The 144,179-nt window shown below is 38.2% G+C and overlaps 1 protein-coding gene across 4 annotated transcripts; it reads right to left on the reverse strand.

The window, feature by feature from the left end:
• Nucleotides 1-2,272: 2,272 nt before the first annotated feature.
• Ptbp2 (polypyrimidine tract binding protein 2) lies at nt 2,273-65,565 on the reverse strand. 4 transcript variants are annotated; one of them, XM_052732305.1, is made up of 14 exons: nt 65,445-65,565; nt 63,715-63,745; nt 46,751-46,826; nt 41,428-41,600; nt 40,319-40,462; nt 33,155-33,319; nt 32,957-33,067; nt 24,279-24,474; nt 9,428-9,567; nt 7,964-7,997; nt 7,452-7,544; nt 4,320-4,536; nt 4,136-4,213; nt 2,273-4,002 (listed from the first exon to the last, which is right to left on the reverse strand). In XM_052732305.1, the coding sequence occupies exons 1-14, from the start codon at nt 65,450-65,452 to the stop codon at nt 3,873-3,875; spliced, it is 1,596 nt and encodes a 531-aa protein (XP_052588265.1). In that variant the 5' UTR covers nt 65,453-65,565; the 3' UTR covers nt 2,273-3,872. The 4 variants fall into 4 exon arrangements, with proteins under 4 accessions (XP_052588265.1, XP_052588264.1, XP_052588263.1 ...); XM_052732304.1 differs by having other exon boundaries at nt 2,273-4,005; XM_052732303.1 differs by having other exon boundaries at nt 9,428-9,582.
• Nucleotides 65,566-144,179: the final 78,614 nt, after the last annotated feature.

Below are 144,179 nucleotides of genomic sequence, written 5' to 3' on the forward strand. Positions count from 1 at the left end.
GTGGACAGGTTTGTATCCATTATGTTTTTTCTCTTCATTTTTAGACTTGTTTTCACTTTGAGTAACTGATGATCTAGAACTATAATATACATTATTTATAAAACCAAACTGAAGATAATTTAAGGGAAATAAAATCAGATTAAAGTTAACTATGCAAGATTCTGAAATGACTGTAATGAAGACTGACAATTAACCAATATTCTAATACTAGTTTGATAATTTTTTTCATTTCTTTTCAGGCTTTCTAGAAACCAGTGTTTAGCTAAAATAGAATCCCATGTGTGCTCAATTTCATCAAACAATTCTATATTTGCATCCCCTGAATGGAGACTGATATTCCTTTTAAATCTGCTGGGTTACTCACAAAAATATGCTGTTTCTTCCATAGTATACTGACAAATCTTTATTAAGGTTAGACTCACCTTCAAGTTTCATGGCAAATTTTAAAGGTTTATATATAAAATCTCCTTTTCCTGGGTAGTCTGTAACTAAAAATATTTATAGTTTATTACTCAACTATCAGATAGTTCAAATGGAAATGTGAAGCTACACCCAAAGATTCCTTTTCTTGGGCTGTGGAATGTATTCTGTAAGTGCACTCTACACCTTTTCCTTAAATAACATGTAAGTGATCTTAAAACATTAAGAAACATTTCTTTACAAAAGTAGAAAGATAATGGGATGTTGTGGATTGTTGGTAACTGGGTTTACTTCAGGCAAACCTGGAAGGCTAGGAATGCTGGCATTTTAATATTGTTTGCTTATTTTAGAGACAGAGTCTCACTTATCACAAGCTAGCAATCCTCCTGCCTAAGCCTCCTGAGTGCTAGGATGTAACTTTATAAAGTAAACATAACAGGCTTCCAACATTAAATATAAACAATATGAACCCCATTCTTTTTTTTTTTTTGGTTTTTCGAGACAGGGTTTCTCTGTGTAGCTTTGCGCCTTTCCTGGGACTCACTTGGTAGCCCAGGCTGGCCTCGAACTCACAGAGATCCGCCTGGCTCTGCCTCCCGAGTGCTGGGATTAAAGGCGTGCGCCATCACTGCCCAGCGAACCCCATTCTTAAGGAGGTACTTTGAAACACATTTTCAAAAGAAATCTTATTTAACATATAAAGAATCAGTTTTTCTCTCAATTATATATTTAAAAAAATCAAGTTGTTTCTAAATTCCCAAGGTAAATCTTCTAACAAAGCAGTTCACACTAACAATATTTTAACGTTAGCTACCAGGAGAGGGAAGGTCAAGGCAGTGAAAATATAAAATGGATAGTACTTTTACCAAACATTTTCTTGCCAAAATTGAACTACTTAATTGAACACATTGAACTTTAAGAATTCGAGAGTATCAAAATTCCCACTTCTGTGTCTTGATACTTTTAAAATAAGACTGTGCTGGTGGAAACTATTAAAAAAAATGGTAAAACCAGCCACCACATCCTTGGATGGGAGAACTTGGTCTCTGGTTATTCTCATTAAAGGGAGATCAGGAACTCCTTCAGTCATCAAGTGGAATGACCCCAGCTCAGAACCTTTTCTTTCCAGCAAATATCACCTTACAAAGAACTACCTGGAATGGAGTAAAAAATCTACTTTCAAGTACTGGAACTACTATGTAATACTGAGGGAAACCCCATTAAAGTAGTTCTGTCCCAATGCTGGTTGTAAACTAACAGAATTAAGGCATAGCTGATGCTCCTATATCGTGTCACTGTACTGCCACATCACTTTAAGGAAAAACATGAATGATCACCCATGGCTTCCAAGAAACACTTCAATTCTTAACTCTAAAACATAATCAATTTTACTTACTGCATTTCTTGAAGCTGAGTGAATTCTTGCATTTGAGCTAAACTTTTAAACATGATCCTTCATTTTAAAAACTCCTCTTAATGTCTCCATTGTGTGACTTTGAGATATACATGTGTAGCTACAAAGTTAATCGATACCAATTATTTGTATATAAACCAGTCACACCAGAGCCCTTTGCTGTAGCTCAGAAGGAAGTCTAAAATTAGTAGGAAATCTTGAGCAGACACAAAGATGAAAGATGAAACTGCAGCAAGAGAGCATGGCAAATCCAAAAGATCTATTAGTGCATAAATCTACGGGAAAACAACAACAACAACAAAAGAGAGAGAGAGAATTAACAAGCTACAGTAGAAGTTATGTCTTTAAAGCAGATTATAAACAGGGTGGGAAATGTTTAATATGTGTCCTCCTGAAAAAGCAGTTACCGTCTTTTGCATTAAAAAAAGGAACAGCTGGTGCATTTTCACAGCATCTAGATTTATTTATGGTATAAAGCCATAGGATTGTAATATTATTATTCCTTTCCCACCCTGGCAGAGAGTAAACATGAATTCAGAAGCACAGTGGAGTGAAAACAAAGGAGAGAGAGAAAAGGCAGCAGAGAAAGACAGAAAGGTGAATACAGAGCTACAGAAGTGTTTATTGAGCATGCTACAGAGGTAAGCAGAGTACACACAAAATGAAATTAAACAACCATCAAACCTCCCAACTTTGTTAGAAAATTAATTTTTAATTGTGCCGCTTTCAAACTATACTGAATTTTACATTTCTAAAGATGTAAAAACTCAACTAATAGAAAATATACATGACCATTCTGTCTACATAGATAACAGAATCTATGAATCTTGAAACTAAGTACATCAATTTCAAAAAGGATTGGTCATTTAACAGAATCAACAATTCAGATTGACAAGAACTGTTCAAATAAATTTGACCTGTAGATTCTGAGCCATGTTTTTATTAAAGTCAGATCTATTCCTAAATACAAAATATTTTGAAGATTTATTAAAACTGAATATTACAATGCAAGGTAAATTAAGACTAAAGGCACATAAACTTTGGTCCCACCTGGTTGTCAGTTTTAGGAAACTGCCACAAAATTAATCTTCCTGCAAGTTTTCGCAGTACACTTTCTTTGTCTTTGAAAAATACATGCACCAGTTCCTGAACTAGCTAGACCAGTCTGCACATGCTCAGAAATCCACAACCATTTTCCAAATCTTAATTACAAACTAAGGATGGCAATATATATTTAAATGCACATAAGTCATGTCAACTTCAAAAACATCTACGAAAAATATTCAGCCACAAACAAGACATTACTTAGTGCTGACATTTATATGATACGTCCCACAAGAGTGTGTACAAAAAGGTTAAGGTTCCACAACGCTTTCCACATAGGGCTCAAACTTACAGAAATCACTTGTTGTCTTAAGAAATTAATACTCTGCATCTTGTTAATTTTAACTAATGCCTACATTCATAACTGAATCTAGACCAGATTTGTGAGATACAAAAGGCCAATGTTTTCAAAAGCAATAAAGCCTAAGATAGTAGAAACTAAAAATGCTGCTTTATTTTTTCAGTATCAAGTATCTTATTAGATTAAATAGAAAGAAATGTGATAAGCCAATAATTCAAAATAAGTTCCAAGCAGGAGAAACAAAAACTTAACCTTTTGACACACCCCTGCCTAAACATATTTTAATTCCCACATAACGATGTGCCCTAAACAACCAATTCTTTTTTCCTAGTAAATGCAGAACAGCAACACTAGTTTTCCTTTGTAAGGCACGTATGTCAACTAAGTTGAAAAAAAAAAAAGAAATAAAGCAAAATTAAACTAAAAATTTAAACAGACAATAAAATGGCTTCCCTATAGAACAGATGAAACATAGCAGTTAGTAACTCTGCCTTTACATATGCCATTTCATTTTATAACCAAGGAATGATAACAGCATGAAAAAAATCAAACTCTGGTCCCCACTTTTCTGAACAGTCAATAGGTGATGACACCAAACAATGTGATTTGCCCACAATCTTCATCTTCCCTTCCTTAAATTGTTGACTTGGAGAAAGACACTCTCAGATGATGGTTTTCACCAAGGTTATAATTATGAAGATCGATCAAAGCCTGAATAGCTTCCTCCACTGTCGCCATCTGAAGAAGAGCCATTTTGTGATCTCTTCTGAAACAAAATTATGAAATTAGATACTTCAAAAGAAGAGTTTAAATATTTCGTTTTTACCGATTTGAGGTTAAACAAAAACTATAGTTTCTATCAAGTCACAAATGTAAAGACAAAGAAGCTTGCTTACTGAAAAAACTTAAATGCTTTCACAGTGCCCCCGGTGTTAGCAAATAGAGTTCGCAGATCCTCTTCTGCTACGGAAGGACTAAAAAAATTAGGCAGAAAGAATACAAATTAATACAAACCAGTAATGAATCTCATGCTTTGCCAAACAAGATCAATATCCTTGGTAAATCAGCTGAAATACTCACGGGATATTAGACAGGTGAAGGGTGGCAGAAGGAGGAAAAATGTTTTGAAAATTTTTGGATCCAGGTTTTTTAAAACGGTGCAATGGGGAATTACCAAAATCTTTTGTTAGCCCTTGATCATCAAGCCCCTCTCGAGGTAGTTGCACAGTCTGATGTTTAGAGAGAGTAACACGAATAATTTTTCCATACATTTTCTGCCCATTAAGATGGTTCATAGCTAGAAAAATAAAGAATGTCTATTAAGATATGAAAGTAGTATTTCTAATTTGAAAAGTCTGAATTTTCTTACAATTTAAAAATAAGTAATGAATTTAGCACAAGAGTTGGTGGTAGTTAAAACTTAACTTTCATTTTCCATTTCTACTAGACAAGGTAGTTCTTCCACAGAACATGAAAAACCTCTACAAACCTGTCTCCCATGACACCCCTGATGATAAACTGGGTTGTGTCACTGCTAATATTTCCATCCCGCTGCTGCTCACTTCCTACTGTGTTCTATCTCCTAGTCAGCAGGGTTTGCGATGATGTGTCTAGTTCCCTAGCAAATTTATGTTCCCTCTACTTCTTATTGCTCACTGTCATTTTTTAAAGATCTGGGTAACGTAATTCTTCATGTGCCTTTCTGTTTAATCTTCTATTTTCCCCCACCCACTATATCCACAGAGCAGTAAAAGACTTTCACATATTATGAACTGATTGGGTCATTACTTAGTACAAGTAACTAGGACCAAAATCTAAGCTTATGTTTTAACATAGCTACGTTTCCCAGTCTGCCCCTTATATACCTTCTGGCTTCTTTGCAGATATTTATTGATGGTAACACCAACTACTGTGAGTGCTGGGAAGCAAGTAGTAAGATGCTATCCAAGCTATTATGGAATCCCACCTTAGTACTGTATTCCTTAATATTATATGCTCTCTGCTTAGAAAGCATACCGATACTTTCTCTTAGTTTTGTCATATCATTTTTTGAAGTCCCTTCTACAAAAAGGCCTTTTTATCGTATGTTGTAAAAGTTCAGTTCTCACTAAATATTCTTTATGGGTACCCTATATCTTTAAATTCACCAAAATTCATTCAAATCATTTATTATTTTCTCCCTTCAAATTGTAATACACATAAAGACAAAACAACTGTCTCTACACAGCACATAGTACTGAGAAAATAGGACATCAACAAGGGCTTCTTGAGGTACTTGTCAGGATGTCATTCAAAGAAGAGATCTTGCCTAGTATTAGAAGGGGGGCTGTTTTTAGTAGGTTCTTCACTTTGTATTGAAAGTTCAACAACACAATGGTTAATACTGAACTTTAACACAACAGAATCTAGAACACCTAGGAGAGAAGCTTCTGAAGGGGTATGTAGATCAGTGGTTCTCAACCTGTGGGTTGTGACTCTTTTAGGGGTCAAATGACCTTTTCATTGGGGTTACATATTAGATATTTACAATTCATAACAGCAGCAAAACTACAGTTATAAAGTAGCAACGAAAATAATGTTATGGTTGGGGGTCACCACAGCATGAGGAACTGTATTAAAGGGTAGAGGCACTAATCAAGATGAACTCAGCTGGGAAGACTGACAATAACTATGGACAGTAACATGCCATGGGCTTGCATCCCAGACCAGTCAAGGCTATATAAAGCAAGTTGAAGTCAACGAGCATTCACTGTTCTCTGCTTCCTGGCCAAGAATTCAATGTGGTCAGTCGCCTCAAGTTCTTACTGATGTGAGTACCTCATTGTGATAGACTGCACCTTCAAATTGCAAGCCAAAATAAACCCTTTCTCCCTTAAGTTTCTCCGGTCAGATATTGTGTTGAAGCAAAAAAGAAGCGAATATATTCAATATGCTCATATTGGGCAAAAGCATAACTAGCACAGGTAAGTGTGGCTGTCTCCAAGCTCAACAAGACAGTCTTCCATTTATGTTAGCACCCGGATCTGGAACTCTATCATTCATAACTTGAGCATTTTGTTGTGGCACCCAAGCACAATAAAGATTAAAATACTACTTGTTTAAAGTCTTCATGTAAATTGAAAACAAAAATTGTTCAGAATAAATTTGTTGATCACTATACCACAGATAATTCTCAATATGATAATTTGGCACAATTTACAGGAAGATAAAAAGCCATGTTAAGTTCAAATACTGATAAGAAAAGGAAGTACTTAAGAATGTTTTTGTTCACTAGGAACACTATCAAATGCTGTATACAAAAATAGTTACTGTAGCTGGGCAGTGGTGGCACAAGCCTTTAATCCCAGCACTTAGTAGGCAGAGGCAGGAGGATCTCTGTGAGTTCAAGGCCAGTCTGGTCTACAGAGTGAGTTCCAGGACAGCCAGGACTGCCAAGGCTATGCAGAAAAACCCTGTCTTGAAACACCCTCACCCCCCAAAAAGTTACTGTACAAAATAGGCAGTGAGGCGGGTCTACAGCTCAGAGAACCTGCCTAGTATATGCAAGATCTCTGGATTTGATCCGAAGAACTACCAAAAAACACCACAAAAACTACTCAGTGATAACAAAATAATGGCAATGAGTTACCTCAAAAAAGAGACATGCACACAAACCAAGAAAATGATAGACCAAAACACCTGTAGATACTGTCACTTTAAAATCAGAAAGTCAGATAATTTTCTATCATCTGAGCTAAGTTCACAGAGTTTCAGATGGTATAACATCAAAAAACATTAATCCCATCAAAAATGGTAAATTTCAAAGATTAAAAAATGTGAATGCAATCAGAATAAGGTAGTCTCATTCTTGAATGTTAATGAATTAAATTGTAAGCTAAGAGCCTTGTGATAGAGATGCAGATTATAGATTATTACATGCTGAGTATACTAGATGGAAGCATGTATGAAAAAGGATACAGATGTAACGTGACTGAACTACATTCTATGCCTTTTAACTAAACATTGGTGAAGATTTTTTGTTTTGTAAAACTTAGTATCTCTAAGGAATTTTCCTTTCCATTGCTAAATTGAATCAATACCTATAAATGATTTTAGAAGAATACAAGGACATTAATCAGGGTTTTATGACCTTTATGAACAATTCTTTTCTAATTCAGGAAATAATCAGGAATAGAAATCTTAAAACGAATTTGGAATATATATTCCTCTTACCGAGCTGTGACTGGTTCCCATCAGCCATCTGTATCAGAGCACTGTCTTTTTTATTGTACAAAATCTTCACGCGCTGCACATCTCCATAAACACCTTTTTGTGGAGTCACAAAGAGGTAATCCAGAAATGGAATTAATTTTATATGCAAGTCATCTAAAGATTATATTTCTGACACATCAATGAAACACTCAGACATCAACATGATCACTCACTCAATCTCACCATTTGCACAAATGAATAAAGAAGAACAAGATTTTGAACAGTGAATTTTGAAAAGAATAATTTTTGATAAACCCTCAAAGCTATGTGAATGATATTAAATTAAAAACCATGCAAAATAAATCAGCATGCATTAAAACAAACTTTGTGTCTATGGAGAGTTTTAAATAGCAAAGAAAAATAGCAAAAGATTTACTATTCAACTTTAAGCCAAAGTGCTAGCTACAAATAAGAATTAAGGTGAAACAAAAAATCAAATCAATAATAAAAGTATAGTGCTAACAATAACATACCGAAGAGGGTAAACAGACTTTGGGGCGTAACCATCTTTAGAAGGAGAGAAGAGCAAGCAGCGTAAGACAAGAAGAGAGAAGAGTCGAGGAAGAGCGGAGATGAACAGATCATCCATAACGAAGGGTGGTTCCCGCAGAATGGTGAGGTGGTCATGGATCATGGTTCAAGGCGGTTAATTGGGGCAAGTTGGTCCGAGGAACATTTGTTCAAGCACAGAAGCATGAACATAGGGAATGGAGACAGGGAATGAAGACAAGGACAAGGAAAATAAAGGATAAGACAGGGAAGGGAATGGGCATTTGGGGAAAGACAAGGAAAGGGGAGGTGAACACACAGGGAAAAGGATGAAATGGGGAAGGGAAACAGCAATGCAGAAGAAAAAAAATAAGGAATTGGGGAACAAAAAAAAATAAAATATAGGTCAGTACATAGGAAATGCAGGAATTTGGTCAGAAAATGGTTGGTTTATGTACTGTACAAGAAAAACTGAGCAAAATGTAGTCATCCAAGACAAATATGGGTAAAGTACATCTATATCAAAGAGTAAATTACAGCATTTCATCTCAACATAGGGAAGGAATGCATGCATAGGAATTTTAAACTTTGAACTTTAACTGCATAAGCATGGCTGGTTATGAAATGCAGGCAAGTCTTAAAACAAAGGCACTCTGATCCAAACACTTTAGCATGCAGAACTGTGAATGATAACAGTATTAAATGATAAAATTAGATCATATCCATTATTAACAGAGGCCAATCAAAAATGAGACAAGTATTCAAATTAGACACCATAAACTGATACATCTGAGGGTCCCACATTTCATACCAGCTTTCATAGCAATCAAAATAAAATATACCAGACATAAAATGTACAACTGAAGAAAATAACAGCAACTTTATTTAACAAGAAGGGAGCAGGGTAAAGTTGAAATATATTTGTAGAAGACAATGACTAAAAACTGCAAAGAAAAAATTACTAAGAAAGACTGGAAGAGTGCCTCGTCAAGATCTTTGGAAGAACCTTCAAAGAAAAATGTATTAGAGTAGTTCACACAAAATAAGATTAAAAAAATGCAATGACACATAAGCATGAAATGAACAAGCAAATCATTAGAAAAGGCAAAGAGCAAAACTGTTTTCTTGATACATTTGCAAAATTAGACCACATTTGCCTTTGAGAACAACAAAAAAATAAAAAGCCAGACTACGGTACTTCACCATATTTTTCTTAGGAAAAATAGGTAGCTATATTAAAATATATATACATATATAAAGATATATGACTGTCTAAAAAAACAGTACTACCTAAACAAGTGCGTAAATTTTATTCAGAAGCAGAAATACAAAAGATATTTTGGCTAATGAATATACATAAAAGGAAAGGCAAGTGCAAAATGAAATAAATATGAAAACTTCCACAAATGAAATGGAGATGAAAAAGCATTAAAAATTATTTCACTAACCTCTTCATTTAAATTGCTAACCAACAGGACTGTATTGCCACCAGCTGAGACTCCAGGCATACCCACTCGGCCAGCAGCAGCTGCAGCAGCTGCTGCAGCAGCATTTGGAATAGCCAAAGGACTGAGAGCTCCTGGAACAGCTGCAACAGGAAGCCCTAATTTTAAAATAAAGCATATTTTACGAAACACACACAAGTCGTTTACAAAACCAATTTAAGCACGATGGCTGCATGGCTTATGGCTGACCGTTCCAAATGGTTCCTGTAAGTTAATTTTTATGATGTTTAGAAAAATGTTTTGTTGGTGTGGAGCAATTATAAAAAAATAACTGATTTCAACAGTCATTAATCATTTGAACTAAGGTACATACCTGTATTATGTTAGCATATTACATACATGAGTCCTGTATCTTCCCTATGGAAAAGCTAACAAAGCATGAAGAGTAAAATTTTCAATTCCAGGATTTACAGTGAGAGGTAAATATAAGAAAACCTTCAAGACAATGGTACTCGTCATCCCATTTCTACAAGTGTTGTCTCCTTCATAACCTAATTTTGAATCCATTCAGCACTTAACAAATATAGTTCAGTTCCTATAAACAAGATTGTTTTTCTATAAAATTCAGCTCCTACAAACAAATCCTCCTAAACAATTCACACCAATGTTTGCCTTCTCAATTTCAGACTCAAATGAAAACACAACAAACCCCAAATACTTTCAACCCTTCAATTCTTATTTCCTATTATTTATTACTCATTAAGTACAATGCTTAACAGTACAGCAGCATACTTGCTCAGAAACGGCTCTTGGCTGTGGCTGTGTAAATTATCTCTTTGTAGTGCTCTTATGTGCTGCTACCTTCAGGGGCAGAGACCTTATTCTTTCTTAGCAGGTTTCTTAGCTTTACAGAGACTGCTCTGACCTTTCACTGCAAGTTTCTAGCATTAAAGACAAAATTCCTAAGCTTCTGACATGAATCATCCCCTTCCAATTTCCTCATTCAGCTTTCCTTCCTTTTCTGTGAGTACTCAATCACTAGAATGAAGATTCTCATTTATAAGATTGTTCTGGGTGGGTCTATTTTACAGCTTTTTGCCCACTTTCCTTGGTTGTTAGTTTTTGTTTCAGAATGTTCTAGCTTAAAGAAAAATAAGAAGACTAGAATAACATATGACCAAGTACTATCACACATGTTTAGTAATCCTGACACAATCTTTTATCAGCTACTAATCCATTTTACTCATTCTTGTATGTGGTATGTTTACTTGATAATGTAAGTGCGCATGAGTGTAGGCCCAATGTTTTGCATTGCTCTTAGTCTTTATGTTTTTAGTGAGTGTCTCTCTGAACCTGAAACTCATAGACTCAGCTAGGCTAGGTGGCAGGAAAGCTTCCACAACCCTTGACCCCTAGCTCTAGGTTTACAGGAGTGCTGCCACTCCAGGCTTTTCCACATGCATTCTGGGGATCATTCCTTGGGCTTGACTGACAGGCACTTTACCCACTAAGCCGTCTCCTTGGCCCTGACTTATTAAATACAATACTTCTCATCACATCTCACAGGTTATTTCCATTTAATATTCAAAGTGTAATTTTATTTTTTGTCAAGGGACGTATATACACTTATAAACTACAGACATTCATACTCGGTAATTTTTTTCTTACATTCTCTTGGTAAGTGACCTCTGAATGATTAGAAACAAAGTAACAACAACACAAGGAAACCACCCAGCATTTTCAGGCAGTTTGGCTGAATGTACAATGCATTCAACTTAGGTTGACAATACAATTATTTAATAATAGTGGAAATACCAGATGTAGTAATTATATTGTCAAACCATTTCTTTGTTTTAGTGGCTTTAATTGGCTACCTCTTGGAAGGAAAACTAATTTAAAATGCTGTTAAATTCCATGGTCTTTATGAGACTCAGAATTAATCCTGGCAAAATTAAACAAACAAAAACAAAGCCACCAACTGCAATAAACTGGGTGCAATAGGAAAAAAATGTTCCACGTTAAGCCTCACATTTTTATATAAAGACTTCAAAATTCAAACAGTTATTTGATAAGTTCTTTCCCACAATAACAAATGAAGTCGACTTCATTTATGGGCTACTTTCAATTCTAACAGGCAAGAAAAGGCTCTCAAAGCCATTAACCCAGAAAACTTTTCCTGAAAAACCAACCATAACTTAACACAAAAGAAAACAACCTCAAGAATCCCCAAACACTATTTTTTCTGAACATCCAGTCTCTTGATCAGCATCTTCTGTTAAATACTGGAGTTCTCTTGAGCTTTGTACCTAAGCTAAAGGAATTTTGCAACCTTTTGGTTTCATGTCCCCCCTTACACTTAAAAATTACTGAGGAAAACAAGCTTTTGTTTATGTAAGTATTTACCTGAATTATATCTACTGACATTTGCTATAATAAAATTAAGAACATACAATTATGCCTCTATTAACCTTAAGGGTGATGTAGAAAACAAAAACCCTAAACATACCAGTAAGAAAAATCAAAAAGGCAAAGCCTATTTTAGTATTAATGTCAGAAATTTGGATTTTGTGGACACCAACAGGCATTAGAAGATGGCCTACAATCTTCGGGAACATTTTGTAAACAGTACACTTTACGTAAGAAAATACTAAGGAATTTGAAAGACAAAGAGAAGACTGCTGTAGTGACACCTGAAAAGGATACCAGGGTCTGTGTTAAAATTACTACTCAGTCAGTCGAAATCACTTCCTACTCATTTTCCTGCTGACATCTCAAAACAAATTATCCTTAAAATATAAACAAGATCTATTTAAATTTTCTATCTAAATATACTTACCACTTGGCTTTGGGGGGAAGAAAGCTTCTTTTAAGATACATTTCTACTGTGACAATTATTCAATAATCTAACAAAATTATCAAAAATTTAAAACTAATTAAAATTTATTCAAAACTCTAAATATTTAAGCATAATAGTTTAAAAAAAATCTCCAGGTTTTTAAATCTGGGTTTTATCAGGGAACAAACTTGGTGGTAAAATATTTAGATAAAGCTTTAGATTATGAAATATCATTAAACTAAAAGAATTATTTAAATGAACCTAAAATAATTGAGAATTAAAAGGCAAACATTAATTGTTATAGATTCAAGAGGCAGGTTAAATAGTCTAATCTACATTTTAATAAATATTATCCTTTAATTAAGAGACAGCCCTAACTTTCATAAAAGAAAAGTTGGAGTTCAAAACAGAAGCAATTTACTTCCTCTTAGTAAGGAAGGAGGTAATGAAAATATCACCAAAACAGTAAAATGTAAGTTTTGAGGACCCCAGTAGTATTTCTACCTACTTAAATGATAATTCACAATCTATTTATTATCACTACTCCTCAGCTACCAAGCTATAAAGCAGGTGAGTCAAATTATGTCAAAGGACCTAGATGATTATGTCATGAGCAATCTGCTATATGGAACCAGTGCTTTAAGAGCTGTGGCAACTACTACTTCCCCTTAATAACACGCTATGCTTTTCTCCTCTGTAACTTCTTCCCCCAGGTTGGTTACCGGAAAACTACCTTCACTTCTAAACCAGAGGCATAGCTTAAGCTCTTTAAAGCCTCTGTGGACGGACTTCAGCTTTTTTTCCCCAAATACTCTTCTCTGAGAATTTAACTTTGATCAACATAGAATTTTTTTAGATTTCACCTAAGTACTTGTGGCTATAAGAAAACCTAAAAAATGTTTCACGATGAATTATCTTTATCAATAAAACTGCAATGTCTACATAAATATCAACTCAATTATTTTACAAGATAATTGCTCCCTTGTAAAAAATAAAACATCACATCCATAAGTTTTAACATTTAGAAAGATAAACTGTAACTTTAATGATTTACAAACTCTACCTAAGAGCATTAATACATCTTCCATTACTGTAACAAAGTACTTGAAACTACATACTGACTTTGAAAGTTGATTTAGCTTTTAGGCAGTCCCACATGGTAAGAGCTCCTTTAGGTACTGGTGTTAAGGAAGAAGTACATGTGTAAAGAAACCACATGGGGAGGTAAGTAAGAGGGACCAGTCCCATTTTTCAGAAACCTTTTCTCAAGAACCACTAAAACAATTCTTTCACAGGACATCACCCAAGAACCTCCTACTAGACTCCACTTAAAAGGTTTCAACACCTCTTAATACTGCCACAAAGGGGTTGATTAAGTCTCCAACACACAAACTTTGGTTGAAACAACATACAACCTATCACTAGCTACTGTCAGTTTTGGCCCTAACTTTCTGTATGAACATGATAAATTCGTTCTAGGTCTCATAATAGTCTTATTAAAAAGGTGTATTTTCTAAACCTCAATATTTTCATTATTTCTTGGTCCAATCTACAACTAATTCTGTAATTTTAGCCTGAAAAACAAACACCTGCCAATATGTAACAGACATTTGTTACATGCTATGCACTGGGTAAAATCCTTCATATGCATCATTATATTTAATTCTCCAAACAACCTTAGATGACAGGGATTATTACTGTTATGTTCATTGCAAAAAAACAAGCCAGACAGTAAAGCTACGTCACATTTTTAATGTAGGAATGCTAGACTTCAAATCCATATGAATTCTGTCACACTGCAAACATTCCCCTCGGGTAATGCTTTACTGATCATGCCATTTCTCGTCTTCTGAGTATTAACTGATTGTTCTTGCTTTTGTGAATAATCTTATGGCTCCTATGCATTGAGGAGCCATTTCATTTCGACTTTTAATCCTAACTGTTACAGCCATCAAGTTTCATTTTGAGTACTGGGTATTGAAACCAGGGCCTTGTACTTAGTAAGCAAGCAACTCTACCAATGAACTATTTCCCCAGCCTCAATCTCATTTTGATACACAATATGAATGTATACTTCCAAATTTTAATTCAACAATTTAATTTTGTTCTCTTATATTTTGAAAATTGTAAGTGAAGTTTTAAGTTTTAATCTCTGGCTTCTAAAACTCAACTCCCTAAAACTTGCCAAAATTTAGACTAAAACTCAAAATATCAGATTAGACTAGGCATGGTGGTACATGCTTTTAATCCCAGCACTTGGAAGACAGAGGCAGATGGATCTTTGTGCATTGGAAGCCAGCCTACTTTATAAAGTAAATTCTAAGCCTGTCTGGGTTACACAGTGAGACCTTGTCTCAAAACAAACAAAATTCTACACTAAATTTCCTATTGTCTGATAGAGATCTTCACATTTCATTCTTTGTTAAGTAATTATCATTAAAATAGAATGCTTTAATTTACTTTCCCCACATTTCTTCATCTCATGCTATTTTAGACTCTTTTAAGACTAGAAGTCTTTGAGTACTCTTGTTTTTAGCTCCCAAACATCCCCTGGAACCAGTTTAAAACTAAACTGATCATCTTTATTCAACTGTTCCGACAACTGATAGATCCTTCACAACAAAGGTTCTTAACCAATTATTTTGGTTAATTATATCTTATTATCTTTATGAGATAGTTACAGAATACTTAGAAACTTATCTCTTTTGATGCTAAGAGGCTAGTAATTCCTGTATAAAATTCACATTTCACAGGTAACATAATTCCTAAGATCTTGCTCTGTAAACTTTTGTGGCACCATTTCATTCATATTTTCCCAATTATTCTATATGCCATTCAAAATATTTGCCCCTTACAAGTTCTGCACAGGATTTATAGTGTATTTTTTTTATACTATGTCCTTGGCTCACAAAACCCTCACAATTCTTCTTTGGAAGAATCACTCATTTCAATGTATTCAAAACCACACTATGTATGTTTGTTTTCCTCTAATTATAACTATTCTTGTTAAACCTCCTCCCACTTGAATACAAAATCTGTAAGATCAGAAACCTTATTCTTCTGTTCACAGTAATACGAAGGAAAAAAAATGCTCAAAATCAAGAATCTAATTGGACTGTTCTGTGCATCTTGTGTTTTCTAGTTGGTGAAACTCTCCTGCATAATCTTCACCTCAAGCTGCTGGAAGACTTTATACCATGGGCAGTGACCTGTCATCTTCAACTGCATATTTTGAAACTTTTTCTATATATTACGCATTATCATCTGTAGCTGTCAACTTTTAAAAATACAAAATTTCTATTTTGCTTTTGTGGTGAGACAAGTTCTCATTTGCTGTCCAGACAGTTCCTGAAACTCATGACACTCCTGCCTCAGAATCCCAAGTAGGATTTAGGTGTTCATGACCACGGTGAATTTAAAATTATGTCTGTAGCCTGGCTTCATTTTAACAGATCTTTTCTAGCCATCACGTGCACTGTCATGGAATTGAGGCTAGTCTTGATTCCTGGGATTATCTACTCAAGTCACCACAGTTGTCCCCCAATTTCATTTCTAAAAGAGTTAAGACTTAAACATTAAGAATTTTAAAATTCAACTACAGTAAAACAGAAGACAGGTTAATAAACCAAGACTCCGCATCATTTTCTAAGATCATCTTTTCACAAACATACTCACAAACAGGAGGTGCATTAAGACTGCTGCTGGAATAACATGACATATTATCTTATAGTAAGTTTTGTAAGTAACTGGCGTCTTTTCTAAAATAATGTTTAAAAGCTATGACAACTATATAAGCCAGGAAGCCATTCACCATCATTATCAAGTATTGTATACTTCACATTAACTATACCCACTGTACTTTATACAGTGGGCAGCACAACTGTTTGATAATGCACTGTATAACATATAATATTACTAGACAGTAGAATTTCTTAGCTACATTATAATCTTATAGGAACATCCTCATGAGATGAGTCCACTGCTGACTGAAACACTCACTAAGTAGTTCTATTTCATATGTTTCTGCCACAAAAAAATGACATGAAGAACTTTAAATAGAGGTGGACTCTTAAGCCATTATTTTTTAAACTGATATTTTTCTAGTTATTCTGCAGGTAGAAACTATCACCAAAAGGATATTTAGGTATGTAATAGTGGGGTCAAATTTAAAACAGTATTTAAATAATGAGAGACAAGACAGAGAGTGCTAATCCTTATACCTATACCTAAGATCCATGTGTCTACAACTCTTTTCACTGGCACTTCTTTTTAGGAAGGTACTTAATTCCAGCACTGTCATAATTAATTGAAAAAAGCCTTACTTACTCACAAAACTAACAAGCAGCATTTCTGTCTTTCTAAGCACTAGTTCTAGCAAAGGTTCAGGAAGACACTTCGGAAGCAGGACTCCAAAGCCCCGAACAAACTAACACACACACACACACACACACACACACACACACACACACACACACACACACACACACACACACAAATGAAAGCACAGGTACTAGCACATGTACTTTGGAAATGACGAGAACAGCCGAGTACTCACTGCTACCACGCTCACTTGCTACTGTCTGCATTTGCAGTTTTCCTTCCCGGGGCTGTTACAAAATAGGTAATACAACACATATAACATAATGTCTCACAACAGTCGTCTACATTTCCCTGCATGTGTTACAGAATCACAAAAAGCAAACCATTTGGCAAATGTAATTTCAGGAAATGCTTTTGGAAAACAGAAGACTGACAGAAAGGTACTAAAACAGCCAAGATAATCTTGAAAAAGAAAATGACAAAATGATGGAAAGCTTTTTATATTAATACCTAATACAGAACTAGAAGGACCAAAGCAGTCTGGTATCGACAAAAATATGGAAGTATGAATGAACCATACACACATACACACAGAGAAAATAAATCCAAACAGTATTTCTAATTATTATCTGAAAAAGAACAAATGTGATTCAATAGACATTCAGTCTTGGTTGGACTTGGGAGAATCTGCTAGTTGAAAAACAACAACGAACTGTCCTGAGCCTCATTCTTCATACAAAAGTAACTCAAAATGGATAATGAAATGAAACTCAACTGAACTGGCTAGGAGGACAACTTTACAATCTAGCACCACAAGGGAAATAAAAGGTCGAAACATTACCAACTTTTACCACTTTACTAGCTCACAGTCACATCTGGGTCTTGTTCTCAAAATTCACAATAAGAGAGATGCTATTTTTTAAAAACCAATTCATAAACTTGGCAAGAATTAGTGCTTATACCCATTCTTTTTTTTTTTTTTTTTTTGAGACAGGGTTTCTCTGTGTAGTTTTGGTGCCTATCTTTGGATCTTGCCCGGTAGTCCAGGCTGGCCTCGAACTCACAGAGATCCGCCTGGCCCTGCCTCCCGAGTGCTGGAATTAAAGGCGTGCACCACCACCGCCCGGCACTTATACCCATTCTTAAATTGATGTAAGAACATAACTATTTACAGCAAATGTTGTGTCTAGCAACTGTTATCTTTAGCAAAGAAAAGGGATACAGCTGAGTGATATAGCATATGCCTAATAAGGAGTGAGGTTCTGAGTTTAATCTCTAGTACTGCCTTCAGCCCCAAAAGTAAGTGAAAGGAAAACCAGAACTGTTCTGCACACACTCTATTATACAAGGTAAAAGTCTAGCTTATTAAGGAAAAAAAAAATCTAGTTTTTACTAACTAATGAAAAGCGTATGCGAAAGGAGGGCAATCTTTATAACCTCTCACTCTAATGAAAGACATTACTAGATCACTAGCAGAAAAATAGAATCAAGGCTTCATGTGACCATGTGAGTCACAATCAATCTCCAGGATAACTAAGTCAGTAAACATGAACCCATGGTACATGTCTTCTTTAGAGATATGTAAGCCCAAATACAGAGAAGAGAGGAACAAATATGATACTACAAGGAAATAAACAGAGCAACGTAAAACTAGAAACTTCTTAAACCTTAATTTAAGGCTTCTTTATCAAGTCAATGAAAGAGAAGTCGGTGCAAAGGAGACAAAGGACTGCCACGGTAGGAAAAGGAGTTATGGAGACAGAAACAACAACCAACACTAGTATCATCTTTTTCAGGATCCTGTTCTGCACAAAGCTACCCTTAAAAAAACTTTTTTTTAAAATGAAGGGACTGGCAGAGCAATTCAGCCTGAGCTACATAATAAGACTCTGCCTAAAAATACCAAACGTAAGTAAATACCCTTTAAAAAAAAAAAAAAAAAAAATTAAGGTAGGTTAGATATTTGGTCATATTAAGAAACTGTTGCCTGACATATGTGAACAAATACAGAGACCTACAAGCCAGACAATACGCAGAGTGAGAGACCTCAGAACATTCAGCCATAAAAGGGATGTCTCAATCAAATCCCTTACCGCTCAAGGCTCAGGAAACTCAGAAGGCTGGTGGAAAGTGTTAAGAGCCAGAGGGGAAGAAGGATAACAAGGAAGCAAGGCCTTCTAAACCGGAAGGATCAGCACACATAGAACAAGGTAGCATGCACAGCGTCGGCACGTGTCTAAACCAGATGGGGTTCTAAGAACTAAAAGTAAATGTGAACACATGCCCTGTACATGCTCCTATCCCTAACCCAGAAGCAATCTCCAATAGGCAACTTCTTGCAAATGAAAATTAGTTTTCTCCAAGGGAGTCTTACTGGGGAAACTACTCATAAGGGTAGCCTTGTGCTCAGCAGTAGACAGCCAAAACGAACAACAGTATCTCCAGATTCTTGTTTTATAATGTCACTTCAAGGCATTTTTTCTCTTGTTTTTTCTTTTAATTTTCACTTTTATTTTTTACTTTATTTTATTTATTTCTTTTATTATACTACATGTCCTTTGTTATGGTTTTCAGTTTTGTGTTTTTATGGGATTCCTGAGTGTGTGAATGAGTGAATTCCTGTGTCTATCTCTCTCTGTTTTATGGGGTTTTTTTTTTTGCATGCCTTTTTTTTTAGCTCTTTCTGTTTGTTTTGTCCTATGCTGATTTGTAGGTTTTTGTTTTATTTTATATTTTACTTTATTATTATCCCTTAAAAAGCCTGTTTGCTTTCTACTGAGAGACAGAAAGGGAGTAGATCCGGATTGGGGTAGAGGGAACTGGGATAAAGTAGAGGGAGAAGAAAAAATAATCAGGATGTATTATGTGAGAAAAACAAATCTATTCTCAATAAAAAAAAAAATTAAAAAAGAAGAACAAAAATCCACTGCCTGTTTGGGTGACAGAGGCATAAAGGAGGCTGAAGAACAAAACATTTTGAGTTTGAGGGCAGTCTGTGCTACACAGATTCGCAAGGCCAGACTGTAGACTGGACCATATAGTGAGACCCTTGTTTCTATTAAGTTAACCAGATAATTCTTGATGTGGTACAGATATATCGTTTCATTAAGAACATTTTGGGATATTGTGGTGTTAGCTGAGATTGACTTGTGATATCAATACTTTGATTTAAAACACAACAGAAAAAAAAAACAAGTAAACCCATGGTGATCACTACTGATATGATTATAGAAATGCAGGATTCATTTCAAGACAATGATTGAAATATAAATGCAAATTATAAAATATTACCATGTGAATGACCCATTCAAAAGCAACAATAGAAAAAGCTTTACTTCAAAGCATATATTAATATATACTAATTTACTATGGGACTGTCTCAATCATTGTAAACTAGTTTGCCATTTTTAAATACTTGGTGTTTATAATTTTTCAGTCATCAGGAGATTTTTAGATGGTAAAGACATGAAGCCAGGTGTAATGAAGCAAACCAGTAATTTTGAATTTTGAAATAAGTTTACTTGGTAATTTTAGGATTCGCATAAAGAGAAACAGTAAACCAAGCTTTAACAATAAAGTAATATTTACCATCAGAATTATGCCAAGGTAAATTATGACATGAATAAAAAAATATTAAAATACTGTGCAATGGTTGTGAAGGATGTCTTTTAATGAGGACATCATAACTACTAAGACCCTAAAATTTAGTATATAAACCAATTCCAATAGTAATTAATTTTCAACTCTTGCTTCATTAAAAATTTTTGGGATATTAAAAATATTTTGGGATATTTAAAATTCTATGAATGCATTGGACCCACTCTCATTGACTTTTTTAGTGAAGATTTCAAAAGCCAACAAGTTTGGAAAGCACAAGAGTCACAAATTAACCTTTACGAAAAATGATACATCTCATAATCATTAACTGTTTAGCCTCTGCTAATTCTGTTATTCTAAAAATGGGTGTTATTTTATTCAACTTGAACTATATCAAAAATCTCTATCCTTTTGATAAATTAATCACTTTAATATTGTTAAGTGACAACATGATCATGAAAAATTATTTTTAGCAATTTTCTAAACCTATCCATCTCTTAATACACTAAACTTCACCTTGTCAAAATGATCATTATAATGTCTTACTTTATAACCAATAATTTTTGACTACCTCATTCTCTGAAATAGAGTATATGAGTAAATAAATGAACTGCTGAGCTTCAGATTATATATTCAAATATTACATACTACCAAGTACTGTGTCCCTCTTCTCTAAATAAACTACATTTTCCAAAACGATGTGATTCCTAGTAAAATGGGTAGGGAAACCAGGTATAAGTGATTGTTTAGAAATAATTACTGTTTAAAATGAAATCTGTAATACTGATTTTAAAAAGTAATGACATTCTTTGAAACAGATAAACAGAAAAATGAAAGTGAACTCCCAAATATTTGACAGAATATTGAACAAGTAAAGGAGCACTGTGGTGATTATTTCAGAAGATGTGTCTGAGGAAGACTAAGATGGAATCTTGTCACTATGACTTTGGTTATATTCTGAAGTCACGTGCATGAACATCTTAAGAGGCAAAGATTAGAGAAAAGACATTTAACATTTCAAAAGACATTGCCATCACTAATGCAACCCAGGATGTCACTGCAGTGTGAGAAGAACAACACAGCACTGAGCTGGACACAGCATACACCCAGGACCTCTGCACCTCGAAGACTGCAATAGGAGTTAAAGCAAGAACAAGACCTATCTCAAAAAATAAAAAGGCACCAAATTTACTTAAAAAAAAAAACAGAATAATTATTATTCAGTGGTATTTCTGAAAGGTAACAGTTCTAAAACAAGTTGAAGACGACTCAGCTCATACCATAAAGAAACGTAAGTCTCTAGTAAGTACTTTGAAGAACTATCTAACACACCACCTAAAAATCTCCAGATGACTGAAAAATTATAAACACCAAGCATTTAAAAATGGCAAACTATTTTACAATGATTGAGACAGTCCCATAGTAAATTAATATATACTTTGAAGTAAAAACATGAAGCCAGGTATAATGAAGCAAACCAGTAATTTCAACACTAGTGGAGCAAAAGCAGAAATATCCAGAGTGCAAGGCCAACCAGTGAATGGAGCACACTTCCAGCAACTCTGGGCCACACCATAACATTGTCTCAACCAAGAAAGCTGTACTGACAGAGCAAAAGTAATACCTTCTTCACCATATATGTTATTTCAAATTAATACATATCTTCCAGGAAGAAACCTTAAAACTATCAATAGTCTTAAATGTTTTAGCAATAGTTTTAGGAAGATAGTCTTAGGGAATAATTTAAGGTAACATTTTTAATATACTTTAATGTCCACTTTCAAAGGTTCAATGTACTGCATTTAAAAAAAAAGATTATATAGCCATTGTAATAAATTATTAAAATTATTATTTCTACTTAAAAGTTCAAAGTTAAATGGCAATTACACTAAAACACAAAAGGTAAAATGGTTTTAATTTTGTACCAGAAATGTACATAACAGCAGACAGAACAAAATACATGAATGTTATCTTTTATGAGTATCACAGCTTACAGTCTATTACTGGAGTTTTGAAAGTTACATTCACCTACTTTTAAAACCATTTGAGGACAGTTAAAGTCAAAAGCCCACTTACAAATGCAGAACAATTAAAACAAGTAAAGATGACAGAACATGTAAAGCAAGCTTAATTCCTCACATCTAACCAGGAACTCACCTGGCTAATGAGCTCCAGGGATCCTCTCATCTCTTCCCGCCCCTCTCTACTCTAGCCCTGCAGTAACAAATGGCCATCATTGTGAAGGCTTCTTACCAAGGTACTTGGGATTCATGCTTAGTACCTCATGCCAACAGAGAAAGCACTTTACCAATTGAGTCAGATCCTCAGTTCATTGTATGAAAGATTTGTGTGTGAAAAAAAACTTTTTCACCAAAGCCTTAAGATCACCACAAAAAGTTGTAAGAGTTGTATATTCCACAGAAAACTCCAGATGACTTCAAAATATGCCTCTACTCAGAAGATACACACACACACACACACACACACACACACACACACACACACACACACACACACACAGCTTCTTAGAATCCTATCATGTTATAGATAAACAATGTTTTAATGGAAATCTTTTGGTATTTTACCTTCAATTTTTTTCTTTAAGAAATAGTAAATGATTTTTTAACTTTCTTAGAGACTATAAAATCTTTACACCCTACCTACTTTATTTCGCTATTTATGGTTTCACTAATATACCTGTCAAGTACTTAGAAGAATGCCTAAGACCCACAAGCTTCTCAATTACAGGTCCTTTTTCTTCTTTTGTACAAGTTCTGTCAAAAGCAGAGTTAAAAGAGTTAAAAGCAAAAGCTATCATTTATTATGGTCTCAATCTTGACTTTGTCACTAAACTATGAATAAGGCTTTAACCAGACCCATACAGCAAATAAGATTCTGTAAGAAACATTGCCAGCAACCTAAAGCTATCTACTATTCAATCACAATAAGCAGCAATGGTTCTGCTAGAGACACCAAATAAGGGGTCATTAGAACTGACTTCAAATAACAATAAATATTAGACTCATTTCACACACATACCAATATTTTACATATTTGCAAGTGGACGTGGTAGTTACATATCTATACTAAGTATTTTAACATCTGTTTTTTAAAATGATGGACATAAACTAAAATTTTAAGATCTACTTTCTCAATCTTAGATTCTCTCTAGATAGTAATCCTGAATTAAAGATAGTATTAGTGGGGGAAGAGATGGCTCCGTGGTTAGGAGCACTTGTTGCTCTTGCAGAGGACCTGGGTTCAGCTCTTAGAATTCACATGGGAGCTAACAACTGTCTGTAAACTCCAGTTCCAGAGTATCTGATGCCCTTTACAGACATTGCACACATATGGTATATAAACATACATACAGAAAAAATATTCACACATAAATAAAAAAGGTAATACTACAAATACCAAAATAAAAATCCTCAAAACACACCAAATTCAAGAAAACTATTAAATTCTGATACACAAATCAGTTTGCTTATTCTAACTTACAAATTTTTCTCCAATCTTCAGTCCATCAACTACTAGCTGCTTATCTTTACACTGTATTTTTACATAAGTAACACAAATCCATAATAAAGTCTAAAGAAAGAACAATACACATTTTAAGGAAAAATCCTCAATTATAATTTTTCAAGATTTATAATACAATATGCTTTTAAAAACTCCATGTGCCCACACTCTTACTTTACCCATGTTAATACTTTATTGTTTCTGCACACTGCTAAAACAATCAGATCAACCCTAAGAAGTAGGCATAAAGGCCTTAGGCTTAGACAGCAAATCTGAAACATATATATTTTAATAAACTTAACATTCTTTTTCATGCCAGTCTTTCTTAGTTGCATGAGGACAAAGTGAGGTGATAAAAAGGGGATAGAATGAATACACTTTTAATTATACTTAGCAAGTTCAAGGCTTCCTTGTAACAGAACTTATATAACCTTCTGAACAGACAAAAACAAAACTCATAAAATATGAACATAATTTGTTAAGGTTTAATATATAAAATTAATTATACTTACAGCAGTTTAACAGGTACTTTCCCACCGAACAATGGAAGAAAGGTGGTATAGACAGTAAAAATCATACCTAAAAGGGATGTCTCCTTGGCAAATGCTGCAGCAATAGCTGGGTCTAATGCAGGCTGGCCATCTCCAGATGGAAGATCAGGTCGAGTATAATCCCTACTTTTATCATTGTTGTATTTTACATTCAAATTCACAAGTTTGGAAAAATCAATCCTTAGGGTACAGCAAGCATTATAAATATTTTGACCATCTAGGGCCTGTGAAAGTGAATAAAATGTATCAGCCATTTGCAATTTGATAATTAGCAAAAACAGGAAAAGGATTAAAATTTCATACATCAAGCCATGCTACTTCTAAGTGTGTTAATTTCTATCATTCACTGCCTTCATTAAGTAGGAAACTCTAAAATATAACATTTTATCATCAATTATTTTTTATTATCATTTATTATTAGCCATCTCTAATAATAAAATAAAAAACTGCTTTAAAAAAAAAAACTGGTAATAGTCACACAAACAGTCAGTCCTAATAGTATTTACTCATTTGGACAATATATTATACACACATTTCATTCAGGATGACATTAATATGAACTGATACAATTACAACCAAATGCCACACTGTATGAAGTTGCCTCATACCAAATAAATGCAGTCCCAAGATTTGCAACAATTCCCATGAAATAAAGTAAAAATAAGAACTTCCATAAGATGAACTGTTTGACCTGAATTAGAATATCTTGATGAAACTAGAAAAGCCAATGTCATTACAGGAAATTCTGGAATAAAAAGAGCGTCATGTCTAGAGTTAAAAGCCTAGACTTAAGTTATATCACCGCTAAGACCACTATTTAACCCTGAGTATCAGTATAGTAATACAGAAAACAGAAATGATAAGGGTCACCAAGCTTTCTTACAGGTTTATTGCTGGGATTAAATAAAGGATGACACATGAAAGTTTATCATGAATTATTACTATTATTATTATGATTTATTGCTGTTGTATATCAATCTAACAAGTCTAATAAGATGTAATATAGAAACAAACTGTAAATGGGAACAGTGAGTTAATTTCATTAAAAGAATGAAAATGTCTTATTAATGGAAAAAGTAAACTTCTATAGTTGGTGAGGTGTATAAAGTATATAAAGTTTGGAATTCATTCGAAACATTAAAATATTCTCACTCTCTGGAAAAATAATCCTTTCTCCTCAATCTACAAAAATTTTACGACTACTGATCTGAAAAGCAGCAAAAAATTCATCATCAGAAGTTCACAGGGCTGGTGAAAACTAACTTAAAGGCATTTCATACACATTATGACAAATTACATTTGGATCAAGCAAATCAATCACATAAAATAGTCTATACCACATAAAAGTAGACACCAAATATATCAACTTTATCAACAATTTAATGTAAAATAATCCAACATCCTCCTGTGGAGGCAAATAACACATTAAAAATAGGTATTCGTTTACAGTAAAGGCATTACTGTAGGGAGAATGTGAGCCAGGTGACAGAATTTGTGATTTCTATGCAGTCTGAATGGCATTGTTAATATCAGTGTTGCAAATGTCTACTAGTAGATGAGTAGCCAAATTTTACTCTTAGGTAAACATTTAAATATTATCAGAGAGCACTGTAACTATTTGATTATTATTAAAGAGAAAATGTCAAGAGAAGAGATAGCTTGAATCATCATCCCTAGGTTAATGCTAACAGTACTGACAGAAATTACCAAATCTACAAATCTAATGATTTTTGAAGCATTGTTTTAAATTAAAGCAATATTAAGGTAGAGTTCCAAATTATCCACAATCAATGTAGCAATTGTTTCAATACCCTGTAGAAACTTTTGATATTCTCAATTTTAATTTTTAGAAAATATCTGTAAACAGGTGAAAGATACACAGTTACACATAGACTGGTAAGAGCTGGAGAAACACCCAGGCAAAATTTAAATTATAATTGTGGACAACAAAGGAGAGCAAAAAAGGAATCAAAAAGTTCCCAAAGTAAAGTGACTATAAGTAAGAGAGGAAGAAAATTCATATTAAAAAAATTATGCAAGCTTCATTTCAAGCTGAATTTACAACCCAAGAAAGAAGTGATACACAAACCCATCCTGTGGTGCAGCCTTCAGGAATGCAATGATCTGGCTTGAGCAAAGATTACTGGCAGTTAAAGTTCAAGATAATGTGTAGCAAGCAAAGACTTCTCAAATGTTCCTACTTTCAGTAAAAGTTTAGATACTAAGCAAAAATAATCAGGAAAAATTTGCCACAGAAAATTAAAATTTATAGATCAAACACAAGCATCAAAATGAAATTAAAATGTTAAAACAGAATGTACAATAACAACAGTACAATGAAATATGCAGACACTTACACGTGCACTATTTGTACGTTAAGTTTTAATGAGAGACTGTTGGGCGTAAGAGTTAGCAGGTGCTAACTCTTAGAGCAGGAAGGCTCTAAGTTTACTCCAAGTTCTCTGACTATCTTACTGTCCAGTTGTTACCAAGTGAGGAAAAAAAAGTTACTCATCAAGAATATAAAATAGGGCTTTTAACAGTAATTAAGAAGTTCAAATCAACTATCTGTGACAAAACTCTGCACTAGTAGATTATGTATAATTCTTAAAAACTGATCCATTATGAATGTTTAAGAAAGGTGGAATGCATAATGTTATAAACTGAAAGGAAGTATTAAGCAAGTTTAAGCAAACTGCCCACAAAGTATGATCACATTAGGTCTATCAAAACATCTACATAAAACAGTAAGTTCTTTGTAAGAAGGACTGAGGGACATGATCTTAGTAGTACAACCATCTCAGTTTTACTGTTGCTGTCTTAATAAAAGCTGAAATGTAACCCACAGTATGAAAAGATTCTAGAAGACACAGCACCATTATCTAGTATCTATAAGGAAGACATGTTCATGAGAAGCTATTTCTAAGAAAAACGAAAGGACAGTTGTTACTCATGCACTGGTGTTATAACTTAGATGCAAAAAAACACCTTTAAAGGCCCAAGTAAAAAGGAGATTCTATCATATATCTTGCTATTTAAATGGGTATTTACATGCATCAATTAGTTTTATTCACTCCAGTTTTAAAACTGTTCTCAGGAAGCCAATGGAAAGAGTTATCGTTGCTTTCCCAGTACACTACATGAGTTTCCTTACAAAATTATGAAGACCATTTACTTTATGATAACTAGGATTGTTGTTATGGCTTCAGTTTATCACCTTAAATGTTAATGCTCAATAAATACAGCAAAGAACAAAGTGGACACAGTATCCACTCATACTAACAGAAAAACAGTCCTCTAAGAAATAATTATGAAGCCGGGCAGTGGTGGGCACACCTTTAATCCCTGCACTCGGGAGGCAGAGCCAGGCGGATCTCTGTGAGTTCGAGGCCAGGCTGGGCTACCAAGTGAGCTCTAGAACAGGCGCCAAAACTACACAGAGAAACCCTGTCTCGATTAAAAAAAAGAAAAAAGAAAGAAAAATAATTATGAAGAGCTAATCTAATTAAAAGTACAATATGGGAAGAGTTCTCCACGAAGAAATTTCTAAGCTGCAATTTGGTTAAAAGAAAACCAGTTGAAGTTGTGTAAAAGATGAAAAGAAGTATTAGCAAACGGAATAGCAACTGTAAGCCTCCAAGATCAGAGAATGCACACCTGCACAGTATTTAAAAAGTCTAACATAGATGAAAAAGGAGGAAATGAGACTTTAAGAGGCCATTTAATCTCCTAAACCATGCTAATGACTACAGGCTTTATCCTAAGGACAAAAGGTAGTCACTGAAGGACATTAGGAGTGTAAGTAATCTGACTAAGTTGATATCATCATATAGTCTGTGAAAAAATACTGGGAACGGCATACGATCTTGAACTGGTGGGTTTCAGCAGAAAACCACTGACACTGAAGCAGAGATTTGCAAGAGGATGATGTCTTGATGGCTTAGACCAGACCAATGCTACTCTCACTTTTGGTCAGGTCATTCTGCGTAAAATGAATTTGTGTCAAAAATTCTGTCAGTATCAAATGGACATGCTATTCTCTATCTTCTAAGTATTTTTTTATGTCACCTAAGTATTTTACTGTCACTTATGGCTTAAAGAAGCTTCTTTTGGCAGTAAGGAGTAGTTACTGCACACACAAGTGCTGTGGGATGTTCTGTATGTCAAGTGTGTTGCTGATTGGTCAATAAATAAATCACTGATTGGCCAGTGGCCAGGCAGGAAGTATAGGCGGGACAAGGAGGAGAATAAAGCTGGAAAGTGGAAGGCTGAGAGAGAGACACTGCCAGCCGCCACGATGACAAGCAGCATGTGAAGATGCTGGTAAGCCACGAGCCATGTGGCAAGGTATAGATTTATAGAGATGGATTAATTTGAGCTGTAGGAACAGTTAGCAAGAAGCCTGCCATGGCCATACAGTTTGTAACCAATATAAGTCTCTGTGTTTACTTGGTCGGGTCTGAGCTGCTGTGGGACTGGCGGGTGACAGAGATTTGCCCTGACCGTGGGCCAGGCAGGAAAACTCTAGCTACACACAAGTGCTCAGCATTAAATAACAAAACTGTATCATTCTCTCCAAGGCTCAGGGACCATCACAAGATATAAGAGCCAGTTGAAGGGGTGGAGTGTTATGAAAACTGTCTTCAGGGCATGACATGGCCTTGCATTATTGAGCACTCAGCATCTGCAATTATTTGCACAAGATCTGTATGAGACTGAACCTGCCAATATTCTATCAAAGAGAAAGGAGAATCTACAGGCACTTATGATTACTAAGAAAAGACATTTTCTTCAGTAGTGTAGGTACTGAAGTTGCCCCGGGTGGTGGTTTGAGTGAGAAGGGCCCTCATAGGTTCATGTTTTGTTTCAAAAACACATGCCATTCCCAGTTAACTCTCTCTGCTTTGTGCCCCAGCACCATGCTTGCCTTCCTTGCTGCATGCTCCCTGCCAGGATGGTCACGGACTACTCTAATCCTCTGGAACTGGAAGTTTCAGTAAAGTCTTCTACAAGTTGCCCTGGTCATGGTGTCTGTTCACAAACTAGAAAAGAAATTAAGGCCCTTGTTCCTGTAAATAACCCTTCACACACACTCCTATAAGTGACCATAATGATACTCACACATGGGACATACATGCTCGCGAATGCACGCACGCACGCACACAAGAAGATTGACATGAAGTAGAAAGGGGACTAGTATGGAAGAGGGAAGGGATAAACAGGAATGGTAGAGGAACAAGAAAGAGTAGGTAATAAGAATGGGTGAGTATGATTAAAATACATTATATACAGGTATGAAAATGCTGTAATGAAGGCTGTATGTATAATTAAAACCAGAGAGAAAATATACACCTTTGTTTTTAAACACACAAAACATTCTATTAACATCAGCACTAAATAAACTATAGCTACAAATATGTGATTTTGCACATTAGTGTAAGTTAAAAAAACAGAAAAAAGGATTTTGAGCTACACCTGTTTAAACTAGAATGGAAACAGTTGAAGGACACACTGAACAAGAATTCAGGAATCAGACTGAGTATCTGGAAATAGGATGGCAGAAAAGAATAATAACTCCAAGTTTTCTGGCTTGTTAATGAGAACAATGCTGGCATCTTGTGCGATGAGACACAGGGAATACAAGGAACCAGAAGTTGCACTGAACATTCTAAGTTTGAAAGTGTACAATGAATGGCTAGATTCCTAGTCTGGGTCTTAAAGTTCTGAGCTACAGAGTTAATGTAAGCATTAATATAACTAAGCTGTGTGAGCAGAAGTCTGCCAAACATAAGTGGGCTGTGGGAAGGGGAAAAGAGAGCTGGGAAGGTAGGAGAAATCTAGGTAAAAAGTGTCAGAGACCAGAGGGAAAAAACAAAAAACTAAGGAAAGTGGGGTTCACAGTGTATAGTATTACCTAAAGATTAAGCAAGACAAAGACTGAAAACTACTACTGAAAATGAACCACCCTAATGACCACTGCTAACAGTTGAAGGGTAGTTTGGGTAAACAGGGATGAAACCAAATTACAGTAGACAGAGAAATCAAGAGGATAGAAAAGATACAAGCAGCAAACAGCTTTCTTAAGAAGTCTGATTACAAAGGAAAACAGGAAGAAAGGATGGTGGATGGAGAGACGTATAGAGCAGTAGAATCATCAAGATCTGAAGTAAATTAAGATACAAGCAGCAAACAGCTTTCTTAAGAAGTCTGATTACAAAGGAAAACAGGAAGAAAGGATGGTGGATGGAGAGACATATAGAGCAGTAGAATCATCAAGATCTGAAGTAAATTCACTAGAACCAAATACACTTGAAATCCTGGTGATTAAGCAGTTCAAATGAAAAAATAAAAGTAAAGTAGGTAAGACAATTATGGCATTATTACTAATATAGCCTGAGGTAGCAAAGAATGAGATCTATGGATCTGTTCTTTACTGATTTTAGGTAAGTGCTGAAATATGCCTTTTATTAGAAAGACAGGTGTAAGTATCAGATTTTGCTAGAAACTACTAGAATAGTCATCTGACATTTTAAAAACCCGTGACACACGAGAGTGAGGAGAGGCACAGTAAAGTGTAAACTGATACTGTGTAAAACAGAGTACTACTGACTAAAAGGATGTGAAAAGATTTCCCCATGAATGACTACTTTCTGATCACACCAACAAAATGTAAAGCATTTTCAACTGTCAGATGACGTGATAGCATGTAATATTGTCTAGGTACACCATTGAAGGCATGAAGAATGCAGATTGCTAGAATCATCAAAAGGTTTCCCATGTTGTTTATACGGCAAAAAAATAGGGCAAGTTAGTGTGGAAAGTGAATACCCTTTTCCTTCTCTAATAGGTTCAGCTACCAGAATGCATACTTAGTAAAGTATATTACTCAGCTGGGCAGTTGTGGCTCACACCTTTAATCCTAGCACATGAGAGGCAGTGGAAGGTGGATCTCTGTGAGTTTGAGGTGAGCCTGGTCTACAGACTAAGTTCTAGGACAGCCAGGGCTATACAGAGAAACCTTGTCTCAAAAAAAAAAGTGTATTACTCTTAAAATTTTCACTTTAGACTTCTATCTTCTTTAGTGAAAACTTTAGTGAGCATATGTAAATAATCACAAATGTATATGGCTGGATGCTTAACTGCACAAAAGTATATATATAACAATTGTGGTTCTTTACCATGATATTAAATGTTAACTATAGATTACTTCAGACAAGATACACAGAACACCTATTTTCTCTGTAACAAATGTAGCATAAATTCTAATCAAACTCCAGTTCATTGATCCTTTGTCAATATTTTCCTCTGGATTAGGCAGATTAAGAGACACACACAGACACAAACAAACAAATATATAATACACATCAAGAAAATGTATACCATTTACAAATACATTTGACATTGTAGAAAAATGCCATCAAAAGCACAGTTTCTAGTCACTCCAATAGTATAATTTCATACCACATCAATTTTTGGTAACTTAATAAATATAAAAATTTTCCAGCCGGTGGTGGCAGCACACGCCTTTAATCCCAGCACTTGGGAGGCAGAGATAGGCCAGCCTGGGCTACAAGAGTGAGTTCCAGGAAAGGCTACACAGAGAAATCGCGTCTCGAAAAATGGAAAAAACAAAAAACAAAAAACAAAAAAACAAAACTTTCCAAAGTTGGGAAGCAAGGCATGTGAAGAATAATTTAGACAAGAAATAATTTGGACAAGAAAATTTTAATAGTTAACTGGTATCTGAAAAGCATAGTGAAATAAGATTATATAACCTGAGAACAAGTAGGTTAAGACTAAAAACCTGAAAAGCTGAAAAGTAATATACCTCTTTAAATCTTAACACTGTTTTATACTAAAGTGAGAAGATGCTATATTACAACTATGCCATTATTACTAAGATAGCCTTTTTGCTGCTATCTGAAGTATTTTTTACTGGCCAAATCTGATATAGTAGGTGAAAGGAAATGAAAACAAAAAACTAGCCCAACTTTTACATGGGTAATCTTGATCTGAAGGAATCAGTGTAGTAGAGAACATGATCAATATGAAAATAAAAGAATAAAAAGTAAAAAAAAAATTAGGTTGAGACTAGATAAAGAGCTGACTTAACAGTTTTGTAACACTAAAGTCAATATTGATTTTTAATCGTTTAAAAATTAAATGAGATAATAAGCCAAAAGAAGTTAAACAGTAAAAACAATTGAATAAATTACACAGAAAGATTTAGGCATTTGGAACAAAAGATTTGTATGCGTTTCCAATGGCATCACGACAAGTGGTCATTTTACTTCTCTACAGTCTCTTACCTTCCATATCTAAAAATGAAAAAAAAGTGAATGATATGAATAAAACACAGACTAAGAATCTAAAAAAAGTCCTAAGAATTCTTTTAAAACTGTGTAAGATACAATGTTAACTAGAGCTGATCAGAATGTCTGCACTACATCTATATTCAAGTATACGAACCAAACTACCTTGAAAAGCTACTATCAGATCCCTACCAAAAGGTATATAACATTATGTGCACGCACAACACAACCCCACCGTCTTACCAACATCGTACCAAATTACACAAGTATATAACACAAGCCTATGTTACAGATGACTATAACAGCTACAGTTATTCTTAAAAATCAATTCTAAGTTAAATTAATACTAAAAGTCAAAGAAAAACACATCACTATCCAAGAGGCTCAAACTTACTAGTTTTGCTTGTTGAGCATTTACTGGATCACCGTACTGGAGCAAAGCCTGAAACTGGTTATTTTTTGTAAATGTGATTATCTTCAATACAGCACCAAACTTAGAAAATATCTGTGAAAACATTTAAATCAAAGCATTATTACCAACCACAGTATTTCTTCAAGCTATAAGCAAGTATGCGAATTACACTACACTTACTTGGTGAAGGACATCAAGTGTTACAGGGTAGTACATATTGTCAATAATTATTCTAAGTACTGGACTCTGGGCTGGAGTCACTGCACTCTCACTGACTGTGGTGCCACTAAGAGGTGTATTTGCTGTCTGGACAGCTGTCACAGCTTGAAGAACTGCTTGAGCACGCTGAAATCGACAGACAAGGAGTTTAGTAGCTTAGCCATTATTTCCACTTATATTTGTTACATATTATACTACTATCTCTTTATACTTCAAGTATTATACTATATGTGTTTCAACACAGTCACCTAAGCACTTTGGCACCAATGCTGACAGAGATAGGCAATGCCATTTATTTTGGGAAAAAAATACACCTGGATAGATATTTACAACCAGAGACCATTTAAAGACAAACTCAGAATTACAAAACTTTAATTCTATATTATTCACACTCTATGAAACAGTACACTGCACAAAGGGACTATTAGTGATCGTTCACAAAAATTATCATTAACCTTATTATATCTAATATGAACTTAGCAAATGGACACTGGGGATTAAAAACAAGTATTTTTTTCATATTAATACTATAAAATTTTCTGATCAGAAATTAATGTAGTCTCCCAGAGGCCAGACTAGATCTAGGGACCCCAGTCTGTACCCCCTCCCCTGGCTTCCACACAACAGATCTGACCAAGTAGGCTTCATCTCAGAAATGCAGGGATGGTTCAACATACAAAAATCTGCCAATGTAATCCACCATATAAACAAACTGAAAGGAAAACAAACAAAAATACACACATAATCATTTTCTTAATCCTGAAAAAGCTTTTGACAAAACCCAAACACCCTTTCATGATAAAAAGTCTTAGAGCAATCAAGGATACCAGGGGCATACCTAAACAATAAAGGCAATTTACACCAAACCTATAGCCAACATCAAATTAAATGGAGAGAAACTTAAAGTAATTCCACAAAAATCAGGAACAAGACAAGGTTGTCCACTCTCTCCATATCTACTCAATATAGTGCTTGAAATTCTAACTGGAGCAACAAGGTAACTAAAGGAGACCAAGGGGTTACAAATTGGAAAGAAAGAAGTCAAAGTATCATTATTCCCAGATGATATGATAGCACACATAAGCAACCCCAAAAACTCTACCTCTAGCTGATAAAAAAGTGACTGGATATAAGATTAACGCAACAAAATCAGAAGCCCTCAATATGCAAATGATAAATGGGCTTAGAAAGAAATCAGAGAATCAACACCCTTTAAAATGGCCTCAAATAATATAAAATATCTTGGAAAAATGGCCATCTTACCAAAAGCAACCTACCGAATCAAGGCAATCCCCATCAAAATCCCAACACAATTCTTTACAGACCTTGAAAGAACAATACTCAGCTTCATATGGAAAAATAAAAATCCTGGATAGCTCAAATAATTACGTAAAATAAAAGAATTTCAGGAAGTATCACCATCCATGATTTCAAGTTCTACTACAGAGCTATAGTAACAAAAACCACATGGTATTGGTGGTTTCTCAGAAAACTGGGGATCAACCTACCACAAGACCCAGCTATACCACTCTTGGTCACATACTCAGAGGATGTTCAGTCATACCACAAGGACAGTTGCTCAACTATGTTCATAGCAGCTTTAATTGTAATAGCCAGAACCTGAAAACAACCTAGATGTCCCTCAATTGAGAAATGGATAATGAAAATGTGGTACATTTACACAATGGAGTATTACACAGCTGTTAAAAACAAGGACACCAGGAAATTTGAAGGCAAATGGAGGGAACTAGAAAAAAAACATCCTGAGTGAGGTAACCCAGACCAATTAAGATAAACATGGTATGTACTCACTCATGAGTGGATACTAGCTGTAAAATAAAGGCTAACTATGCTACAACCCACAGACCCAGAGAGACTAGGTAACAAGGAGGGTTCTCATGGGGGACACCCAGATCTCCCTGAGAAGGGGAAATAGAAGTGATTCTGTGAGTGGACTGAGGGCAGGTGGGGATGAGAACATGAGCAGTCATTTTGTGAATGTGGGGGGGGGGGGGATGAAAGGGGAGAGTACTGAAGGGGACTGCTGGGAGGGGGCACTTTGGGGTCAGATGGAAGCCTGGCACAAGGGAATCTCCTACGAGACTAAATGGAGGACCCTCAGCCTAGATTTCTAGCAATAGCGGATAAATAGCCTGAACTGGCCATCTCCTGTGACCAGATTGGTGCCTGTCCCAACTGTCATCAGAGAGGAGTCATCCAGCAACTGATGGAGGCAAATGCAGACTCACAGGGAAACATTAGGCAGAGTACAGGAATCCTGTAGAGGAGGAGAAAGGCATATAGGAGCCAGAGGGTTCAAGGATACCATGGGAAGGCTCATGCAATCAACTAACCTGTGCTCATAGGGGCTTACAGAGGCTGAACAGACAACTAGGGAGCCTCCATGGTCTGACTGAGGCCTCTGCATATATGTTACAATTGTGTAGCTTGGTCTTCTTGTGGGACTCCTAATAGCCATAACAGGGGCTGTCCCCGACTCTTTCGCTGGCTTTTGGGACCCTACTCCTCATACTGGGTTGCCTTGTCCAGCCTTAATACACAAGGAGGTGCTTAGTCTTACTGCAACTTGATATGCCATGTTTTATAGATACTCATGGGAGACCTGCCCTTTTCTGAATGAAGACTGAAGAAGAGGGGGTGGGGAAGGAGGGGAAAAATGGCAGGAAGGGACTAGGAGGGAAGAATGGGGGGAGGCTGTGGCTCTGATATAAAATAGATGAATTAAAAAATTTAAAATAAAAATAAATTAATATAGTCTCTATTACAATTGTCGAGAAAATTTCCAGATATACTGTAAAGGATATTTTCAGTGTTTATGGTAGGTAATTCACCATCCATACTGCAAAATACACCATTACTCAACTTTCATATTATCGTAATAATCTGACAAATCTTTATTTGCACATAAATAATATAAATACAACTAAGTGATAAAAGAAAAATACAAAAGAATTAATATGCCTATGAGAGTAAAGTAGAAAATCCAGGGTTCACACAGCTCAATACTCAAAAAGTCAAAAACGCACATCTAAATAAACATTGTTTAAATGCTAATTAATAATTTGAACTGTAAATGCATGTATCAATACAAGGAGCTCAAATGAAACTCAGTATTTTAAGGCCATAACTACTTGATACTTTAATACTATGGAAAATAAAGAGACCTTAAGAGCTTCATTTCCCTATACACATGTATCTACCATGACAGCATTAAATACCACGACTAACATCTGTTACAAATTCAAATGTCTTTTGAAACTAGGAACCATTAGATCACAGCATAAAATTCAGTAAATACAAAAGGTGAAGTTTTCCCTGCAACTTTGTCAGGGAAGTTTCCTTTCCTGCACTAATCTCTCACAATACAGACTGTGGCTATCTTTTCAGAAACAAAAATCAATATAAAAACACGTATTAATTCCATGCTTTTTCATGGAATTAATTCCATTAATTATGCTTATTCATCATTAACCATTTCTTTTGGCTTGACAATTATGATCTCTCATAGTAGTAACAAATGACTTTACATTTGTTTTAATACATGAAGCAGTTAGCTTGACAATCTAGACTTTATGTAACATTTTCAAACTATTACATATACATAGAAAAGGAAGCAAATGCTGTACGAGACCTCAGTAAAATACCACAAATTGAACTTGTCTGAACAAATATCACCTCCCAACAAAAATAATAAATAAATAATAAAAATAAAAACCATTCTACTTTGGTCTGGCTTCTTTCAAGAAACACCATTTTATGATGTATGCTTATGCTCTGCAGATACACAGAGCTTATTCATTCTTTTTGGCCATAAATATTCCACTAAATGGATACATAACAACTTCTTTTACTGCTGCACATCTGGGTCATTTCTAGCTTTGGGCTACTACAATATAATGGTTGCTTCATGAATTTTCTTTGCCTATCTTTTGATTCATGTATATTTTCTCAACCACATAACTAGAAGCAGAAAATATTAAATACAGAACATGCATATGCTCAACTTGAGTTATTTCAGTTTTCAAAAATGACTCTACCTATTTACATTCCAGTCACCTATATATGAGCACTCAAGCTTCCTTGCATATTAACTCCAACATCTGTTATTAGTTGTTTTGTCTATTTGTTTAGAGATAGGTCTTTACATTTTCTAGATTGGCCTTATCAACATCCCATCTATAGGTGAGAGCAAAATGGCAGCAAAAGACTTCAAGCAAGAGAAATCTCATTCAGTTACAGGATTAACTCATTACTTCTGAGACAGAAAAATAGGCAAATAGATGGCCATAAGGAAGGAGACAAACAATAGTTGTTCTGGGCCTTTATCTAACTAAGCACAGAAAGGACATGATGCAGAAGAATAACTTACTGGAAATCAACACAAATAACTGTCATCTAAGCAACAGAAGTAGAAAGGATTAGAGAGAAGTATATAGGTAAGTATAAAAAGTGAATTGATAGGACTCGGTGATTTAATAAATGGTTGCAATAGAATTTATAATTAAACACATATTAACTTGCCTCTCTTATCAAATATCAAAATGCCTATAAGTGAATAAAATGTATCAAATACTAAACAATAGGCTAAGAATGATTTTTATTAAATTCCAAGAACAGAGAAAATGAATGAAAACAGACTAAAGACACAGTGAGCACACAGCAAGATGGGAATTATATATAATTGGGAATTATAATAACGACAACAACAACAAAAACCAAACAGGTATCAGGGCAGCAACTGGCAGGTTCACAAGACAGGAAGCACCAACACAGATTAATGGGAAGTCTAGATATTGAAAAAGCAACTCAATTCTTGCTTCTGACTCATCACCTCAACACTAAAAACAACAAAATCATCCCTTAAAAGAATCAAAAGACCTAAAAGGCATATTTGTTAGTTCAAAATAATTCTCTTTGGCAGCGGCGGAACTACCATGACATCCAATTTCTCATTACTTTAATCTGGGGGAAAATCATGTGAGTCTAACAAAATTCTAATTGTGCATTCTCAACTATGAATAAAAATAAAGAGCAAGAAAGAGAATAAGGACAAGATAAACTAAAAGGTAAAACTGAAGGACAGACCACTTCCAAAAGGACAGACCACTTCCAAGAACTGCAATGTTCTTTCTGTGCCAAACTACAATGTAAAAACAGATGACAACAATGAAACCAAACACTAAAGGGCTTTGGAAATTAAAAACCTGACTTAATTTGAACATTCCTTCTGTGTGTAATCAAATAGACTAGACTAAGTGATTTATTCCCTAACCACTTGGAAGTTCATTATTCTAAAGTCCCCCTCTGTTTGGAGCTTTAAGTAGCCATCACTACTGAAAATTATGTATCTAGAGACTCCCTATTTTTGTTCCCTTCCTTATATATTTCTTTCTTTTCAATCTTCTAGAACTAAAGATGGAAGGCATAGCCCAGTGATTCAGTGCTTAACTACCATGTTTAACATCTTGGATTTAATTCATCCAGAGCATTACATAAAATGAATGATAATGTGTTCAGAATCTCAAAAAATAAAATAATAAATAAAACTGGGATAAATCTCAGTATAATAAAATGCATAGAGAAAGACATGCAGTACATGATCTCACATAGAGAATCTCATATAATCAAAACCATAAAAGTATCAAGAACACTGACTCCCATGGCCAAAAGGATGCTTAGAGGATGATTTTTGGACAGGGTAGGTCTGAGTGGTCTATGACAAACTATGAAAACTATAGCTACTTGTATATTTCAAAATATTTTGCCCATTCTCACCATAATGAAATAAAGTATTTCAGGTGGTAGAGAAGTCAATTTATGTCACCTGATTACCCACAAAGAACGAATATAAAAACATCACACTGTACTCCATAAATATGTACATTCATGATTTGCCAATTGATAATTAAACAAGTGCAAAAAAATCAACAAAAGGTACAGAATAAGTATTTCTCTTAGCATTCTTTCTAACTTTTTGATTCAAAGGGAATGAGATCTTTGTTACAAACTAAAACAATAAAAGTATATGGTATGTTAGCCCCCTATCCTTTAGGCATCCAAAGTTTTACAGCTTATTTCTCGTAAGCTATTAAAAATAATTTCAAGTCACTTTTCACTTACAAGGAATGAAAATTTTAAATGTTAACAAATAGCTAGATACAGCCATATCTTACTGAAGCAAATATATAAAATAAGCTTTAAAAGCACTGTACTAAAGAAAATAAAAGTCCTTAGACCATTATATCAATTTAACATGTTTGGGTTTAAAAGCATTCTTATCTATTTTAACATTAATTTTAAACATCTTCTGTATCATATTTTCGTAAGCCAACATTCATATAGTCCTCATTCTTAGTTTTCCTCAATGAAATTAACACTTTTTTTTTTTTTTTTTTGGTTTTTTTGAGACAGGGTTTCTCTGTGTAACAGTCCTGGCTGTCCTGGAAAGTACTCTGTAGACCAGGCTGGCCTCGAACTCATTGCCTCTGCCTCCCGAGTGCCAGTATTAAAGGCGTGCACCACCACTCACAGAAATTAAGACATTTTTAAGGAAAAAAATAAAAGCAAAAAACTATGACAATGAAAGAACACAAGAGTCCATCAGAGGTACCGCATTTCATAATGTCAGTTTAAGCAGCAGAATAGTTCAGTTTATACTAACAAGTTCCATCTCATCAAGCCTCTCCAACCTCTCTGGCTCCCCTCCTGCACCTAACTTCTAGCTCCAGCTGTGACTACAGATGATTGCCAGTGTTTGTTCCTTTTGTTGCTTGGTATTAGGAACTTAAACCCAGAGCCTCAAACATGTTCAAATAACCCTTAGCCCTAGTTTCCATATTAAAAACTTTAAAATGTAATAAGAAATAGAAATCTCTGACAAAGTGTTTAAATATAGTAAAACTAATCTAATATTAATTTAGACCAGAAAGTATCAGAAAGCCACATATTTTTGTAAATGAATACTTAATATATATATACATACACTAAAATATTTTAAAGACAACAAGAAAATGCATATAGAAACTATTTTCTATTAATATATACTATTTATGAGATTCTTAAGATGCAATCAGCTATGTATTTTATGTACATATACACACTCACTTGGTTTAATGTATTATCTGTCTTTAGTTCTTTGTGATTGGAGTACTGGATGTAAATCGGTTGGTTTCGAAGATGAGGTGTCACAGCAGAATAGTAATTAACCATAGTAATAGCTGCTTCCTCTGTTGCCAGTTCCAAAAATGCCTGAAAGTGAGTTTAGAAAAAAACAAAACAAAACAAAAAACTATGAATTAAATTTTTAAATAAAAATTACAAATTTTAACTCAAACTCAAGTATCTGTGTAATCTAGTCTGCTAATTAAACATTACCTAGAATATAACCCTCAATTTACATTTCAGTATTCTAATAAAAAGAATTTAGTATCTTATTTAGGGCTGAAGGAGGTGGCCGGTTAAAAGAGCTTGTTGCTTTGGACCCAAGTTTACACCCAATATCCATGTACGGTGCCTCACAAGTGCCTTAAACTACAATTCCAGGGGATGTGACACCTTTGGCTTCTGTAGGTACCTCCACTCACATGCATATATCCACACACATATAAATAATTTGAAAATAATGAAATATATTCTAGAAATATTTTAATTTTAAATATACAATTAGAGCTAAATCAAGCAATCCCCCTCAAGAACAAACTATTTCTGTGTTTCATCTACGATTTACTACACCCCATTAATCTGTTTTCTAACAAAAACTAGAGAAAAATAAACATTTTCTAGCATCAGAATTGTATTATTACTACCCTAGAGGTCTCATTTGAAAAATATAAAGGGAAAAATGTGAAACAACCAGAATAATTATAACATTAGCTGTACTTTAGAGAATGTTAAGTTTCATAAATTCTCCTAAATAGAACCATTAAATATTTTAAAACAAAATGTCATGCTTAAAATACCTGGATCCTACTGCTACTGATACTATTACTGAACGAGTATCCAAAACTTAAGACTGATTTCTACTAACACTACCAGATAAATAAGCAATAGATGCTATTAGTGCCCCTGGTTTCTGCTACTGAAAAAAAAAAAAAAAAAAAGAACAAGATTTCTTTTTAAGTTTGTCAGAAAATTAATCCTCTCATTAGGTGACAGATAATTCTCATTCTGTGTAGTCTGGGTTTAACATGCTAGCAATGTTTGTAGAACTGTACCTGGTTTTTTCCTTTCAGCATAAGGATGTTAGTCACCTTACCAAAAGGTAAACCTAAAGCAATGACTTCCGTTTCAGTCACTTCACCAGGTAACTTTCGAATGTGAAGTACACGAGAGGGCGCCCCATCCATTTTATCTTCTCCTTTAAACTTCTTACTATCATTACCGTTGGCTGAAAGATATTCAGAAACACTCTTTATATTTCAGTAAGACAAAAATACATGGATTTTCCTTTTTTTTATGAAAAGCTAAGAATAACCTTAAAACATAGGTGAGTAAATATGAATTCTTGAAAAATTTAAATTAGACTTTTAAAAGAATGGAGAAATTATTAAATCAATTAAAGCTACCATTTAGCCATGTGCAGTCTATGTAGAGAGAATAATAAGTAATCAGCAAAAATATTAAAATTGAATTTTATACAGAAACTGTCCAAGGACTAAAGTACATAAGTATATTACCATTCAATTCTTTTTACAGATTAACAGATACAGCAAGCTCCCGTTTGCCAAGAGATACATTTCAAAGGCCCCACTCTATATCTATATAAACAGCTAGAATAAGCTCAACAGGTATTTTTTCTTTGTTATAAGCAAGGTTTAATTTACACTGGGCACAGTAAAAGCTTACTATGAACAAATAATAAAACAGAATGAAACAACAATATAATGAAGTAAAAGTATGCACTTTTGAATCATTTTTTCAAGTAGACTGGCAGTATCCATTTCAATAAATAAATCCGCCTTCATTACAAAGTTTCACCAAAAAAGAAAAACACTCTGTAATTATAGATGCCTATAGATTAGATAATATATTGTACAGAATTGTTTGTAAGGCATCTCTACATCTGATCAGCTGGTCGTCATTTACTAGATACTGAAGTGTATTTCTAAGACATCAACTGACATCAAAAATCCTTATACATGCTAATTTATTCATGAATACATTAAAATAGAATGTAAATACTTTATGATGCCACAGTGTTCATGTGAAGTCAGAGGACAACTTGCCTGAGTCAGGGTTCTGCACCATGTGGGCCCCAGGAATCACAAGCAGGTTACTAGGCTTGGCAGCCAATGCCTTTACCTGCTGAGCTACCTCAGAGGCCCAGAAGTCACTAAGCATACCATTTATCATGTATTACTCAGTCCTGAGGCACTTTAAGGACAGTTTCTACTTTAAAAATACAAACAAATGAATTTTAAAACTATTTCTACTGGAACACTTCTCTTAAGTCAAAATCTGTTTCCTATTTCAATCTAACATCAACATCTTAATGAGTAAAGACAGTACTCTCCCTGTTGCTCGGGCTTCTACTGTAATTAACTTCCTCACAAGTGCCTATCTAAAATTGTTGTTTGTTCAAAACATTCTTAAGATCTCCTATAATTCACTACAAGTTACCTTCACATTAAGACAGAGCACTTAGGTTAAAAATGATTAAAAAAAATGAAATAAATAAGCAACTTCATCTTTGAGTCTATCACTCTTCCGGACCAGCCTTTAGGGACCACCATAGACTGGGGACTATTTCTTCTTTATTTAATCGATTTTATATCCTGACCACAGTTTCCCTTCTCTCCTCTCCTCCCATTTCCTCCCCCCTTCTCTTTGCCTCCCACTCCAATCCATTCTTTTCCTCTGTTTCTGTTCAGAAAGGGGAAGGCCTCCCATGGGTGTCAAAAAAGCATGGCATTATCAAGTTGTAGTAAGACTAACAAGCACCTCCCCTTGTATTTAGGCTGGGAAAGGCAAACCAGCATGAGGAACAGGTTCCCAAGAGCCAGCCAAAGAATTAGAGACAGCCCCTGCTCCTATCATTAGAAGTCCCACAAGTAGACCAAGCTACACTACTGTCACATATATGTAGAGGGCCTAGGTCGGTCCCATGCAGGCTCCCTGGTTGTTGATTCAGACTCTGTGAGTTCCTAGGAGCCAGGTTAGTTGTTTCTGTGGGTTTTCTTGTGGTGTCCTTAACCCCTTTGGCTCCTACAATCCTTCCTCCCCCTCTTCAGCATATTTTCCGAGCTCGGCCTAATGTTTGGCTGTGGGTCTCTGAATCCGTTTCCATCAGTTACTGGATGAAGGCTCTCTGATGAAAACTGGGGTAGTCATCAGAAATGGCTGATGACTGATCAGGCACCAATTTCATCACAGTTCACGTTACATATCCACTATTGCTAAGAGTCTTTGCTGGGGTCATCCTTGTAGTTTTGTGGGAGTTTTCCCTTGCTCCAGGTTTCTACCTGACCTGGAAATTTCCAGTCATCTCTTTCAGCACTCTCCTCCTCCATCCAATCCTCAACCCAATCCCTCAAGTTCCTATCCTCACCTGCCTCCAGTCCACCCAGGAGATCCATGGATCCCTCCTTGAGCCCAACTGAGGACTATTAACCCTCTCTTACTGGATCTCTTTCAATCACTTGAAATTTACTGTTATTTTATGATCCAGAATACACTATATCATGATGAACATCCTATATATATTTACAGGTTGTTCTGTAGTTACACAGTATAGTTTTATAAATATGGGTTACACCAAGGTGACGGAGCCAATGTTCTAATTCTCTATTGTATCCTTTTATTTACAGTGTTAATGGATAAGCTTGTCAATTTCACTGGATTTAGAATCATCATGGAGACATACTTGTTATATATACTAGGGTATATTCTGGATCAGTCAATATGATTTAGTTTTCATTTCCTACAGTATAATATTTATAAATTCATTATCTATAGACACACTTTATTTTTGTCTTCTATTTTTCACACAATTTGACTTGGAAATTCATCCCTACAGCTGTATCAATAACTCATACTACAGAGTTAATCAATACAGACTGTACAAAGAGTACACGATGCCAAAACAGGAATTTATCCATTCACCTGCCAACGGACACTCAGGTTGTTTCACATTTGGATTACTATAAATATAAGCTATTCAAAATCACATAATAAGATTTTTTTTTAATGAAGTTCATTTATTGTGAGTAAACACCTAGGAGAGAAAGTAGCAGAATCCTATAGTTAAGTGTACTGCTTTAACTTAAGATCCTGCCAAATAGAGAAAACAACCTAGATTGACCAGGAACTGTCTCCCTACTTAGTGCTATGCAGCCTGCTGGTGGAGAAAAGATATCAATGGTCTCATCTAGCAATAAACCCTGCATGCTACAATACCAGCCTATTTAGAAAGATGTGGCTCAGCCCTTAGTAAGGCAATTTCTAATAGGCACTGCAAAGTTCCCACCTGTATAAAAGCAATCTAGCTAGCACCAAAATTTTGATTATGACCCCTACACCAAATTCTGTCTGCCTAAATTTGTATAATTTCCTTTCCTTCAGGACTTATGCCCCCCCAAGTCTCACATGTTTAGAATTCCAGTCTGAGTGTCTTTGATTCAGGGAAGCCTCTCTGCTTTGTCTATGCAGTTGTGGAGTCACTGTCTTTCAAAGCAGAAAACCAGAAGGAGCACGAGGCTCACTGCAGGGGTTTCCTTTCATTCAAGCTCATACTTTCTGCTCATCAATTATAACAATCAACTTTGGTTTGGAAGATGACTGGAAAAAGGATCAAGTCTACTACAGTACATGTACAACCAAAGATATCAATTTTAAAAATATTCCTAGTACCAATTATTATTTATTATAAATAAAAAACTTGACAAAGCAGAGTTGCAGGTATCTGAACTTGTTTCTTCATTATCAGAATCATGGCACTATGATACTGTTTCATAAATGCTATACAGAAAAATACTATATACTAGAAATTCATCTTTACATCATCATATTGCAGTTAGCAAATACTTATCATTTTTAAGGAAACGAAACATTAGAATTGTATATGTGTACATCCAAGTGTATCAAAAGAGTTAATTGAAAAATATTTGTTTATTCCATCCTTTTATGATCTTTATAGAAAAAAAGAAATTGGTTTCAGGAAAATAGGTGTAAAATGTCAAGTTTTAAGGTAAATTAATCTAATAATAATAATGGCAGTAATATATTCAAAATATAGTCTTACCATTCATAAACTAAAGTCTCAGATTAAAATATATTTCTTTAGACATTAAAATATTATTTCAGATTTACCTAAGAAAAGTTCTAACTGTGGAGATTACATAAATCCTCTTAGATTTTAAGTAGACAACAAAATGGAAATTCATTAAAATATCATTAGAGCAAAGAAAAGAGGATGAAACTACACGGAAGACAATTGTATAGGTCAACTTTGGATTTTTATTTACAGCATAGACAGGAGGGTTTGTGGTATAAAATAATAAAGATATATACACAAAAATTAAAAATATAAGAAAAATGCAAAAATGAGGCCTGTGAAAATGGTTCTACTTTCTAATTAAAAAGAAAGTTGTAAGACCAAGTTAGTCTAAGGTGCTTATAGTCTCAACTACATGAGAGACTAACACAGAGGGGCTACTTGCCCACTTGAGCCTAGGTGAAGGCCAACCTGGACACAGTGCGACTGTCACAGAAAAGGAAGAAAAAAGGAAGGGAAAGGAGGAAGAAAGGAAATAAAGGCTTTTGAAAATATCGACCACAGGATCTAGATAAGTCTACAACCCAGATTTCATCACTTTAGTGTAACTGTTTAGTAAAATGTGAAAGGGTAAATAAGTAAGAATACAGAATTTGTGTTACTTAAAAACAAACAAAAATAATTTTTTTAAAATAAAAAATGTACCAAAGTTAACAACAATAAGAAGATAAGGGTAAAGTTTTAAGACCGGGTATGAGTCAGTGGTAGAGTATTTCCTGGCATGTGCAAGTGCTTGCTATGGAACAATCTTTGTACACTGTAAATACATATTACTCTCATTGGTTAATAAAGAGCTGACTAGCCAACAGCAAGGCAGGATAAGGTTAAGTGGGGGAGAACCAGACTAAGAGAATGCTGGGAAGGAGGAGGAGGAGTCTGAGGAGATGCCATGAGACACAGAGCAAGCAGGATGGGAAGTACATACATGAGGTAAAGGAGCCTCAGGGCAGAACATAGATGAACAGAAATGGGTTAATTTAAGTTATAAGAGTTAGCTAAAATACAAGCCTAAGCTATTGACCAAGCACTTATAATTAAGTCTCTGTGTGGTTATTTGAGGAGCAGCTGACAGGATAGAAAAGTCTATCTACAAGCCCTTAAGTTCAGTCCCTAGGATCACAAAACAAATAAATTAAATCAGATTTAAACGCCACTTGTCCACAAAAATCATCAATTTCAGATTTCAAAACAAAAGCTATTCTGGACTAAATTATGCTTTAGTTTGGAAAATAGTAAATGAGGGCTGCTAAGGTAGCAACACTTACCTGTAACCACCATGCCACTCATATTAGAGTTGGGACTACTGAGAACACTGCCTGAGAGTAGCTCGTCAGATCCTCTCTATAAAAAGTAAAAACAAATTACCATAAGACACTGTACTTAAAAATAATACAAAAGCTTATCTTTTATTTCTAACTTTTCAACTACTGTACATGACTGAATCCCTAAAATAGTGGTTCTCAACCACCTTCCTAATGCTGTAACCCTTTATTTAATACAGTTAGTTCCTTGTGTTGTGATGATCCTCAACCATAAAATTATTTTGTTGCTACTTCATAACTAATTTTGCTATTATGGATCATACTGAAAATACCTGATATACAGGATATCTGATATGTGACCTGTTAAGGTTACGACCCACAGATTCAAACTGATGCCCTACAACAAAGGATAACTTCATCTCTTTTTACTCTCCCATCTATACCAAGTGACTTCCTTCTTTTACCCAAATTCTAAGTAAGAAAAGTATAAAGTTCCATAATCAATTCTTTAAAAGGCTATACCTCAAATTTTTACCAAAAAGAAAGACAAGAATAGGACAGAGGAGATAGCCATTCTCAAAAGCATTATTTGAATCTTTCATTCTACTAGTTTTGCTCATTCAGATAAATCAGGTCTTTAGGAAATTCACACTTCAAACCGGGGAGCTAGTCATTACCATAATAAAAGACAGGCATAAGTATCAGCAACTAGAACATCCAAGACAAATGCAACATCTAAGGAATGAGAAAGTTCATTGCACAAAACAAAAGAGAAAGAAAGAGAGAAACTGACTCATCTTAAAATTCTTTAGGGAAAGGTTATATTGTCTTTTATGTTCAAATCATTCACTGATGTTTTAGGTATTTGAAAATACCTTTATTTCATAAAAATATACTTCATTAGACTAACATTCAAAGTAAATCAATTGTTTTATCTACTTTAAAAATGTGTGTATTTACATAGATGGACATTAATACTTAAATAATAGTGGCTGATTTAAAGAACTTATAATAAACTGAACACAAAAATCAAGATAAAATATAAAATAATTTTATATTATAAACTATAAAAAAACAAAATCAAATCGTTGTATACACAAAGTTGGCTTCCAACTATAGGATGGCAGTTTCCTACAGTGAATAAAATCAGCCCTTCACTAAATCATTCCACATCTGATTCTAAAAGTAAAAAGAGGAGAAACAAAAGGGGCAAGTCTTAGTGCTTTACTTACCCGAAGAAGATACACAACCCTTTAGAAGGGTCAGTGTCTGATGTCACCCCTACACATAACCTAGTTTCCAAAGGTAAACACACAGCCTTTCAGATGTGTATTATCACTGTATCTTTAAACTGATCTCTTTCTTTTCCACCCTACACGATCTTAAGTAACTACAAAGTAATGGGTAGGAAATCCCTGTTATAAGTTAAAGGAAAGCTTCTTAACTGGCTCACTGCATGCAGAAGGTTCTCTTCCTTCTCCCTACAACAAATCTTCACCATGTATGACAAAGTTGCTTTGAGTGTTTAAAAGTTTTTATATAGCAGTCACTTTTTATCCAATTGTTTCATACCTGTGAGTACATTTTATATATATTCTAACAGTCAGAATACAAAGTTATTAATGATTTTGAGATGTGAAGAATTACTGAGGACTATCTATACGGATTACATTCTATAAAAGAAAATTGTACTCATCTTTTCATTGAGTAAAAGGTTTACCACTATTATGATTCTACAACACTGATGTTAAGATTACCATATTAACTAATGGAATTTTACATGAAATATCTTACTCAACCTAGTCACTTAACTTGGATGCTATAAAAATCACACGATGATAATAATTGATGACTGTTCCATTAAAGTGGCTGCTGAAAACAAATCAAACTTGTAATACTTAAATTCAGACTCAAACCTGTCCTTACGATCTCTAAAACTATTCATTCATCTAAAATGTCAACCTGATTTACATTCAATTAAAAATTTACATGTTAAAATTGTCTTGAATGTCTCTTGGTAAATAAGTATGATCAGAGAAACGTTGACATCTATTATAGTACAAATGACCATTTCAAGAATTAAGAAAATGCTCCCAAGAGGATTAAAGTTTTTGTCAGAGGAATGAATGTGATTTTTAAAAAATCCAAGTCATTTGTCATTATTTGAAAGGTCTGAATGAGTTTTTCTTATGTTATTAAATAGTCTTCTGCTTATCATAATTGAACCAAATTACCATCTACTACTCCCTTCGGAAGAGTTCCTAGGACTGCCAAGAAGGCAAGCAAAAACTGTAAGCAGAAGTTGAGAAGTCCATGAGCCCTGCTGGGTTGAAGACTGACATCTAGCCAAGACACTTCCTACTCTAAAGATGCCAGGCTAGGAAATCCTAACCTGGAAAACCAGAAAAATATCAAGTTCCTGAGAAAAACCAGACTTTCAGAAAATGAGGTTACTCATCCTTGACAGAGAGAAAAGATGAACAGGTATGAGTGCTAACCCCTTATTAAATGCTAGAAAAGCACCCGACACTGCCCATTAAAATACACAAAGCGATGGCTGACACACCTAACAGAATTCTGACAGCCAAAAGTTACATTTGAAGAACTATCAACAATACAGACAGCCCTGCAGGAAAATAGCAAGAAGGAAACAACAATTAGCAGTTACACATTATCAGACCAAGGAGCCAAGAACAAAAAGCATAGGGATCATTCTTACACCACCAGAAACTTCTTTTAAAAAATTATTTCAAGGATCCCTACAAAAGAAACTAAATCTAAAAGGAAATACTGGTAAATCCTAGTACTATGTAGTTACAAAATCCCAATGCAAAAATTATTGCAATAATTAAAAATAATTAAATGTCTGTATGATATTGCAAATATATGTATATATACATACGTACACACACATGGTCTTCATTTCCATTTTTTGGCATAAAACTCTGAAAAATCCTTATAAAAATGATACTAACAAGATGACTTGATGGCTAGAAGACTCAAGGCAGGCTCAAGATTAGCAACTGGAAGAAGACCAAGGATGAAGAGGGAGAGGATAAATGTTAAGCTGATCACCAACAGCCAATGGTTTGATCAAACATGCCTATGTAATGAAGCCTCCATAAAACTCTAAAAGGACTAGTCTCAGACAGTTTCCAAACTTAACAAGTAGAGATTCCCCGGGAGGGCACACCTAGAAAAGTTCTACAGCCCTTCTCTTTCACCCTGAGCACCTCTCTTGATGTGATCCCTAATAAAGCTCTAAGTCCTTTTCTTTAGTAAATTAAGTGAACCCAAGAAGATAACTGTGGGAACCACACATTCAAAGCAATGCCAAACCACGAGGGGCTTCTGACATGGCATCTCAAAATGGAGAGAAATTTAAAGACTGAACCCTCAACCTGTGCAATCTAAGGCTTTCTCCGGGTACAATGTCAGAAATTATTTGGAGGACACCCAACTGGTATCTGTTATTGAATAATTAATTACTTGTTTGCCAGTAGGAAGAAGCCTTCAAACCTTCTGGGGTCAGGAAAGCCTTCTGTGTTGACTGCCACTGGGTATGGGAAAGAGGAAAGTAAGTTTGTTTTCCCAAACATACTGCTGAATGGGCTTTCACTCATCCACAAAGACAGCCAGAAGAACAAGAGAAAAATTAAAATGTGCAAGGAATGGATTCATACAATTTTAACTAACATGCAAATAATGTAACACGTGGCCATATTTAAAATACCTTTAAAAGAAGCCACAGGAGATAGTCTTCAAGATGCTGGGGTAAGCAAAAACTTTTTTTTTTTTTTTTTTTTTTTGGTTTTTCGAGACAGCGTTTCTCTGTGTAGCTTTGCGCCTTTCCTGGATCTTGCTCTGTAGAACAGACTGGCCTTGAACTCACAGAGATCCGCCTGCCTCTGCCTCCCGAGTGCTGGGATTAAAGGCGTGCGCCACCACCGCCCGGCAGCAAAAACTTTTTAAATTAAACACTAACAGCACAGGAACTAGTCTCAAGTATCAACAGATGGGAGAACATGAAAATTGTTTCTATATAGCAAAAGAAATAATCAGCAGAATTAACACCCCACAAAACGAGAAAATCTTTACAACTATGCTTCAGACAAGTGTCTATATCTAGAATTTACAAAGAACTGTAGAAATTTCACACTAAAGAAATAAAAAAAGTCAATCAACACAAAGCAAAGAATGAACGATGTTAAAAAATTAAAAAATGTCCAATAAGTATTTTTAAAAGTATTCAATATCCCTAGCCACCAAAGAAATGCAAATTAAAACTACTTTGAATACCACCTCACCCCAGTAAGAATGGCTAACATCAACAAATCTCTCAAAAATGTTAGCCAGGGTATGGAGAAAAAGGACGCCTCACCCCATTCACTGTTGGTAGGGGTGCAAACTAACACAGCTATTGTGTGGAAAATAGTTTGGAGATTTGTCAACAAAGTTAACAAAGAACTACTAGAATTTCACTCCTTGGCATTCATACCCAAAGAATCTGCACCTCATGTTTACTGCTGCTTTGTTCATTATAACAAATAATAGGAACTAACCTAGCTGCCTATCAACAGATAAATGGATAATGAAAAATGTATGTATACATGTAAAGTAGAATACTAAGGTTTAAAGAAAAAAAATTAAAAAATTGGAAAGAAAAAAATGGACTTGGAATGTATAGTATTAAGCAAGATCACACAAACTCAGGAAAAAACGCTGCATGTCCTCTCTCATATGTGAAATGTAGCTAATTTATGCTTATGTGTAAACAAATGTACACACGTGTAAAGTAACATGTTATAGAGAATAAGAAAGGCTAAATGTAAGGGGATGAGAAAGGACTGAAAGCAGGCAATAAACGTGAGTTATGGAAGAAGACAAATATAAAACAATTGTTTTTCTAGTTCTAATTCTGTCATGAATTTTTTTGTTCTTGGTGGTGGATAAGTGCATGAAATATATTTGATACTGAAAGTGAAAAGCTAATGTGAAGCTCCACATTAAAAATAAAAACAAAAAAACAATGTACACTCCATTAAGCAGGTGAAAATAACAAGCAAACAAAAACAATTACAACACACCAGACTAGCAGAAATTAAGAAACTACATATGTAATTCAAAAAATGCCAGAAGGATTTGACATGTAACTCTTTTGTATTAATCTGAGACATAAATCAGAATGAAATGCTGGGAAATAATCTACTACTACCTGGTAAAGTCTAACATACTCAAGACTCAGCGTATACTCTCAAAAAATGGTCATACATATACCAGCACCATTCAACTTTAAAAACCTTATCCCAAATATCTACCAAATGAGATAATTTGAACATTTTCACAGAAGAGCTCTCCACAGTATTATGCAACTGCACATATAATTTGGCTAATTACTGAAATCATCACTGAATCAAAACAGAAGTCACAGCCTCAGTCAGGTGTAATGGCTCACAATGGTAATCTCAGCACTCAGAGGCTGATGCAGAAGGATTGCCACAGGTTGAAGACCAACCTGGACTATATAAATGAGTTCCAAATTAGCCTAGTCTACAGTGTGAGACCTTGCTCCCCTCATCCCCCCTAAAAAAGACAAATTATAGAAAACATTATACAGGTACACTATTTTCATAAACTGTATTACATTTGTGTACCTATGTGCACACACATGAACACACACACCTCAAGTTCCTAAGTATCTGGGAGAATTAGCTTTTGGATTCTTAGGGATATTAAAATAAGCGAATGCTCACGCCCTATGTATGACATGGCATAAGTGCTGACAAACTTACATATCTTCTGACACATATTAAGTCTCTAAATTACTTAAAATACATAATACAATATAAATAGCAGAGATAATGCACTGTTTACAGTAAGAAAAAGTCTTCACATAAACAATTTGGAGGTAGTATTTTCAATCCAAGGTTACCTGGAGGCAGAACATAAGCTAATGAATATGGAAGACCAAATATTAATCTTTTTCATTTACATGACAAAATCATATTGGAAAGAGTACGAAAAAATCTTCAGGGCACATCTGTGTTAAGATACAGAGGGAGGTAAAGCTGATATAGGCATACACATATATGGTAACACTCACATTTTTAAGCGGTAGATAAGGGGCTAATAATATTCTCACAAATTAATTAAAGGTTCCAGGGAGAAAACAATGAATAACAAAGCATTTTAATAACCCCAATAAGCCACTTCTGTGAAATAATCAAATGATAAGATATCAAGTAAGAAAAAAAAAGACTCAGAACAAACTACAATCAATACTGTAGATGAAGGTATCACACAAGGTCAGGAACAGGGATCAGCAGGTAAACTGTCATTAGGCTTTCCCTGAGTGCAGATCCCCAAAACCTATGGTAAAGGTGGATGTGTAGAGCCACTAATCTATAATCCCAGTACAGCTACAGGAAGACGGAAGGCCGAGACAGAATTGTACTACTCCCAGGCCAGGTAGGCTAGAGTACAATAGAAACAAGAGAGATACTGCTTTAACAAAGTAGAAAATAAGAAATTTACAGAAGTTGCCCAGTGACCTCCACATGCACAACATGATACATGTACCCCCCCACATAAAAACAAACAAATATTTTAAGGCTATCACAAAATTATTTCATAAGCAACAGATACAACTTGACACTACATAAAAATTTACCTCATATTCCGGTCATTTCTCCTATTCACCAAGTAATATTTGTTTAAAAATTCATTTTTACTATTTTATGTGTATGTGTCTGCATGTGTTTATGGCACATATGTATACAGGTACCCACGGATTATACAACAACAACAACAAAAAAAATGTTGAATCCTGTCTTAGTTCCTCAAACGGGAGGAACCTGGAGGCAGGAGCTGATGGAGGGCCATGGAGGGGTGCTGCTTACTTACTAGCTTACTCATCATGGCTTGCTCAGCCTGCTTTCTTACAGAACCCAGGACAACCAGCTCAGAGATGGAACCACCCACCATGGGATGGAACCACCTACCATGGGCTGGGCCCACCCCCATCAATCACTAATAAAGAAAATGCCCTACAGCTGGATCTTGCAGAGGCATTTTTCTCAATCAAAGTTCCCTCCTGTAGGATAACTACAGTCATCCTAAAGAGAACACTAGCCAGGGCACATCCCCTGGAGCTAGAGCACAGCCTGACATGAGTCCTGGAAACTAAACTTGAGTCCTCAGAAGAGCAGCAAGTGTTCTTAACTTCATCAATCCATGCCCAAGATTTGTTTCCTAAAGACAAATATATACACACCATTTTAAAACAGGAATATGCAAAGGAAGAAAACATGGACCATACCCTTTCTGGCCAAAGGAAAAAAAAGTTCAAAATAGTAGACTAAAAATCTGTTTCATTCCTTCAACATCGTCCTAATATTGATTTAAATGCCCATGAAAAAAAATCCATTGTAATATGAATTCTACAATACATTCTTCCATGTTTAGCCAAACACAGGAAGATATTTACAATAAAAAGCATAGTGAAGAAGAACACTGCAATCAAGTTCAACTGGTTTAACCAGATAAAATTTTGAAATAAATTTTAAATAAATGAATCATAAAGGAAATTTAACTTCAAACACAGATTTAAAAACGTGGAAGTTTTTGGCATAGTAAATAGAAATCATGAGCTGAAAATCTGTTTATTCTTCCTTATGGTAAAACAAATCCAAATTAATTCTGTATTTGGATACTTTCTCACCCACCAGACTAGCAACACTTACAATTTTTTCATTTCCTGAGACAGGGTCTCTCATTGGTACCTGGGGCTCACTAATTATTCCACAAGGGCTAGCCAGCAAGCCCTTAGGATCCTCTTGTCTCCCCCACCACCCACTTGAAGCTATCGGCACATACTATGTGTTCTTGCTATGAGACACTGGCATTCATATTTCTGTATAGAAAACAACCCCCACACAAAAACATTTAGGAATATCTGGTAAAACTGAATTTGTATTACACACTGACCAAACAAATCACATTTAGGAGCTATTCTATAGAAATACTGGTGATTTTTCATACTAGCAAGAGTAGAAACAATGAAATACAAAGAAAGCAATGAGAAAGTTTCCGTCTTACAGCCATGCAGTGTCTTCCAAGGAGATATGCATCATTAAGTAAAATGTCAGCTATAAAACATTATGCATACTGTGCTACTCTCTATATATTGTGGGGAAGAACTTTATACTTGACTATATGGATGAGTTGAAAAAAGCAATCAATTAAGGAAAATACATATAGAGGAAATACAAAAAGTGGGGTGCTGGAGGTGGGGGGGAGCCTAGCTAAGCTTCTTTGACTGTAGCTTGTTACAGAGGTCAGAGGAAATTTAGTTAAAAATAATTTTTAAAAATGAAAACAAATCTACCATTAATTTGGTGGTAAAACAAAGAGCAATTTCAACAAACTTTAAAATTCAAAGATTATACTATGCCTTTTTTTTTTTTTTTTTTGGTTTTTCGAGACAGGGTTTCTCTGTATAGCTTTGCGCCTTTCCTGGAACTCACTTGGTAGTCCAGGCTGGCCTCGAACTCACAGAGATCCGCCTGGCTCTGCCTCCCGAGTGCTGGGATTAAAGGCGTGCGCCACCACCGCCCGGCATACTATGCCTTTTTTGTAGACTATACCTTAGAGACAAAAACATGGCTACAAAAAGTAATAAATTGTATTAAATAATGTTAGTACAATATTAATATTGCTTTAAAAAACTAGTGTCTTTTTTACAAGGCTGGTGTTTTTTAAAGTGCCATGTGTGGTATACCAAGGTTAATATTAGCAAACAAGGTTTTTCAGGGACAAGAGATACAAACATAAAATCAGGGGGCTGGAGAAATGGCCCAGTGTTTTAGAGCACTCGTTCTTGCAGAGGTCTGGGGTTTGATTCCCAGCACCCACATGTCAATTCACAACTGTCCATAATACCAGTTCCAGAATGCATTCACATGATACACAGACATACATGTGAGCAAAAACACATAAATAAATCTGAAGAAAATCAAACAAGCAAAAACGGTGTAACTTGAAATACAAATCAGAAATAAAACCATAAATGAGCTCATAATATATTTCTATCAAAAAATGTTTCTATCAAAAAATGCTATCTGTCCACTGAAAGGGTCCTGAAGCAGTAACAATCTTAGAGCAAGTATCCCCTTGGCACCCATTACTGTAGTTTCTAAAGAACATTTCCCACATCTTGGACAGAGACTTTTTAAAAGCATGGCTGATTAATTTTATAACATAGATACTTGAACCACATTATCACAAGTTACTGCTATTTGAAGCTCCACCTGCCCAAGATGTAATAGCATTTTTAAAACAGTCACTGCAATGGACTAGAAGATAAACATTAAAATGCTTAATTTCATAATAGTAACAACAATTAAAAAGAAGGAACTTGCACTAACTACACCAGAAAAACTGCGATGGGGAGAGGCTTATGAGACCCAATCCCTCCCTCCCAAAGGGAGTGTTAGCAGTTAATGGTTGCTGGGAGAGGGCTATCTGTTTCTTCAGTGGTATAGGCATTCATAAAATTGCCCATACTCCAGTAAATAACCTCCCACCCAGGCTCATTCAAGAAACCCCAGGTAAATCAGTGGGTTACACACACAAAAAAAGATAAGGTAGGAAGAGGACTTCATAAGAAGGAGGGTTATAGCAGAAGAGGGAAGGGGGAATGAGGAAAATGGGTAGGAGAACAACTACAATGCATTATACACATGTACAAAACTATCAAAGATAACATCTGTCCTGCTTCCATTTTTAAAATGGTGTGTAGCTACAATGTAAACAAATAATTCATGAGCAAAGTTCTTAAAGGAGGAATTTTAATATATGAAGAGAAAATATATTATTTTCACAATACCAATAGAATTCCACAATCATTCGTTACTAAAAGTGAATAAATGATAGACGCATTCTGTAACGAGTATGTGACACCTCACCCTACTGATCAATACTAATGTTCTGTTCCTCTTGATAATACAACAGAAATTACATGGATCATAGCTACAAGACATTCTTGCTAAAAATTAAACCTGTATTTGATCAAGTTTCATCTAATTTATAAGTTCACAATTAATATAGAAGATCCGAGGAACAGATGAAACAAGATATAATCAGCAGAGTACTGAAGAGTAGAAATTGTAGATGACCCAGATTCTCTAGCAAAGAAGGGGTATGGGGATTACAAGGGGCAGGGGATAGAAAATGAGAATTATTGATAAAAAGAGATCTAAGAGACATTAATCAAAATGTTGGCTTTCCTTTGTTCCTAATATAAAAGGAAAATTACCCCATGATATTAAGTTATTGTAAATTTTATTGTATAGAAAGAATGGTGTCAATGTAACCAATAGATCATCCTTCACTTTTGATGTACTTTTAAAGAAAAATACAAAAGAATTCAAGATCAACTTTAATTAGACAAAATAATAATAATGGTCTATTTGTATGGCAAGACTTTTATCAGCATTCTTTTTTTTTTTTTTTTTTTTTTTTTTTTTGGTTTTTCGAGATAGGGTTTCTCTGTGTAGCTTTGCGCCTTTCCTGGAACTCACTTGGTAGTCCAGGCTGGCCTCGAACTCACAGAGATCCGCCTGGCTCTGCCTCCCGAGTGCTGGGATTAAAGGCGTGCGCCACCACCGCCCGGCTTTAGCAGCATTCTTAATTTGGTTACAGGTGGAATGCACTAGAGAATAGTTACTATTTTCACTTTAAAAGCAATGAAGCATCACAAAAAGTTACCACCGGAGTTCTGAGAATAAGCAGTTCTTCCTGTAAGTTTATATTTTAATGTGATAATATTGGGAACTATAGGAATCTTGAACCCATAGCTAAAATATGAGACTCACCACAATCATTTCTTCCCCTTGTGACTGTGACAACTTCCATACACCTATACTGTTTCCTATGTAAATGTTTCAGGGTTTTCCCTTCAAAACATGAACTCTCAAAAACCACCCAACAACAGCTATAACACTATTAGGACATCCAAAAGTTCGTAACTACCTAGTATTGTCGGAAGTTAAATCTGCAATTTGTAACTTTTCATGAATGTTATCCTATTTCATAGGGTTATTAAGTGGGAGGAAAGATCAGAATGTAACAAAAGTCACAGTGAATGAGTTGATATTACCTTTTAAAACATCTTTTTACCCAGAAGTCCTCCATCGTTTAATTATTACATCTCATTTGCTAAAGAGAACTGATACACATTTACAGAATTTACAGAACTGCACAGAGCATGCATTTATTTGCTGTATTCTGTTCTCTGCACTTTCAGTTAACTGGTTAGTACACAGAGATTTATATGGTTTTCGGGGGGGGGGGGGGTAACTAAGCAGGATTTTTTTTTCTATTAAAATAAGCTGCATTTAACAAGTATGTGTATACTTATCACCAAGAATATTCCTTTATGTTTTGATTCATCTTGTTTTGCTAGACTGAGAGCAGCATCTGTTGATCAGCACTTTTACAGTAAAAAAACACTAAAACTCTAAAATTTAGTGCTAAATGACTGATTTTGTGCCTGTCAACACATGGATTTGTCACTGTCTCACTGTGTACTGCTCTGTGCTCTTCCTGTCTCTCAACCTATCCACTAGAAAGAACAGCTTATTATTTCCAGGGAACCTACTCTGATCCTGTCAGTATGGCACTTACTTAAAACCTTGAGCATTTTCTTAGGAGACATGATCCTTCTAAAGACTGGACCTTTTGGATTTCCAACAAATAGGATGTAGTAAAATAAAATTATTATTTATTTTTTAATGCTAAATTGTTCTTGGATTATAAACATACTAAAGTTCAAGACACTTCCAGAGTCATTAAGTATTAACTGAGTGATCCTAACTGCTTAATACGAACACTTAATAATGGAAGAACGCTCAACAAACTGTTTTAAAAGCCTATGCTCAACAGAGCTGTTGTTCAATAGAGATTATGTTATAAGCTGAGATTTTTAGAAAAAGAATCTAGCACAAAGTATATGCTATGGTATTACATTAAAAGATTTTAATAATAATCAAAATCAAAAAAAAAGCAAACAACTTTTTTCAAACACATACCTTATTAAAAATCAATTATATTCAACTATTACCAAAAGAGATATGCTCAGCATTATTTAATTACTACTTAAACCAAGCCAATGATGAGGAATTCAATAGTCATAGTACAACTTACAACTGTGAATTAAGAATTTATAATGTGTTACTTTTAGAGCAGAATCCAATTTGGTTAAAAAAAAAATCAAGCTGCTTTTAACAACACTTTATCAGCACTTCAGCTATAATCACATCTTGGTTTTTAATTAACTCACTAGAAAAACAACCTCTATAAATCTGGCCATACAAATCTGCATCTGAAGTTGCTGTATAAGGTAGCTATAAACAAATAAAAAACTTAAGGGTTAGGGTTAGAGTGAAGAGCAACAATGAAAACTTAAGAGGATACCATCAAAGCACCACTAAGAGATATATAGTAGCAAAACCCTGCATCAGAAAAGGTTCACATGTGCTTAGGTTTTGTCTATTTGACACAGAGATAACCAGGAAGAGGGAACTTTAACTGAGGAATTTGCCTCCATCAGACTGGCCTATGAGCAAATCTATGGGGCTTTTTCTTTGATGACTGACATAGAAGGGCTCAGCCCACTATGGGTGGTGCCACATCTAAGAAGGTGGTCCCAGGACGTATCAGAAAGCTGACAGAGCAAGCCATGGGAAACCAGACAGTAAGCAGTACTCTTGCATGGTCTCTGCTTCAGTTCCTGTCTTGAGCTCCTACCCTGGCTTCCCTCAACGACAAAGACTGTAACTTGTAAGCCTAATAAACCCTTCCTTCTCCAAGATGCTTTTTCAGTCATGTGTTTATTCCAGCAATGGAGAAGCAATAACACCATGAGGTATAAAAAGCACATGCCTTTATTCCCAGCACTTGATGAACCAAGGTGGGGACACAACTTTGGGTTCTAGTCCAGCCTGCCTGATCTACATAGTGAGTGCTGAGACAGTCAGGGCTACAGTGAGATTCTGTTTCAAAAAGAAAAGAGAAGGAAAAGCAGAAGTTAACATGAGACAAAGGCAGAAGGGAGAAAAAGAAAAGGCAGAAGGGATGAAAAGGACAAAAACATGACAGAAAACTTCATGAAGTTGACTACTGTGAGAACATTAATAAAATCAACCAACAATCAAAACAAGGTAAAACATGAATAATCAGTATTAGAAAGCAGAGAGCTCAAGTGATTAAGGTTCTAAGGCAGTGGTTCTCAGCCTTCCTAACGCTGCAAACCTTTAATACAGTTCCTCATGCTGTGGGGACCCCAACCACAACATTATTTCATTGCTACTTCAGAACTGTCATTTTGCTAGTTATGAATCACAACGTAAATATCTGTGTTTCCCAATGGTCTTAGGTGACCTCTGTGAAGATCCCCCAAAGGTCGCAACCCATAGGTTGAGAACCACTGTTCTAAACTATCCAAAGTATGAAAGGGGACTGGAGTTCAATGGCACACAACTTTAATCCCAGCCTCATGAAGCTGGCAGATCTGTGACCTTAAGACAGGACTCGTCTACAGAGTTTTAGGCCAACCAAAATAACAATGAGAGCCCATCTCAGAACGAAAGAAAACAATATAAAGTGTAAGAGAGTACCATGAACAACTCCATTTAAATAAATTCACCAGTTCTACAGAAGATCAAATTATGAAAGTAACCCAAGAAGAAATGGGTAACCTGAATAGCCCTGCTCTATTAAACAAACTCAGTATGTAGCTTAAAACTTCCCCAGAGAAAACAAACCAAAGGCACACAGAGCTTCACCTTGTAATGACATTCCTTCCACTGTGTGTTCTGTACAACTTACAATTCATAATTAAGGGGGAAATAATATTCACCCTGATGGGAAGAACATGGTAAAATTGACAACTCTTACCACTTTGATTCAACCCAATACTTACTAACTAGCAGTCACAGGCAAGAAAAGAAAAAAATGGAACCCAAACAGCCAAGAGAGAAAACTAAGTATAACTGGACATCAATGGTAAATATGAAAATTCTGTTAGAATCTAAAACAAACTTATCAAATTTACAAATTGAATTAAATTATTGAAACTATTTTTATTGCTACTTCATAACTGTAATTTTGCTGTTATGAATCATAATGTAAGTATCTGTGTTTTCCAATAGTCTTAGGGGATGGTCATGGCCCACAGTTTGAGAACCAATGATTTATAACAAGCTGTGAATACTTAGGGATGAATCCAACCACTCCCAAATTAATGATAATGTATAAAACTTTTAGAGTGAAATCTTAAAGAACAATCTCAAAGAACAACAAAAACATAAAGGCCTACGTGAATGAAGAGATAAACTGTATTTTGTCATTGATAGGAAAATTCAGAATTAAATTGTCAATTTTCCTCAGGTTGTTTCACACATTCAAGCCATGACTCAACTTTGAAAAAGAACATTTGGCGAACCAAGGCAACTGGATTTTACACATACAAGAAAGAGGAAAGATCAAGAGAAATTGATTCATTCTATCACTTCTATTCCTCTAGACTAGAACCCTGTCTATAAGACATCATCCGTCATGGTGGTGCAAGCCTTTAATCCCAGCACTCAGGAAAGAAGGAAGAAAGCAGAGTTAGGCAGATCTCTAGCCTAGTTGAGAGGCCAGCCTAATCTACACAGTGAAACCTTGTCTCAAAAACCAAGAGGAGGAGGAGGAAGAGAAAGAAATCAATAACAGCTGGCAAAAGGCACACTGAAATTGATCATAATAGATACCACACAGAAGTACAAATTAAAACCACAATTAAATTATCACTTCACACCCACTAAACACTAAAAAGCACTGAGAAATCTCTGGAGGAACTGAAATTTTCATACCCTGCTGATGGCAAGATGGTACAACCACTGTGGAAAAGAAACTGCAGTTTCTCAATTAGTTAAGCATATGCCAAACATATGATTCAGCCATTCTTAACAATAGGCCCCAAGAGAAATAAAAGCATATGTCTACACAAAAACGTGCAGAAATGTTCACAGCAACCTTATAATATCCCCACAAATGCCCACTACAAGTTTTTAATTACCAGATAGTGTAATGATTCTAAGCAAGGGGTAGGGGAGGGATCACAACACACATGTAAATAACTTAAAAATTTCTGTTGAGTGTAATAGGCCAAAAGACCTCGCCTTCTGATTCCATTTATTTAAAATTCTAAAAATGCAAGCAAACCTATAATGCCAGCAGATCACTGGCTTCTGGGGGAACGAGTAGGGGCGGGACTACAAAGGGGCAGGATGGCATTTCTAGGAGTAACAAAAGCTTCTACCTCGATTGTAGTGGTGGCATCAAAGTATGTAAATAGAAAACATTGCATACTTTAAATACAGGCAATTATGTCATATACTGAAATAAAAAATTTTAAAAGGTCAAGATATGGGTCATAACACAATGTATTTGTACAAAAAATAAGACAAGCATGCAATATGTAATACACAAGTCAATAATTTTTTTAAATGTGAAAGAATTTTAAAAACAATTTATGTATCTACACCTAATCAAGGAGAAATGCATGCTACATTTTCAATCATTTTAAACATGCATATGTATGACTTTCCTTAAAATTATTTTTTACTTTTAAGAAAGTTTAAGTGCTTGTACATAATTCTGATACCAACAAACGTATTTGACCAATGTTCTAGAAAGGTTATAAAATTAATTTTAACTTTGCAAACTTTTATATTCAACAACTTTTTTAAATGTGTAGTATTCCTATACAATTTTCTAACAGTTTCTCCTTGAACTACAATACTGAAAACTGGAAAAGCCAACATATCCTATCCAGGCAGTTGAGTCTAATCCTCTTCCCTTTTTTCATGACTGCTCATGAGGTTTTGTATGTAAACTTACCTGCTAGTAAGAGACCAGAGACTTAGAAAGTCATTTTCACAAATTACCTTATATCATTTCTTCTTTTACAAAATTCACAGAAGAAAGCTATTTGGATAATAACTACAGCATCAACACATTTTGTATTCTTGAGCTATCCCCGACTGCAAAGCTTTTAACTATCTCAACTTGGGATATGACTGAAAATAAAACTAAATGTTCTGTACAACATGAACTCAAGAACCTAAGTGTTAAAGTCCGAACATCTAGTTCATTATCAAACAGAAAACACAATAACATCTCCTAATCTACTATGACAAATAAGCCATCACAAACACAATTTTTTAAGATCCAAGAAAAATACTGAGGGTCAACCTCACTAAACCAGGAATACCAGCAATTCTCCTAAGGGTACTGATATTTGAGGGGTTTTATATTTATGCTTATAATTACGGCTGAGGGGCAGGAGCAATCTTCTTACTCCAGGCTTGGGCATAAGCTAAAAGACAGGGAATATGCCCTAACAGGGCAGACAGAACTGCAAACAAGAATCTGTAATACACCAACAAGGTCTATGTCTTCCAGGAAGCGCCAGATGGTAACCATGGAGGCAATTGTAAAGGTTGAACAGTTTTCCTTCCCAAGAAGTGAGTAAAAACCTATTACAGACAAGATAGCTTTTTAGGGACTCAAGCTGAAAGGACTTGAACAACTTTGCTCTTCTTTGGTGTCAGGGCAACTAACTCCCAATGTGATTCATTCCTAACATGTACATTTCACTTTAATCAGAGTCAAACTATCTTGAACTAACAAAGTGAACACTACTTCAAGAGTTTAAAAAAAAAAAGCTTACTATCAAAGCCTACAGTCATTTATACTAACTATCCAACAGTATAGCTGTTTATAGACTCTGGCTTTACAAATTAAAGGAAATATTTTATAACTGCGTTTTGTTATCAAGGTTAACTGAAATTTTCAACTTTATAATGGTAGTATATTCAACAATTCTAGTTTCCACTTTACTTTCAAACACAATCTCCTACCTTCACACCAACAGCAACCTCAGTGACAATTCTGTAAAGGAAAGAATAACATTGTCAACCTCTGACTCTTCAAATGATCATTGCATAACTTTTAAACTTTCAAGATCTTTCATAAATTCTCCAGACACTGCAATACAGTCAGAAAACAAGTAGAGAGATGCTCGGTGATACTTTTTAAAGCTATTATCTACCTGGATTTTTTTAGAAACAACTTGAAACATGAGATGTTTTAGTCAGTTTATGGTAATTTTTAAGAACCTTTAACAGCAAGATGAAAATCCAGAACTACATGCCATTCCTACAGTGCTTGTCTACTGACATTAGCAACGTAACTCCGGTTCTTTGGTAATCTAGATAGAATCTGGGAATTGGAAAACACGGGTTTCTGCTCAAGTTTTGTCATCAATTGTCTGGAGGGAATTCAGAACATGTCTAAATCTACAACAGTTCATGTGGAAAATGATATCCCATTAAGGTAATCTGTGGCATGATTTCTAAGATCTGTTACTTTTCATTATCTCTAAAAACATCAGATAACTAGATTGATAATCAATTTAATAAACTCGGATTTTACTTTGGATTCCTCAAACACTGACACTCACTTTAATTAATGTTCATGCTACCCGAGTTTCTTTTAATCCCCCTTGCCCTAAATGAGCTGTGAGTAGTGTCATATTTTTATCCAGAACTGTGTCCCCTTCTCTTCACAATGAGTTGAACTGAGTCCTTTGAGATGTGGAGTTAACACGGGCGCGACATTGGTCCTCATCTTTTCACACAGCTCTCATCTCATTCTGCATCCTATCTCCACGCCCAGGCTTTCAAAGACGCATCACGACTCTGTTCCATGTTTGCTCGGATTTTCGTTTGTTTTTAGTTTTTATTTCCCCGAGAAACTAACCAAAGCGGCTTAAAAAAAAAAAAAGAAAGAAAGAAAGACAGAAAACCCTGTGTGGAATTTCTTTTCTTTTCTCTGCCATGGCTTGGTGGCCCTTGCCCGTGTGATTGATGCTACCTCCAACACTTCCTGGGGTTTTGTTGTGTTTATGGTTTAATTTCTGGGCCCTTTGGGCCAAGCCTTGAAATTTTTTGTTGTAAAGGCATTTCGATGGCCTCCCGCCCCCGCTCCCAGACTCAGATGAAAACAAAGGAGTGTGACATGTGCCCTCCTCTCTCCCTCCCTCCCGCCGCCACGCGCCCTCCCCTTCCCCGCGGCTCCCGCTCGGCTCTCCCGCCGCGGTGGTTCGGGCGAGGCCGGGGATGGCGGGCCTCGGGCTTCGGGGCTCGGCACAGGCCTCCTTGGCGTTCCCCACTCGCGCCCGCGCGGCGGCTACCGCCGCTGCCGCCGCCGCCGCCGCCGCCGCCACCCCGGGGTTCGGGTCCCCCCGCGGCGTCGACATGGCTCCCGAGGGGGCAGGGCCGCCGCACCGGGCTTCCCGCCCCATCCCCCGCCGCCCGGCCCCCACCGAGTCCCCACAGCAGCCCCGAGGCCTCCCCCGGCCTCCGGGCCCCGGCTGCGGTTCGCGCTAGTCGCCGGAGCCGCGGAGGGAAGCCCGGGGAGGGGTGTGTGTGTGTGTGTGTGTGTGTGATGGGGCGGGGGTTGGGTAACGGCGGCGCGGCCTGGGAGGGGCCGCCCCGAGCCCCGCTCCCCGACCCGACCCCGACCCCCCGGCCGCAGCCCGGCCACACTCCTCTCCCTCCCCCATCCCCTCACGGGCTCCGGGACCTACCCGTCCATTGCCGAACCGGACAAAGCTTCGCTCCCAAGAACCGAGCCACGCAGCCAGCGAGCCACACAAGCGGCGAGAAAATGGCGGCCAGGGCCCGACGGAAATTGCCGAAGGTGCCGGAGCGCACGGGGCAGCGCGCGGCGGCGGAAAGAGCCGAGCGCTCGGGCGCCCGGCGGCGGGAGCCGAGCGGCGGGGCACAGGGACCGGGCGGGGGAGTGGGCGCCTCCGCCGTTGGCTGCCTCCGCCTGCCCGCGCGCCTGCTCCCGCCCTCTGCGACGTGCCTGCTGCAGTGGCTGGCTGGGCTGCCTGGGTTCCCTTTTGTGGGCGGTGTGAGTGGGACAGCCTCCAGCCTGCACCCGGTGTGCCTTAGGCTGGCCCGGATGGCAGGATTGCTCCCAGGCAGCCTCCACTTCGCCCTCCAACCCCAAGCTGGGTTACTTCCACCCACACAGGCCAATCCCGGCCCCAGCCTGGTGACCCTCCACCTACTCAGCCCTAGGGAAAATATTTAATAGCTGCATCCTATACCGTGTTTACAGACTGTTCATCTACTGAATAAAGACCCACTCTTTTAGTAATAATAATTACTTCTAAACAAGGAGATCATCAGATTGGCGTTTGCTTCCGAACCCGGAATCAATCCGGCCAAGTGGAAGAAAACGTGATCCTCATTTAGGGTAGTAATTACTGTGCATCTGTTAAAAAGCAATAAATAAGACAAAACAAAAAACATAATCCCAGTTCCCCAAATGGGAATGGTCACACGCTGAGCAGGGTGTCCGAGTGTTTGTACATTCCAACATTTGGGGATATGGAAAAGTGGGAATGGCAGTGAAGACAATTGAGTTAGCCTTGGTCAGAGAGGCTGAAAATGTTAAAATGGTCTAAACAAAGCCTCTCTTTCTTCCGTAGGACTCAAGGTCTTAAATTTAGTAGTATATTACACGTTTTCCGTTTTCGTTTAAGGTATTTGCAGCATAGCATCAACAAAGTTTGGGGTCTGGAAAATGCTCACTGGATGACGCTAATGCCAGCACCCTCTTTCTTCTAGGCTTCACTACCTACTTTTCAACACTCACCAACTGCGTTTCTCCACTTGTTCTCAATACCCCCTCCAGATCTGCCATGCCTCCTTCAGGAAAACCTCTTGCCCATACCAGCTGGAATTTCACTTCACTAAATGGTAGGTTGTGGGTATTTTTTAAAATGGTAGATCAGAACCTGGACCGGTCTACTCCACACACACACACACGCACACACACACGCAACACGCACACACACACTGTTGCTCTAAGAACTTTTCAAAGCCACTACACGGTTAAATATTCTTGATTTGCCTCAGGGACTATTAATTCTTTTTAAAAATCTAACTTCCTATAATGCCTCCCTTTTGTCTACACTATTGACTTATGATACATGAAGGACCCATTATAATTTCCATTAATAATAGTTTTTCATGTGTTGTGGTTTCGTTCACGTGGTTTCACTCAACAATTAAATTTGTATGCTCCCAAGGGGAGGGAGGAATACGGTATTCATTCTCTATCTCACATTGGCTCAATCAATATTGATTAATTGGTTCTTGCTTTATCTTGGGGAAGACAAACTGTGTCATGAGGGACAGAATTTCTTCTGTCAAGTGTCAAGTATTCATTAAAATATATTCTTTATTTTTCTTCCAATAAAGTATAGGAGAACAAACATACAACATAATCAATATGCTAGTTTATTTAAGTCAGTACTTAGTAGAAAATATTTGAGGTAGTTGACTATTGTGTACCCTAATAAACTTATCTGGGGATCAGAGGACAAAGCCAGACACTAGATTAGACATAGAGGCCAGACACTGGTGGTACACAACCTTAATCCTATCACTTGGGAGGCCCAGATCCATCTGGGTCTCTGCGAGTTCAAGGCCACACTGGGAACAGAGTCAGGCAGTGGTGGCACACACCTTTGATCTCAGCACTTGAGATCTCATGCTTTTGCTTGGAAAGCACACACACCTTTAATCCTAGGAAGTGACATGGCTGGGTGGAGAACGGTATATAAGGCGTGAGGAGACAGGAACTGAGCAGCAGTTCAACTGAGACCCTCAGGGGTGAGGACTCAGAGGCTTTCAGCCTGAGGATTCCTGGAAACTGGATCTGCTGAGGAGTTGTTGAGTTGAGGTTGACTGTGGCTTGTTCTGCTTCTCTGATCTTTCAGCTTTCACCCCAATATCTGGCTCCAGGTTTTTTTTTTTTATTAATAAGACCTTTTAAGATTTATGTTACGATATAGCAAATACTAGATTTTAAAATGTAGTAAAGAAATAAGAGTAGCCGAGCCATGGTGGTGCACACCTTTGAAGGCAGAGGCAGGCAGATCTCAGTGAGTTTGAGGCCAGCCTGGTCTACAAAGCGAGTTCCAGGACAGCTATGACAGTTACACAGAGGAACCCTGTCTCAAAATCCCTCTCTGCCCCCCCAAAAAAAGGAAGAAGAAAAGAAATGAGTGTAAAAGATATTGTAGGTTTTGAATGGTACTAATGCATCACCACAGCTGTAGGCTCCCTTAGACATCTGCCTCAGGTTTCAGTTCCAGCCATTTGTTCAGTGGTAAAACCTGGCTGGGAAATATTAGGTGTAAACTCTAGAAGTAAACAATTTTTAAGTTTTTAAGTTATGCACCATTCTGAATAAGGCACAACAAAATCTTCTCCATCCCTCTTTGTCCAGTCAGGACATGCGTCATCTCCATGTCCAGTGTATCAAGGCTGTATATCCTATCTTCCCGTTAGTTTATTCACTGGACAGGTATCTCTCATCAGCTTAACTGTCATCGTAGCTCAGGGTTTGTGTATGCAAGCGTTTCTTATTTCACTCAACAGTGGTCCTAAAATGCAAGGCTAGTCATCCTGGCAATGCATATATGCCAAGAAGTCATAAAATGCTTCCTTGGAGGTGGGATATTTTAAGACACACACACACACACACACACACACACACACACACACACACACACACACACACACATATTTACATGACTTTCATTAGTATGTTCTTCAATTTACTCTGTGTTTGTTAGTTATTGTTAATCTCTAGCTGTGTCTGACATACTAGCAGTGTGAGATTGACTTACATAAATTGTATAAAGAAGATGGATGTACAGAAAGAACTAACAGATACAGAGTTTGGGGTCATCTGCAATTGTAGGTTCCTGGTGGTGGGATAAGACTATATTCACCATGTGCTGTATATTCCACAAATACATACCCATGAAAGCCTGGCTTCACATTTGAGATGTTCCATTTATTAGCTATGTGACATTAGACATGTTCATTAGAACCCAAGGATGAAGTGTTCTTTCGTGAAAATGAGATTAAAAGGGATGCCATCATCCTAGATAGTTGTGAAGTCCAAATGATTTGACTGGCTGCAGTAAATGCTTAAGAAAGGGTGCATCTGTCACCCTGAAGGTCGTTTTTGTTGTTCTTATTGTTGTCACTGGTCTGTTCTCTGGAGAAGGAACAGGCCACATGTTTGGCTTTCAGAATTTTCACAGCAGCCCATGTCCATATAGATACATCTGTATAGAGATTCTTCACAAAGGTTAAACATATCATTAATGAAGTTAAATTGGCACATGTGCAGATGAATAGACCAAGGGAAATGTCACAGGTAAACTTGTAAAGTCCCACCCAAATCTCAATCTGTATGATTTTCTGGGCTAACCATGGCTCGGATTATTAATCTTAACAGTAGAGGCTGGCCAACTTTTGTAATCTCTGACAAGGTTCTGTTCATTTTATGGACTCCTAACGGAATAAGGCAATAAAAAATGAAGTATCTGGACAGTATTATTTTCATACCCATATCTTCTTTCAGTATAATGATTTGTTCTTTCCCATATGAATGGTAAATGTTTTGACCTTTTGCAGAGATTTTCACTTATGTGAACAATGATTAAATCTAAATTTCAGCATAGGCTAAGCCATAATGAGGTCTAATATTGATGCAGTAAAAATAGGAAATGGGACCATGTTCACAACATGAAGAATTTATTTTTAACCCCACCATGGTCTGCTTAGAGTACAGAAGAGTATCATTTAACTTTTTCACAAGAAAAAGAATAATAATGCCAATTAGATAATATTTTTTAAATAGGTAATATAAATTCAAGGCAGAGAAAAGGAAATTCAAAAGCTATAAAAATGTATGCAAATTCCCTGAAAAAGGAAAGCAATTAGAAACAGAAGGCAGATACTAGGTTACTTAGCACAGTGAATGGGGATGTAAAATAGATGTAAATAGGCATAAAGTTTCTTTTTAAGATGAGAGAAATGATCCCAAACTACCATGTGGCAAGGGTTGTACAATTTCCTAAAAATACTCAAACTCATTGAAACTTGATGCTCGTGACTTTCAGAGCATGTGAACTATGTACCAATAAATCTATTACAAGAAAAAAGAGCATATATTTTAGGACCCTGCTCCCCCTGATCAGTTCCATATTCCTTAGCCATCTATCTTGCCACTTTATCAGATATGTTCTAACACCTGTATTGACATTGTCATGGTTGATTCAACCATCAACTTGACACAGTCTAGAATCACCTGGGAAGAGAGTCTCAGGAGGAAGTGTGTACATCAGGTTGACCTGTGGGCATGTCTGTGGGAGATTGACTCCATCACATTAATTGAGTGGGAAGATGCAGTCCCTGCTGTGGCTGGAAGCATTACCTAAGGTTGGGTCCTAGACAGTATAAAAATAGAGAGAGTGAGCTGAGTAGTGAACATAGATGCTTTCACTGGCTCTCTGCTCTGACTGTGGATGCAACTAGCTGCTTCAAATTCCTGTTCCCTTAACTTCCCGCCAATGATGGACTGTGCAGTGGTGTGAATGAGGATTCCCCCCACCCTCTAGGCTCATATATTTGAACACCTGTTCCCTAATTGGTAGAACTATTGGGAAGGGTTAGGACTATTAGGGAGTGTGGACTTGTGGGAAGAGGTGTGTCACTGGAGGTGGGTTTGAGGCCATGTCTTACTCTCTGCCTCCTTCCTGTTTGTGGATCAGATGTAAGCCCTCAGCTACTGCTCCAGTGCTCTGCTTGCCTGCCTGCCTGCTTCCACACTGCCCACCATGATGGCCATGGACTCACCCTACTGAAACTGTAAACAAGCCAACAATTAAACGCTTCCTTTTATAAGTCGCTCATGGTGCCTCTTCACAGCAATAGAACAGTGACTGAGAGTGTCACCTGGAATTGTAAGAGGAATAAGACCTTCCTCCCTTCAGGTTGCTTCTCTCAGGGTATTTTATCACAGCTACTGGAACCTAAACTAGTGCAATAATAATTGTTCTTTTACTCAAAGGTGATAATCATTATGTATCAGGTACTATTTTATAAATTGAAAATATGTGTCCTTGAGATATAAGAGATAAAAATATATTATGGAGTTTAGGAATATCTTGTTCTTTCTACATGGCTATGTATTCCACCAAGTAAATCATACTTAACTAGTCATATTGATGAGTCCTTAGGTGGCTGTGGTGATATTTTATTTGTTCTCTAACAAATAAAATGTATCTGGGGATCAGAGGACAGTGGTGGTATACACCCTTAATCCTATCACTTGGAAGGGAGAGATCCATTTGGATCTCTGTGAGTTCAAGGCCACACTGGAAACAGAGCCAGGCAGTGGTGGCACATGCCTTTAATCCCAGGATTTGAGATCTCATGTCTTTGCTTGGGAAGGACACGTGGCTTTAATCTCAGGAAGTGATTGCAGGAAGCAGAAAGGTATATAAGGCATGAAGACTAGGAACTAGAAGCTTTTTAGCAGCAGTTCGGCAGACACTTTTGGGTGAGGACTCAGAGGCTTCCAGCTTGAGGAAACAGGGTCAGCTGAGGAGTTGGTGAGGTGAGGTTGGCTGTGGCTTGTTCTGCTTCTCTGGTCTTTCAGTTTTCACCCCAATATCTGGCTCCGGGTTTTTCTATTAATAAGTCCTTTTAAAATTTGTGTTACAGGTGGCCTCTATATTAATTTTTGTGAGAAATTATGCAATTAATTCCATTGTTTCTAAGTCACTTTCAATACCTGAATACATCTGCTAGGTGACTACCATAAGAAAATAAAAGGTAATGTTTTGTTTTGTTTTTTTCTTAATTGTGAAAGATGCTACTAAATTGCCCTACATGGGACTTGAGACCTTGGGGGAAGATTAGCAGTTGCTGTTGTAATTAAGTAATTGTCAAAAGCCAACAAGAGATAGCTCAACAGGTAAAGGTGTTCGCCATCAAGTCTAGCAGACCCATACTGAGGAAGAAGAGAACTAGATTGCTTTGTCTCAAGCCCTCAAAACAGACAAGTGAGAAACTGAATCCTGAGGAGAAAGAGTCTCTTCCATGCTATCGTTGACACATGAAGACAGAACAGAATTGCTTCAGGGCTGAAGAGATGGCACCACAGTTATAAGCCCAGCCTGGACCACTCCCTCAGAGCACCTGAGTTGGGTTCCCAGCACCATGTCCAAAGACTTGTAAATGCCTGTAACTCCAGCTTCTGGGCATCTGACACCTCTGGCCTCTGGGGGCACTGGCACTCATCTGCACATATGCACACACATACATATAAATAAAAATAAAATCCTTTTTAAAAAATCCTTCTCTGTGCCTTAAAGTTAGAACAAAACTAACAACCAAAGCTCTTCTATACACAGTTAACTCTTTTGTTGTGACGTGTCTTTCAATACTCAGGAAAGGAGATGAAGCTTCCAGAAAAGCTGATGTCCCATATGTGATCCAAGAGGACATTGGATGTGGGTGAGAGAAGCCCCAGGCCCTACCTGTAACCCAGCCCCTATGTTCCTGTGGAACTAGAGAGCAAACACTGTAGGAAAGAGTCTCCAGGAAAAACGTGGAACACACAATCATTAAATATATAGATCCACTAAGCAGAGATTTATGGTTCTTGGCATAGGAAAAGAATAAGGGAATACATGGAATTCTTAAAAGTTCAACATGTATTTATTTATCCTGTGTTGCGTGTGTCTAAGTATGAGAACATGTGCCGCAGCATGTCCATGAAAGATAGAGGGCAACTTGCAAGGGTCAGTTCTCCACTGTCACCATGTGGGTTCTGGGGATCAACTCAGGTCATCAGGTTCAGTGGCAAGTGCCTCTACCAGATGACATCTTTCCCACACAAGATTTAAAAAAATACTACTTCCAAAATATCTAAAATGTAATGAAATATCATCATAGTATATTCAAAATTAAGACTGTGAAACAATTTTGCAGAGAACAGTAGAGAATGTGTGTGTGTGTGTGTGTGTGTGTGTGTGTGTGTGTGTGTGTGTGTACATGTGTGTGCATGTGTGTACTCCAGTGTGTTAGGGTTAAAAATTTGCATCTTCCAAAACAGGAAGTCAACAGATAGTTTGTATACAATCCATAGTTGAGAAAATGGCAGATGAGCTTGTAACCCAGAGGTGAGGACTAGGAGGTCACTAGGTCAGGGAAATGTGAAAAACCTGAAAGTCATCACTTCTCTCTGGGTCATGGAACTTGGGGAGGAGGAAGGGTGTAGTTTTGGGTTCAGTTTCTTTCCTGACAGATCATCCAAAACTACTTGATTTCAAAGCTATGTGAATGATTTGTTTTGATAGAAACTAAGTTTTATGTTGAAAAAAAAGAAGGGAGTAGGTCATAGGGAGCAAAGTATGGTTTTAGTGCAGTGCTGCTGTGTTCATATTCAGCAGCAGTGACTGCTTGTCTGCATGTTTACTGAAGGGAAGTTTAGCAGATATGACTGTCCTTCCTATATTGTGCACATGATAAAGATTATTCCTGGAAGAGCACACAATACCTTTGATTGGATCGGTGTTTTTCAGAGTGATAATACATAAAGACTCAAACTAGGGGTGAGACAGAAAATAAAAAACACATAGAAAAGTGAAAGAGAGGTGGGTGAGTGAAATATAGGGAAAACAACATCATCTCACTTTGCAATACTATAAACCATAAAACGAAGCCTGAAATCTATGTCATAATATATGTGGCTTTGTGTAAACACACACATACATGGTCATTTGTGAATATACAGATTTTAGCTCATACCAGAAAAGAGTAAGGCTTACACATTAAATTCTTTTTATAACTTTACAAAGAAAAGAACCAGCTTTCATCACTATGTGAGGTAGCCAGCAGGCAGTGTTTCCTGATCAGTTGAGCTTGCTTTCTTTATGTCCTGTATCCAAAGTAAAGGGTGTCTTCAGCAGTAGGTTTTTATCGCCTTGTTATGGTGGATAATCAAGAGCAATGGCAATGGCCTGTGTCATGTTGGGTGATTCTGGCTTCTGGAGGAAAAAGACATCAGTGGTTTCATCCAGCACTGGGATGTCATGCCCAGGACTGTAAACATGATCAAACATGCCTGGAAATATCATAGGCCCTAATGGGAGACTTGCTATTGTTTTGCTAACTAGTCATGCTCTCGAACTGCTTTTAAATATTTACGTTTTTACCCACAAATTTGTGTTGCTCTCAGCTTGGCTCAGAGAAGAAGCTTCCTTTTGCAGTGAGTAGCAGTTAATGCAGGGGCTCATAACTGGTCAAAATGCCAAGATATGTAACTGAGGTACTTATCTATGGCTAAATCATCTGTATCAACCTTCCATAATCCAAGGCTCAGGGAACATCACAAAAGACAGGATAGAAAGAATGTGAGAACTGACAAACGAGGAGGAGAGCTGTGAAATCCAGATTTCTGGATGTGACCAAGTTTGTATGTTATACATACCAACTCACAGCAGCTGTTATTACATACAAAGACCTATATTAGGTCAAGGCAGTCAGAACTCCAGCATGGCTTGGAGAGGACCTTCAGGAGGACCCTTAAGATCCCACCCTTGAAATGAGGAACAATTGAAAGTTGATGGCTACTGAAGGAGTAAGAGTCACTTTCCTTTAGGGACATGGCACCAGTAGGTTGCCAGCGCCCCATTGGATGTCCCCACATTCATGCTCATATGGACATAACTCATTGAATTTAGAAGGTGGTTAATAACAACAAAAAAGGGAAGACATGAAATTGGGAGTGGCACAAGGTGGCACTTCAGTGGGAGTTGGATGGAGGTAGTGTTGGATGGATATGATCAAACTATATTGAATACATGTATGAAATTTTCATAGACTAAATAACAAATATTACTAAAAAAGGAACATTGCAAATGGAAATAGTCAGCCTCTTCAAAATCTCTTACCATTTCTAGCTTTCAAAGTAGTTTGACTCCTTAATGATAGAGAGGATGAAATGAGAAATGAGCATTGAAAATAATCCCAGTGTGGTTGTCCTTAATTGTTTCATAATAGATGTCTCTGTTGCAACACTGTTCCTCCAATCATTGTTTTTTCTCACCTCATGCCTATTTTTAACCATAGGAGTAAACATTTTTTAAGAAAGGGAATGTAATTTTGTTCTTATTGAATATTTTCAATAAATAATGTGTACCAGATTTTCAAGTGATAGGTGACTTATACTACAAAAGTAGAACCAGCACTCAAAATATTGAAAGGACTACACCACAAACATAAGCACAAAATCTTTTATTCAGATTGAAAACAAAATCTCAGTTACCTGTGTTCAATTTCCCAGACACACACCATGGAAGAAGAGAATAGATGCCTACAAGTTGTCCTCTGACTTCTACACGTCTTCTGTGACAGAGCCCCCAAATAAATAAATACATGTAAAGACAAAGCAACATAAAATATTAGGATAGCAAGATAGCAAAGTAGAAAAAGATGCTTGTCACCAAGCCTAATATATTACTTTTCTGTTGCTCTGCTAAAATACCATGGCCAAAAGCCACTTGCAAGGAGAGTTTCTTCTGCCTTACAGTTCCAGAGAGGCATCCATAATAGTGTGGGAGGCATGACAGTTAAACAGGAAGGTGATCAATCACATCTTCAACAGCAAGCACAAAGTAAAGAGGGTGAATTGGAAGTGGGTTAAGACTATAAACTTTTCATCCTCAGCATCTAAAGGATGGAGGAAGACAATTGACTTTTTCAAGTCCTCTGTAACCACACATGTGCTATACTATGCACATTCACACATGTGCAAACACACAGGCACCCCCCCCAATACATTTAATTAAAAAGTAAAATGAATGCTGTGTTAAGCACTCTACATATAAGGAGATCCATGCCTTTATAACAATCCCCATCAAGAAACCATGAGACACTGACCTAAAGCAATTACAATCTTAGATCTTGTTAATGAAATTAATGTACTCAACTAAGGACGTCATAGTCCCGTTGCCATCTATTCAGATTGTGCTGACTGTTTGTGCTGAATTAGAACAAGCATTAAGACAGCAAATACTATTTATGTCAAATTGACTTTGGAAAATATTGTGATTGGCAGATTTATGTTTATTCTGTCCTTCCCTTGTGGAGTAGCCATGCAATTTGGGTGCATTTGACCTTCTTTTGCAGCTCTGGGAAAAGCTAATCAAAGTAATGTTCCCCAGCTATCATGATAGTTACTGGTAAGACCCAAAGTCAATCTACACTCATGCAGAGATGGCTTCAGAGGTAAATCAATAACGCTGAAATTTATGTTTGACGATAATCCAAATGCATTCACTGGGCGCATATAGCTCTGATGGACACTAGTGGCCACACAGAGCACAAGAGAACCTACCTAGATGTAAAGCTTACAGAAAGAAAGAAAACAGTCCTGTAAGTTAGCAATCTGTTCTTCCTAAGAACTGAGGAGATCATTTGAGAACATAGGGCCATCTCACTTCTCTGCTTAGACTCCTGAAAGGAAACCTTCCCTCATCTGAGTAGAAGCTCAAATCCTGACCGAGGTTCATAAGCCAGCAGGCCCTGTTCTCTTGTCCTCTCTCTGACCTCATTCCTCACAACTGTCTTGTTTGCTCATTCCTAACCAGCGCATCAGCCTCCTCCACAGTCCCCGATGTGGCTGGCATGCAAGAGCCCATCTCCTTTTAGGGTTTGAGTGTAAGCTGTCCTGTTCTCCCTCAACATTTCTTGCCTCCCTGACAGATAATGCCTTCATTTCTCAGCCCTTATTCAACACCCCACCCCATCTCAGAGGGATACCCAGATCATGTCCTCAGGATCCCACTCCGGCCTTTGTTCAGCTCCCTTGTCCTCTTTATGTCTCTATCAAAAGAATTCAGATGAGACTCAGAGCCTAGAGTAAAAGATGGAGTTTATTTTTAGTAAAGTGGGGCATGAGAGTGGGCAATGGCCCGAGAGACCATTGCTTCAACCTACATTTTTTGGGTAGAGTTTAAACATTTTCCTGAAGTCTCCAGATCATAGAGCTTTCCTGAAAGTGTTTTCTTGTCCAGATGATTGATACCTTTTGAATTAACTCTTAAGGGAAGGGACAAATGGTATGGGTTTCTGTTGTTGTTGTTCATTAACAGAAAGTGCCCAGCTAGATAGCAATTTTATGTTCTTTGGGGGCAGTTTAGAACTTGCCATGTTTCTAAGAAAGGCCAGAGATATTATCCAGAATCTATTCTTTGACCAGTAATCAAAGTCCTGCATTTCAATTTCTGGTTTTACTAGCTGCTAATAATGAGGGACCTTTTAACCCGATAATATCTGATTGGCTAACTAATAACCATCTGACAAATATACTGCCCCTTGTAGTATTAATTTCTCAAAGCACATGTTAATATTATAGCATACTATATAATTTTTTTAAAACATTCATTGCTTTCTGCCTCTCTCCCCTGGAATATAAGACACCTGGTGAACAGTAGATATTCCCTAAGCCTTTATAGAAACATGAAGGAATAATGGCACTGCTGGATCACATATCTTCTGAACACTGAATCTGATGGGAGCCAAGGTAATTCTTTTACTCTTTATGTGTTTGCAGTCAGAATATGTTTTTAGACAATTGAAAGCCAACTACCTACTAAAATAATGAAGAATGAGCCATCCATGACATCCAGAGAAGGTTTGAAGGAGTTGGTGATGTTTACCTTGGGGAAACCCAGAGAAGATCACTTATCTCCAAACAAATAAAGGACTGTCATATAAAAAGGAGAATTGGGCATATTGTAGTTTTTGGTTGACAGAGCGGAGTGGATTAAAGTTATAGAAAGGCAAATTTCAGCTCAGCATAACAACTAACTTCTAACAATGAAGCTGCCTCCCACTGGAATGAACTCTCTCCCACTTCAGTCAGCTCTCTGTTAGTACCCTGTGCAAGCAGGGGCTGAGTGTGTCCGTCCTTGAGGGTGGAAGGCACCCCTGCACTGGGTAATGCCTTGGACCTGGTGATTTTTACTCCAGAACTTGTTATGAAGTGTTTTCATGTGGACTCTTCGTAAACAAAACCCCTCTCTATGCGGTGCCACTTTCCTAGTTCCTAACCTAAACCCTTTCCTTCCCTAGTTCCTAAACCCTCTTCCCACAGAAGGGCTTTCAGCTGTGCCGCTTGCTCCCTGTGAGCAGAGTCCTCTTGGCCATAGTGGATTAGGTCATGAACTGGCAGCTTGTCAGTCAGTCTCCAGCCTACATATTCACTGAGAGCAAGTCCCCAGTGCCCTGAGGGTAAGCATCCCAACCCAGGAGCAGTGGACAGCCATTTTCTAACTCATGGTGAGAAGCAGGCACTTCTTTAGAAGGAGCAAAAGAATGAAGCCAGGGCAGAGAGATGAGAACGTAGTGGGGGGGGGGGGGGACTTGACAGATGGAGGACACTTACTGCCTGGATTGCCTGGATTGCCACACCTTCACTCCGGGATTTGCCAAGGCCCAGTGATACTGGAACCTTGAGTATGTTGCTTTCTTTTTCCTCCCCTGCCTTCCTTTCTCATTCTCTTCATTCAGGTTTCTTCTCTCTCCCTTTTCACCTCTTTCCCATCCCCTCTTTCTCTCTCTCTTTTTTTAAGCTAATTAATTACTTCTGTTAAGTACAACCTATGGGTCTTAACCCATAGACATTGTATTTTGATTTTCACCTCTGCTTATTTGTATTTAATTTTCTGAATTCCTAAAGTCTTGCATCACTTATATAAATGGTAAAACTATGGTCCTTTCTCTGCACGAATTGGAATTAGATACTGTAAGTTGTAAGATAAGTTACACAGCGTCTCTCAAAATGAATCACCTGCGTGGTCATCATTTTATCATGTGTTAGTACCCAAGGCAAAGTTCTACAGTTGTGTATTTGGGGATATCATCAATGTGCCATGCATTCTTATTTTTTCTAAAGCAATTGTTACATCCTCCTCACTCTGAGGGGTGGGTGTGTGTCCGCTGTTCTTGTTGTTCCCCCTTTCCCTGGCCCTTTTGTCTTTTCAGGTTTAGGTGTTGGTAGTGGTAGTGTGGTTGTGATTAAACAGGGATCAAAGAGAGACACTGCAGTGTGGTACTGCAAGCCTTGAACCCCTGGACTCATGCTGGAGAACTGGAGTGACAGCCAGCCAGCTGTGGCGTCATCCCATGGGGTGGGGACTTGTCCTGAAGGAAAAAGGAAAAAGTGAACTGAGCACAAGCATGCGTGCACTCTTCATTCTTTTCTGGTCGTGGATGTGATGTGATGAGCTCCTCAGGCTGTGGCCACGGTCACTTTGAAACAGTGAGCCGAAATAAACCCTTTCTCCACTAAGAAGCTTCCTGTCAGTCTGTGCTGTCATCACAACAAGATAGAAAACTCTTTTCTCGGGTATTTTCTTATTTGTTTCCTGTGCTAAGTACTGGATTTAATGTAATACCGCTTGTTGATATTTGGGGTTATTTCTACCACTGAAAGGAAGTTTTTTGTCTCTGCCTGTATCTTAAAGGTTTTTTTTTTAACCTATGTTTTTTTTTCTCTAGCAATTTCAACATTACCGTTCTTATATTAATGTCTTTAAGTCACTTTGAATTGATTTTAGTGCACATTGAAAAACATAGGTCTATGTGGATATCCATTTTCCCCGACACTGCTTTATCAAAGAGGCTGACTTGTTTCTAATGTGTGTTCTTGACACCTTGGTCACAAAATAGATGGCTGTAGCTATGCTGGTTAATTTCCTCTATTCTATTCCATTGGTCTACTGTGTTGGTTCCAAGAGTATGCTGTCTTTATCATCATAACTCTGAAGCATAGTCAAATATTATGATAATCTCATATTGCTCTTTTGGCTTAGCCTTGTTTTGGGTATTTGGAGTCCTGTGTGTTTACATATAAAATTTTATGACTCTTTTCCAAAAATTGTGAAGAAGTAATTGAAATGTGTGTGTGTGTGTGTATGGGGAGATTGCATTTAATCTGTACTTGGCTTTCAGTAACATAACCATTTCTACAATATTAATTTTTTCCAATCCCTGGGCATGGGAGGTCTTTTTGTTTTCTAGTATATTCATCAATTTATTTTTTCAGTGTCTTAAAATTTTCATTATAGAGTTCTTTCACTTCCTACATTAGGCTTATTTCAAGGTTTTTTTTTTTTAAGGCTACTGTTAATGGAGTGTTTTTTTTCTACTTTCTTATCAAGTTGAATATTGATATGTAGAAAAGTTACTGATTTTTTAACTTTTTGTTAAATTAAATTAAAGTATAAATTTTTAAACTTTATACAAAACTGATTGGTTTTGTATAAAGTATAAAAATTTAGAGTTTTATAATGGAGTTATTAGGACATTTCAGGTATAGAATTGTATCATCTACAATGGGGATATTTTCCTGTCCCTATTTGTATTTCTTTTATTGATTTATCTTGTCTTATTGTTCCAGCTAAGACTTTGGGCATTATGCCAACTAAAAGTGAAGAGAGTAGGCATCCAACTATTGTTCTAAATTTGAAAGAAATGCTCTCAGTTTTCTTGCATTTAATATAATGTTGCCTATTATATGGTTTGCTGTATGTAGCCTTTATTATGTTGAGGTTTGTTCTTTCTTATACTTATTTCTTTAGGAATTTTGTCATGACAGGATGTTGAGCTCTGTCAAATGCCTTTTCTGCATCTATTGAAGTGATTATATAATTTCTGTCCTTCAGCCTATATATTTTATGTATCACATTTATTGATTTGTGTATGCTGAAGCAAACTTCCATCCTTGGGATTAAACCCGCAAGGTCATGTCGTATGATCGTCTGTGTTTTTAACTTCAGCTGCAAGAGTTTGTTTTTTTTTTTTTGAGAGCATTCTCATCTATGTTCACTGGGGAATTGGGGCACTGTTAGCTTTTTGTTGTTGTGTCCACGTCAGCTTTGTTATCTGACTATTGCTGGCTTCACAGAACGAGTTTGTAAGTGTTCCACCCCTTTCTATTTGTTAGAACAGTTTGAGAAAGTATTGGTATTTTTCCTTAAAAGTTTGATTTTCCTTAAGAGTTTGCTAGAATTTAGTAGTGAGTCCATCCAGGCCTGAGATTGTCTTTATACAGATTTTTAATCACTTAAATCAGATTGCTGGCTGTGGTATGGTTATGGTGTGGTTTTTTTTTCTTGACTTAATTTCCGTAGACCAGATGGGGTTAGAATGGGAAGGTGCTGTTGCCTTTAGGAAGTGGAGCCAAGAAGTGGGTCACCGCCCCCAGGCTTTGAAGCTGGATAGCTGGGTTCCACTTTCTGACTCATTCTTTGAGTGTGGGTACAGTGTGACTAGCCAGCTTCCTGCTCCTGTGACAACCTGTTCCTGCCGCCATGCTTTCTCGACCTGCTCCTATGCCTTCCCATCCATGGTGGCCATTCCCCTAGGAACTGTGAATCAACACAAATCCTAATATCAGGATATTTTATCACAACGAGAAGAGAAGAGCTAAAAACTCCTTTCCACTCAAACCATGATGCCCACTTTAAAAAAAAATAGAAGTTAAAATAAAATCACCTGTAAGATTCCACAACATTCAGATTTTATAATAATTTAGAATTTCTGAGGCAGAACTGAACTTGCATAAAATTTAATTTTTGCCACATAATTCATTGCTTACAGTTAGTACAATTTATTTCTAAACAGGGTGTTTAGAATAGTGCAGAATATAAACTGTTTCTAAGTACTTTCAACAACTTCAAGTACTTCACAAGTAGGGAATTTAAATACAATTGATATACTAATTATGATTAATTTATGAATAATTATTATCTATCCATTAAACCATTCCTCTAAGGATTTGTGTTCATTAATATGTTGTTTGTTAGCTATGAGAGTTTAAGTTGCTTAAGACCAAGCTGAAATTATGAACTATTTTCTGCCTTTTATCTTTGTCAAATGAACTAGGGCATTTTTCTTTTTCCTCCTCAGTGATTGCGGGAGTTTGGATCCAGAGTATCTCTGAAAGGCCCACAGTTTGGAAGCTTGGTATCCAGGGTTCTACTATTGGGATTGGGGGTATGCCGTTCCCCTTCATGGGATTGGAGGACAGGGGTTCTTTCTTTCTCCTTTTCTTTCTAGCCATCATGAGTTAAACATCTTTGCATCACCACATGTTCCTTTACATTGTATTTTGCCTTTCCATTGTCCCAAAGCTACAGAATCAAGCAATCATGCATCAAAGCAAACATTTCTTCCACTTAATTCATTTTGGGTACTTATCAGAGTAACAGAAACCTGAATCACACAGCAACTACCTCAACCTATTCAGCTAACCTCCTCCTTCATCACCAGTGCTACCAAGTGTGCTGATAACATCCATCCACAGATACTAGTGGTAGCTCTTGAAGATATAATTGCTCACAAAAGCCTAGCTTCTCTCTGTAACCTCTGATAGATTCCCAGATCCAATAAACTCTAAACTATGCCCAACACATCTTTCTACTAGTCATAGTTTGGAACTGTTTCTTTAAAAAAGAAAAATATGGTGGCCCTGCTTTGTTGACATCCTAAGCACACATTCAGCCTAATTACTGGTTAGTCCAGCACTAGCTATGATAGTGACAGACTTGAAGAGCTTTTTCCAGTCAATGTCCCAGATCCACCAACCTGAAACCTGACAGCTAGCATGTGCCTGTGAGGACAGATGCATGGGTCTGTGAGCAGAGGGTTGTTATGAGGGTGACTTTCCAGTCCCAACAGTGCATAGCGGCTCAGGATGCAGATGTATTTCTGGTCACACAGTCTCTCTCAGAAAATGTTCATATACTCTCACAATGCTCTGATGTTTGGAAATGTCATGCCCTTGTTATATGAAAATGACAGTACTGAGTTGTGCTTCATGTTGTTTATTTAGAAGCAATAAAAGGTCAGGGATCAGTCACTCTATCTCTTCAGTGTCGCCTAGAAAAGGCAGCAGATGCCCTTGAGAAGGATGCCTCAAAATGGTGTCTATCTAGTGAGCTTCCAGAGGGTATAAGACCTATGTAAGAGGTCAGGGACACAGAGTGGAATCTGTGAATTGTGTCATTGAGAAGCTGCAGGGGGCAGGCTATCATTCTAATTTTGAGGTAGACTTTATGTGAAGCATCAGTGCCTGGGCCTGGGGGCTCTGTTCCATGTGATTAACCCTGCCTACAGTTCATGTGTCTGTCTCCTGCATCTTTACACTTTGCCCTGACGTACATGGGAAGTTCAGTCCCTTCTCTATTTACACGAATGAATCGATATTCTCTAAGTATGTGTGAGGCTGTCCTCTGTGTGTGTGTGTGTGTGTGTGTGTGTGTGTGTGTGTGTGTGTGTGTGTGTGTGCAGGTGCCTGTGTTCACATACATACCCAAGGAGACCAGCAGAGGAGGATGCTGGGTGTCCTGCTCTGTCACTCTTTCCCTTGTCCTTTGTAGACAGGACTTCTCATTGATCCTGGAGTGTGCTGATTTTTCAGCTAGGCTGGCTGGCCATGGAGTCCCAGTGGTCCTCTTTCCTCTGCATCTGTCCTCCAGGGCTGGATGTGCCAAGTCATGCACTGTGCTTTCTCTGAGTGCAAAGGAACTGAACTCAGGCCATGCTTGCACTGCAGGCACTGTTACCTGCTGTGGGATGGTCTGTATGTCAAATGTGTTGCTGATTGGTCAATAAATAAATCACTGATTGGCCCGTGGCCAGGCAGGAAGTATAGGCGGGACAAGGAGGAGAATAGAGCTGGGAAGTGGAAGGCTGAGTCAGAGAGACACTGCCAGCTGCCATGATGACAAGCCGCATGTGAAGATGCCGGTAAGCCACAAGCCATGTGGCAAGGTATAGATTAATGGAAATGGATTAATTTAAGCTGTAAGAACAGTTAGCAAGAAGCCTGCCACGGCCATACAGTTTGTAACCAATATAAGTCTCTGTGTTTACTTGGTCAGGTCTGAGTAGCTGTGGGACTGGCAGGTGAGAGAGATTTGTCCTGACTGTGGGCCAGGCAGGAAAACGCTAGCTACAGTTACCCACTGAGGCAGCTCCCCCCACACCCTGTCCTCACATTCTTAAGGATAGCAAGGAAGAGGTCTCTTGAGCAGTGTTTGACTTCTGCAATCTCTTTCTCTCCCTCTGTCTTTCTGATATGTACGCCCTCTTCTCTCCCTGTTGAATAAATTGGAATTTCTCACCTTTCTCTTGCAAATCATTTTAGGGAGACATGGTTTGGGGAGCCTTTAGAATCTACTCCAAGAAATAATGCTTTCAAATAATACTGCAACTTGTTTCTCTCATGAGGACCTCTCATAGGTACCATCCCCTTCCATTGGAGGAATATTACAGCCAAGCTTTTTTTTTTTTTAATAGAGGTTTTATTTATTTATTTTTTTTTCTTTTTTGGTATGAGGGAAATGTTGGTTTTGATAACCTTAAGAACCTTTGACTGCTGCCCAGGGAGACTCCGAGAACCTCTGTCCCCTACCCCTATCAGCACAAACCCCAACCAGGCTTCCACTGGTAGTCTTCCTTCCTACACTTGAACACGCCTGTGCCACTAGAGGAAAGTATCCTGGCCTAGGGCTGCTCCACCAGAACGTGGTATTTCCAAACCTCCAACTAGATAACAGCATTTACAGGAATTGTTTCTCCTACTAACTCTTTGATCTATACCGAGACCACCACCCTAAACCTGCTTACATCTTAGGCATCTGTGCGCTCCCATGCAGAATATTCAGGTCGGAAATAAAAAACAACCATGAGATAAATCTTTCTCAGCTAGCAGATCTTATACTGATGAATGCACACAAACTTTTCGAGTTTCTTTGCTGTAGTCTTGAGGATGAAGAGCACACCTTTCAGTTCATTGATGGTGTACCATCTGTGCTGTGTTCTCATTTCCATCAATGACCCTCCCCCCACTCCCATTCATATTCTGTCTCTTGTTGAGGGGCAGGCACCATCACCTCTTTAATCATTTGCTATAGTAACTTTTGGACGGTTAAAGCTATCACTACCTAAATTAGCTCCACATTTCACTCTGTGTAAAATATCAATCTCTTTAACGGGACTCCGTCTTTTGGAGCCCTCCGAGGACTCTCCTTCACCATAGAGGAAGTCTAACCTTGTTAGCATGGGATGAAAACTTCATAGCATTAAGCCTGTTTACCAGGTACTCCATCTCCCACTTTATGGCACAAATAAAACACTAACACCAGCGCCTTCCACACCATTTCTTGCTTTAGTGCTCCTGTATAGCATCTTCCCAGCTTTCCCATGCTCAACTGTGCCCCCTCATGTCATGCTACCCTTCACATAATTAATTTCTGCCCACCTCATTGGAGTCAATAAGTCACTTCTACACGAAAGTCTTTCCCTTGGTGCTGTAGTAGTACCCCTTGGCTCTCCATCACCCATTCTCATCTACAATGTTCTCCTTAAGCCTGTGCTTCATGTTCTTCACTGACACACACTTTGTAGTATCTCAAGGGCAGAAACTTTATTGCATTCACCTTGATAAACCAATCTCTTCACTTGTACTATAATGCTGAAATGGATTTAACCAAGTTACACATAACAATTCATCATTTCCTCTGCATACCTTATCTTTAAATTTAAATTTGATGATCCATTGGAAAGATCCATTGTTATGCTCCCCTTACCCCATCCTATGCTGGCTTTGCTTGTTTTGGTTTGGTGTTTTTTTTTTTTTTTTGGTAACAAAGTATTTCTAGGACTATCCAACTAAAAAAATTAAAATGCAAATTATGAATTTCATAATTACAAAGTTTATCTCACTATAAGCATTTGTATTGTGAAATATTTCATAACATTTAGTGTAAGTACATAACATAGTATGTAAGTATTTACAGTACTAAATAGCTTAAATATATGAATTAACTTGCACCAATTGGGTTAAGAAATAATGGCCAAGATCCTGCATGAATCTCTGATAGCAGTAAGGTTCACCACAGTCTGGGCATTTGGCCTAATTGGAATGGGGACAAGGTCCTTGAGCCACAGTGATGATGGCCGCAGGGAGCAGTCAGTCCTCTCTCCCCACCCTAGACTACTACTGTCTTCAACCTGTGACCCTCAAAATGAATATTGTCATTTTCATATGACAATATCTGGGCTCTCAGCTAACCCCTAACCCAGCTTCAGTGGACGAAAAGGAAAACAGAAACTTCACTAGTAAATAAAACAAATTGACCACAATAAAAAAATAAAACAAATTGACCATAATAAAAAGACACTGAGCTGGTGTCTGTGAGTGATCTGCCTCCTTTAATGTACAACCTCACCTCTCTCTTACATATCATTTTAGTGACACATAGCTTTGGGAGCCTTTAGCATCAGCTCCAAGAAATAATGCTTTCAAATAATACTGTGCTTCTCAGAGGAGCTCTGTTCCATTCTTCTATAAGAATATCATAGAAAAGTTTTTTTTTTTTTAAAGATAGGTAGGATTTTTTACTATTAGAGAGCAATATCTTTTGCACACATTAAGATTAAAAATTGGAAACAGTGAGGAATTTTGCAAAAGGTAAAGACCAGTGTTTTCATATATTGAACAAGTGGTGCAGAAGAGAGAAAAGGGAAAAGCTGAGGCAAGCCCTAGGAACCCTCCAGCTCGTACCTTAAGGTGTTTGGGGACTGTCCTGAGAAGAGAGTCAGGCAAGGCAGAGACAGGGCAGCAGAGTTCAGATCCAGGCAAAGCTGAGGCACCTCAAGTGTGCAGTGCTGAGGACTGGAAGTGAAGGGAGCAGAGAAAAGCTCCAGCCATCAGCAAGAGTGATCTCTGTTGGTGTCAAGTGAGCCGCACCTGTCCAGGGTGAAACTTCACAAGACCAGGAGATGGGAACAAATACAGAGACCCACCGCGAGACACTATGCCGAGAGAGACCTTGGAACACACAGCTCTAAATGGGATGTCTCCATCAAATCCCCACCCCTCCTCATAGCTCAGGGAATCCCACGGAAGAGGAGGCAGAAAGAGTGTAAAAACCAGAGGGGATGGAGGACACCAGCAGAACAAGGCCCTCTAAATCAACTGAGTTCATAAAGCTCCTATGAACTCAAGAGACTCAAGAGAATAGAGACTGAAGCGGCAAGCAGAGAGCCTACACAGGTCTGCACCAGGCCCTCTGCATATGTATTTTAACTTTCAACTTAGTATTTTTGTGGGACTCCTGAGTGTGTGAACAAGTGGGTCTCTGATTCTTGTGCCTTCTCTTAGGCCCTTTTCCTTCTGTTTGTTTGTTTGTCTTGTCCAACTTTGATGTGGTAGTTTTTGATTTGTTTTATTGTATTTTATTTTGTCATGTGTTGTTGCTTAGAAGTCTGCTCTTTTCTAATGAGAGACAAAAATGGAGTGAATCCAGATGGGAAGGGAGATGGGAAAAAGTGGAGGGAGGTGAAACTGTAGTCAGGATATATTATAAGAGAAAATAATCTGTAGTGGGTAGCTGTTTGAGACATGCCCTGAGGCACCACCCCTAGTGAGGCAGCTGTAGCTGTTATACCTGCCGCTGACCTTGAGGTACCTGCCCGTGGGGCATGGCCACTGGGGACCCTCAAGACTTGGGATGCACATATGTCTACCCTCTCTCTTGGTTACCTCGTGGTTCTGGATGCTGAGATCTTGGACTGAGCCATTCAGCGTGGTGTGGTGATATATTGTGTCCCCCAAAATATTGTACACCCTAATAAAGCTTATCTGAGGATCAAAGGAAAACGCCAGCTACTATATATAACATAGAAGTCAGGCAATGGTGGCACAAGCCTTTAATCTCAGCATTTGGGAGTCAGAGGTCCATCCAGATCTCTTTGAGTTCAAGGCCATACTGGGAACAGAGCCAGGCGTAGTGGCACACACCTTGAATTCCAACACTAGTTGGAATGAAGGTCTGGAGGTCTGTACAGACACACGGGAAGTAACAGAGCTGGGTAGAAAGAGGAAGTGATGTAGCTGGGTGGAGAGAGGAAGTGATATGACAGGGAATGGCAGGGACAGAAATGCATATAGGTGTGGGTATACAGGAAGTAGGTCTCTTTGGAGACTGAGGAGTTGGTGAGGTAAGGCTGGCTGTGGCTTTTCCTATTCCTCTGATCTCTCAGGTTTTAACCCCAATATCTGGCTCCCGGTCTTTATTTGTAAGACCTTTTAAGATTCCTCTTACAGCATGGGACATAGCTCCGCCTTCCCACACCCTATGATAAATCCCCCTTGGTTGTGAGTTTACCAAATTATTTACCAAATAAATTCCTTTGATCATTAAATAGACTCTGTGGGTTATTCCTATTAATAATCCATTTTCAAGAAAGGGGGAAAAAAAGAAGACCAGTAAAAGTGACTGTTGAGGTATCAGCTAAGACACCCCAGTGCCACACAAGGCAGGGAGAGACTAGGGTCCCTTCAAACTGGAGTCTCTCTCCCTGGATATTCAGAGGAGATCCATGAAAGGCCACAGATGAGCTATGAGCCTGAATTAGTGTTAAGATTCTTCATAATCATTCCTAACTAAGCTATAAAAAGAATCTTGAAAGATTCAATCTCATCCAAAAAGACCTTAAATGTCTGCCAAACAAATGTCAACATTTACTAAAAAACAAGAGAGCTATGGGTGTGGCTCCATGGTAGAACAAGTGCTTAGCATGGATGAGGCCCTTAATTAACCCCTCAGTGCTGACAAAAGAGGATAGGAGGAAGAGAGAAAGAGAGAGGGAGAAAGAATATAAACATATATACAATGTAAAAATTGCCATGTCCAGAATTCAATATAAAGTTGAAGGCCATCCAAACAAGCAGAAAAATGAGTCTCATATCAGAGAGATATTAATCAATAATAGAATTATATATGTCAATTACAGAGGTGATGGTTTTGTTTATTTTTGAAACAGGATCTCATAGTCCAAACTGGCCTCAGACTCACTGTGGAGCCAAGGGACGACCTTGAACTTCTGATTCTCCTGCCTCCACATTCCCAGTGCTGAAATTACAGCCTCCCAGCACTTCAACCAGGTGTGCGCAGCTGAACCCACGATTCTGTGCACGCCAGGCAAACACTCTCCCAGATGAGCTATACCCCAAGCCTGAGACGATGGAGCTTAGCAGATACTTTAGACATTACAATGTGCTCAAAAATTTTAAAGAAAAGTATAAAAATCATGAAGCATACAACTATGAGATCAGGAATAGAAAACACAAACCATTATTATAGGGCTGGTGATGTACATTAGAGGGAGAGCTTTTGCCTAGAATGCATGAAGCCCTGGATTTGAGACCTAGCACCGTGAAAAAAAAAAAAAGATAACTTCCTTATACTACTTTGTTACATAAGATCAAATATACAGTTGGGTTGACTTTTTAAATAACATGTAACTTCTAGGATTTGAAAAGACATACCTGAATTTTAAAAGTTCCTAGCTGGACTTAGTGAATATGAGCTCAGGCTCTGGGAGCATGTGGACCAGACTTTGAATACTTAGCACCAGTGCAAAAGCTGCACATTGTTGTGTATGCCTGTGACCCCAGCACTGGGGGGATGGAGACAAGCAGATTCTGAGCCTGAATGAAAAAGGAGAACCACCTCCATTGATGTCCACTAGAAACACCGCTTAAATACATTGGAAGTCAAAGAGGAAGTAGCCATTTGAAATGGCAACAAAATGATAATGTTTTATTCATTTGTTTATTTTGTGATGTAGGATTCAATTCAAAGGCCTTGCACATGCTCGGCAGGTGCTCTACCACTGAGCATAGCTCCAGACCTTAAAATGATACTGCCATCTTTTAAAAATCTATTTTATTCTCCAAGTAAAATGAAACTATATAAAGCACCATCAGTAGTAAGTCACAGTTCAATTACCTTCTCATTTGTAAGCAAATTATTACTCACAGAAATATAAATTTTTCCCATTTTTCTAGAATTAAAGTGATAGTAAATATTCCCATATGTCACTGCTAATTTTAATAATACAAGATGCTGTTCTGACCCTTTCTTTGACTGGTAAAATACACAGGTCTATTTTTAACCTGCAATTTTCAAGAGATGTGTTTGCCTGGTATCCTAATCTTCAATGCATTGTTATTCAATGTCTTTCAAAGGTCTGACCAGAGGAAAGGTATTTTGAAGAATTGACTGAAAGCAATCTCGTCTATTTCCTTGCATGCTACAAAACCTATCCTTGTACTGTGACATCTAAGGGCACCATCTACGAACCATATCATGTTGACCTTCCCTGTGCTGTTGGTTTACCTTCAGGTGCATTGGTGGGTTATTCATAGAGTGACTACACGCCCTCGTTTGTTTGAGACAGTTCTGATTCCTATATGCCATCCCACGGGAATTATCCTTGTTGTCCTCACTCTCAAAACTGTCACAGTTTGGTCCATTTGTCCAAATTATATGGCCATCCTAGTTATAAATGAGTTTCTCTTCCCTACATGTGTTTCTTCTTTCCTACATAATTGATCTTCCCTTGTGTTCTGCATTAACCTGTTGAGGTTTACGTACACCACAGGTTCAGCCTCTGAGAAACAGCAGAAGCCTCCTTGGAAGATCAAGGTGCTGCTACATTCAGTGTGTGAGGACCTGCTTCCAGGTTCATAGACGGTGCCCTCTAATAGTGTCTTCATGCAAAATAGGGTGAAGGAACCCTAATATTTCTCCTGAAAAGCTGCTTATTCACACCTGGAATAATATTCCTGTTAGGAGGAAGAAGAGACCACTGAAATTAAGGAAGGAAGCAGAGCATCACATGTTTGGGAGAGGGCACACATGGCAGATTCTCCAGGCTCTTGGTGAGATTCACAGGAGTAGAGAACTGATTGGGAAGACTCTGACCAGCCAAGCAGCGGAGAGGAGCTCTTGGGACCCATAGAGCTGCCTGCAAGCTATGTAGAGCACTCCAGAGTTGTAGCTTTAATGAGTCTTAACCTTGTTGAGGTCGAGTTTTCAGTTATACAGCTGATTTTGAGCCATCCATGCTCCTGTAAGTCCTCACAACACTCCTGTTAGTATAGTAACCCCTGTAAAGACTCACTGTTTTACCAAATTGCGATTTTGCTTGTCATGCATTCTCTTTCTGAAGTAAATGGACTCTCTCTCTCTCTCTCTCTCTCTCTCTCTCTCTCTCTCTCTCTCCCTCTCCCTCTCCCTCTCCCTCTCCCTCTCCCTCTCCCCCTCACTGTGTGTGTGTGTGTGTGTGTGTGTGTCTCCAGAAAAAGTCTTTCCCAAACTTTCTAAAGGTAGTAATCTGATTCACATGTTCATGGCTTCCTTACCTACCACAGGCCAGCACTTCGACTACTATCATGTCGGGAGTTAAGATCAACAGAGTAATCTAAGGGGGATGTACTCAATATATAGTGTGCTCACCACTTATAAGTCAGAAAAAAAGTGTTCTAAATGTTGCTTTAAAAAAGAATATAGAAACTTTCATACCATCTGTACAGTCTTACAAAATATCAAACTTCCTACATAATTTACTAAATTTTTAGCAAAAATTACTGGATAGCTTGAAATGATTTAAGGGTAAGAGAATTCTTAGGTAGTCTACTTTGTCTTAAAAGCAAGAGATTTGAGACCAAAGGTTTTTGTGCTTAACCATAATCATTCTGCTAGGAAGAGGCAGCAGAGGGATATTTAGTTCAGAGCTATGCTATCTAGTAGACTACCTATTAGTCATATGTCAGTATTTAAATTTAATTTAAGGTGAATATTATCACTTGTCAGTATGTGTGCAGCCTAACCATTGTCTAGTATTGATAGTCATAGGTAACTAGGAACTGCCATCATGCAATCCTCTTCAAATACAGTGGTTAAAGCAATGAGATTTTTTAATTTTATTTTATTTAAACATTTTTTAAAATTTATTTTACATACCAATCACAGTTTCCCCTCCCTCCTCTCCTCCCAATCCCCCCTTCCCATCTATCCTTTCCCCTTCTACTTCTCCTCCATCTCCATTCTGGAAGGGACAGGCCTCCCATGGACTTGAGCAAAGCATGGCATATCAAGCTGAGGCAAGATTGAGCCTCTCCTGTTGTGTCAAGGCTGGGCAAGGTAATCCAGCCTGGGGAACAGGTTCCCAAAAGTCAGTTAAGCACCAGGGACAGGTCCTGATCTCACTGCAAGGAGCCTTACAAAGAGACCAAGCTACACAACTGTCACACACATGCGGAGGGCCTAGGTCAGTCCCATGGAGGCTCCCTAACTGTTGGTCCAGAGACCATGAGCTCCCACGAGCTCAGGTCAGCTGTCTCTGTGGGTTCCCCCGTCATGACCCCCTTGGCTCTTACAATCTATCCTCCCTCTTTTCAGCAAGACTCCCAGAGCTCAGGCCAGTGCTAGAGCCAGGGAAATCTCCAGAAATCCACAAGGATAACCCCAGCTAAGAATCTTAACAATAATGGAGAGGATGCCTCGACTGGCCATCTACTGTAATCAGATTGGTGACTACCCTAATTGTCATCAGAGATACTCTATCCAATAACTGATGGAATCAGATGCAGAGATCCACAGTCAAGCAGTGAGATTTCTAAGCACTGGCCAATGCTTAGAAGTCTCTGAAGGACTTAAGTGTTTACATGATCCTCTTCATTCAGGAGACCAAAGTCTGGCTGCAAAAGTCAGTCGGTTATTATATCAGTTGGGATTATGGATGGCATTTGAGGTAGGAAAGTGTACTTAAGCCCCACTACAGAGTGAATTTGTTAATTCATAGAAATAAGACATCTGGGAGGAGAAGTCACTTTAGGCCCATGAGGTAGCCCATTCTGTGAATTCCTTCCTGTATCCATACCTTCTCCGGTGTGACTTTTCAGGGCGTTCTCACAGGACTGAGTCCATTTCAGTCCTATTGGCATCTGACCTTTCCTGGTGATTGCTTGGGCTAGCAGAATTTGGCAGAAGTAATGGTCAAGGGTAAGAAGTCCCCTGTACATTCCTGAGACCACTGTTGGAATTCTACCATTGTCATGGAAAGAGACAGACCAGTTGTATTCCTGTATTGTCTACAGGCTGAAAACGAGGAAAGCCACATGATACTAAAATGGACTCCAAGAGCACTTATCCAGCTAAGACAGAGCTATAGAGGCTCTTGCATGTGTTCCCACCCTGCCCGTCCAGTGGGACCCTCTCAGTTATTTGTTACATCAATGCTGGCACACACCCTTCCCATCCTGCTCCCCAGCCAGCTCGCTTTTCTTCTCACCTAATCATCCAGAAACATTTCTCCAAGGTTTGCCAGGATCTTCCTGAGGAGAATCAAGAATTACTAATTACTCACATGCCCCCCCACCACCTTCCTCAGGGGGAGTACTCATTCCCTCACTTTGTTCTTAGTGATCTCAGGACTTTGGTTATGACCACTGAATAAAAGTTCTGTTTCTTTCCCAGGGTTGATTGCATCAGTTGAGGTCCTGCACTCATCCATGACTAAGACATGTCATGTGCTTCCACAAATGAGCAGGCACAGTCGGAGGTTGCTCCTCACATGTGGTCAATCCACAGAGGAAAACTCTGCAGTCTTTGCTGTGTAGGAGAACAACAGTGCCCACAAAAGAAAGTTAACAACAATAATACTTTAAGAATTAAAGTTATCTTCACAATGAGACGTTTTACTGATAATTACTACGGGTTTCCAAATGTGCCATCTACTTTAAAGCTCGATGTTGTTACAAGCAAGAGCTAATTTGCACATGACAACAGACTTCCACTATTGTGCTGCTGGGAAGGCTATACACTGGCTCATGGAACTGATAGCACACAGGAAAGGTCAGGAAGACTTGGCTTCAGAGATTCGAAATCTGTCTGGGAACCCCAGTCATTCTATTTAGCTGCCAGCTCTTTTCTCCTCTGTTTTGGCTCTGTTCAGTTCTGAGGTACAGCCTCTTAATTCAGCCACTCTAGACAAGAGTATTTTCTCCTTCCCCACAAGCTCCAAGAAAAAAAAAAAAAACCCATACTGATTTTGATCTGGCCAGTCCTGGACCACATTGCTATTGGAGCTAATTGCTGGTAGGGTGGGATCTAGAAAGAGGACTTGCATGACCTTCTCAGAATGAGGTTACCCACACACCCAGTTGTTACTTCTGGAAAAGAAAGGGAGGCTGAGCTAGGAAAGAAAGAAAGAAAGGACTCCATTGGTCTAGTCAGCTGTGTATTCACTTTAATAATAGATATTTGATAATCCATAATAGGCCTGGGTTTGTTGTCAGGCCTGGATTTGAATGACAAAATTGAGAGAAACATGAAGGAACACAAGACAGACCTCATGCTGTACACAGGCGACCATGGAAATTCTCCCTGAGGCCTGATAGCATCCTAAGAAGGATGAATGTAGTGATAGGCAAGGTACAGGGCCCCCTAACACAGGAACAAAGGAGACTTCAGAATATCTCTGTGCATTTGCAAGTGGAGAAAAGGGAGAAAGAAAACAAAGCACCATTATCTTTCTCTGATCTCTCAGATTTATCACTGTGCCCTTTGAAGCCCAAATCTGAATTACTTGATATTTACATTGAATAGTTCCTTAGCAACCATCTCAGGTATGTAGAGAATGGTACAAAACTGATTTAATAGAGCTGGAAATTAAGTATCTCAGCCATTTCAAAATATTATCATACAAACATATTCCAAGAGAGGTTTTTCTTTTCTTTTTTCTTTTTTTTTTTTGTCACCATGGAATTACATGTGCGATTATCAAGCATTCTTCAAAGTGACCAGCAATGCTTCAGTGACTACAAGTGTTTTAAAATAATAAAGAATTCCAAGCCTCTTAGCAAACCTCAACATGTTGGTGCTTAGTGCTTAGTGAATACATCACAATGGCCAATTACCCCAGAAGTATTGGGAAGGATGCTTTGGGGGTTTTGTGTGTGTGTGTGTGTGTGTGTGTGTGTGTGTGTGATCAATGGTCAGACAACTATTAAACATTCAGGAAGCTCAGCAAAGCTAGAAAACTCTGGTGACATGGAAGGTCCAGGCTCATGAGTTCCTCAGTCCAGAAACTGAAAAGCGACAGCACTTAGGAACAGACAAGAGTGTGGGCGTTTGCGCATCTCTTCAGCAGGTGGTGTTGCCAATGGCTCCCTTTAGCTTTTTTTTTATTTAATTTTATTTTATTTTACAATATAGTTTAGTTCTACATATCAGCCACGGATTCCCTTGTTCTCCCCCCTCCCGCCCCCTTCTCCTTCCCCCCAGCCCCTCCCCCCCCCCATTCCCACCTCCTCCAGGGCAAAGCCTTCCCCGCGGACTGAGATCAACCTGGTAGACTCAGTCCAGGTAGGTCCAGTCCCCTCTTCCCAGGCCGAGCCAAGCGACCCTGCATAGGCCCCAGGTTTCAAACAGCCAACTCATGCAATGAGCACAGGACCCGGTCTCACTGCCTGGATGCCTCCCAAACAGATCAAGCCAATCAACTGTCTCACCCATTCAGAGGGCCTGATCCAGTTGGGGCCCCTCAGCCATTGGTTCATAGTTCATGCGTTTCCATTCGTTTGGCTATTTGTCCCTGTGCTTTATCCAACCTTGGTCTCAACAATTCTCGCTCATCTAAACCCTCCTCTTTCTCGCCAATTGGACTCCTGGAGCTCCACCCGGGGCCTAGCTGTGGATCTCTGCATCCAGATCCCTCAGTCATTGGATGGGGTTTCTAGCATGACAATTCGGGTGTTTGGTATAGTGGTGAGCATAGCTGCCTTCCCTTTAGCTTTTTAGAGGAGGTGGGCAACTATTAGCCCGCAGAGAGGCAGCAGGAAGAACTACAATTTTGGCCTCCAGAGTGTGAGAGTCAGAGACAGCTCGAAAGGCTACAAGAGGATTTCGGGGAATCCTTAAGTTAGCATCTAATGAGATGCTATAATAAAAACACATAGGCACATTACAGAGGAATGAAATTCTGATGTGCGATATAACACAGGGAATATTGAAAACATCCAGCGAAATGAAATCCTAAAATACAAAATCATAGACTGTGTGATTTTACTTATATGGGTGTTCTGAATAAGCCAAGTGATGAAAAAAGCAGAAATAGCAGTTACCACAGGCTAGCAGGATGAAATGAAGAGTTCTTTTTAAAGGAGTTCAGTTTTATTTATTTTTCCTCTTCTCATGGGCATGTGCATGAAGTGTGTGTATATGTGTGGCACATACATGTGTGTGCACGTGTGGTTAATGTCAGAATCTTCCATGATTACACTTCTATCTTATGCTTTTCTATAGTCTCTCAGTCCATCTCAGCTTGGTTTGGGGATCTCTTGTCTCTTCTTTGTAGGCTGGAATAACAGGAGGGACCGTACTCACCCAGCATTTATGTGCGTTCCGAACTCCAGTTCTCTTGCTTTCATGGAAAGCACCTGTAGTTTGAATGTGTGTAGGAGGGGCTTCCTGACCTCAAGGTGGATGGAGAAAACAAGGAGCCAGGGACAAGAGTCCTTAACAACCCACCTCCAATGACTACTATCTCCCAATAGGTTCTAATTCCTGAAGTTTCCAGAATATCTCAGAATCATAGCTGGAGCCAAGCATTTAATCCACCAACTTGTGGGAGACATTTCATATTTAAACCACAACAAATAGGGAGATATCTCAAGTTAATGCTAAGAAAACCAAAAATAGTTGGATGGATTCTAATTTCCAAGGCTTAGTGTTTATATACTGTTGCTATGGTATACTTTGGAATTATTTTTGAAAGATCTATCTATTTTTATTTAATGTGTACAGGTGTTCACCTGAATGTATGGCTATGCACACCATGTGTGGGCCTGGTGGCCATAGAGGTCAGAAGAGGGCATCAGGTCCTCTGAACTGTAGTGATAGACGGTTGTGAGCAGCCATGTGGTGGGTGAAAGTAGAATCCAGGTCCTTTGGAAGAGTGGCAAGTGCTCTTAATTGTTAAGCCATCTCTCCAGTCCCACTGTAGTGTAAAATTTATAATCCTATTTGAAAGAACATAATCAAAGGGACGATTAAAAAAACACCCACTTTTAAAATAGAAAGACGATCTATTTGAGACTACAGTGATTAAGGTTTCCTCTGTGCTGGTATTCTAAAAATTGCAGAGTATTTTTCACATAGATTTCAGTTTTGAAATGATAAACACCATGCTCATTCCATTAGTATTGCAATACCTTGCAATTGCTCCTTCATTTCTCATGTCCTGCTGTATTCTGTCACCAGCCTCTAATTGTCCTGGCACATAGCTCTGGTACTGTTATTGCTTGTCCAAAACCAATCAGTGCCTCTTCTCTGCTCAGAATAATACTCCAAATCTGTGGCTTTGATGTCAAGTACCTCTGTGGTTCACCCCTTTCCTCACCTCATTTCATTCTCCAGTCTTACCTCTGTCGCCTGGTGAACTCCATCTTCCAGAAGGTGAGTTACTGCATCCTTCAACCTCCTTCCATCTTTTGATGTCTCTGTCAAATGTGTCTTTTCTCCCACGTTAATTCCTTCATCTTTTTTCCATCTTTAAACATAGTAGCTTTTCATTTTTTGGGGTCTGTTTTGTTTTGCTAAGACCTTCTGTGATAAATAGCATTGCAACCCTACACATAAATTAAAAAGAAAAAAATTCAAGTAAAAAACACACTTTCTCTTACTTCAGGAGATAGATGCATATCTTCTTTTTATTGCTCAGTATTCTATTCTCTACTATTCCATCTTGCTAAAATGAGAGTGCAAAGTTGCATCCCATCAGTTGCCTCTTGGTCCACTTGTGAATCACTAACCTCTCTGGGAAAACCTTGCTGTAGTGCTGGCCTAAAGGACATCTGCTGCAACAGACTTAATCCTTTGTCTTCCTTTCTTTAAACTCTGATATAGCCTCTTCACTTCCGCTGCGCTTATTAACACAGAACTCTATGTGATTGGGACTTGTATGCATTTAGAGTCTTAATCAACTATAAACTCTTTGAGAGGAAGACTGGTGCTTTATTTTAAGTACTCTGGCATCTAGAACATATTAGAGTATTATAAGAAGTTGGTCAAATAAGAGAAACCTTGTATTTAATCATCCCAAGTCATCACATATATATTCACCCAATGTATCCTAAGAGATCCTTCCTTTCTTCTTGAGCTATATATGATTTCAGGATACAACGATGATGAGATCATTCACTGAGGGATACAGCATTATCTGTAATCCATTTATGAGGTTATTGAGTAATTCCTGAGGCATCCTCAGTTCCTAGAAACTTCCTTAGTTTGGGTACCTTTGCCTCTGCCCCACACCCGTACATTAAAGAAGCAATAAAGGTTAGTGAAGAGAAAACACCATCTGGTCAAGAGAATAGACTATCTGGCTTAGGTGGAGACCTAACGTTCCAGTTGAGCCGGGTCAACCATTCCTAATAAAATGAAATGTCTTTAAGCCATGCTAAAGAGACAGGTGGGATATTTTATTCTTTTGTAGGTTTTCTTCCCCTGCTCAGCCACTAGCATAGACCCAGTGAGCCACCAAAATCTTCCTGCCTTTATGAGATCTGTGTAAGAAAGGTGCACGTTTCTCCTTTTCTTTTCCTGCCTTTGGTTTGGATGCTGGCCAGAGCCTAAGGATGTTTTCTCTTTCTTTGGTGAGCTGGCTAGTTTTGTGTCAACTTGACACAGCTAGAGTCACTGAAGAGAAGGGAACCTCAATTGAGAAAATGCCTCTGTAAAACTGGGAAACCTCTAGGGCATTTTCTTTATTACTGATTGATGGAGGAGGGCCCAGCCCATTGTGGGTGGTGCCAGCCCTGGGCTGGTGGTCCTGGGTTCTATAATAACGAAGGCTGAGCAAGCATGAGGAGCAAGCCAGTAAGCAGCATCCTCCATGACCTCTGCATCATCTCCTGCCTCGGGTTCCTGCCCTGTGTAAACTCCTGCCTTGGCTTCACAGTCCATCAGTGGACTATGATTCAAAATATGCAAGCCAAACAAACCCTTTCCTCTTCAATTTATCTTGATCATGGTGTTTTGTCCTACCAATAGTAACCCTAACCAGGATACTTGGGCTTCATTATTCTTTCTCTAAACCCTTTCTCCCCACCCTGGGGCTGCTTATCTGCCACGTGTGTGACCTCTGGGATGGCTTTAACAACATGGCTTATTTTTTTCCTTCTCTCTTCTGTTCTTTTCCAGAAAGCTGGTAAGATTTGCAGCTTTACTGGCCTAGGAGGTTTTCTTTTAAACTCTAATAAAATTATCTGTGAGCTTCTCTTCTGAGTCCATTCTTAAATTCTTTAATTATGAGACCAAGAACCCAAAGACAGGGCTCCAAGTTCCCGTGCATTGCTAGGTGAATGCTCTACGACCACACCACATTCTTACTCCTTTCCTATTATTACTTTGAGACAGGGTCTCACTAGGTTGTTCAGGGTGGTCCTGAACTTGCTTTGAGGCCCAGACAGGTGTTTAGCTTGTAATCTTCCTACATCAGGTCCCTGAATACCTGGGATTATAGATCTGACTTTATTTCTACATTGGTTACTTAGGAGTTAGTAATTTTGTAGTACTTCTGAATCTGAAATGATGCAGGAAGGGGTTGAGAAACCTGATCTCATTTTCATAGTGTCTAGAAGTTCTGGTCTAGGAGTCTCATTAGAACACAATGATCGAAGGGAGAATAATGAGAAGGGGAAAGAAAAGAAGACACTCTAACAGAATGAACACTTCCCCAGAAAATCAGCCTCCATATCATGAAAACATTCGAAAGGGGGGAAGTCCTTTAAATATTGTTTTTAAAAAAAGCTTCAAAGAGGATACCCAAGACACGCAACTGTTTTTTAACATGAAAATCTTCAAAGAATATATTTCCCATGCAATACTTAAAATTCTCAAAGGGGGCTCCTTCGGGAGGCAAACCCTTTGAAGGTGAAATCTCTTCAATCATGTGAGTTTTTTCAAAGAGAAAACCTTTTTCAAATTTTCTTTAAGCCAGGGACATTTTTAAGGAGGAATTATTTCAGAAATGGGGAAGAGAAGCCCTGTCTTTTCAGTGGTTTATGCTCTATTGGACTTCTCCAAATAGAACTATAGAAACAATGAAAACAATTATTGCCAGAAATTAGACTATAGTTAGGTTTGGAAACAAAACAGAAAACGTTTCTCTGCCCTACCCACAATGTACTTCATTTTAATATTGTAAAAATATCTAAATGCTGTGAGGTTGTTAAATACTTGTATATTTAATTAAAGTAATAAAAGCAACATTTTGTCTTCCCAGGATCCTCTTTTTGGTTGAAAAAGAAAGTGGGAATGAACTTATCATGTGTGAGTCATCTTAATTTCTGGATTTTTTTTCTTAGCCTCTGATGGAATTACACTGGCAGTATCCTGTCAACGCTCATTATTAAAGTTAATTTTGTCAGGTTACTATGTCATCTAAAAAGAAAACTTGCCAGGCATGTTGAGTCAGATCCAGTGTCCTCCGAGCTTAGTTCTCCTGCTGGTACTCAAAGATGTACTTCGGAGGCCTAGCTACCCAGTCACTTTTTTAAATGGTCACTTAACAAATGTTTGTTACCATCATTGTGTGCCAAATACTATACCCCATGTCATGCTTCATGACGTCAATATAAAAATAATGAATATAGGCCACCAAATAGTTTATTTTCTTTCTGTTCTCTTGGTGCTACTACAATCAGGAACAAAACAATCCAGACAACGGTTGTCTTATCCAGACTCTTTATTTAGTCTTTGGTCCTCTCTCTATTGAGGAGGCTCCTAATGAATCTTCATGCATCTAGAATATACTTTTAGTTCTTCCTCCGTCTCTGTCTTTGTCTTTCTATATGTGTGTGTGTGTGTGTGTGTGTGTGTGTGTGTGTGTGTGTGTGAGAGAGAGAGAGAGAGAGAGAGAGAGAGAGAGAGAGAGAGAGAGAGAGAGAAAGAGAGAGAGAGAGAGAGAGAGAGAGAGAGAGAGAGAGAGAAACTGCAGTACCGGTGGAGGTTTAGAAGAGGATGTCCGATCCCCTGAGATAGGGAAACCTCCTGTCTGTGCTTTTAAGCATTGAGCCAACTCTCTAGTACTCCATTCAATTCTTTTTCTAGTAAGTATTAAAGATGTCTATGTAGTGCCCCTTATCAGATCACACTAAGGACTGTTTTTAATGTCTTTGCATTTTTGAAGACAGAAAATTGTAATGACTTCAAATAATGTCTTCTGTTTTGTTAACCAATCCCCAACATTTATTCATCATAGCTTCTGTGTTTTTACATCTAGCACTCCTCCAGGTATTCTTTCAAATATGATTTTCATGTTTATATTAATAAAATAACAATAAAACAACTTGTGAAACATGTTTGACATACATACCAAGAAAAAGTTATACTAGAAAAACACAGCTATCTGAAGAGTGGTTGCCAATGTAATGGAGGCTAAACAGGAGGAAACTGCAAAAATTCATAGACGTGTAAGCATATTCTTGAGAGCTGCTTAAGCATAAGAAGTATCATTTTTTGACAAAAAAAAATTCTTTGACAAATTTAATTTCCTTTGACCTCTCCTAAAAGGTGGTAGTTTTTATAAAAGTCTTTTAATGTAAAATGCATTTTACAAAACCAAGCATGACTTACTATCAAGACAAATTTCAGATCTGCTAATATATATATAATTCCTAGCCTCTGAGACATAATGATGATAGCGTCAGCTTCGATTGACGGGCCAAGCAGGATTCCCTTTCAGAAGCATTTCAGAAGCAAGATCCACATGGGCCAAAAGACAAGTCAGCCATGTTTCTCTTGATGTTTCCATTTTTTTTCTCTGTTTCAGCCCCTTTCTTCATCTCCAATCCAGGGGCCCAGTAACATATGGAAACCTAGTTGAAGAGCTACTTTGAGATCACCTTGCTCTGCTACCCTCCCCAGTCCTAATAAAAATTCTAAGATGTTGAACTGAATTCTGTTTCTCTTTCCCTCCCTCCCTCCCTCCTCTTTCTGTATGTATAAATGCACATACTTAGATGTGTTTATATATGGACATGCCATTAATGCTAATATATGCATCTATATTGGTTATTATGAGAATTCTATAAAGGCTCACATGATCCTCAAATCCTGGACTTTCTCTTCAGATGAATTATTTATGAGCTTTAGCGATGGCTAGAGAAACGCAATAAGATGGGGCTAGAAATGCAAGGAATTTATATGGGAAATATTTGTGGAAGGCAAAGGGGAAGGCACCTAAGGAACTGGAAAGAACATATAGACACTGTGTGGTATAGGCTTGGTACCCATGAGGGAGAAAGGGAAGACAGAGTTAGAAGGAAGAGGCACAGACTGAAGCTCAGTTAGTTTGGGTCAAGGCAACAGAGTTCTTGGGCAAAAGCTATTCATTTAAATGGTGCCCTGTTTTGTAGCATAAGCTCATCCATATGCAGCACATTTCCGTGATCACACCAGCAAAACTCTTTCAAAACTCCTTTATAGACCATCTCAAAGGCTGCAGGAAATGCTGCTTCATGATGTCCTCATATAAAATGTCTCACACTGATCATACTTTAAATGTTCATTAATGACAAATCAATAATTTAAAAGACCTATGGTAGTGGGGGATGAAATGACTGTTTATGAAATACATCAGGACAAATTCATCTTGTCTTGGCTACATGAATTTGGGGTCAGTCATAGCTACATGAGACCTTATCTCAAAAAACAAAAAATAACCTCAAAACACCAAAAAAAATGAACCCTAAGTGTAGACTATGACCTTTGGGCAATTGTGATGTACAATGCAGGCTCATCAATTAAAGTAAGTGTACCACTGTGGTAGGGTAGGGAGTAAAAGGGAAATTACACATATGTGGGGAGATGAAGTACATGGGGATCTCTGGACCTTCTCTCAATTTGTTGTGAATCTAAAACTCCTCAAAAGCAAAGTCTTAAAACTAAGTAAATAAAACTAAGTAAATGAAATGAAAACAGTTTCCCTTTTAGTGGGTGAAAGAAAGATTAATTGTTATATGATAATTTGGAGGAGGTCACATATTGTATTCTCTATATTGGGAGTTTTCAAATATATACTAAGAAATTCTCTGTGTAACCTTGGCTTTCCTGGAACTCCTTTGTAGTCTAGGTTGGCCTCGAACTCACAGAGCTCCATCTGCCTCTGCCTCCTGAGTGCTAGAACTGAAGATGTGCATCACCACTGCCTGCATGACTGTTACTTTTGAGATCGTTACTAGATGATTCAATGTGCCAATTTTTGAAAAAGATTTATCTTATTTTTAATTATGTAATTATGTATGTCTCTGCGTGGGTAGGTCCATGTGAGCACATTGCTTGTGGAGGTCAGAAGAGAATGGAAGATCTCCAGGAGATGGCGTTACAAGTGGCTGTGAGCATAAAATTGCTATTCAATTGAATAATATGAGTATTTCCTATCAGTGCTTTACACTGAAGCTATACATGAAGCCATATATACACAGCCAAGAAGAATGGACAGCTGAATTCAAAAACCATCAACAATTTCCAGAATTTAAAATCCTGAATCATGACAGGACACTAGTGGAATTCAGGTGTTTCTGGTACATGGACTGCTCTCACCCAATGTGAGGTTGAACTGTTGACCTTGTGTACATCCTACTTCACAAATAAGTCTGTCAGATACGCTAAGCCTATAGGCTGAAGATGATGCCCCAACACTGTGGAGAAACCTCAGGTGATTGTTCAGGCAGCTGGCTGTTTCTGTCAACTCACAATTTTTTTGGAAGTTGCTTGCATGCACTTTTTGTTTTTATTTTTATTAGGTAATATTATTTCCTTCTTGGGTCTCTGAGGGAGTTGAAGATTAGTTAGTTATAGTTGAAGATTAGTTAGTTATAGTTGAAGACTAATTAGGATAGAAAGTGAATTAAGTACATTTTGGACTTACCAAAATAGGATAGATAATGGAATTATTTTCTCTGAATTTGTCAAATACAAATGGATTAGACATTGTTTAGGTATTTATTACTTGTATATATTGTATATAGTTATTGTACTTTTGTATATAGTTTTTCTTATGTTAGTTATAACCTTTTTCCTTTTTTCTTTTTATTAAAATAGAAAAGGGGAAATATGGTGATATTTTATTTGTACTGAAATGTGATTTTATTTGTATGTTAATAAATAAAGTTGCCTGGGGGTAAGAGCTAATAGTAAGCCATAGCAGAGCTGGGTGTTCGTGGTGCACACCTTTAATCCTAGCACTTGGTAGGCAGAGCTAGGTAGATCTCTGTGTGGTCAAGGATCCAGCTAGCATTGGAGACACACGCCTTTTATCTCAATACCAACCATAGAAGACCTGGAGGTCTGTACAGGACAGGCAGTGACAAGGCGGTCATGTGGTTGGGTTTACAACCAATGAGAAGGCAGAACAGAAAGTCTATATAAAGACAAACACACAGGAAGTAGGTCTTTCTTGGCTGAAGAGGATCACTGAAGCAGGAAGGGTAAGGCTCTTAGCTCTGACCTCTTGGGCTTTTATCTTTACATTGGCTCTGTGTTTCTTATTTAATAAGATGGTTACATCTACACATACACACAAATACTGAATATTCTCTTTCCAGAATTAATATAATGAACAAGTAAATGTGTATGATGTACAAATGATACTTTTCACTTTTGAGGGTAATTCATCACACTAGCTTTTTCAGTGTTTGCCTATAGTGAGATGATAAATTATGGCTTGGTTATAAATTGCTCTATTAACCCACTGTTGCTGGCAGCTCAGCTTGTAAGCCTGTTAGAGAACACACACACACACACACACACACGCACGCACGCACGCACGCACGCACACACACACACACGTGTATACATGAATGAAGTAACCTTATTTATTATTCTGCAAATGTCTCATTCTTCTCTCGTAGTTCCATAGAAAGAACATATTTTCATTTGTGCTGCAAACAGGCCCAGACCTCAAGAAGCAGTGTATGTTTTCACTCATCCTTCTAGTAATGTCAGTCTTTAGGATGAGAAGAACATTTTCAGGTAGTTGCTTCCCCAATCAGCTTGAGCTCCTGACTGGGACACTGAGCTGAGCTACCACACCAGACTGAAATACTGAAGAAGCTTCCCAGACGACCTTTTGATTCTCATGCAAATAGTAACAATGACAGTAAAGCTTGCTGTTGAGTAACACTAAGATATTTTGGCTATTAAAATGAATAAGCACTTTAAATACATTTATTATTTTATTTATATATCTTTGCTTATCTGACATTGTTTATTCTTCAGTTCAATTAAGAAACAGTCATTATTCTGAAATTAATGTCATATAATTTATTGTTTTCACAATATATGCTTTAATTTGTAATAACATAATTTTTGAGCCATATGACTTGAAGACTAATTAATTTCTCCATTTAATATTTTAGCCAGGGTGCCAAAATATTTACCAATTTTGAAGGACTACTTATTTATGTAGTATACGATGTGTTGTTCTAGAAGTTTACTATTATCTCTTAATAACGTTGTACACCGGCTGCTCATAAATTTAGATGATATTGACAAAAGTAATGCCGCAAATTGAACGTGACCTCAATTACATTTCCACCTAAATCTTCTCTTTTCTTCTCCCACTCCATTTGTTATATTAATTACTCTAGTGGTAATTGTCATTGTCTTAGGTTTCTTTTGCGGCAACAAAACACCATGACCAAAAGCAATTTGGGAAGGCAAGATTATTTTATCTTACACTACCAGGTAATAAATAGTCCATCATGAAGGGGAATGAAAGCAGGAACTCAAGGCTGGAACCAGGCAGCAGGACCAGAAGCAGAGGCCATGGGATGGGCAAGGATGGAGCTATTTACTTTCTTGCTCACCATGGCTTTTTCAGCCTTTCTTGTACAACCCAGGGTCACCAGGTCAGGGGTGGCACCATCCAGGGAAAGCTGAACTGTCCCATACCAATCAAGAAAATGCCCCACAAATGTGCCCACAGAACAATTTTAGGGAGGCATTTTCTCAATTAAGATCTCCTCTAGGTAACTCTAGATTGTGTTAACCTAATGCAAGGTCAACTATAACAGCTATGATTTTAAATATTAATATTATTTTTCTTGATGTATCATATCTCAGTAGAATCTTTTGAGTTACTCTTATACAATGTGGAGAATAAAGTTCTTTACTTGTCCTTTCAGGTCTCCTAATGGTCTCCCAAATTTTGTCATTCTAATGCTGTCCATTACAAGAAATTATATTTTGAATCATTTTACAAGTATAATAAAAAATTTGTGATTTTGAAAATATGTTCACTCAATGTTATAAGCTAAAAATAGTATTTATAACTATAGAACATGAGACACCACCACTCAAACTGTACGATTTACCAGTTAAAAAAAGGAAAACATAATCATATGTGATTAAAATTACACTCCTCAAAACTGAATGTTCTAGCATTATGTCAAATGGATTCAAAAAGAATATGAATTACAGAAAATCACAGCCCCTTCCACCGTCCAGCTCAGTTTAGAACTATGGCTTGTAGAGCTTTATGTATTCTCTTGAGTTCATCATTTATTTCTCTTTTCTCTATTGGTAAAATAGATTGACTTTCTAGAATCATATTTTTATTGAAATGAAATATGGTGGTGTGTGTGTGCATGTGTGTGCAAGCATGTGCCTGCCACAGTGCAGGTGTACAGGCCAGAGAGCAATTTTGGGGATTTGCTCTTCTTCTATAGTGGATTCCAGGGATAAAACTTGGGTCACCAGGCTTGCAGAGCAAGCACTTTTGTGTGCCGAGCCTTCTCCCTTGCCTAGATGCTTCTTTTAAAATTGGGGTGTTTGTCAGACATGGTGGCACTCACTTTTAATCCAAAAAAGACAATTCTTCCATTGAAGCTTCCTTTTAGTAGGTGGCTCTAGGTTTGCACTAAGTTTACAGCTAGAGCTAACTATGACACCTTGTCCTAGATCAACTTTCTCATGTATAAATGGTGTCAATCACATTAAACATTACGTATGTTATTGTTGCTATATTTTCTGGAATTATTTCACCATTGCCAGTTGTCAGTAGTTGGTTTTATGTTGTGTCTCTTTTATTCTTCAAGTGCAGTTGTATTCTGAAAATTTTGACAGTATTTTAGACTTTCAAGAACTTTTTATTTTCTGATTTTTCATCTTTCAAAAACAGCTTGATTATATGAATTGTTATGAAGGTAACAGCCCCTTGAATCTTTTTAAGGGATATTGTTAGACATCTACTAAATAATTTTCCTGACTTACTTTGCTTCCCACAGTGTTGATTGTTCTGTTTGATTATGTTAGCTGCTCTACTTGGTGTTACATATCCACTTCAAGTGTCTTGTTTTTCTTCCTCCTCATGCCATTAATGAATGGAAAGCTGAAGGAATTAACATGAGGTATTTTCATGGATTTCTTCCACCAAGGCTTTAGTGGTAAAGAGTACAGAGTTACGGAGCAAGGCTCCCTAGTTTAGTGTCTTTGCTAAGCCACTTGAAATCTGTGAGGGCATGAACGTATCACTTCACCATTTTTTAACCTCATCTGTAAAATTACACCTACCTTATGGAGTCGTCCTGAGAAGGAGATAAATTAATGTTTAAAGACAAGTACTATGCAATGGTTAACACCAAATGCTTGGGCAATCTGTTCCCAAATAGTTTTCTTCCATGCATTTGATAGACATCTGTGGTTTTCTATATATAATCATGACTGTTTCAACTTAGATGAATGAGAGTGGAAGAGAGCAGAGCAGAGAGATGCGTGCTAGAAGCGACACACTGATTTCTCTGGAGTGTTTTTTGGGGGGCGCAGAGTTGTTTTTTCCATCTCTTCCCTAGGTCTAAAGTCTCTGCTTTTGGTCTCCTTATTGTTGAGTTTTATAACACAAAATCTGGATATTTTCAGGAATGCTCACTGGTGGCTATCTTATTTTAGTTTTGGGGCAAAAATGCTGTAAGTTTTCCTGTATTGGCCACAGAAAAATGTGTGTGTGTGTGTGTGTGTGTGTGTGTGTGTGTGTGTGTGTGTGTCCATTATTTGAAGTATTGCATAAACAATCCTTTGTAAATAACTTTGCTTCCCCCTATGGCTTCTCTAGTCCATATGAAAACTCCAAGTTTGGAAACTTGCAGGGTTATTGAACCTCCAGGTGGTTTACATTCTTTTCTGTGCTCATTCATGTTGTAGCTTCCTAGACAGTGTCCTCACTATGTAAAATCCATGAATTCTGTATGATGTATCAGGTACTACTGAGGACACAAAGATTAAAAGACAATTCTCTACCATTACTAATCTAAGACTATAGTACGAAGGACAGATAATAGAGAGATAATGAAAGGTTAGGCATTTAGTATAACAATAGAACGTTAGCCTTCCCCAGAAGAGATGCAGAGTAAGACCCTAGCAACATACCCCCACCCCCAACGCATGCATGCACAGGTTGGGGGGTACAAACAAATCCCCAATACCACTTTAGATACCTAGGAGGGCACTGACAGAAATCAAGGATAAAAAGTGGTAGGACCCTAGAAGGAAAAAAGAACAGTATTTTAGACAGAGTCTTTATTTTTTTTAAAGTCTTTTTGTTGATCATTGATTACAACACTAGAATTGGATTTAAATGGAGCAAGAACTAATGCAGAAAGTAGAGTTAGGAGGCATTTCAGGAATCCTAATGGGACATGATAGAACACTCTTGAGCTAGTCTGTACGAAAACTCCAAGTTTGGAAACTTGCAGGATTATTGAACCTCCATGTGGTTTACATTCTTTTCTGTGTTCATTCATGTTGTAGCCTCCTCGACAGTGTCCTCATTATGTAAAATCCATGAATTCTGTATGATGTGTCAGGTACTGTTGAGGACACAAAGATTAGAAGACAAAGTCTTGCTTCCTCTGCATCTGGCTGGCGACTCCTGACTCTGCTCTTCCTCCTCCCGGCATTCCTAGTTTATTGCCTCACCTATACTTCCTGCCTGGCTACTGCCAATCAGTGTTTTATTAAACCAGTTCCAGTGACAAATCTTTACAGCGCACAAGAGGATTATCCCACAGCATAGCCAGAATATGCCCTCTTTAGATCTTTGCATATTTTCCACAAAGATATTATGGAGTGAGTACCTAGTGTGTAATCTCATGCACCATCTGTCATGAGACATTCAGTGCTCTATCCTGGAAATTTATCAAAATTTCTTATCTTAACTGTATAGTGTGCTCACTATGAATGCTTTCAGTTTGAATCTGCATTCTTTAATTTGGAAATAAATGATATAAAAGTGTTGATATTTAATAATTTGAACAATCAACGTTACTTCAGGATCTCTCATATTTTGAGTAGGGAAGTAGACTACTTCATATGTAAAGTTAGTATTAGAACCTCTGAATTTGTTTCTGACATTTGACTGCTCAGTGGGTGGGGAGCTGCTATCTCCACATAAGACTTAAGTTTACTTATCTGCATGAATGGTTAATGAAACCTTCCAAAAAATGGCCAATCAATAGAAAAATTAAATACATCCAATGCAGGTAGTATCATGAGAAATACGAATAATGAAGTTATAATCTCTAGGTGTCTAGGGTTACAGGCTTAACCATCAATACCACCAACACCAACATCAGCAACACCAACACTAACAACACCATTCAATACTAATAATACCATCACTATCACCACCAACAACCACCACTACCAACCAACACCAACAGCAACACCAACACCAACAATACCAACACCAACAACACCAACCAACAACATACCATAGAAGAGCAGAAAGACATCACTAAGAGACTGTGCAACAGTCAACACTGGAAAAGACAGATCTTTATCAAAATTGTTTTGTGGTGATCACTTGGGTGTTCTATATTTCTTGTTATAAAATTATTATCATTTAAATTTATTTAGTAGAGTTACTATTTTAAAAAGAAAAGCAAGAGATTCTACCTGTGATGAATATCTATATGTATCTATCTATATCTATATCTATATCTATCTATCTATCTATCTATCTATCTATCTATTTATGTATGTCTCTCAAATTGTGTCTTCAGCTTATGGTGCTATCTATAGAAGGAGGAAACAATAAAAAAATGAGTCCTGTTGGTAGGTATTGTTTGGGGGTTAAATGTACAAAACTATGAGATGTGAGAAGGGATAGGGTGAACACATGTGAATAGGTATGGGATGAACAGCCATAGATTAGGGTAGTGTTTCTATCCTGAGCTACCTGTTGTTATGCTGTTTTGGACTTCACTGAAGCCACTGTCATGCTATGGAGTTACACTTTACCCTTTAAAGTGAATTCTTCATAGAACCATAGCTGGAAAAGCCATCCTCACCCCTGATGTACAGCACAAAGCAGCATCAGACCCACCAGTCTACCCACCTTGCAATCTGGTCTTTGTCTCCAGGCCCACTCTTAATTCCTCTAATCAGTTATCTTGGCAGCAACACACAGGGCCAACTTCAGTGACGTGCTGTAGAAACAGAAGCAGAAACACCTAGAGCGCAGGTGAAATTAGAAGATTATCCATTATTAGAAAAGTACTGTGAGAATAGAAGATGATAGGCAGGATGAGTCCAAATAATTCTGTTATTAGAAGGATGTTGCTATATAAATCTGCACATATATATGCACATATGTATATCTGTATATATATATATACATAATACATATATGCATGAGGGAGTTAGCAGGGAAAGGAAGTGGATTTTGCGATGATGAATTCTAAACTTTGAGGGAATCTGTCACTGTCACTGTTGATATATACTGGGAATATTTAAATGATTAGACATTTGTTTTTTAGCCACTGACAAGTTATGGGAATTAATCCGTAATAGGTTCATGATAGCTTGTTATTGCTTTTAGTTTAGCAGAACAAACAGAAGAAAATTTGGGGTTGTCATTGTGACATTCAGAGTTTGCCCCCACCCTTTTATATTGTTGCCTTTTTCTCCATAGACATTGTTTCATTCAGTTTTGTGTTAAATTAACATTTGGCTCTTTATATGGACCCTGAGAAGCCCACTCATAGAACAGTAACGCTCATGGATGGTGTCAGTATGTCATTAGAAACATTCACAGCCCAAGCCAGCTGTAGCAGTTACTTTCCTTACTCACACTGAATTTATTGTACATGAGTTTTGGTTCCTAATAGAAAACTACCAAGGTTATTATTTTAACAACAGTTGGAAAATTAGGGGCATTGGGTGCTTTAAGAAAAGGATGTTTGTCGAACTGAATTGTATTGCAAAATAAATTAAAAAAAAAAAAAAAAAAAAAAAAAAAGAACACTGTAAAAAAAAAACACCACAAAACCAACTGGACTCAAATTCAACACAATGACATGTGTTTTTCAACCTGTAATCAGCATCCACTAAATGTTCCCTTTGGTTGTTAAAATCCTGGAAAGAAATCATAATCACCCATCTGGGAATATGGCCTCTAAAGCATGAGTACTTCCAAACGGAACGATTTCTAGTCTTTTCCTACTGATTTTTCAAATTCCTTGATCACAAAAAGTAAATAAACATGTTTTCACAGACAGCAGATAAAAATAAAAAAAAAAAAAAAAAAAAAAAAAAAAAAAAAAAAAAAAAAAGAAAAGGATGTTTCTCCTTTTGTTTTTGGAAAGCAAAGCTACTGCTATTATTTTAGACTCCAATATTGGCATAGAGAACAAAATACTAAAATATTCACACTGAAAAGACATACTGCTTATAAAGCTGGGTTTGCAACTTCAGTAAATATGTATTCTCAGAGAAGAATTACTATGTATATACTATATGTGTATAAACATATACAATTATATATAAGTATACACTATATATAGTATACGTAGTATATACTATATAAACTTAGAGAAGAATTACTATATGTCATATGTAGTAATTACTATATATTTATTACATATATGTAGTAATTCTTCTCTGAGTTTTCAGACTGTTTTATACATATATACATATACTCTAATATACTAGTTAGACCTCATAGGATCCTTTTAAGAAAATTATTATGTTAATGTATATTTTATGATGGAATAAGTATAAGATTACAAAACAAGTTAGTGACAGAACAGGGTTAGAATTCTCATTCATAGTTATTTAAAAATATGGATTCCCAAAGACAGTACAAGTTTAAGAGCCATCTAGAAGTTATCTAATCTACATTTTTTTCAACTTTCCAATGCATCATAAATTAGACACTAAAATCAGGCATTAATATCATGGTGGGTTTATAGTTAGTCTGAAGTAAGTGTCTATTTTAGTTACTTTTCTATTGTTGTGAAGAGACACCATGATCAAGGAAACTTATAGAAGAAAGAGTTTATTGAGGGATTACAGCTTTAGAGGGTTAGTCCATGACCCACATGCTGGGGAGCATGGCAGCCAGCAGGCAGGATGGCCCTGGAGCAATAGCTGAGAGATAACATCTGATCCACAAGCATGAGGCAGGAGGTGGGGAGAAGAGGAATGATGTGGGCTTTCAAAACCTCAGAGCCCACCCATAGTGCCACACCTCTTCCCACAAGATCACATCTAATACTGCCCAAACACTTCCATCAACTGGGGACTAAGCATTCAAATATATGAGCCTAAGGGGGGGGGGGCATTCTCATTCAAAACACCACAGTGACTTTAATTAAATTTTAATCTTTCATTCTATAATGATGTTTTGAAATGATTCATAAAGTCCTAAAGTATATGGAACATCCACCAGAAACCAGCCCCGTCTTAATCCCTCATGGTGGTGATTTTCATAATCCAGTAATGTATTTTCACATTCAAAATTTTATTTTTCTAGCAAAGAATATATCCACTGGCCTCATTTTTATGTGGCCACCAATCTTACAGAACAGCCAACATAAAATCCATGGTTTGTTCTTGAATATACACAATGGATCTCAAACTTCCAGGAACCCTGTGGAAACTTCCAGTGGCAACAGTATGCTCCACTTATTTTCTTTCAAGGAGGAAAGTAGTTTGACTAAGCTGTTGTTGGGTGACTTTTTCTGGGGAGACATGAAGAAATGACTCTTTGCCCCCAGATAGAGCACCAAAGACAGACTGCAAAAAAATGGTATGTTACTGGAGAAATTGGGGTTCCCTCTTTTGGGTTCTTAGTCTGGTCAATGAAAGAATTTAGAAATGTATCCAGAAGAAAATTTGGAGACAAGTTTATTAGCATTTGTGAGAAAAAAAAATATCAAAGGAGGCAAGCTGTAAATCTCAGCAGCTCCAGGAGAAACAGGACAGAGACAAGGAAGCTGGGAAGCCAGGCCATTTGAGGGAGAGTGCTAGAAAGCAGGCAGATCTAGAAATGCAGGTCAGCAAGAAGTCACGTGGAAGGTGCGTGGTGTGGAGGCTTCAGGGAACGGGGGAAAGCCGAGTGTCAGGGAAAGCATGCCCAGGTCTTGGCCAGTATCCGAAAGATAAAAGAGAGAAGAAGGAAAGGAGAAGGCATATTTTTCTGAGTATCTCAGCAAGGAGCAGGTTTAGCAAAGTACATGGTAGAGGCTCCGTAATTGCTGTGTTCTAGTGAACTGGATCTTCCTCCAAGTGGAGATGGACCCTTGTCTCCTCCCCTAATTCAGGCAGGCAGGTCAAGGACCTGGCTAAGAGACCGCTCCTAGAAAGGCAGGTCCACCTTAAGATAATGTACTTGTCCTCCCCAGAATTCTTACCTCTGGTGCAGTCCCTACCAGCTGCGTGTGGTTTGGCTCTGTCTGTCCCCTTTTCTGAGTCAGGAATATTCCTTGTTCTTTTGTCTTTTTCTCCCATCTGCTGCCAGAGCCTAGGTAAGTCTTTTCTGGGACTTGGTGCTTCCTTACTCTTTCTCTAAAGCTCCCTGCCCTGCTGTATATAGCTGACCTCAAGGCTGGATCATCTTAAATGGTGTGTTCTCTTTTTTCCTTCTCTTTTTCTATTTTCCACCCTGGGCAGCTGCAAGATTCATGGCCTGCCTGCCTTGGGGGTTTTAATTTTAATTTCAAATAAATTGTCCTTGACTTCTATTTCTGTCTCTGTCTTCTCTCTCTCTCTCTCTCTCTCTCTCTCTCTCTCTCTCTCTCTCTCTCTCTCTCTCTCTCCTCTCTCTCTCTCTCTCTCTCTACCTCTCTCTCCTCTCTCTCCTCTCTCTCCTCTCTCTCTCTCTCTCTCTCTCTCTCCTCTCTCTCTCTCTCTCTCTCTCTCTCTCTCTCCTCTCTCTCTCTCTCTCCATATGTCTGTGTAATGAGACTAATATTCCCAGGACCTCAGTTTTCTCAGGACCATATGGTGGTTCTGCCTGGACTTTCTGAGATCTCCAGTAATATTTCTTTCCTGCTTTTTAGTTTACCAATCATCAAAGGAAACATCTTTCTTCCTGTGCCCCTAGTATCAGGGTAGGGATTCTGAGGAGAGTAAGTATGTTTTCTCACGGAAGGGGTAGTTATTCTTCCCATCTCCTTAGCATGGCTTTTGGTTAATCAGCTTTCCTGAGGCATAGTCTCTTGGCCAGATGATTGACAGAAACTGGTAGAAACAGATTGGAATATCATGTCTCCTCCCAGAATTAGAGATAACCCAGAAATGGGGCCCCAAATCATGAGTACAGAGCTCATCCTCTGTGGCCTCTAAGGCTATGCTAACAACTCCACCCCAGTCTATTTTAGGGAACCAATACATATATTGAGGTTATACAGGAATCTGAGTGAGGGGTTACTCACAGGAGTATAAGTGACTCAAAGGCAGCCCAATCAGGGTGACGACTCACAAATCCTACATCCCTGGAGCACCGTGCATGACTTGAAGCCTGCTCTGTCTGTCAGAGTCTCTTCTCCCCAGAAGTTGGCTGTCGATTTTATACCCTTGTGAATTTTGCAACTCTCTGAGGTTCCAAAGCTTCATTGGCTTCCTGAGTCTTCTAAGCTTCATTTACTTCCTGAGTTTTACGAAGCACCTTCTTTCTCTGAGTAGTGAGTGTTTCAATTCAGGAGAAACACTGTGACCTTTCTTATGTAAAAACCATTGACATTTAATGACCAGCTTTCCCCCACCTGCCTCAGGGGAATTTACCCTTTTAAAGGACATGCTGGCCTGTGGCCTCTGTGTGGAGGATGATTGGCAGGAGTGGCCTGTGGCTGAACCACTGACTTGTGTGTATAAAAAAAATCTTTGGTTTTCACAGCCGAATGTCTCAGGTGAAAGCCAAGTCTGGTCTGTGATTTGGACTCAAACAGCAACAAAGAACTCTTAAATTTTTACTTCAGTACTACCTCAAGCAATTTGACATCTGTGTAGATAGCTGGGTGTTGTACCACACTGACACTGTGTAGATCTGGATGTTGTACCACACTGACACTGTGTAGATATCTGGGTGCTGTACCACACTGACACTGTGTAGATATCTGGGTGTTGTATCACACTGGCACTGTGTAGATATCTGGGTGTTGTATCACACTGACACTGTGTAGATATCTGGGTGTTGTATCACACTGGCACTGTGTAGATATCTGGGTGTTGTATCACACTGACACTGTGTAGATATCTGGGTGTTGTATCACACTGACACTGTGCAGATATCTGGGTGTTGTATCACACTGGCACTGTGTAGATATCTGGGTGTTGTATCACACTGGCACTGTGTAGATATCTGGGTGTTGTATCACACTGACACTGTGCAGATATCTGGGTGTTGTATCACACTGGCACTGTGTAGATATCTGGGTGTTATATCACACTGACACTGTGTAGATATCTGGGTGTTGTATCACACTGACACTGTGTAGATATATGGGTGTTGTATCACACTGACACTGTGTAGATATCTGGGTGTTTTATCACACTGACACTGTGCAGATATCTGGGTGTTGTATCACACTGACACTGTGTAGATATCTGGTGCTGTACCACACTGACACTGTGTAGATATCTGGGTGTTGCACCACACTGACACTGTGTAGATATCTGGGTGCTGTACCACACTGACACTGTGTAGATATCTGGGTGTTGCATCACACTGACACTGTGTAGATATCTGGGTGCTGGACCACACTGACACTGTGTAGATATCTGGGTGTTGTATCACACTGACACTGTGTATATATCTGGGTGTTGTATCACACTAACACTGTGTAGATATCTGCGTGTTGTACCACACTGACACTGTGTAGATATCTGGGTGCTGTACCACACTGGCACTGTGTAGATATCTGGGTGTTGTATCACACTGGCACTGTATAGTTATCTGGGTGCTGTACCACACTGACACTGTGTAGATATCTGGGTGCTGTATCACACTGACACTGTGTAGATATCTGGGTGTTGTATCACACTGACACTGTGTAGATGTCTGGGTGTTATATCACACTGGCACTGTGTAGATATATGGGTGTGGTATCACACTGACACTGTTCCTGGGGATTATAAACAAACCTCTACCCACCTAAGATATCCAAAGTCAGGAGACCACTGAATTCCAACTTGGAAAACCAGTGTTTACTGGTACTACTTACAAGAGTGTGGGTGACAGATTACTTACAGAAGCAGAAAGTCAAAGACAGCTGTACCACCAGAAGCCCACCCCAACACAGGTGACAGTTCAGGAAATCTGGCGCTCTGGAGCTCATAGCACAACTTGAAGGCAACTTGGCAAGTTTTAGAGTGTCTCTTCCAGGCAGCTCAGCTGACTGGAGTGTCACTCAACAGTTTTTACTGCTTATATGTAATTGGGGAAGGAGGGGCCAAGTGAATCTGGTCAGTTTCAGGGGCTTCCTGAAGCTGTTGAGTTGTTTACTTCCTGAGCCTTAATGAGCTTCCCTACAGAGTGGAATATTTCACCTCCCTATAGAAAACCCTGCATCTTAAAGAGCTTTACTCTAAATTCGAATGTTTTATCTAAGAGCAACTTGCTACATAATTCTATCCTTCAAGCCTCAAGTTCTGCAGTACAGAAAAGAATCATTCATTCATTCATATACTTATCTATTGGGTCACAAGGAATTGCGCCCATGGTTTTGTGCACACTAGACAAGAGCTCTGTAACTGAAATAACATCCTCATTTCTTCCCACATCCCTACCCCCTGCTCTTTGTTACACTTTATTCTGAGATAGGATCTCACTAAATTTCCCAGGCTGGCCCTGAACATGTGATCTTTCTGTCTCAGCCTTCCAAACAGGTGGTATTCCAGTTGTGTCTCTCTCTATCTGGCTGTGGATTGCTCTTTGGGAGAGAAGGAATCAGCTGTATAGTTGCCCAGAAGCACAGCAGAAAGCAGAACCAAATGCTGGAGATGGAGGCTGATCTCATCCATTCATTCTGAGACATTTGCTGGACACTAACCACGTGTTAGATACCATGGTAGATGCTAGTGGTTATTGGAGATGACAGAGTCTATCCCTAGTCTCTTTAGCATAGACCACGGAGAAGAAAAAAAGCAATCACAAATGCTGGTACATCTCAGGTGTAGACGAGTAAGTCAGGTGAATTAATGAATTTAAAATGTGACCATCCTCCTGTGATAAAATGTTAAATACTATTCATGAGATATCTCTTCAATGTATTAATTATGAGCAATATTATAAGCTTGCAACATAGTTATAATTGTGGAATCATGGTCTATGGATAAATATTAAAAATGGATTTTGAAGCGCTTTTGGAAGTGAAAGCTATAGTATAGTATTAAGATGTTAGAGACATAAACCTTAAATGGAAATAACAATTTTTGCTACTATTCCAGGATTGCATAATAAGTGTGTGGTCAATTATATGTGTATTTTCATGCATGAGGATATAAGCTGTGACAAAAAAGAGCTAGATATTAGAATGGGTTATTTCTGTCCCATTTTAATTGTTTAAGGCATAAAACTAAAGAGAATAATTTAAAAGTATTCCTCTCCCTAAACTAAATTCTCTAATATTTCGCTTTTACTTGCAAAAACCAATTGTTGTTTTTGAAAATATGTGTGTATTGCCCAAAACACTAGAGGGATATAGAGATTTTGTGGTGTGTGTGTGTGTGTGTGTGTGTGTGTGTGTGTGTGTGTGTGTGTGTGTAGGAAGAAAAAGAGCAAGGGAAGGAAGGAATGTAAAATTGGAGTCTGGAGTACAGAATAGGAGTGAAGTGAGCAAAGTACCTTTGACTCGTGGTCATGTCTTTTCTTTCTCAGGCAGAAGTAGAACTTGAACAGGATGACCTAGAACTTCTGGTCCTCCTGCCTCCACCTCCTGAGTGCTGGGATCGCAGCTGTGCACCCCCACCCCTGGTTTATGTGGTGCTGCGAGGGAACTCATGGATTTTTGCGTGCTGGACAAGCGTTTTTCCACTTGTTAGCTGGGCTGCATCCTCAGCTGGGCTCCCTCTAGTTTCTGTTAGACAGCAGCACACTGTTAGCAGATTTCTTCTGGTTACAGTTGAAAGTCTATTGCTAGTTTTGAATTCCTAAGAGAGAAAAGAGGAAAAAAAAAAGATATTTTTGTCTGTGTTTGAATATTCTTATGTAGTATAATGCAATCAATAATTTTTTCTTTTAAAACCATTACATGCAGTTTTTATGGAGGCACTGAAACATCTGGATGTTTTTCTCTCCCTGCAGCACCCTCATCAACACCCTGGGAAGAGGAGACGAGTGCGCACTGACTCTGATTTTGAGAAACAAGCACTTATGGCGGCTGCTAACTTCTTGTCCTGACATCTGATCCTGTTTCTTCCCTTCTGTCTTTCATTTCTAGTATTTCTTTTCCTGTTGTTGCCTGTCTGCCATCTTCTCCTATCCCCTTTGCATGCATACTTCTAGCCCTGAAGTATGATCTTTAAGAAATTATTCTGCAAAATGTTTACCACTTGAGAAATACTTGTAGTGCCTTAGGGAACCTCGTCAAATCCAATATAAAATGTAACACACATACACACCATTATACACAGCATATACACAGTATATGCCACCCATGAATATAATTCCCTTAAATTGATGCAAACTTTGATAGAAGAGTTGATATATTTGTGAAATGTACTTTCTTATTTTAAAGGCTAGAAAATTAAAATAACTGGAATCCCAGCTGTGGTTGCAGACTGGCTTGTCCAGAGGACACAGTTTTGATCAGGAATAATATCAATTTAGATTTAGGGGGAGAGGGTTGCCCAGAAGAAAAACCCTGTAACATGAATTGCTAACCAGTCTTATTAATAGAAAAAATCCTGGAGCCAGATATTGGGGTGAAAGCTGAAAGATCAAAGAAACAGAACAAGCCAGCCATGTTCTTACTTCTATGAAATCCTCAGCCTCAAGAAAAAGCCTTCCTGTTTACTCACGTGTTATATACCTTCCTGCCCTGACATCCTCCTTTCTTCCTAGTGCTGGGATTGAGGGTGTATGCCACCACACCTGGTTCTGTTCCCAGGGTGGCCTTGAACTCACAGAGGTCCGAATGGATCTCTGCCTCCCCGATGCTAGGATTAAAGGTGTGTACCACCACTGCCTGACCTGTATGTTTAATACAGTGGCTGGCTTTGTCCTCTGATCCCCAGGCAAGCTTTATTGGGGTACAGAATATATCACCACAAAACCCTGTTGAGAAGATGGCACATTAGTCTTCGGCTTTCTTCCTCCCTCAACACAGATGTGACCCATGGAGGTATGGTCGCTATTTTGTAAATGAAAAAGAAGTCTTTACGTTAAGTACACCCAGCAAAAATATGGAGTGAGTCTAGGTCTTCCCTGGCATTTGAAAGACACAACAGACTCTGGACTTATTATTATGCAAGAGAAACAAGCTTCTAATTTTGATGTAGGCTAAGTAGCCGGATGATGGCTTTTGCACCTCTGCTTTCATGGGGCAGATCCTTAGAGTACCAAGGCCAGGCTGTCTGTGAGAAGACGAGATACCCAGAGCACAAAAGATGTAACACTCAAGTGTTTGTTCTTGGGAAGGAAATGGGTTTTACTTCTTGTCTTCCAGCCCAAGAATCATTCCATGTGCATATCATATCCTAGCATTTGAGAGAACCAAGCAGGGACCTGAGCTGGGTGGTGGTGGTGGAACACTCCTTTAATCCCAGCACTCAGGAGGCAGAGGCAGAAGCAGAGGCAGAGGCAGAGGCAGAGGCAGGAGGGTCTCTGTAAGTTTGAAGCCAGTCTGGTCTACAGAGTGAGTTCCAGGACAGACAGGACTACACAGAGAAACCCTGTTTTGAAAAACAAAACAAAAGCAAAAAGCGTAGACCTGAAAGTAAATAGTATAATACTTATTTTGTGTATTGATTGTTTTCTTTTTAGCCTGATGGTCTTAAGGATGCTACAGAGCCAGCAGGTCAAAGTCTGTCTGTTCTGTGTTTCAGAGATTCCTAGTAATAGGAAGAGAGGCTCACCAGAATGTTATGTAAAACTGCTAGGCCATGGGTGGTAAGTTTCCCCCATAGAGGTTATTAAGGTGAAATAAAGGAAAATCATGAGGGAAGCTTTTAGGTAGAGCTTTACTCTGTCTGGGAATATAATCTCTAGGCATCTAGATCTAGAGTCATCATCTAGAGGCACCTGTGAGCAATTCAAAGAGAATCAAGACTTAAAAAGGGTAAAGGGGGTACAGAACTACCAGAGTTTATCAAGTTTACCATATACAAGTCAGAATCTGGTAGGATAGAGCCATTTTTTTCTTTTTCTTTCATAAAATGTTGGCCTGTAAACTGTACTGAAATAAATTGAAACTTACAAGTTTAAGGTTCATGTACTTATCCATGGCTTGCTTGAATTAACAGTGATGTCTAACAGAAAGACGTCACTGTCCAAATCCTATGGGTCTTGTGTCTAAGACGAACATAGTTTGTTCATTCTATCTATACCAAACAGTCAAGCAAAATGACAATTTCTTTGGGGTTGTCTAGAAAGTGAGAAGAAAGGGGTTTAGACGTAGGCTGCACAGAATATTTTCATTTTAAGGAGCAGGGCTTTTGAAAACAAAGATCAGAAAGTATAGGATGGGCTGGGAAGGCCTGGAGAGCGAGGGGACCAGAAAGGAGAATGTAGTGGTTTACATGTGAAACATCCTCCACAGGCATACCTGTAGGAACACCTGACCTCCAACTGGGGGTGCTGTTTTGGGAGGTACTGGAGCTTTCATGGGGGATCTTCTCTGGAGGAAGTAGGTCACAGGAGGTGTCCTTGAGAGTTTTAAAGCCTGGCTTTCACTGTCCATCTATTCTCTTCCTGACTGCAGAGGCAAGGTGAGCAGCTGCCTTCCTTGAGCTGCAGTAACTTCCACACCGTGCCCGATTGTACCCCCTTGAACCATAAGCAAAAATACCCCCTCCCCTTAAGATGCTTCTCAGACACTCAGTCTCAACAAGGAAGAAAGCAGCTAATACAGAGCATCATGTATTCTCCTCCTGAAGAGGAGAAGCTGGCAGGCCCATTTGATTCCTGTGCATATGTGCTTTGTAGTTGTGAAGCATCTTAGATTTTTCAAAGTCTGACCTGACTGCATGAGGCATAGTTGAGAGAAAACAGCAACACCCAGCAAGGCAACTATGTTAGCCCCTTTTCCTGTCGCAGTGACAAAATACTTGACCAAGGCAACTTAAGGAAGGACTTACTTTGGCTCACAGTTCAAGGATATTGTCCCTTAGTGTGGGCGAGTCCTGGTGGCAGCTTGTCCCATTGTATCCACAGTCAGGAAGCAGAGCAAGATGAATGCTGCTGCTTGTAGATGGGTTTCTAAGCGGTCTTATTAAATAAAGAACACAGAGCCAAATATAGTGGTGAATGCTGTGGGTTGAGTTTGGGTGTAATTATGCCTCCTTATACATGGGGGATTATACTACACCAGGAAGCATTTTTTTTTTCTGAATTGTACTGTGTTTAAATATGTTTACAATAAACGGCCTGGAGTCAGACGCTCTAAAAGATTCACCCAGCACCACCTACGTCGAGTTGAACTGAATTTTCCTTCTTGCCTCTCAACGTTTGTCTCCCTGCCTGCTGTGGCACTTACAGGGAGCCCCCCTCCCCCATGATTTGTCATGTGAAAGTAACAACTGGTACAGAAAGTAAGAATTCTGAGACCCTTGGTGGCCACAGGATGCCATCCAGGATATTCGAAGTGTCCCAGTTCTAAGCCCTGAGCAGGCTTTGAGGTGCCTGTCCCAGAGTGTTATAGCTCTATGCTCTTAAAGGGCTTCGGGGTGCTAGTTGAGAGCAGACCCTTGCATGGCAAGCCTGCAGGTCACATCACAGGTCACTGACAGAAACACTTGGAGCAGGTCTCCTGCCACCAGCAGGTCTCAAAGGCTGCTGTCCCTGGTCTCTGGTGGCTGAGACAAGAATCAGACACTTTGCCTGCACCCATTGGCTGAATCTTAGAGTCTGGCTGAAAATCTTAGCCATAGGAAGCCCTTGAGGAGTTCCTTTCTGGCGAACTTCCTACCTAAGGCAATATAGAGAGTCTATATAGAGTGTCAGCTAGGCCATGATTGACTAGATGTGAGTATGCAAACATGGTTTGAAACGGGGCCAATCAGTGAAGAATTGCCATGCAGTTATCATTATGTCCAACAGCTATGGTGGCAGCAGGCTGCTTTTCCAGCATGGTCCTACTTAGAACTCTGGTTGTCAAAAGCTAGGGCCCTCAGGCAGTTTCCTTGATGTCTGTACTTCAGTTTCCCACCAGGGAGCTCTGAAGAAGACCGTTTGTTGGGAGAGAAGCTCCATATCAGGGCCCTTCTGACCCCTCTCGACAGGATCATTCTTATCTTCCCTGATGAGGATTTTATAAAGCAAGCTGCCATGTCACCCAGTCCTAAGGACATTACCGTGTGCAGTGCAGCATCCCATGAAGAAAGGACACTGGACCTTCCTGGCATCAGGAGCCCCTACTGAAGGCACCTGCACCTGATTCCCATCATCATTCTGGTGGCATTTTTTTCTCATGTGTGGCTTCTTTGCTCACTCCTTTGCTTATTTACTTGTCAATCTTTGTATGTCTTGAACATTGCAACACCTTCTCTGGGCCAGACATAATGCTGAGAATTAATATCTTACTCGATTTAACAGAGCTGTCAAACCTGTGAACACATGCTTTTATTTCCATCTTTTCAAAGAAAAAAAATCTGAAACACAGGAAAGTTAATAATCCAAGATCTCAAAATTAGAAAATAGAAGAATCAAGATTTAAACCCAGGTGTGATTCAATTTAACATGCCAACTCTGTTCATAAAAAAAAAAAATTGTTTTTCTTTTCCAGAGCCCAAAATTCAGATCATGTTCATTTAAAGTGATTATGAAGCAGGATACAGTGTTTCAAAACCTGTATACAGGGGCAGGGTAGGGAGGGAGCAAAGGAATAAAAAGATAAGAAAGCAATAATTGATAGATCCAAGGACATGGCTAACTGTCTTGGTTAGAATTTCTATTACTGTGAAGAGACACCATGACCAAGGCAACTTATAAAGGAAAACATTTAATTGGGGATGGCTTGCTTACATTTCAGAGTTTAGTCCATTATCATCATGGTAGGAAGCAAGGCAGTATGTAGGCAGACACTGTGCTGGAGAAGGAGCTCAGGGTTCTTACGTATTAACCAACAGACAACAGTAAGTGGTCTTAGATATTGGGAGTGGCTTGAGCATATATGAGACCTCAAAGCCAGCCTCCACAGTAACATACTTCCTCCAAAAAGTCATACCTCCTCCAATAAAGCCATACCTCTTAACAGTGCCACTCTCTTTGGGGGCTATTTTCTTTCAAACTACCACACTATCTAAGAACCCCAGGGATCTTTTTTGCTTATTTCCTATGAAGGATTATAATTCACCAAGAGATAATCCTGATCAAAATTAATTTATTGGCCAGTTACTCAGCTTTTGATGTGAATTGGTAAAGACTTGAATGACATGTCCACCTATGTTTTGATACGGTACTCCCACTGTGTGATTTCCATGTGATAATGAAAATGAACAACCTACTGTGGTGGTTTGGGTGAGAATAGCCCCAATAGGCTCAGGTATTTGAATGCTTGATTTCTAATTGGTGGAACTGATTTGAAAGGATTAGGAGGTGTGGTCTTGTTGAAGGAGGTATGTCACTTGGGGTAGGCTTTGAGCTTTCAAAAGACTTTTGCTGTTCCCACTGTGGGCTCTGCCTCCTACTTGGAGATCAAGATGTGAGCTTTTAGCTGTTCCTGTCACCACCCTTTGCTCCACCATTGTGGACTCTAACCCTCTGAAACCATAAGCCTAATTAAACGCTTTATTTTATAAGTAGTTTTGCTCATGGTGTTTTGTCACATCAATAGAAAAGTAACTAATACACCTACACTTACCAGCAACAACATGGATTCCTCCTTGAAGTAGGTCATTATTTGAACAAGTGAATAATAGAGTGGTAACTACAATGCTTATCTATTTTACAAATCTCTACCCTCTTTCATCAAACAGTATACTGTTTCATCCTAAATAAATTTGTGATGAAAAGCCAGGAGGAAGGGGAAATAAGTAAACTGCTTCCTGTTCAAGCTGAGGACCTGAGTTAGGATCCCCATCATGCTCACAAAAAGTGGGATACAGACGACTATATCTATAATCTTAGAATTGAGGAGATAGACATAGGAAGATATCTGCAGCTTGTTGGCCAGTCTGTTTAACTGAATCAATGAGCTCCAGGTTCAGTGAGAGATCTTGTCTCAAAAAATAATAAGGTAGAGAATGATAGATAAAGACACCCAGCATAAACCTCTGGCCTCCACACTCACATGTATAGACACCTGCACACACATCACAAAGATGCACACACACACATTCACACACACACACACACACACACACACACACACACACACACACATACACACACACACACACACACCAAACAACAATAAACATATTTTAGAGCCACAAGGAAAAAATATGGGAAAAATAAACAAAAGTTCCACTATTATTTCTTGTGTCATGAGGGAGACCAAATGGTACAGGAAAGGAACACATGGGTAGATGTGGGTTAAAAGCCTAAAGTTAAAAGTTTAGCTTGTAACTGTTCAAATTTGTGTCTCATAAATGATTTATGTTAAATAAATTCTTACAAATGTGTCAGATATTAATCAGTAACAGAGTGGAAGTGAAACCTCGTTGACTACCACTCCCCTTTTTAAACTACCTAGGGTATTCCAAATTACTACTAATAAATATTTCTCTTTCTTTCTTCAGGAGCTTGCCAATCATGGTGTCTCAATGGAAGATTTTATTTTGAACTTTATAATTAATATGGATGAGGACACTACAAGTATTTTGGATATCAACTAAAAGGAAAGGAACTGTAAGGTTATATGTTGTGGTGTGTGTGTGTGTGTGTGTGTGTGTGTGTGTGTGTGTGTGTGTGTGTGTGTGTGTGTGTGTGTTTGCTCTACCATATTTCCTTCCTCTAGAAGAAGCAAAATTATTAAAAACTGTGTTGAGTTCTGTGTGATCTTTTCCGTTAGGGGAGACTAAAGAATTGTAGGAAAGAACTGATCCAATTATTATCTGACCAATCAGACATCTTGACTAATCAGATATACTAATGAGAGGCAAATAACCAGGGAGGGAGAAGACTAGCCCTCCTTTTAAATCCGTACCACTTCAGCTGGAGCAACAGTTACATTACAGCTTTAGTGGAGGGTATATGTTACATAGGAAACTATGATGTACAATTTAGAACTGTGGCTCAAACAGCAAAGCCCAACGTCAGAGTTAGCTACCTTTGATCATAGTGGAAATGTCTTCTCAGAAGCTGGTATCCTGCAAAATTACTGTGGACTCTTGCCTACAGTGAAATCAGACTCCAGTCTTTTGCATGAAAAACTCATTTTGCAATCAATTCAAATCACAAAACCATCTTGCTATTTTGTTTTTGGAATATCTGTCAAGAAAGTAGGGCCAACTGCAGTAATGTATTTTCCATGTTGGAATCTCCATTATTTAAGCTGCACGCAACTTGTGAGATGATAACGTCCCAGGGATGAGAGAGCACACAGCGCCACGCTTTCTTTATACGCTCCGGAAGGCGCTGAACGACAGTCTCGCCGGCTAAGCATCGTAGCTTCTTTCCCTAATGCCTTAAGCAAGTCTTTGGGACGCTACACATCACAACACAGCTTTTCTTCATTCATTTTAATGCATTGCAAGGAGTTTGGAATTTCTTAGGTTCAGAAACTGATGCAGTCTGACTCTGACCTTTCTCAGTGTGTTAAATGCCCTCCAGCCCTCTGCACTGGAGTGTGGCGAGCAGAGCTGAATTCTCATCAATCTCACGGAGGAAGGCAATACATCTGATCTACTGAATAGTTTCGAGCCATTGCTTCAATAATTCAAAATATGTAGTTGCCGTCCATTTGCTGCAAGAGCAGCTGCATCAGTGTCTAGAATCTGGGGCGTTGAATATTCATTCAAGATCTGATCCTTGTCTTCCACATCACCAATATCCAATTTCCTTATGCCCTTGCCTTAATCTTTAATTTACAAGAAGGATGGAAAATCTTAGCAAATGTTCTGCAGGACAAAAAAAAAGTTATCTAGAGATATTTTGACCTTCCTCTCTACTTCAAATTTGGAGGAGTTTCCTCTTAGCTGTTAGAAGAAGCATTTGAAATCGTGAGCAGAGGCCAGTGATATTTCTAAGATGCTAAAACATGTAAACAATTCCATCCACAAGGTAACAGTTGTAGCACTTCCCACTGCAAAATTTCCCAGGACTTAAAAAGGATTTTTTTTTTTGAAGAGAATAACAAAGATATAATGTTCAAACTGCAAGAATTTTGAGTTCAAAGGTTTGTTTTTGTTTATGGGTATGTGTGTTTGTCTGGTGTGTGTATGTGCACATACATGAGGGTGCCTACACAGGCAAGAAGAAAGCCTCAGCAGGCTCTACTGGAGCTGCGCTTACAGGTGCTTATGAGCTGGCTGATGTGGGTTCTGGGAACCAAATCTGAGTCCTCTGCTATAGCAGTATGTGCTCGTCAGTACTGAGCCATTTCTCCAGCCCCACGGAGTTCATGTTTTAAAAAGAAAAAGATCAGAACTTCAAACTCCAAAGAGTTTAATTATTAAAATAAATAATTACAAATAATGAAAACAGCTAATTAGAGTCCAAATTCTGATCTTCGGCTTTAGCCTTCCTAAGTGAAACTCGATTTCTAGTACGTGTGTCTACTGCTTCAAGTTTAATCTCCAACAAAGCCTCCCATATTATCTTTAAATCTTCTTACTCCATCCTTTTGTTTCCAAAGCAATTTCCAGGCCCTAATTTCCCCCATGAGTTATTTTTATGCGGTTAGATTTAAAAACATTGTTTCTAGAAAACAATAAGAGCTGTGAGTTTGTGCTACGTCGAAGAGGCTGCACAGCTGTTTTCAAAATAGTTGTGCCATTTCCATTCTCTTCCGGTAGTCAGAGGTGTCACTTGGAGTTTCAGGCTCTTCACAGCTCTGTTTGATTATGGATTCCAATATTAGTCTCTATGCTTAGTTTCCATTTAGCATCAGTGTGGCTGTGCATACAGACTTAAGCTTACTGATGGTAAAAAGCAAATTTATTCTCCAGCCAGATCATGTGTGTGTGTGTGTCTGCTCTGTATACATGTATACATTCATGTTCATATGTGCAAATGCCTATTCATATACATATTTGTGTGTGCTTGTAGAGATTGGATGTCCTCCTTAGTCACTCTTCATCTTCTTCTTATTATTATTATTTTTGACACAGACTCTTACTTTGTTGCCCTGGCTAGCCCAGAATTAAATACGTGACCAGGCCGGCTTCAAAAATCACAAAACCCCCCATGCCTCTCCTTCCCAAGTGCTGAGATTAAAGACATGTGTCACCATACCCAGTTATAGGTAGTTGTAAGCTGCCAAATGTGAGTGGTGGGATCCAGACTCAGGTCCTCTGGAAGAGCAGCAAGTACTTTTAACTTCTGAGCTATCTCTCCAGCTCCACATTTAAGGGCTTTTTAAATTAACATTTCTAGTTAAAAACTTTAAAATAAAACATAAATTATATGAGAATATATTTGTAAATTATTTTTTCAAAGAACAACGCAGGCCATTTAGAAACATTTGAAACATCTTTAAGATATATAGTGGCAATGTTATAGTAGAACACTAAGGAATGATTAAGGTAGCTACTTCATGACAAAAGCCACAGTGCTACTGTATATGATGAATAAAACAACTTCTTTTACATAGTAATATTAGTAGTAACTATTCCTGTGGTACTTGGCAGGAAGAACATCTCTCGAATGGGGACATTCACAGTTTCTGAAATAAGCTATCATACTGTCATTGTTTTAGATAAGCACTTTACACCCATCACAGTGTTACAATCATGAATTGAATCCCTAGGTGAATGACATCACCCTGTTCAATATTCTCACACAGTCATTGAAATCTCTGGGGCTCAAAGAATGCTTTGTCTTACTGCCATTGACCCTCATTCAAACATTAGTATGACTGGAATTATCTTCTTTTTAGATTACATGGACTGGTGTGATTGTTTATATTTGTAGTGGTCTGGGAAGCTCTCACACTACTCAGCTCCTTATTGTAATGAAGTCAGTGGGGGATGATTTCTTACATTATAAAACCCAAGAACAGAAGTTTGCTGCCAAGCCTTATGACCTGAGTTCAATCACTGGAACCCAAAGATGGAAGGAAAGAATTATTTCTTGCAAGTTGTCCACACACAGACACACACACACACACACACACACACACACACACACACACACACACTTTAAAGCATAAGGAGATGGATGTGAAAACACACTTTTCAGTGTTTGTAAAATCTGTACACTTTTATGACACGATTGGCTACAAAACATGGTCCTTTGCATTTTCTGTACTTAGTATGTAATTGTGTATACCTCTTACCTTGGGTCTATAGGGAATTCATGCTAGTTAAGAGAAAGTAAAACATTTTGCCTTATAATGTGAATGACCCAGAATTCACTGCTGCCCAAGGCTGATATTTAATTTACATAACAGACACTCTGACAGTCTCTCAACATTTTCAGGAAAGAATTTCACAGAAAATATGAAAGCTTCCCACTCAGAGCACTTGGTATGCATTGTATAGCTGCTATTGTCTGAACTGACTATAAAAAATAAACAAAATAAAACCAATCCTTATGATTTATAGTCTGTTAAAAATACACAACACAGGAGACACTGTTTTGTGATTGTGCATCGAATGCTAAGATACCCGAAGGACAATGCTCTGATGTAGATGGAACTGAGCTATGAGGAGATCTTTATTCTGATTCCAGTGCTATACTGTGCAATTGTGAAATATGGCACTAGAAAAATGGATTCCTATTAATTCTCATTAAAAAGCAATTGATGGGGAGAAGGTTTATGTTATGGCTCAGGAGGTGATTTGAGATAATTCATGGATTTCAATCATCCCATACGCTCTCTGCTATTATAGAAAATTATCTCTAACATTATCTACATGTACATTATATTTGTTTCTTTGACAGTTAATTTAACCAATAGCAGAGGTGTATTTAACATATTATCCCTATTATAGTGAAGAATGTGAGAGAAAAGAGAAGGAGAAGGAGGGGAGGGAGCTAATAGTTACTGAACACTTAAACATAACAGGGAACTTTGCACCTCATAAATCAGGCCACCTTTTCAAGAACCTTGAATCTTCATTTTTTTTTTAAATCAACAGTCTTTACATAAACAAACTCAAAGCCTGGAGGATGCTCTGGTATAGATATGAGATGTTCCCTAAAGACCCGCATGTTGAAGACTTGATGATGTTGGGAAGCTGTGGGACCTTTGCGAGGCCAGGTTTAATGAAACATCTAGGTTTTCAGGAGTAGACCCTAGCAGGGAACTGCAGGACCATGGTCTCTGCCTCTCTTTCATGCTCTGCTTTGAGGCGATGATCCTTCCCACAGGCTTCCACCATGATGGTTTGTGCAATCACAGGCACAAAACAAGTCCTCCAACGTGTGAACCAGATAAACCTTTCCTTTTGAAAAACGTGAATTGTTTGGGGTCTTTGTTATAATAAAGGAAAGCTGGCTAACACTCAGGACACTGTGCTGGGCCAACTCTTCAGTTCTTCAGAACCCTACCCCTAGACTCCAAGGCTTAGAGGAACCACCAATTGTAGCAAGCTTTCTTGTCAGAATATCTTTGGATCTCCAGGCTCCAAATAATGACTTGGAGACTTATTATTAATTATGAAATCCTGGCCTTGGCTTAGGCTTATTTTCAACTAGCTCTTATAACTTAGTTAACTCATATTTTTTGAATCTATATTCTGCTGTGTGGCACTTGTTACCTCATCTCCATACTGCACATCTTGATCTCCGAATCTGCTGGTGAAACCTGCAATGCTTAGATTCCTCCTCTTCCTCTGTCTCCTGAAAACCCTGCCTATTCTCTCCTGCCTAGCTATTGGCCATTTAGCTCTTTATTAAACCAATCACAGCAACACATCTTCACACAGTGTAAAAAAAAAAAAAGCTGCAACACCCAAGCTTGGTTAATGTGCTCTGTGCCAGGTTGAAATCTTAATAATTAATTTATTTTTATGTGTATAGGTGTTTTGTCTGCCTGTATGTTTGTGCAGTGCCTGAAGAGGCCAAAAAAAGACTTCCAGCTCCCCAAAAATGGAGTTGCAGATCATTCATTGTTTGTGAGCCACCATGTGGGTGCTGGGAATTGAACCAACATCTAAGTTAAAATTTGAATGAAGATTTGTGTTTCTAAAGTTTAAGACCAGAAATAAACACCCACTTTGTTTTTGTCCATCTGCAGTGCCAAACTGAAATTTTTTCTCTGTTTGATGCAGAGGCCAAGAGGCTGGGTGATGGATGTGGGGGAAGAGAAGAAAGACCCTTTACAGCCACACGAATCTTTTCTTCTTTGGATTTCAAACCCACATATTCTTGTTGAAATCAGAGTCCTGTCTCTTACAGTTCCTGTTTTCTGAGAAAGCCAGGGATTTCCAAGTTCCTTTGTTCTTCCTTCATGCTCTCCATCACATGTTAAAGAATTTTTCTAAACCTTCTATATTTTTACAAAGAGAATTGGGTAGGGGGGCGGTGCATGTCCAAACCATTTCCCCCTCTCTTTACCCTTCTACTCATGTCTGAATGTCTCAGTACTCTAGAGTCCCAGGGTATCTGTACCACTGGCCCAGCTTTTAATCAGTTTCTGTGAAAGCTCATGCCCTTTCCATTACACAAGGCTGTGTCTCCCAAGCAAAGGTTATCTGTGAGTCCCTGGGTAAAGAGGCAAGACTCACCATGATAGATCCTTGCCTCCAGGCTTTACGAATTATGCCTTAAGTCATTTAGGCCACAGGCTACAAACATGAAATAAAAGACTAGTCAAAGCGTAGTCTGATCATTCCTGACTCAAGCCTTCAGCACAAGAACAGAAAGTGTGTGGCATCTATACAATCCTTTCCTTGGTTCGCCCTTCTTCCTTTCTACTGAAAATATTCATTCAGTACCAACTGTGCACCAGGTACTGAGAAGGTAATCAAAAAGGAATGAGACAGCCCCTGCCTCAAGAGACAGAGGGCAGGCAGGTTATGGGTTAAACACTGTGTAAAGCATGGAGGAAAGGATGGTCAAGTACACCCAGTGGCAAGCAGAACTTCTGGGAATAGATTGGAGCAGATGTTAAAGGGCTAAGCAGAGTCTGCCCAACCACAGGAGGCATTGATGATGCCATTGATGATGCCATTCTTGTGGGGAGGAGCTTGCTGTCTTGTCTGCAGTCATTCCTGTGGGATCTTTAGAAAGGTGAGAAGTTTGTATTTTTGATGGGTCTCATTAGCTTGAGTCGGTTTTGGAATGGGAACATGGGGTTACATTGCCTGGCACTCAGTCAGGTCTTTCAGGATTAGTTCCAGGACTAGAATTGTTAGGACTGGGTATCACCATGGCCTGAGAAAAAGAATCTGACCATGGCTGTGTATTAGCTATGTAAACAAGGTAAAGCCACACATGCTATCACATCCGTGCAATCCAAGCCCCATGGAAGCTGAGACAGGAGGTTTGAAATCAACCTTGCCTATATAGCTAGACCCTCTCTGAAATCCTCCCTATCAAGATCATACAATCCCAACCCCAAGTGTAGTGTGACAAGACCCCTATAATGCAAACTATCCTGTGAGTCTATCCACAGACCTGTCACGAGATTCATGCATCAGAGACGAAGGACTTTGCCAGGCAATGCACAGAATCTAGCATGAGCTCCGTGTTCCCACTGACTTACTTCTGTTGCAGCCTGAGAGAGCCATATTGATGCTATGCATAAAGGGGAATTGTGGAGCTCAGGTGAATTAAACCCTTTCATTAGAATGAATGCAAATGTGCCAGTCCTTCCCCAGGAGGTCAGTGTTACCTTTATTACAGTGGATAGTTGAGCAAACTTGGTCTTTGTCCTATCGGGAGATCCAATCAGTTCCAATGCTTTTTACCTTGCAGAAATGCCTAAAATGATAGTCCAGAACAATAACAATCACAGTACTTCCTGGTACACTGAATCGCCACGTTGCTCTTCCTAAGCAAATGGAAATGGTCTTCCCAAGAAAATAATTATGTTTTTTTAAAGACACAGGTTATATTTAATTATTTGAAAATTAAGTTCAAACCAAACAGGGGTCCAAGCACTGACAGCAGGGTGGATGCTGGTTCCCACCTATAACCAAGAATTTTTCTGTTTGCATTTGATACGTTCTGGGAAAGGGGAAATCAGTTTCCCCAATGCAGTATCACCGGGTGTATCAACCACTCCGGAGCAGGTTCCATGCCCAGGAGCAGTTGACCAACACAAAACAAATTCCATTCTATGCTGAGTTTTTTTTGTTCATTTGTTCTTTTTTTTTTTTTTTTTGTCATATTGGGTTGTTCATTTTCTACTTTTTGTTTTGTTTCTTTTTGACGAAAAAGGAACATGAAGTTGAGGGGATAGGGAGAGGTAGGGAGGATATGGGAGGAGTTGGGGAAGAAAAAAACAACATACATTGTACAAGAAATTTTTAATAAAAGAATACTAAGTAACATTTTCACTATTACTAGTGTATAGGTGCATGATGATTGGGGGTTGTACCACAACACATGTATGGAGAGCAGAGGACAGCTTTTGTGGACTTCATTTTCTCCCTCCATTTTTATATAGGTTCTGGGGACCAAACTCAGGTTGCCAGGCACCATCACCTGTGGGGCCATCTTTCTGGCCCTGGGACTATTTCAATTTTGTTATCTTACCTCAGGATTTTTATTTAAAAAACCAACATGTAGGGTTAGAGAGGTGACTCCTCATTTAAGGGCACGCAGGGTTCTCTGATAGATCTTAGTACCATTACTAGTACCTGTATCCCTACCTCACACTGCCTATAATTCCAGTTCTAGGGGATCCAACGCCCTCATCTGGCCTCCATGAGCACTGTATGCAGTCAGGACAGAGTGAAGTCCTCCATCCTACACTGTTCTGTCAGGTCCACAAAATACGATGTTCTTGTCTGCACCTCACTGGCACACCCGGAAATAATATGGATGTAGGTACCTTGTGTTCTAGTCAAGTGGACTTGCAAAATTAACCATCATAAGGATATGCCAAAAAAGCAAAATATTTTTAATTAGTCTTTCCATTATGACCATTAAGAAACAATTGTGAATTCCCACAAAACCCTGGTGGGTGTGTGTGTGCGCATATGCATGTATAAGACGATTCTAAATTTTAATTTGAAATGCAAATTGCCAATAGCAAATGATAATTATGAAAAAGAGCAAAGTTAATGACCTTACACTACCAGATATGAAGATTTATTATAAAGTTATACCAATTAAAAACCATGCAGGATTGGTTCAGGAATAAAACAGACAGATGGAACAGAATGTAGAAGTCAGCAAAAGACTCATGTATGTATAGCCCCTTTTTGCTTTCCTGTAGTAAATATGCCTCTATAGCGCACTGAGGAAAAGGTAATGATTTCAGTAAGAGGGGCTGAGTTAATTTATATTCATATGGATGAAAGTGAATATAAACCTCTATCTTATGTCACATATAAATTTCATATGGATCCTAGGCTTAAGTGCAAGGAATAAAGAATTAAAGCCTGTGCTGGATCCACGGCTCAGCAGTTAAGAACCTGCTGTTCTCCCAGAGGATCTGAGTTGGATCCCTAGCATTCACACCAGGTGACTCACAACTGCCTTTAACCTCAGTGCCAGAGGATTCAACACCCTCTTTTGGCCTCGTTGGGTAATCCCACGTATGTCACACACACACACACACACACACACACACACACACACACACAACACACCTTCTTTAAAACAGAAATTAAATCTCATAGAAGAAAATTTGGAGGAATGTCTTCATCCCCTCACTGAAGGCGATGTTTTATTTAAAGAAAGCAAAAAAGCACTGATCATAAAAAAGAGATTGACTGCCTTGATATTGAAATCTTCTACCTATTAAGGTACCCTTAAATAAGTAGAAAGTCAACAGTGAAATGATACTTGTAGTACGTTATTGGTGAAATTATTATGGCCACTCCACGTAGTTAGAAAGGGAGGTTTATTTTGTGGGGTAACTTACAAGTGAAGGGATAGTTTACAGGGTCTGGGAAAGACGTAGCACAGTCCGGCGGTGTTCTCTGGAGAATTCTGCTTGGTCTACCTCCAGCATCCAGGGTTCAGGAACCAAGAGAGCCCATGCATCCGGATCTCGGGTCTTCAGTGTCCTCTCTCAGCCCCACCTTGTAGGCATGACCATTACCGAAGCCTCAATGGGGGTTGGAACTTCCAGGTCAAAGCTGGAATGGCTATCCACTACAGTACGTACATCTGAATAAAGAGCAATCCACAGCCAAAACAGATAATGAATTACTGTAATTCAAACATTGAAAGACAGAAGATTCAACTGTACAACATAGATGATCTACTTGAACAAGCATTTTATGAAGCAGATGGTACAAATAGACTGCAAGTATATGTATATACTGTATAGCGTGTCAGTAGTTATTAGGGGGATACAAACAAAACCACAGGAGCTCGAGGCATAGCTCAATTGAAGAGGATTTGCCTAGGACACAAGGGAGACTACATGGACAAGAGCTATACAAACAAGAACTGAAAAGAAAAACAACTGAAACCCAAGTGTATGTAATCTCACACCCATAAAACTAGAGAAGCTAAAGACTGGTGACACAGTACTAAATATTGGTGTGAACATGAGACAACTGGAACTCATGTTCATGTGCTAATGGGAGAGTAAATCAACCAAGCTATTTGCAAAAGCTGACACTCTCTACTGCAACAAAATACACACCTACCAAGCAACACGACAATTTTAATCCCACACATATACCTGGTAGAAATGAGTTCAAATATCTACCTAAAACACACCAAGAACATTCACATTGCTTTATTAACAATGGGTAAAACTTGAGAAAAATACAAATTCCCATGGTATATAGATGGTGGTGTATTCATATAAAAAGAAACACTGTGTAGCAATAAAAGTTAATATACTGTAGGTGTAATAATATGGGCCAATATAGTAGATATTTGGGTGAATATAAAAGTCAGACACAAAAGACTTTTTATGAAGCTTGTGGTTATATTTCATATATATATATTATATATACATTTGAAATACACACACATATAAATATATATATATATCAGTGATATATATATATATATATATATATATATATATATATATATATATATATCAGTGAAGTTTATGTGTCTCACAGAAATCTGACTTAGAAGGTCAACTAAGTTTTCAGGGGGAAGTTGGCTGGACCAGGACTCAGGAGTCTTCTGTCATATTGGGAATGGGTTACATTTTGATCGGGATGATGGTTTTCTGAATGCACACCTATTTTACAGTTTAGCTGAATGACTTATTTCAGGTGCATTAAATTCACAGTTAGGAGGAGGAAGAGGGACAAGATGGGGAGGGAGAGAGCGGCAAGAGATAGAAGACAAGAAAGAGGAGGAATGTGGAGAAGCACAGGAGAGGTGGGGAATATGAAGAGAAGCAGTACTAGGAACAATCATGTGAAAAGTTCAAATGCAAAAGTTACATTTATGAAAATATAGATATTTTTCATGGAATCAGGTCAAATGACATTTTCCAGACTGACATCTATTAAAAAAGGTCAAATTTAGTAAGGAGAAAATATAATATTTCTTCCTTTGAATTAAAAAAAAGATAAGGTCATAGAATATGTTTTAAGTTTTCTTAACATATTACAGAATGAATGAATTATTTGACTGGTGGTGCTTAAATAACACTGACATGCAATTTTAATGCGCTCTCTTTAAATGAATTTGTTTTTCCAGATGCTTAAGATTATTTATTTTAAAATCAAATCTATTTATCTATGTTTATTTAAGCTCTCCATATAATAATCTGTTGGCGGTTACATTAAATATTTGTACTTGAATATTTTTGAAAGTAAACAGTGAATTTTTCTTCCTATGAAGTGACAATTACAGGGCCACAAGACGGGTCGAAGCATGTGCAACACAAGCCTGATCCCCACAGTAGAAGGAAAGAACCATCTCTTGAAATTTGTCCTCTGACCTCCATACACATGCCAAAGCATGCATGTGCCCAACCGCACACACCCACTCACACGCACACACCATACACACACAATCATAATAAATAACTTTTTTAAAAGAAGTGACTATTACACTTTGGTGTTTTTATTTGTTTGTTTAATGTGTATGCTGTGCCTGAGTTTTCCTTTTTCTCTGATCAGCCCTGCTGTTCATAGAACATCATCTCTGGCATTCTTCCATCTCCACCTTGCCAGAGGGCAGGAAGACGGTAGGACTCCTCAGTCACCTCCATAATCTGATATCAATGCTACCCGATAAATCATCTTTACACACATGTTGGTCCTGTTTCCCTCATACAATGTGTAAGTGATTTAAGGAGCAATTGGGTTTGTAATAGGGCTCATAGAAGGTCACAAACACGAAACTGTTTCTGCTGGCAAGATCACAACTGCAGTGCCCAACACCAACAGAAAAGATGTGAAACTGAACATTTTGAATATTAGTTTGAGATGCTTTTTGTATTCATCATTGTTACTGCCATTGCATCCTCACCTTGCTTACCTAAGTGTGGCTTGACCAGTTCATGGCAATTGGATTATGTCTATTTTAATATATTTTTAAAATTAAATAAGAAATAATTCAAGTGGTTTTTAATATATAGCAATATTGCAATATCATTAAAATTCTAGAGAAAAGTTATCATTATCAACGTTGCTAATATTCCTAGGTTTTATGTAATGGATTTCAGATGTACATATAAAGTGGAAAGGAAAAAAGATCTTAATAAGGCAATTCTAGTGTCATGATTTAGTAGAACTCAAACATTACAGGAAAGTGTGCATCTTTGGAGAAATCAGATTATCTTTAGAAAAGTCTAAATTTTTAGTGTCTATGTGTTCAAGAAAATCAAATCAATTACAAGCACTGCTGAATGTTACATTTATTGTTTTCTGTTTGTCTAGTTTTAGGGAAAAATCTACAACTTTGGGATCTCTAAGTCATTAGGTCATCTAAAGATTGAGGATGTAACTTATTATATGTAAGATATTTGTAAATGGCTCAGAGAAAGAGTATTAAAAATAAAATATTTGGATTAGGTGAAATGACTCAGTGGGTTAAGACACTTGCCACTAAGCCTGAATTTGAACCCCAAGACTTAAATGGTAGAAGGAGAGAATCAGCTCCTGCAAATTATTTTATGTCGTCCCCATATGCACCATGGCATGCCTGCGGCCTCCCAATACATAAACTAATATGCATAATTAAAAAAGTTAAATCACAAATTTCTTCAAGAGCACTCAGGTTGGCCACTTGAGGAAACATCAATGTGAACATGAGTGTCCTGCAGACTGACTGAAGCTGTCGGTACCCTAGTGTGTTTCTTTTTGCAGCAAAGACATTTGCCTATGCTATTTGAACCTAAAGTTGCTCATTTTTGATACAGAACTTCAGAGTCATGGATTAGCTTCTCAAGCCAGAGCTGAAAATGATATTTGAAAATGTCAGAGGGACACAGGCAGCTTAGAAGAAAGATGGTCATGTTCTAAACTTAGGTCTTATGGGGGAATGAACTCAAGCCAAGACAAAAGGAGAGTCTTTCCAGCATGAAGAATGCATAGGAATCAAACACTGAGGTAATTCTGTGTGGCACTGGAGCCAAGGTTGGAGGAAAATATAAATCTAAATCAAACATGCCATATGTGACAGAGGACACTGAAAAGCCGTGTGTGCTGATACACATCAGGTCATCCCCCTGAAACTGACTGGGAAAGGCATACATAAATAGATCATCTAGGTCCAAATGTAAGAAGTGTTTAAATAATGAAGTAGTTATAGCACACTTGTGTGTGTGTGTGTGTGTGTGTGTGTGTGTGTGTGTGTGTGTGTGTGTGTGTGTGTGTGAATGTTCCGGTGCATGTGTGGAGGCCAGGGTACAATCTGTGGGTTCTCTTCTTCTGCCCGTGGGCTCTGGGCATCAAATTTAGGTTATTGGGCTTGGCAGCAAGCATCTTCACTTGCTGAGTCACTTCACAAGCCCTTAATAAAAGTCCATAATATAAAACATCTGAGAACGGTAACCTGTAAGAACTTAGTCACTGATAATGTGGAATAAGAATACAAAGAGGTTTTGAGATAAAAAAGAAGGGAAATGTAAAAACAAGTGTGCATGGGCCTAAAATCTTACCAAAGTTTATTAAAATTATTGAAATGCACATTTATTGATCAGTCAGCATAGAGGAGTACTCCTTTATTTGTGGGAGAAATTTGGAGACCCCCCCAGTGGCTGCCAGAAACTGCAGGTGGCAGTAAGTCCTATATATACTATGTTTTTTCCCCTGTACATTTACTGTGATAGAATACAACTTGTAAATGATGTACAGTAAAAGACTAGAGATAATAGATAATAAAATAGGAAAATTAAAATAATACTTTGTAATAAAATTAATGTTGATGTAGTCTTTCCTTCTCTAAACATATTAGTCTTTGGTCTCCATTCCTCTTGAGGATGAGGACACAATTGCTATGTGAAGAGATGTATGGAGCCAAAGGATGGAGTCCTTGTGATCCAATGTTAGGTGCTATGCAAGGGTTACTTGAATGTAGTATTGCCATGACACTTGACCCAGTCACAGAGATAGAGACTAAGTGACTGATGGAGGGTGGTAGTATGTACAGACTAGATGCAGAGGAGAAAGGGTTAACTCCTGCCCCTGGCAAGATGGCATGAGATAGGTTGAGATGCCATCATGCTGCTCTATGAGTGAGCATTTTAAACCTTTTGAGCTGCAGACTCCTGGAACTTGTCATTTCATATTTTTGACTGTTACTGAGCATGAATAGTAGAAACGGAGGAAAACCCAACTGTGGATAGGGTGTGTGGCCATGGTGGGTCAGAATAATGTGTATTTTAGGAGGTTTAGATACATGTGCGGATGATGGATCACTAGTGCACCATCTAGGAAAATGTCTTGGCATTCTAATGTAAACGTAATAAGCGGCAAACATGCCTCTCACAAACCATTTGTTTAAACTGTTTTTAGGAACAAAAATTTTCCAGCAAGGAGCAGAGCTGCACAGCAACAGGACACGTCCTGTTGGTTATGTGTGAATAATAGTTTTCAAAACACAGAGGAAAAAAAATCACAAATCTCTCCTACTAAAAATAGCAGTTGTTGAGATCCCTGGAGAAAGTGTTGCCTGATGAATCAAAGATGAGGTAATGATCAGGGCAAAGGGAAGACTGGCAATAATAACACAGAGCCATCCAACAATCCATGGAGAAAGAAATCAAAGGCTTTCCTTTCCAGTATATTCTCTTCTTAATATGATTTTTTAAAAATTACACATTTAGAAGAGTTACCAGAAATTACTCACATATTTCATTATGAATTTATTTTTCCAAATGAAAAATATCTTTTTTAATTTTAAAGATTGTTTTAATTTTAAAGATTTCATTTTTTATAGACATCTAATTCTAATTACTGGTGAGATTCTCAGTCAAATGTTAGACAATAAAAAAATCACATCCTTGCTTTACCAGTTGAGAAATTGAAAATCAATAACTTGTTCTGAGCTACCTATTGACTGGAGCCATTCACATTTTATTTTGTTAAGGGGAGCAAAGAGTGGGATAAAATCCTTTAATGGGGGGATTTAGGGGATTTCAATGGCATTCAGTCTCATGTGGTTTTTTGGGTAACTGTAGGGGCCATGCAGACTATTCAATGAATTGCTAAAACATTTGGATAGACAAGACATAAGCCAACCAGTGCTGGCATTTGAACACTTTTGGCTTGAAATATAAGCTATCAATTCCTCATTGTTTCCTTCCTTACTCCTCTCTGTCTCCCTCCCTCCACCACTTTCTGTGCATCTATTCTAAGAAATATATATCACTTAAAAACTGAACTTATCAGAAAACTACTCGATTCAGCACAGACTTTTTCCAGCTACCAAAAGTTGTTTTTGCTTCTGGACAAAGTTCTGGAGAGCAGCTGACATGTTCTACTCTGTGCAATGCAGTGATATATATATATATATATCACTAAGACTAAGACAGAGAGCCACCCCACAGGGTAGAATCATGTATGGTCAACTACTCAGTTCTACGTATCTTCATTCCATTTACTCATCTATGTTTTCTTCCATTCCACAAATTACTATGAACTCTCATACCAAAATGAAAGCTTGGAGTGTGTGTGTGTGTGTGTGTGTGTGTGTGTGTGTGTGTGTGTGTGTGTGTGAGACATCACTGAGGGAAGAGGATGTATATTTATGCCAAGAATGAGTATAACTTGAAGAGGTCCTATTCTCATTGGGGGATCATAGCAGTGCTAACAGGACCCACAGCAAGATACAACACATACACATTCCCAGAAGAGGACTAAGCAGTGAACAGCTCAATGTTTGGGAGATCCGGGAAGAATGTCACTGAAGGGAGTTTTAGAGATTAAGTCAGAGCTTTTGCACAAGAGAAGTAGATATGGGGTGAAGGAGTTGAGGTGGTCGAAAGTCCTTCCAGACTAACACATAGTTAATTCCAAAGGGTATACTTGGTCTTTGCCTTTTTAGATTGAAGTATTTGAAGCACAAAGACCATGACTTAAGCAACTTTATATCCTTCATAATATCTACTCCAGGACATTGGGTCTGGTAGTTATTCCATAAATGGGTATATTTTCAATAATTGAACTCCCAATGACTTTAGCACCTATCATTCTCACAAACGTGAATACACTCTCCACCACTAATAGGATATTGCATTTTAGAAGAATAATACTTTTTGTTCACTTGGGTCTTAGAGATTAATGGCTCTGATTCTGTGCAAGAGCCTCTTTATCAGCAAAAGGCTTTTGTTACATTTCTAACTTGAAATAAATTACCTGAAATTTCAATTTGTCTTGAATTCTCCTGCGTTCTGCAGAGGTCACATTCTGTCACCCTTGAACAGTGGCAGCTTTGACAGAACCTGTCTCGGTAAGAAAAGGTGGTGCCGTCAGCGAGATAGGATCATGTGCTTCATCCTGAGGCTTGGGGTCCCTGTCACTCCCATCCCACAAAGAGAAATGATGGTCATACTTCCCGAGCCCTTCAGAATCAGAGCACTGTCCATTCCCTTTGGTATCACACCAAAACGAAAAGATGGGCATGCATAGAAAAAGGCAGGTAAATAACTCCTAATTAGAGAACTGACATAACTTTACAGAAAAAAAAAAAATCCAAAAATCACTCATCTTTTACCACTGAAAAGTAGTTGATTACAAGCTGTCTTAGTTAGGGTTTCTACTGCTGTGGTGAAACACCACGACCACATCAACTCTTAGAAAGGAGAACATTTAGCTGGAGCTGGCATACAGTTTCAGAGGTTTAGTCCATTATTGTCGTGACAAGAAACATAGCAGTGTGCAGGCAGACGTGGTGCTGGAGAAGGAGCTGAGAGTTCTACATTGTGATATGCAGGCAGCAAAAGGACACTGCTACACTAGGCCTAGCTTGAGCATAGGAAACCTCAGAGCCTATCTCCACAGGGCCACACTTCCTCCAGCAAGGCCACACCTACTTCAACAAAGCCACACCTCCTGGTAGTGCCTATTACACACTCCCTACAGGCCAAGCATTTAAACACCTGAGTCTATGGGGGCCATTCCTATTCAAACCACCCCACAAGCTTTCAAACAATGACCATGTATTCTCATTGAAACAACCTCATGTGCAGGCAACAGTGTGTCAAACTATCTTTTCCTTGTTATGTATAAAAAAAATAGGTTGAAGTGTGAAGACAGAACTAAAAAATACTCATTATCTTCTATTTAGTTACACATTGTGTGTGTTTAAATTGATGTTTTACACAAAGACAAACAAAAACACAATGCCAATCTTTCTGAATGGGAGAAATTGTGGCTACTCAGATCTTAAGAGATTGAAGTGTCCTAGCTCTGGCCACGTTTCTGAACAAACTAACAACCACGGAGCTTCATCTTTTCTTCTGATTGGTGCTCCCTGGGAAGCAATTATCCTTTGCCTTCATCATACAAGGCAGAGATACTAGACACCAGCTTTATAATTTTACAGCTTCCCAAAGAAATTCATACTAGCCATTCCCAAACTGAGTACCCTGCTATGCTTTTAAAATGTAATTTTATTCATTATTTTTGTGTGCAGTGGTATATGGATATGGTATGTATCCACATATGTGTGGTGCACGTATACAGAGGCCTTAGGAAGATGATGGGTGTCATACTCCACCACTCTCTGGATTATTCCCTGGAGACAGGCTCACCACGCCCAACAGTCCTCATGCCATAGTGACACACACACACACACACACACACACACACACACACACACACACACACACACCCAACACACACACCCAACACACACCAGTGCTGGGTTATGAGTATCTTGTTTTATGTGGGTGTTAGGGATTCGAACTCAGGTCATCACGCTTGTGCACTAGACACTCTTTCTCCAGCTCCCTGCTGTGATTTCAATAAAGACTGTGACCCGAACTTTCCCATTGCTCTGCTTCCGAACCACCTTGGTGTGTTTCTCACCTGGCCCTGTGTAGTATCTGATGCTGTTTTCCTCCTTTGTCACATTTTACGGCAGCACCTCAGTGACCATCTCACAAACGGTGCAGAACATTTGATACAGAAGAAAGCTTAAGGTGAGGAATACCAGGTGTTTGTTACGTGATTCTTCTTGAAAAAAGTTATGGTTGCTATTTGGGATGTAAGCGATATATTCTAGTGAAGTCTAAATTAGATAATTTGATGTCAGAAAATGTTTGGAGTCATGAATCCTCAGTTTTTTCTTATTAGATTCTCTTCAGGGCAGCATTTACAGCATGCTGTATCCCACAGACAAATACCCCCTACTTTGTTACTATTTTATTTCTCTAGATAGAGAAATTTTCTCCTAGATAGAAGGCTCACAGGTTCACAAACTCACAAGGAGCTCCCAAGTCTCAGGAGACCCCCTCTCCCTCATCTATATAAGAAACAGATGCTGGGAAGGTAGAGAGTCTGATGGAGCCCAGCCTGGAAGTATGGCGTGTGGCTTTCCTGAGCTGGGAGGGGCTGATGGGTGATCACCCACTGCTGAGTGCTCTTGTAAGTAACTCGTCACTGATGGTTCTGAAGTCATTTATCCCTCATATCCTCCACTCATGGGAAGTCACGTTTCACCCATGCTCCTGTAACCTCCCCTCACTTACCTTCCCGTAACTAATCCCTATAAACTCATTGGGCGAAATTATTGATTTGGCTGGTGCTGCCTGCTCTATCTGGGAGGAACTGAAAGACTCCTTAGGAGGGGCAACACTGCTCTGCCACTGCCTGTGTGCGGTACTGTGTGCTTCACTTGGGGTCAACTGTATTTTCTTTCTCTACACTTTAATCTGCCCTGATTATTTACACTATATTCTTTTAGTAAGCAGTATAGGGAAATGGGAAGCATATGGGCTTTGATGTTGAATCTGATTTATAATTTATTATGTACTCAGTCGTGACTCTAATGGTGAAATGCTGTCCATTACGGCAAGGTTTTCTAACTTTCCTGAGAATGTATTTTTCAACTGAAAAGTGGGATTTCTAGTTACAGTTAACATTTGTTGAGTGTTGGTGGGCTACCACAAGTTGAATTTGTGTTATCTAATTTTATCTTTACTGTAAGCTCAAGTAAGCACTGCTGATGGGGTTCAGAATATGCTACCCCAAAAAATGGTACCTAGGTACTTGAGAAACAGCAGCAGCAGCAGGAAGGCCATCCTCAAGTCTTTCCTACTCGCTTCTTGCCCAAAGCAGCCCATAAAACCTAGAAGAGAGTTTTCTGGTGTTCCCTGAATCTGTCATAAATCCCTCACTGGACAAGTGCCACCCCTGTACCCAGAGGGAAGGAAGTGGTCTCTGGAGGTTGAAGGTTGTGGACAC

The sequence above is a fragment of the Peromyscus californicus genome, unplaced genomic scaffold (genome assembly GCF_007827085.1).
Source record: "Peromyscus californicus insignis strain IS unplaced genomic scaffold, ASM782708v3 Scaffold_9__1_contigs__length_137607984, whole genome shotgun sequence".
In the NCBI taxonomy this organism is placed as follows: Eukaryota; Metazoa; Chordata; class Mammalia; order Rodentia; family Cricetidae; genus Peromyscus; species Peromyscus californicus.

Bases quoted from the DNA above. Each gene is read 5' to 3' on its own strand.
- Ptbp2 (XM_052732302.1), bottom strand. The intron at 4,537-7,451 runs GTAAGAGGAATA...TTATTTTTCTAG, and splicing joins TGGGAACCAGTCACAGCTCG to CTATGAACCATCTTAATGGG. The intron at 4,214-4,319 runs GTGAGTATTTCA...TAATTTTTTTAG, and splicing joins CTTCACCTGTCTAATATCCC to TCCTTCCGTAGCAGAAGAGG.